Raw genomic sequence first — 144,179 nt, 5'->3', positions numbered from 1 at the left:
CCAGTACATCTCCAGGCGGAGGGGCCGGTGGCATGCTGGGGATGTCTCCCCGCCACCCCCTGCAGCTGCCTTCACTGGGGTGAGGATCCCCACCCCATTTCTTTCCTCCTCAACCAAAGCCAGTATCTCTCTTTCTCCGCTTCCTCTCCCAGCACCCCCGTGGCTTTCCTCAGACTTGAGCCTGTTACGCCCACTCCATGTAGCAGCTGGACTGCTGCTTTGCCCACGAAGCCTCGACAGCCGATCTCCACAGGGTGAACAGTTGCTTTCCAGCCAGCATCTTTGCACTCCGCTGCTAACTCGGCGTACTTCTGGTGCTTCCATTCGTGGGCTGCTGCCATATTCTCCTCCCAAGGGATGGTGGATGAGGAGGGCCCGCTTCGCCACTGTGGACCACATGACTATGTCTGGTCGGAGAGTGGTAGTCATGATCTCTCTTGGAAAGACCAGCTGTTTCCTAAGGTCTGCCAGCATCTGCCACTCTTTACCTGGTGCGAGCATGCTGCTCTTCTTCTGAGCAGAAAATAGGTGTGTACCACCAGGCTTTACAAATCCTGTCAGGGCATGCTCTTCTGTTGCCGGTGACGGTATATATTTGAACGTAAATTAAGATGATTAAAGGCAAGACGGAGGCTCACTGACATACTTTAAAATATATTTCAGCATTTTGTTAATTGACCCCAATCCCAATCCGATTGCGGCTCTCCCAGTGTCAGTTCTAAGGAGGGAACATCAGGGGGCTTGCCGGAGATCTCGAAAGAAAAGGTTGGTATGCAAACTTAATCAGTTCATTAACAGTAGTCACTTATGTGCTGTCATACCTGTTTACTACCGTGTAGACTTTATTTGGGCAGCGAGATGTATTACAGAACACAACATGCTCTCATGCTTTATACAAAGTGCATTTTATTTGTTTCTTGTACAACAATACAGGGTCAAAACCCCAACAAAACAACAGTGTAATAACATTTTATTCCACAGGTATACCAATAGTTAAGTTATTAGAAGGGTTTGCTAAACTTGAATGATTTCATGAAGACAACTAAACTATTTTTAAACTGATTGTTTACTGAATCATGTGTGACAGGAAGCCAGCACCTCAAACTCAGCAGGAAGCCAGCACCTCAAACTCCACTGAGGACACATTTCAAAGCACCTCACAACAGAGTGACTCTACCTATGGTAAGTTTAAACCGCTATTTGTATCTGTTTTTAGTTACTGATTGCAACTGGGAAGGAAGTAATCAAAGAAAAATAAATCTATTTTTTATTTTAATCTCACCCCACTTTTCAACATCTAAATGTATCCGCTGCAAGTGGTAGTCTTCTGCGCACATTACAAAGAAGTCACACCAAGGCATGCCTGTGAGTCCCAGCTGCCCTATTATTGTCTTTTACAGAAGAACATGATACAGGCGACCATGGAGAGGAACTGAGAACTCTGCAGGACGCATTATCCAATCACAAGCAGGACATCATAAATCTGAAGCTTCAACTCAAGGCAAAGGATGGCCAACTCCATCATCTTCAAAAGGAACTTCAGTATGCACAAACCTCAGCTTTAAACCCAGAGATTTTAAACCAAAGCCATGTGCCTGATTATTTCCACTACTGCACAGGGTTTTCTTAATTTCTGAGCAATTTAACAGCTTGTGTGAATTTTTTTAACATTCCACCTGACCCAAGTGCACCACAAACACACATTCATATCTCATACAAACGTGTCAATAATGAGATCAAACAACTTTCACTGCATACTCAATTGTTACTGAACTTAATGAAATTAAGACAAAGTGTGCACCACAAAGACCTAGCCTTCAGATTTAACATCCGTTTACAGAGTGTCAGCACACTGATCATCTCCTGGGTGGACTATATGTATGATAGTCTTGGAAATTGTCTATTTGGCCACACAGGGATGTTATTTCTGAGAACATGCCAGCTAAATTTAAGGAAGAATTTCCAAATACTTTTGTCATCTTAGACTGCACTGAACTAAAAACGGAGTGGATGGATTTTATTTATGAAGGAAAGGCGCCCCTTAAACTTCCTAAATACGCTTATGTTTGCGCAAATAATTTTCTGACGGACTGCTTTGTGAACGAGGGTCAATTCAAAGCAGGTCTTGCTTCAAAGTTAATCCTCAAGTGTGGATCGTTGCCTACTGTTCACGATCCAGCGTCACCTCCAGAAGAAGTAAGTGTTTTATGATTTTTGAGGAAATAGTCATTTCAGTCGATGTAACGTTATCTGTCAGCCAGTTCAACAACAAATGCGGCTAAAGCTATTGTTGTTGTCGTCGTAGGATGTCTGTGTATATAATTTAAACCTTGTTTGTATAGTGTGTAACCACACGTTTATAAAAAATTTTTTTCAAGATATTGTCTTAAAAACGGTGTATGTTCTCTGTAAAGACAAGACATTAAAATGTAATGTAAACATGACGCAACAGAACCCCTCACATAAATGTAATTCGTTTGTACGTAGCTAACGTTATCACAGTATTTGAGTGTGTGTTGCACATCCATAATTGCATAATCCATAATCCGAGACGTCCTGATTGTGTGCTGAAACTTCACAAATATATTCTGGGGATACCCAAGACCAATATTACATCTTGTAAAAAGGGGCATAATAGGTGCCCTTTAACATTCCACCTTTTACAAGAGCAAACAGACAGATGCCACATGCAGATGTTGAAATGACCAAAAGAATAGCCAAGCACAGGGTTATGTTTAAAGAGCCATTGCAAAGATAAAGAAGTTTAAAATTGTGTCAGGCCAAATCCCGATTTCCCGGCTTGTGAACATAAATCAAATATGGTATGTAGTCAGCATGCTGTCTAACTTCCAGCCACATATCATCAAAGATTAAGGTTGTCTGTGTGTAGAAGAGATAAGTGGTCAAGGAAGATCACGCTGACGTGGTGCACTGTCCTGCACTGCCCTGTACATTAAATTTTTTGTGAATTTCATATAAAGTACACAATAAAGAATATCTACTTTAATACTGCCTCATCTCATTCATTTACCTGATGGCTCAAACCACTTCCTAGTGGGTATCTCTCTCCTCCTACCGTTATGTCAACAGGGGGTCTGTTTACCAAGTAGCTGATGGGTGCTCCTGTCTGCCTTTTTAATAAAGCAATTTTCTCCTCAGTAACTGAGAAGGTCCTGAAAGAGAATACCCCATCAATACAAAGCTAGGGGTTTTGTATGACAAAACTTTGCTGTACTTGGAAACCTGCCTCTCTAATGTTATGGTTTGTATATTATAGTATTGTTTTATTTTCATTAGGCAGCGCTATTGATTTAATTGACATTATTGTGTATTCGCAGACTGGTGCATAGATATGTATACACTAGATTTCGCATTAAAGACATTCGTTCCAATGAACTGCCGTAGCCAAGGCGACATCTAGTGTATACATCTATGCACCAGTCTGCGCACACGTCACACACCAGGATGCGCTCGCGCCTTCAGATCACTTGGACGTGGCTGTGTTACAAGAGGTAAAAACGATATAAATACCGTTCGTTTTCTCACACAAACCGCTCGTTTCGTGTAGTAGGCCGTCGTGTAGTTTAATTTGGACGATGGGGAATTGTTTTAATTTGGACTCTGTGCATGAGACAGTGACCATAGACCTGCATGATATATGACTGTCAGACAAGAACGGTTTGACCTAAAAATATCAAAATTGAAACTTCTGCGGAAACCAAGATACCTACATCTTGGATGCCCTTGAGGTAAGCTAAAACATACCAAAATTTAATTTTAAAGTGAACTATCCCTTTAAGGTAACAGAGATTGTTTTGGTTTTATAGCGGTTCTTGAATACAAATATTTTCCAGCTAAAGTTAGTTTTGATTGATTCACTTCCGTCGCAAGGATCATTAGTTATTAAATTAGAGGCCGCTAAGAGACCTCCTCAGGGAGACTACAATGCTCTCCCTGATGCGATACTGTAGTAGACGGTTGCATAGTTATAATTTTGCCCCTGATATTATCGATCTTATAAGTGAAGAAGTTCATAAAGTCATTGCTGCTTTGTTGCTTGAAAACTTCTGGGTTTGAAGCTTTCTTTTTCTTTTCTTTTTTAGTTTAGCCACTGTTTTAAATAAATACCTAGGATTATGTTTATTTTCTTCTAAAAGGGTTGAAAAATAAGCAGATCTAGCAGCTTTTAAAGCCTCTTTGTATGCAATCAAGCTTTCCTTCCATGAAATGCGAAATACCTCTAGTTTTGCTTTCTTACAGTTGCGCTCCATTTTTCTGGCTGCTCTCTTAAGGGCCTGAGTGTGCTCGTTGTACCACGCCGTTGGACTATGTTCTTTAATCTTCTTTAAGAGCAACAGAGCAACTGTGTCTAAAGTGATGGAAAATAGAGAGTTAAAAGTTTCTGTTGCAATATCAAGTTCTTGACTTGACTTGACTTCTTCTAAGCTATCCGGGATGCTGAGATGATGAAACTGATTAGGAAGATTATTGATAAAGCAATCTTTAGTGGCAGAATTGATAGGTCTAAGATATTTATAACACTGAGTCGGTTTTGCAGCCTTGGCTAAATGTAATTTACATGAGACTAGATAATGATCTGAGATGTCATCGCTCTGCTGCAGTATTTCAACGGCATCAACATCTAATTCCATGTGATAGTATTAGATCTAGAGTATGATTACGACATTGAGTAGGTCCTGACACGTTTTGTCTAACTCCAATTGAGTTTACACTGTCTTTAAATGCCAATCCCAATGCATCTTTTTTGTTATCTACATGTATATTAAAATCACCAAAAATTTGTACTTTATCTGTAGCCAATACTAATTCTGATAGAAAGTCCACAAATTCTTTGATAAAGTCTGTATGGTGCCCTGGTGGCCTGTATACAGTAGCCAGCAGAATTCTCAAACGTGATTTATCGTTTACACTATATATATTTACATTAAGCACCAACACTTCTAAATAATTCTATTTAAAACTAAATTTCTTAGTGGTTTTGAAAATATTACTATAAAATACAGCAACACCTCCTCCTTTGCGTTTCAGACGAGGTTCATGTTTATAACCGTAATCTTGTGGGGTTGACTCATTTAAAGTAATGCAATCGTTTGGTTTTAGCCAGGTTTCTGTCAAACACAGAAGGTTATAATCTGAAATCATATCATTAACAATGAGTGCTTTTGGTGTTATTTGGTGTTTTGGTTTTTATCTATTTTTTATTTGTTGAACATCAATACAATTTTTAACCTTAGATGGGTTTAGACGCTTTTTGGATTTCCAAATTCGGGAACAGACACATTCTCTATATGATGACATCTAGGTGAAAGTGGCTCTATGTGATGGGATTTAGCTGACCTTGGTGACGTGAGGCCGCTAGCAGACGGTCGGTTAAGCCAGTCTGTCTGCTTCCTGACCTGAGGCCCAGATTGTCATGTTTTATCTCTAAGACTATGAGCCAAATTACTAGAGAGAAGAGCAGCACCATCCCAGGAGGGATGAATACCATCTCTTTTCAACAGGTCAGGTTTGCCCCAAAATTGTTTCCAATTGTCTATGAATTCTATATTATTTCGTGGACACCACCCAGACAGCCAGCCATTGAGTGAACACAATCTACTAACTATCTCATCACTCCTGCGAACAAGAAGTGGGCCAGAGCAAATTACAGTGCCTGACATCTTACTTGCAAGTTCACACACCTCTTTAATGTTAATTTTGGTGATCTCCGACTGGCGGAGTCAAACATCATTAGTGCCGACGTGAATAATAATCTTAGAGAATTTACGATTAGCATTAGCCAGCACTTTTAAATTTGCTTTGATGTCAGGCGCTCTGGCTCCCGGCAAACATGTGACTATGGTGGCTGGTGGCTCTATTTTCATGTTCCGTGTGATCGAATCACCAATTACTAGGGCATATTTAACAGAATTCTCAGTGGGTGTTTTACTGAGGGGGGGAAATCGATTTGTTATGGTCAGAAGAACGGAAGATAGTTTTTTTGATCCGCGACTACAGCGTCTCTCCGTCACCCATTTGCCCTGCTGCACGGGCTCTAATTCAGCCAGAACCGAATCGTGTAAAGGGTTCAATTGGCTAGGCGCATCCAAAATAGTATCTAAAGCTCTTGCACTCTTACTCTCCTCAATTAAAGTTTAGATGCGTGTCTCTAGATCTGAAACCTTCTCCGTCAGCCTGACTGTCTCCCTGCATTTATCACAAATAAATCCTATATTGCCGACAGAGAAGGCTATGCTGAACATGTGACATGAAGTGCAAGTGATAATAACAGGAGAAGACATTACTCACCGTGTTTGTTGACTGATTCTTACTCACCTGGGCTTTTGATGAACTCAAAGGTGCGGGCGCGCGAGATAAAAAAATGTAAAAATAACAGAGCACACGGGTGGCGCGTTAACATGCTAGCGAATTACTAGCGTGTTGTGCTAGTAGTAACGGAAGCTAGCGATGTCAGATTAATGTGTGATGTTGGGTAAGCTGTATTTAGTAGTATAAACAACTAGAAATGATAGTAAATAATGGCTCAAAGAAATACGAAGCTAATACGAGGCTTAGACGAAGCTTACAGCCACAAACCAACTCACAGTAGCAGCAGTCACAGCGAGCAACACTACACTAGAGAAAATTATATGTATATTTTACTTAAAATTTTTCCATTCGTTACAAACACGGTATTTAAATGTAAACACGGTTTTAAACATTATAATATTCACCATATTAGAGTAAACACTGATACTAGCCTACTTTTATATCATGCTGATATTATTATTGAACTTAAAAACATCATTGTGTCGTACATGTGTATAAATTTCGCATTGAAAGGTAGCCTGCCTGTCTATAGTTCATATTTCAACATGTTTCCGACGATTTCATATATTTTAGTCTAGCAACAGTTCAACTACAATGTGAAGTTTATGCAACAATAACACTAACTAATATAATTCAGAATACATTTCTTACCTTAAAATATTTCTTGTCTTCAAATCGCATTCTTCTTCTGAGGTAAATCCCATGTAAGCTCACAGCGTGTCTTCCAAACTCGACAGAAAGCAGAGGACTGATGAAGTTTTGTGCTTTGTTTTTGAGGTAATGAGCGCGTTTGCGTTCCTTCATGTGGATGATTTGCATGTCAATCTCTTTTGCGCACGTGGGTGTGGTCACATTAAAACTAATGAGCAAGCGTTTGAGAAACTGGACATCTTGTTGGTTTTGTACAAACTATTTAAACAGAGAATATTTGTTTTCGTATTGAATCAGATTATTTAAAAGTACACACTTAAATGTTTATAAAGATATATTGCTCATAAATGTGTGACAAGTATTTGCAAGTATTTGAGTTTTGTTTCATTTTATAGACGTGCTCAAGAAAAAAAATTCACAGAGATGGAGAGGCAGAAAGCACACCCTGTTTATTTTCTTTATTTTACAAAAGCACAATGTTTTGTTTTGATTGTTTGATTGTTTTTATGCGCCGGCGCGTTTGCCGACCCCAGAGGGTTAACTAGGGGTGTGCATTGGCACTGCCCTCACAATTCGATTCGATTACGATTCACCAGGTAACGATTCGATTCAATTCGATTCTACGATGCATTGCGATGCATCAAAATTCTACTGCACACAACAAGGCAAATTTTTCATCAGTCATGAGGCAATACAAGCAGTCATATATTGAACAACAGATTTTATTGGCTGCTATGTGTGTATTATCACTCTCCTGTATCTTTGACATAAATGTCATTAAACAAAATAAAATTAAATGGTACAGGGTATTGGATATGGCATTTTCAAACCTGAAAAAGAAAACATAAATCACTGCTTTCTAGGGCTGTAATCTCCCAGTCGATTAGTCGATTGTTGGTCGATACGTTTTGGCTTGACCAAAATTCTGATTGGTCGATTTTTTGCCGCATTCATTTCATCAGTTTTGCCGCGTTCATTTCATTCGTTTTGCGCGTTCATTTCATCTGGTGGAAAGCACTAATTGCTAATGGGGGTGTTTTCAGAGCACCTCTGTGTCACAGGTAACAGTCTGTCTTCAGAACACCCCCCTTGTTTTCACTTCTTTTGGATTAGCCCAACCCACCGGAGAAGAGAGACGGCTACTAGAAGGTTTGCTGAATATTATTTATTTAATTGAGAGGCCGTTTAATTCACAGTCAGTCCTCTTCTATCATGTCAACAAAGACATCGGCAGTGTGGCAGCATTTTTTTTTTTAGAAGACGGAAAAAAATTATTGGAGCCCAATGCGTAGTGCCACTGTTTGTATTAGTTTTGAGCTATTTTTCAGTTATGCACTTTATTTCGTTTTTGCTCTTGATCTGGTTTGTTTAATAAATATAATTTTTCTATTCAAATGGACGTGCCTTTTGTGTTTAGGAGTAGGCCTAAACGCTTTATGTTAGTCTATTCGTGTCTCAGCTGTGAAGCTGCGCTCCTGTGTTCAGCCTCGTCTTGTTTAGTTTCCCATTAACTTCGTAGAATCCGAAATGTGCCCAGATGTTCGCTTTTCCAAGCTTTGGGTGCGTTTTTAATTACCCGTCTATCGCGGTCATCTCCCTCCGCCTCAGCCATCTTGATTATTGTTGTTGTTATGCCCACGAAAGTAACTTTATTGTCCAACTCAAGGCCAGAAAATAAACAGTGACATAATCGATTATGGCACTTTGCCGCATCGATGCTGAATCGTGCATATCCCGCATTGCGATGCATCGCTGAATCGATTATTGTTGACACCACTAGGGTTAACCTTTGTTTTTTTAATTCGCGATCACGTTTCCTTTTAAATACTTTTTTTTTTTTTTTTGCCGACGAGGATTCCTTCTCGGCATTACGATGGTCCTGCATTATAAAGTACAGTGCAGTGCAGCCTTTCACATTTTCCGGGGCAGTGACAAGTGCCTCTCACTGATCTCCTTGTCCGCTTCTGCTGGTTTCAGTCACGTGCCGCTGGCTCTGAACGAAAACGCGTTATGAAAAGTAGGCTAATGCTTTTTGTCCCTCTCTGCTATTATAGTTTTTCAATATGGCGGAATGACATGGAAGCCTCCTTGGACTTACCCGTCTCATGTAAATAAAGATAAGAAATTTTTCGCTTACGAGGATAAGTCAGATCATTGGCAGAGGTAATTATACACCATTGAGGACATATATATGAATAAAGGCATTGATTTTAGCTAATAAAATACTTAAAAAAAAACTACACAGTGTACCTTTAATCATGTTAATTCCATACCCTCAGTCTCATACATGCTCACTGGTGGTGGTTGAGGAGAGACCCAGAAATCATTGTAAAGCACTTTGGGTGTACAGTAGTACATATGAAAGCGCTTTATAAATACCTCATTCATTCATTCATTCATACTTAATTTCACATTTTTCTGGAGTTTTTCTCCCAGAAAGCATCATAGTGTCGGCCCAGATCCAGCCCACATCTGGTACGCATGGAATCCACAGGTACCAGATGTGGCCCGGATCTGGGCCGACACTATGTTGCTGTCTGGGCTGGGTGCTGTCCGATGTTCATTTAACTTTTTTGGGGAGTACTCAGAGCCTTCCTCTCTGGCAGCACGCGTAATATGCACACTTTATCATATCTGATCTGATTACATGTACTGTACGTGCAAACTTCTTTAACAGAGTTCGAGAGGGGCATGTTCAGGTAACCTTAACCCATCCAACCAATCACTCCACCATTCCAACGCCTCACTTTTGGCTGGTTCCCATCCAGTCAAAGAAGGGGGACTTCTCTGGGTTCGGGCCAAATTCCGAGCTCGGAGCCTTCCCCTCGGACAGCATGCCAAATATGCATACGTTATCATGCAAACTCTCAATTTTTTGGGTGAACTTTAACTAACGTATACGGAACACAGAACATCCCTTTAAATGTCACAGGAATTTTCCATGGCAATTTTACACCTGAAATTCCAATTTTCTTGTTATGATCAGATCTCGATATCTTTTTACCATGTGTCACATGAGAATAAAATCATTACAATCCATCTGCCTTGCATGTAAAGACCCATGAGCAGAGTGATCTTTTTGGTCTCATCCTTATGTTCTCATCATTAGAGCGATACTATGTGATCACTAAAAAGAGAAGCAATTGACATCTGCCTAATTAACAATATGCCCAAGAACACTGTAATTGCACAGTGAGCATAGCCAATGATTAACCCCTTAGGTGCTGCAGGCCTGTCATCATACTACTTGTACCCTTGTACATTAGTGTGCATATAGATCATTCAGTACCACACACACACACACACACACACACACACACACACACACACACACACACACACTATCCAATTAGCTTCAGCTGATAGGCCTTAAAATAGACATGGAGGAGGTATTTCACGGACCACTTGCTCCTAGGCTCTGGATTCGTGAATGGACTCATCCTCAGCGAAGTGGTGACATTTCTTGGCTGATTGCAATCAATATGGTTGACCTCTCAGAAAAAAGAGAGCTCAACGCTCAACTGACTCTTTTAGTACCCCATGACAATTGGATGCTTATCAGGCTGCATCCAAAACGGTTTCTTAAACACGCAGCGGATGTGGAATTGGAGTTCCATTGGAGCAAATACCTTGTCAAGTGGCACACAATGATGCATGATTGATATGAACACCCCTAGCTTTACACTGGTGAGTCAACAACTGTTAGACCCCCACTGGATGATGGATCTATCAACATTATGTGACAGTGAGTTTAATCTTGGCTATGAGAAAGAGCAACGAGCACTGCAATAGAGTGTCCTTGTTAAAATTTTGTGAACATGAGTCTCACGTAAATTTCTATGATTTAAAAGACAAATCTATATTTTACATTTTGTTCATGTTTGTAGCAGATTCTTACTAACCAAGGTACGAAGAGCATTTCCAAACATTTCAAATAAAGGGTTGATCCACCATCAGGCCAAACCGTTCTTGTTGCTTAACCGTTCCATTCTGTGGCGATCTGGCCCAGCCTGTAGGGAAATGGTTTAATTTTTCACTGTGGGGCTGATAACAGACCTTGTTGGAATGTAATACAAATGCATCAGTTATTGCCTTGGTAATACAAGAGTTTACAGATGGTATGAGTTGTAAATAGCGGCCGCATTATGGAGGATGATCAGATATTTCTATTCATTTTATTATTAACTTGTTTTTACTTCACATTAATGCAAGTCTCCCTGGACTAAAGCATTTAAATCAACCTCATAATACAGTATTTATGACCTGAAATGTGTTAATTTGTTCAGGAAATCATTTACGTTAAAATTAATAGAAAATCACGTGTGTGAGGCATTTGTTATTGCTTGTTCTGCCGGAGAAAGGACACTAGAGAGTTCATAAGAGTTAAAGTACTATCATAAATGATTCATTATGAAATACCAGCTTGAAACAATGTTATTAAAGTGTAAACCAAACACAATACCTCAAAACCAAAGTATTTGTTGAACACATCAATACATCAAACAGCGCTGTTGCAAAAAAAAAGTAGTGACTTGTGCTGATTCTAGAATTGGATCTTGAACACTTAGTGATCTGTTGTGATATAGAACCTCTCTAGATAAAGCCGTTCTTTCACATAGAGCGTCTGACAGATAGAGAGGGCTGTACCAACAGTGTTTACAATAAAGGCCTTTCCATGGTCTTTAATGCATTCTCCCAGTTGCCTTGGGCAGTGAAAAGGGATTCTAAATGTATCCAGAGCGCCGCTCCAGTGATTGAGTCAAATGCAGCACTGCTCAGCCAGCACTCAGAGGAGAAGGAGAGGAATAAGATGGAGGGGGAAACAGAAGAGGAGGGTAGGGGGATTCTCTGTGTGCCCCCTTTTCTACGTCATCACAGCTTTCTTCTCTCACTTGCTCCTCTCTTTCTCTCTCTCGATTCGCTCAGCTGCACTGCCTAAGGTATTGCACTCTGGCAGTTAATTCCTTTATTTATGGTTTCGTCTTGCATTTCCTGAATTGCATCAACAGGAAGTGTAGTGTCAAACTGACTGCCTCCAATGCCGCACAAACCATCTTGCACATTATGTTTTCCTTTGAATCATACTGCATAGAAACGCTGAGTATAGGAAGGGGGGATTGGGCGGTACTGAGTTTCCTTTTCTGTTTTCCTTTTTAATCGACTCCACCTTTCTTAATTCTTAAATACAAGCTAAGTGTGCTTTGAACGTCAGAGCTTTCAGAATTGTACAATACTTCTGCCGCTATTGTTCTGCCTCTGCCTCATTCTCAGCGACCCCCCCCCATTTTTTATAAAAAAATGTATGTATGTGGTTTCATGGTCTCATTAGTCATTAATTCACCACATAAAAACATATTATGGTTGACACAAACCTTTTTGTTGTGTGCAAACATGCTTGTATTGTTGTCTGGGTCACAATTAATGTGGTTTTGTATATGATTTTTGAGGATGAAGGCATGGTATCTGTCTTATTTTAATCGAGTGATGAATGGATATGCACACAACATCGATTATTGGACGCACATTATCCCTTCAACCGTAACCCTCTCAGAACAGATTTTCCACACTTTTTTGGGGATTGTGACCTATACTACCAGTTAAGACAAATATACAGTAGTTTCAAAGGCAATAGATATACAAAGTGATCACAATTAAAAGATAATTTTCTGGTCAGATAATAACAGAACCTTGTTGAAACAAAACAGACCAGTAAGTTTGTTTTTTAATGTGAGAACTATACAACATAAATTAGATTTATAATATAAATTGAGCTATTGATTGTGAAGGAAGCAGAAATATAAACACAAATGTGTCGACATTGAACAGATACTGTAAAAACAGGCACACATTTTCATAATGTGCATGTTTCATACACGCGTCACGATTGTGAAATGGAGGACCCAGACGCAGAATGAGCCAAGTCCAAACAATAGCGGCAGGACACAATGGGAGAACTGGCTGGTCGGGGTTGAGACAGCAAAGATGTGACGGCCAATGATGGAGACAAGGCAGCCACTCAGGGAACCAGAGGCTTGACAGTTGGTGATGAGACTAGACGTAGCACCAGACTAGCTGCAAGGCCGGGAGAGTCAATGACCAGGGGTTGAACAGGATGCAGGGCAGGAACCAACACGAGGCAAGACTCGAGACAAGACAACAAGAGATAACACACAGAAAAAAGAGAAAAATAAAAACTGGCAACACTGTGACAACTGTGATTAGGGAAAATACAAACTAACTATAATACTAGAGTTTAAAAAGGAAAAAAAAAGATATAAAAAAATAAAATAAACACCTTATCTTGCAAACATGAGAAAAACAAAGCAATTATAGAAAGAAACACTAGACCTAAAAACAAAGGAAATTATAAACAAAACTGCAACTTTGCAGTAGAAACCAAAAAAAAAAAAAAAGAGAAAAATTAAAATTAGGGGGAACTGGAACAAAAGAGACCTTGACTAGAGTAAAAACAGGAACAAGGGAAACATGAATTATCTAAAGAAAATGATCAAACAAGGAAAATTAAATAGAGCACTGACTGACAAGATCTGCAAGCAACACATGCACACAACAAACCAGCAAAGACACGAGGGACAAGGAGCACAATATAAGGGGAGCAGAGCACATGAGGATCAGGTGAACACAATCAAACAAACGAGGACTAGACAAGAGGCTTGTTCGACTTCATACAGCGCTGCGCAGACTGATCGGTGGCTGACCTGAAGCAGTGCATGCTGGTTAGAAATTGTGTCTGACTTGAGACGGCGCCAACGCCACGTGACTGACATATGCACTCAAAATACCGCGATAGCGATTCGAGAGCAGCCGGCTGATTCATTCTCCGCAGCCTCTCCAGAGCGATGTCGAACACACCTAAGGGCTGAAATCGCCCCCTATACCCTCAAATAGGGCATTATTTGAGAGGACAGCCATTTGTAGTGGTGTCCGAAACCACAGTGGATGTTATCGAGTGAACCCATTCTATACCACATTGCACCGCAATAACGAGTGTACAGCCGATGGACACTCAACGGTAGTCCGAATTCACTCACTCGTTTTTATTCACTCCTTCAAGTGAATCGTATTAGTGAACAAACATAGGGAATAGGGATTGAGGGTTTAGGGGGCGATTTTGGATTCAACCACTGAACAAGGAGGCATGGTAACAGGAAACAAGGAGGCGTGGTAACAGGAAACAAGGAGGCGTGGTAACAGGAAACAAGGAGGCGTGGTAACAGGAAACAAGGAGGCGTGGTAACAGGAAACAAGGAGCGGTGGTAACGGGACACAAGGGGGCGTGATAACAGGAAACAAGGAGGCGGGACGAGAGGAGCACATGGCCAAAGCAAACAAAGACTGATGCTGCGTCTCAATTCGCCTATAATACGCCCTAAAAGTATGTACTCTTTTTGTGAAGAAAAAGTACATACTTTTGAGTGTGTAGAAAAAGAGTAGGCAAGCTTTGGGACATACTACTTCGTCATCTTTAACGGACAGATCTGTCGCTTGCAGCCTGTCACCGTAAACTGCCTTGTCAATCATCTTGTCACAGCTAAAATCCTCCATCCAATCTAATTTAATTTCCTACCGTTTCGGAGAGAAATGTAGTAGCACGTTCATCTGCCAGTTGTGGGTCTTTCATGTGGAGACTCTCCTTGTGTGTTTGCAATTTGAATGTAATGATGCATTTAAAAGTTAATGGCTAAATGCATCTTTACCAAATTTCACAATGCTGCTGCAGATGCAATATAATGTAGACAACATTGAACAAATACATTTTTGTCAGGTTAGATACTGATAAATAATCACTCAAACCTTTATCTAAACCTCTCTACATAACCGCCAGACTCGTGCGTCCTCCATGTCTGTAGTTTTTTAACACTTTTCACTCGTGTTTGTATTTCTAACCGAATCCTCGTCCAACACGCGATTGGTTGTGGGTAATGTTAGCCGTTAGAGTGCCCATCGATCTGCACTTCGGATTCTGACCGGAAATAGACCATCCGGGTAGCTTTGGAACACTCATTTCAACATACTACGATTTGGGATGAACTAATTCTATTTTCGAATACTATTTAGGATATTATCCGAATTGGGATGCACCATGAGCCAAGTGCTTGCTCAGGCACAAGACAAGCAAAGTTTCATGAGTTCACACTTACAAATAATTAAGTAGAGTAAGAGTTATGCGTATTTGTTGTGCTCTCCGGGTGGAGGGCTCCGAGCAAGGCATTTTGGCCCTAACCCAGTGTACTCGCCCCCCCGGTTGTGATAAGAATAGTTAGGAGTGGGGCGGTGGAGGGATGCTAATAAACTGTGAACGAACTGATGTAAGTCTGCTGTATCCTGTTATCGTTAATTGAGTTGATTGACTGAATGTGCTCCTCTCATGTTAATCAGTTTAATTATCTAAACATGCTCCTCCCAAACTTTAATAAAACATCATAACATTTACCAAAGACAAAACAGACAAGACTGCCAGGGCAGGACCCAGACAACATGTGCATGTTTTTTCTTTCATATGGACTCACAGGTTCTGAAAAAAAAATGCGGTGTTGATGATTAGAGATTCATACAGTTTGTTTTACATTATCCAATGAATGATTGTTGTGTGATGTTTTTCCTCAAATGAGTGACTAATTATCTTACTATATGAGCTAATACAGAAATTATTCAATTTGACTTCTCTATATTATAATTCTTCTAAATCCATATAATATCTTGTTAACACTTTATTTTGATGGTCCCTTTGGAACATTCTGTTAACTATAACTTTGCAACTACATGTCAACTAACTCTCATTAGAGTATTAGTAGACTGTCTGCTTAATATCTGCAAACTCTTTATTGTGATGTTCCTCCAACACACATTCTACTGACTATAAGTAACTTTACAACTACATGTCAACTTATTCTAACCCTAACCCTACCAGTCTACAAATACTCTACTAACACTCTAATGAGAGTAAGTAGTCATGCAGGTGCAAAGCTACTTATAGTCAATAGAATGTGTTAAAGGGATCATCAAAATAAAGTGAACCCAATATCTTTAGGTCAGGAAATGTATCAAAAACGTCAAACAATATTGGAATTTGCATGTCTCATGAGTGATGATCATTGACAAAAAAGGTAAAATGACCCTTGATGATATTCACAAGGCCACTGAATTTGAACATGACGACTGCAGTAGCAATACTTCATCTTATGACCACCAGTATCCCATCATGTACGAAAGGAAGGGGGTTGTGGTATTGGCCCTAGAAAACAGATGAATGAAAGCCTTGCAGAAAATCGTCAGCGAGATGATACGAGAGTAACGTCTCGAACATTCATCAGTTTTACAACCATTGATTTTCACATGCCGCAAGCTCTCCTGCTGTGACGCTTCCCATCAAGGTGAGACTCTTATAACGGGATGTATTTTTCAACCTTGTGACTTTGCTGTGGTCCTGGAACGCTCTGTTCCTTCTTGAGGCAAGGGGGGAAACAATTTCAAATTTTATATTACGAGCAGTTTGCCCTGCTGTAAAAAAAAAAACGTAAATGTTAATGAGGATGAGTTTACAGATTTGATTTAATTGGCTAAAACTACAAGATGTGGTTAGAAGTTAGAATGTCATGTTAGAAAGTTAGTCACCATGAAGTCAAAATTGACAATTCTGTTTGGAATACTGCAATGTTTACTGTAGATTATTTACATATTGTGAAATGTAATACAAAAAAAATGACTCTTTTTAATCTGACCTTTGATATTGGAAGTATTCTTCCACAATATTTTTATTTTTTCGCACATTGTTTTTTTAGCTTCCTTTGGCAGTCTGTGTGTCCTGAGGCTCTAGGGGCTCATGGCAGTCCAAGGCCCCAGGGCACTGGTCTCACTGGCCCAGTTTATAATCCAACCCCAGTAAAAAGTCTTATTTGATTGATTTACTGATAAACTAGTTAAGGAAAGACTGATTTACATGGCTAACAAGCACCTGACTTACAGGCAACCTGGTCGTCTAATCAATAGCTTAATTGATCTTTAACAGTTGTAAAATATTTAAGGAAATATGAATCTGTACAGAAACCACCTGTGTAGTCTGCCAACACTTGGTATTGCCTTGGTTGTGTGGTAGCACATGAAACCCTATTATTAGCAATAAAACACATTTTATATGAACTTTTGCACTTCTGTATTCTTATTTTAGACACAAATCTTTGTGAGCAATGAACAGTGTATATAAAAAGAGCAGGCAAGTGGCTTGAAGGCAGCAATGCATTAAGCATGTGATATTATTTATATCTAAGAAGTGAGAGTGACCTAGTAACTCGCATGTCTTATGCAACATGTGTGTGTATAAATATGTGCATGTGTTGGGAAATACATATTATTCGCAACTTCTAAATGCTTTTACCTTAAGACTACATTGCACCTCAGGAATCCAATGTTTCTGGGTGAACATGTCTACTGGAATCAGTACTGATGGCTTAGCATCATTACTCCAGTCTTGTGTCACATGATCCTTCAGAAATCATTCTAATATGCTTCTCATGAGTTTTGGAAACCATGATACTCTTTCAGTATTTTTAGTATCTTTGATGAATAGAAAGTTCAAAAGAACAGCATATACAGTAGGTAGAGGCATTTAGAATTTGAGAATAATATGTAGTGTACTAATGTTGAGTCCCAACATGTGCACATGCAGGCACTTACTTAAACACACACACATGCTGCATAAGACATGTGAGTATAGTATAATGTAAAGGTCTTTACTGTCCTTTTTTCACCTATTTTATTCCATTTTTACCAAAAAAAAATCCTACTGATCACCATATTTTAAAAAGTAGTGTATTTTGAATAGTAACAAAATAAAATTATTGCTGGCAATATGAAATTTTGCAATTTTGGAATATCACAATAATTTGTACATATGCAGAATAAAAATGATTTTTTTTACAGTATTAATATAATAAATATGATCAAATAATAAAGTCAGTTCAGTTAAATTAAATCAGAAACAACTCTATTTGTTACTTTTTGTTACTTATGTTACTTTCTTTATTGGATAATGTTAAGTCACATATTTAGGCCTTGTCAGAGAAAACATACATTTAGGTCTGGCTTTATGCTGGTATGTAATACACACTTTTCATGATCTAATCAATTCCAGATGGATAAAATCAAGTCCTGTCCTAATAAACTATGAAATGCATCAAATTGGGATAGTACAATTTGTTGCATTTAGCAGTTCGCAGTGACTTTGATGTAAGAAAGTTTTAGACACATTATACAGAGTTTCATGACCTGCATTTCTGGTCTGTTTTTCAATCAAATCTTTTTTTTTATTTGCACATTTTGCACCTCTACGTATGAAGGAATGATGCAGTGTCCTTTTGTATTCTGCAGACTTTAAACATTCACACTGAACTGTGTCACACTCAAGCTAAGTTTGAAATAATTGGTGTAAGCACAAATAAAGTGCTCAATAGCGCATTTTTAGAATTCAGCAACGGAAACAGAAAGAATGTCTATCTAAGCCATTTCAGGACTGCATTCCTACAGATAAAGCAATACATCATGATGTAAACCTCACAGAGAGAGGTGGGGGGCTTAATTAGCCTTCCACAACACAACTGAGTGACATTTTTAATAAGAGAATTTGCAACAAACAAATTCAAGTGTTGTAGCACTTCCAAAGTGCATGCGTTCAAGTATGCTTTCCAAAGCGCATTTTTGAATGAGTCAGCACTGGTGAAATTGCTGTAGCTATTTGAATTTACCTCATGATTGCCTTTAAGTTTCGAGATATTTAAATTGAGACAGATACACATTTTATTTTATAAGTTCCGTATTAATTATAAGGTATTGTTACTGACTTTTAAAGCCCTAAACGGCTCAGCTCCAGTCTATTTAACGGATCTTCTATCGCCCTATAATCCATCACGCTCTTTAAGATCGCTAAATTCGAGGCTTTTGGTTATACCTAGGATATCTAAGTCCACCAAAGGAGGGAGAGCATTCTCACATTTAGCTCCAAAACTCTGGAATAGCCTTCCTGATACTGTTCGTTGCTCAGACTCGCTCTCCCAGTTCAAAACTAGATTAAAAACGCATCTCTTTAACCAGGCATTCATATAAATGTTTTAATCTTACAGTTAAATCCGACCTCTAGTTCATAACCGCCAGAGGAGAACTGGCCCCCGACTGAGCCTGGGTTCTCCCAAGGTTTTTTTTTTTTCTCCATTAGGTCACCTGATGGAGTTTTAGGTCACCATTGGGTCACCTGATGGAGTTTTTTCGTTTCCTTGCCACTGTTGCCTTTGGCTTGCTCAGTTGGGGATATTCAATTTAATGAATCAATCAATATTACTATTGATTAGCATTACCAAACATGGACGTTTTATTAGTATTTTAATTTAATACTGTGAAGCTGCTTTGATACAATCTGTATTGTGAAAAGCGCTATACAAATATTCTTGACTTGACTTGACTTGACTATTTTCTCAGCCTCCCCTGAGACAAAATCCAACAAAAAGTAAAGTGCATGAAAAATCTATGACTAATGATAGGTAATTATGGCTACCCAACATTTAATAGCCTCACTATACGGTGTGAAGAAGGGTTATAGTGGATTTTGAGAAGAACAGCTGGGTGTTTATTTTAGAAAATAAACTAGTACAGTTTGTCTACTAACAATGGCCAACAATTGGTATACATACACCACTGGAGAATTTTGTCCTTTTTTATTTATGAAATGCATGGACAACATCTGAAATGATGTAATATGCTTGATAATATTCTGTCGTGAAAATGTCATTTAATTTTTATTTTTTTATAAACTATTTAAAAAGACCCCTTGAAAGTAATTTTATAGCTAGCAGTTCTATGTATTCTAATTGGACACAATTAAAAACAATTTAAATAACATTTTCACAGTGTTTAACATAATTTGTCTACCAATTGTGTAAGACTGACGTGTGATCTCTGAGCGTATTTCCCCGTTTTCCCCGTGTATGATTTCCCCGTGTATGATTTCCCTGTGTATGATTTCCCCATGTATGACCTTGGACTGGTTACTTTGTTCCTATTCTCCGCTGCCTGCCTACTTACCTGTGCCTTGTCTTCTTGGATTAAGTCTGATCTGTTTGCTACCTGTTTGTTATATCTCTTTTAATAAAGCTGCAAATGGATTCCAACTCTGCTGACTCATCATTACAGAAAACTTCGCCACAACACGATCCAGCATCTATCCATCATTTATCAGCCGTTGTTTCGGCACAGGCTAATCTCCTGGCAACCCATCGTCAACAATTGAATCGTCTAACTTCTCTCACAGAGGAATTAGTCAAGACGTTGCAAAACCTTCAGATCCCCGCTCCCGAAGCAAGCCAGACGCCCCCGCTGGTAACTCCAACTACTAACGCCTCCACAAGTTCGATGACAACAACGAGCCCTCATCTTGCCTTTCCTGAGAAATTTGATGGATCCCCAGCTAAATGTAAGGGCTTTTTACTTCAATGCTCTGTTTACAACACAAAAACCAACCTAATATCCCTCTAACGAAAGCCGTACATAATTCGTCTGCTCATTACTGACAGGGAGAGTGGGCTTCAGCAGTTTGGAGTGATAGTCGTCCTAACTTTTCAACGTTCAATAGTTTCCTACAAAGATTGAGACGTTTTTGAACATCCTGAGGGAGGCAAGGAGGCTGGAGAACAACTACTAGCCCTCTGTCAGGGAAGAGGCACAGCTATGACTATGCATTAACTTTACACACACTTGCGGCACAGACTGTATGGTTTGATGACATTCTAAAACTGTTGTTTCACAAAGGATTGAATATGGAACTTCAATCAGAGCTGGCTTGCTGTGACGACGGCAGAAATTTGGATCAGTTTATTGACCTAGCCATCAACATTGATAACTTAATTTGTTCTAGACGCCCAACCAGGGGCTGTTTTGTCCTCTCACCTGTTCTCTCAACCTCGTCCGAGCCCATGCAGATTGGCTTCACCCATCTCTCACCGAGGAAAGAGAGTGCCGCTACCACCAGAGACTTTGCCTCTACTGTGGACAGTCTGGTCACATGAGAGCCGCATGTCCCACTCATCCAGCCCAGAGTAACCCATCTGTGGTGAGTTCTTCCTTTCATACTTCCTGTAGAGTGGAATAAACAGGAGTGTTAACTGTAAAAGGAAAATCAATCACTACTAAGGTCATGATAGACTCCGGGGCGGCTGCCAATTTAATTGATTCTGATTTTGCCAAATCCCACGACATTCCCCTCATTCAGTGTGATTCTGTGTTTGCAGTGGCAGCGTTAGATGGACGCCCCCTGGGGACGGGTCATGTCCATCAAAATACAAGAGATATTTCCCTTCAAGTTGGAGCTTTACATAAAGAAACCATCCATCTATTCCTCATAAAATCACCACAGAATCCCATCATTCTCGGCTTTCCTTGGCTGCAACTGCATGATCCACAAATCTCCTGATCTGAGAGGCAAATTACCCACTGGTCCGAGTCCTGTCACCAAAACTGTATGCTACCCGTCTCTACTAATCATAACACCATCCCTGTTAAAGAACTTCCAGCTGTCATCTCAGATCTCCCTTCAGAGTATCATGACTTGATCGAGGCATTTAGTAAAACTAAAGCTTCTCAGTTACCCCCAAATCGTACCAGCACTGTACTGTGAGCTGCTACAAGAAACAACGATCCCTAAAGGTTGAATCTTTCCTCTATCCCAGCCAGAATTGGGTGCGATGAAGGCTTTTATTGAAGAGGAGTTGGCCAATGGATTCATCCGACCATCCACTTCACCTGCATCAGCAGGATTCTTCTTTGTGAAAAAAGATGGCGGCTTGCATCCCTGCATTGACTATCGTGGTCTCAACGAGGTTACTATCAAGTTTCGTCATCCATTACCTCTGGTCCCTGCAGCTCTGGAACATCTTCGTACTGCCAAGTATTTCACCAAACTTGATCTGTGCAGCACCTACAACCTGATCCGCATTTGTGAAGGGGATAAATGGAAGACTGCTTTCTCCACTACGACGGGGCACTACGAATACTTGCTGATGCCGTTCGGGCTGGTTAATAGTCCTTCCGTGTTCCAGGCCTTCTTCGAGGTTTTCCGAGACATGATGAACCACTGGGTCATTGTGTACATTGAAGACATCCTTATATACTCCAACTCTCTTGAAGACCATGTCAGACACGTGCGCTCTGTGTTACAACGATTAATCAAGCATCAGCTCTACGCCAAAGCAGAGAAGTGTGAATTCCATCAGACCTCTGTCTCGTTCCTGGGATACATTATTAGCCCAGAAGGGGTTGCCATGGATGATTCCAAAGTACAAGCAGTTCTGAAATGGTCCCAACCAACCACGGTAAAGGAATTTCAACGATTTCTCGGCTTCACCAACTTTTACAGACGTTTTATCAGAGACTTCAGTACAATTGCAGCACCGCTGACATCTATGCTTAAGAGGGGCAGTCGCCTATCCTGGTCTACGGCAGCCATCAACGCATTTCAACAGCTTAAGGAACGTTTCACCACTGCTCCCATATTGCACCATCCAGATCCAGAACAAGAATTTGTTGTTAAGGTTGATGCATCTAGTTGTTAAGCCTGTCGCCTCATTCCACTACCCAAGTTACCCTCTGCCTTAGAGACTGCTGAGCAATTATGCAATTGTGTGTTCCGTTTTTACGGACTTCCAGAGGACATCGTGTCAGATCGGGGTCACCGATATGGTCAACCTTCTTCCAATGACAACGTCAGTCTAACTTCAGGATATCATCCACAATCCAATGGCCAAGCGGAGCGCCTCAACCAATAACTTTTACTCGATTCCTCAGAACTTACTGTCACCGTAACCAGGCGGATTGGAGTCGATATTTGCTCTGGGCTGAGTACGCACAGAACTCCATTTGTAAGCCTTCTACTGGACTCACGCCGTTCCAATGTCTTCTTGGCTATCAACCCCCGCTATTCCCCTGGTTTGGATAACCCACAGAACTACCTGCAGTTATTGACTGGCTACAACGTAGTGAAAATGTGTGGATCGAGGCACATGTGCATCTCCAGAGAGTAGTAGGACGCCAAAAGGAACTAACAGATCACCCTTGTCGTCCACATCCGGATTACCACCCTGGCAAATAGGTCTGGCTCTCCACTCGAGATCTTCGACTCAAATTACCTTGCAAGAAACTCAGCCCCAGGTACGTGGTTCCATTCAAACTCATAAAGCAGATAACTCCAGTTTCCTATCGTTTGGCTCTTCCATCCAATTATCGTATATCTCACCCACTTTCCATGTTTCTCTGCTCAAGCCCTCTGGTGGACCGAGAGGAGAACCTAGAGGGGGCTGGTAACCAGGGACCTCCACCCATCATCGTGGAGGGCGAGGAGGCTTATCAAGTGAATGAAGTGCTCGATTCCATACGCCGGGCCAAAACCCAACAATATCTTGTGGACTAAGAGGGGTACGGTCCGGAGGAGCGGTCTTGGGTCAACTCAGAAGACATTCTGGACCCTTCACTCATTGCTGATTTCCATAGGGCCCACCTGGAGAAACTGGCCCCTCTGCGTCGATTGCCTCCTCACGTCAGGAGCCGCTCGCAGGGTGGGGCTCTGTCACAAATCCTGCCTCTATGTCTCCCTCTGATCACCACCAGAGGGCACCATCACCTGAGTACTAACTTCATCATATTACTTAATTTCCCATAACCCCATACCTGGTGCTGATTACCTTCACACCTGATCCCCATCCCATGGACTATTTAACCAGCACTCTCCCAACCATCAATGCAAAGTTTGTTTTGCTGTGGATACATCTCTGAGCGTATTTTCCTTTTTATGATTTTCCCGTGTATGACCTTGGACTGTTTACCTTGTTACGATTCTCCGCTGCCTGCCTACTTACAGTACCTGTGCCTTGTCTTCTTGGATTAAGTCTGTTCTGTTTGCTGCCTGTTTGTTATACGACTATCTCTTTTAATAAAGCTGCAAATGGATTCCAACTCTGCTGACTCATTATTACAAGTATTTAATTACAGAAATTACATTTTTTGGGTGAACTATCCCTTTAATATCAGCTGACACTTTATTTTGATAGTCTTTGACTACAAATCATTTTGCAACTATATGTCAACTTATTCTACTTACCCAAACCCTAACAGTCTACTTATCCTCTAATGAGGGTTAGTTGACATGTAGTTGACAATTAACTTATAACAAGTAAAATGTCAAAAGAGGACCATTGAAATAGTGTAACCAAAAAATTTGAAATGTATGTATATAATTCATCCAAATTCCAAATTCTTCAGCAGCATAAAGTATATTGTGTACTGTAGTTTCCTTCCCCTTTAAACGCTTTTGTCACAGAGATTGATAAAAAATATATATACAGTATATACATACATTTTTTTGTATCAATCTCTGTGACATAAAAGCGTTTAAAGGGGAAGAAAACTACACTATATACTTTATGCTGCTGAAGAATTTGGAGAAGATGATGACCGTGATGATTATCAGTCTGCTGAAACTGATTTCAGTTGCATTTACAAATAAAAAAGAAGCCATCAGAAAATCTGGTCTCTTGTGCCTGCAGCCATGTTTCTTCTATTGCTTGACTGTAGAGCAATTTAGATTCAAATAACTACGCATACAGTGGTGTCAAAGGAGCACTGTCATTTCCATTGTCATTATCCCAGTGGTCTTTAATATCATAGCTGTCATTCTAATTCATTAAAGCATCTAATGGCGTTCGGACAGCCTGGAGCTCTCTCTAAAGTACCTTACTTTAATGAGATGACTGCAAAGATGTCTTGCATCCAACTCGAGGTTGGATAGAGGGTGAAGCTTAGAAGTAACTAGGAAATTTGTCTCAATGACCTTCTTACTCTCTACATTCACTTGAAAGAGGTCTGTCAAGTTTTGCACCATTTTACCAGAGAAAGCACTTATACTAGAGTAGGCTCATTCGACCCTTGTGTCAATGGGAATAGCAGGACTTTACTTGTACAAACATGCCTCCATTAGCTAATCATATGATAAATTTGCTCCTTAACTTTCAAATGCAGAGGCTGACTGCAGCAAGGTTCGTATGTTATGGGAAGAAGGAGGCGGGAACCGGCAAACATTTCAAAGACTTTAATAAATAAATAAACAAAATACAAAAACTCAGGCCTGTTCCTCTCGATCTCCACTGTCGTCGCTCCACCTTTTATGCTTCCGCTCCTCCGAGAGATACGAGACTGGTGCGTCGCGCAGGTGTCTCTCATCAGTAATCACGCCACCGGTCTCGCGCCGTTCTCTCACGTCCCTCGACCTCGTCCTGCTCGCCACACTGACTAATGTATGTAAAGTATATTCAATATGAAACACATGTGCATTTGGGTGATAACCTAAAGTAACCATTTTTAAGGGCATTATCACATTGTAATTGCCATAATTTAGAATTTCAAATCTGCTCATTTAATGTGTGCTCATTTAAAGCATTTTATTTTAGAATACTTGTTTCTATATCTCAGTTTAAAATCAAGAGACAACTACAAGTTAGTTGTCAGTGAAATGATTTTCCTGATGCAATTAGTTCACATGAAATAAAAAAAAAAATACTTTTAAAGTTACTTTTAAAAGTAATGTGTTACAATATTGTGTTAGTCCATAAAAAGTAACGGTAACACTTTACTTAAAGCCCTTATATATGATTATTTTAGGTGCTCATAATGTACATTATAATGCATTATATTTTGTCATGAATATTTGTAACCGAAGTTAAAATACATTATAAATGCATTAAAATATTTGCAGATTCTTAAATTGGTTGTTTATCATGTGTTTTAATGTATTATACTTTCTAAAGGTGTGTTAAATGATTAGATAAGTAATATAATGTATTATACCTGTAGTTACAGGTATCCATGATACTATAGAATGCATTATAAGGTGCCTAATTAATGTATTACAAATACTTGTATAATGCATTGTACATAATGGCTTTAACTACTTACGTTACTTTTGCGTTACTTTTTCTCACCTGAGCTGGGTTTCCTTGTTTGGTTCATAATAAAAACAAAATAAAAAGTTCTAATTTTGGCAAATATAAAGGTCCTTTCATACCAAAAGTGAAATGAAAAAGGCTCAGGCAGAAGGAAATACACATTCAGTCCTGTACAGTAGAGGGCGCAGCTCAAACAAACCTATCAGCTCTGCTGCCATACTGGATTCATAGGATGCAGGAGAGGAAATTTCTACGGTGCGCCCCAAATCGTGTGCTGTCTGAGTAGGTACTACACTTGAATTTGATTCTGAGTAATTTGAGACAGAACTTCTTTCGTTCTCCACGCAGATCATAAACCGTTGAAGTCGGTTGAGAAATGTAAGCGTTATTGGGGTTTTTTTTGTGTGAAAATAATGCAGCTCCCGGTTTTGTCTTGGACGGACCAATATGATGAACACGTTGATATATTGCAGCAACAGTCCAAAGATGCCAATGGGGTATCTGTGTATTTTATGTCTATGACTACAACAACCATCATACTTATACAGTACCCAACTCACTCCCAATTTCTCTCCACAAGAGGACATGAGAGCTGTCAATCAATAAATGGGAAAACAAAATAACTTGCGTTGCTTTTTTGAAAAAGTAACTCACATATTTTGATGTTAATTTAAAAGTAATGCGTTACTTGACTCGTTACTTGAAAAAGTAATCTGTTTAAGCAACTCACGTTATTGTAATGTGTTACCCCCAACACTGGAAGTAAGTGAATGAACTACACAATATAACATACAACTCATCCGTCCTTCGGATGAGACGTTAAACCGAGGTCCTGACTCTCTGTGGCCATTAAAAATCTAAGAGTCATTAAAAAAGATTAGGGGTGTAACCCCGGCATCCTGGCCAAATTTGCCCATTGGCCCTCATCCATCATGGCCTCCTAATCATCCCCATATATACTGATTGGCTTCATCACCCTGTCTCCTCCACACCAATAAACTGGTGTGTGGTGGGCGTTCTGGCACGATATGTCTGCCGTCGCATCATCCAGGTGGAGCTGCACATTGGTGGTGGTTGAGGAGATTCCCCCCTTCTATGCGCTTTGAGTGTCGAGAAAATCGCTATATAAATGTAATGAATTATTATTATTATTTGTATTGTTTTTATTAAGTCAGTTGAAATAAGAGATGAAATACCATTAGAGCAAGCTAATAAATAAATAATAAAATAAAAATAGGAAATTACTAAATGAAAAAGTTTGTCAGGTTTATGTTTGTGTTTTAGTTTGGTTTACCAATGTCTGCCCATCTGTATTCACTAGTTAGTTTTCCTGGTTTCATGTTACGCACCTGTTTCACTTTATCCTGATTAGCTTCCCCTGTGTATTTAAGTTCAGAGTTTGTTCTGTTCTTGGTCCGGTAATGTCTTGTCTTATGCTGCCCTTGGTTATTCGTGTGAGTTCGGGATTATTGTGTTTCATTTGATTAAACGACTACTGCAAATCCATTCTACTGCTCATCCTTACCAGAACGTGACAATTAAGGCGAGCACTCTATTTTTTAATAATGCCAAGTTGTCCAAGTGAATTTGCTAAAACCTAAAACAGAAGGATGTTTGTCATGGTGGGTGAAATGAAAGGAAGCGGACGGTTGTTTAACTCGGTTTCCCACACTTCCCCACTGGAATTTCCTCTCCAGAACATTAAGCACAACAACAATGGACAGCCCAAGTGAATGACATGGAACATAAGCAGAAAACTAGTTTTAAGAAGACAAAAGCAGCTTGTAAAAGGTGTCCAGAACAGGTCGCACATATATTTTGGTCTTTTACATTTTCTACACGATCACAGGGGACTGTTCCAAAATGAAAACAAACCAGGTTTAACTGGTTTTTAGGTACAGTATTATGATGTTCTGCTGTAATGATGAAAAAAGTATCATAAAAAGGTTACTTAAACAACAATTGCTCACCCATTTAGTCTTTTAGTGCTGCATGTACTGTACAGTTGCTACGTGACCTTGTCCATGGTCCTGAAGCCACGCTTCCTCAGCTGAGCAAACATGGTACTGTCCATGGTCCTAAACGTGCTCTTCAGTCATAGCCCTCAGCAAATGTGCATCTGATGGAGCTTTCTTTCAGAGAAGACAATAATGAGCTGTCAAGCAGGATAAACTTAGTTGGATTTATATTTATTATTATACACGAAGAGCACTTGTAAAGTTTTAATATTCTCAGAAAAGACAGTTCATTAGGATACCATACCCAAGTCACTGCCTTGACCACTGCCAAGCACACATCTGAATCCACTCCACATTACACCCAGTAAACATATGATGTAAAGTCAGAGGGTGTTGCTGATATGGCTTGTAATGCCTCATTAAGCTAATCTTGTAAAGCACAGCTGAACTGCTGCAGATAGTGCTGACGGCCATCCGTCTCTGTCCTTCACATCAATGTTCCTCACGTTTCAGCGGGGACCGTCAAAGCGCTAAATGGGGGTTGAGGATGTCCACATCACCAATGGGGCCCTCGTGTCCAGGAGATGCAACAGAGAAGCTCCTTTAAATGTGCCACCGAAACACCACTGCTCTGCATCACAGCTAGCATGGTTGCCTAGCAACTAGACAGCAGCAGATGCCTGCATCCCTCATCTACTGAGTAAAAATACATGGGAAAAATCACACCACTTATGTATTTGTGCAATATGCAAAATTATTTGTATAATTTCAATTGTTCCTTAATCTTGATATAACATCGCAACCTGCATGTTGGCGTGTGCAAAAAAAAGTGGCACTGATTTCAAAATCTTATTTGTCCGTTATTATTTACTTTTTTGCCGTTTCTGAGTTTGTGTTTGTGTTTTTTAGGGTGTGTTGAGCTGAAGAATGTGGAAGAAATGCATGAAAATGCGCCGGGATACTCTCGCAGCATTTTAATAGGTTGCAGCGCGCGAGCCGACAAGTACAGACATCATTCCTCCGCGAGACAAGCGCGTGGACAGACTGCCTTTCCTCTTTAGTTCGCTTTCGCTTTTATTTTTTCAACAAACACCGGCATTTTATTCAGCACATTCAAAGAGGGACCATGTCTTTTACTCTTCTTTTGAAATCCAAGCGTGTACGACGGAGATTTCTGTTCCAGTCTTGATTCTTTTTTACGATTCCTGGAGGTGTTATTGCAATTGAAGTGTGTCATCATTTGCTCTGAACAAGAGCAGGAACATGCTCGGGGATTCAATCGAGAGATAAGGGGGGTTTTCCAATAGGCTAGACAAAGCTTGGACATTTGCAAGTGTTTTCTTGAGATACATACGTTTTTTCACCCTGCTTCTGCTTCATATACGGTTGTACTATGGACTACACGCTCTGACGTCTGCATCAGATATTCTCTGCTGCATTTCTTTAAATGTGCATCTTTTCTCCCCAGTGACTTTGAGAGGAATATCTCGACCATCAGCAGTGGGGGATGCAGATTTAATTTTTTTTCTTCGCCTCCAACCTTTATAGCTGAGGGGGAAATAAATAAAAATATCACTTACTGTGGAGCACCCCCCTCTTTGAAGGAGCATCTCTGGAGCCATGGCTTGCCCACAGCTTTGGACCTGGAAATTGCGACGACAGGTGTAGAAGAAGATTGATTCTCTTCCATTTTTTTTTTCATTTTCATCATCTTATCTTTATTTTTTCTCCATGTTTTGGTTGAAGAAGACTTTCCAGCACTTTCCCAGAAGTCCAGTCGAAGCAGAGAGAGATGTCTGATCTTCTGGTTTTGATCGAGGGGGTCTCTGACCTGCACGGATTTCCATAGCTGAAGAAAAAAAAGAAAAAAAACTGGGACCCATTAAATTTTTTTTTATTTTTTTTATTTTTTATTTATTTATTTTATTTTATTTTGCGGGGCCATCACACATGTGTGCATTGGTGCTTTGATCTCTGTCATTCATTTGGCCTTTTTTCCCTCCCATTCCCTTCTGTTGGATTCTTTTGGATTATAATTTTTTTGGGGGGTTGTTTGTTTGTTTGTTTTTGTTTTGCTTTGCTTTTTTGTTTGTTTGTTTGTTTGTTTGTTTTACATCAGTTTGGAGCACAGGCGGTTGGATTACTGAAACTGAATAAACGGATTTGTGGAAATGTTGGGTCCTCAAGAAGACAAATTATGTGGAATTGTTTCTGCTCTGGCGGCTTTGTCCTTTGTCTGCTTTGTACAAAGGTAAGAAAATGATAATGAAAATGATGACTATTGGATTGGATTACTGAGCCCACTTATTGTTCAAATCCCAACAGACACATGATTCAATGATAGAGATATAGCGTACATAGTGTTTAATTTCCTATGCCATTTTTTTTTTAGCTGAATAAACTGTCGAATTGTGTGTGTGCAGTGTCTAATAGAGAGAGAGAGAGAGAGAGAGAGAGAGAGAGAGAGAGAGAGAGAGAGAGAGAGAGTCATAGGCTATGTGTGAGAAACATGGTTATTTCAATTCTGCAGCGCATATTGAAAACTAAAAAAAAATATTTAGAATATGTCATATCTTTTGTTTGTCGATTATTTTTCTCCTTTGAAAAAAAACAACGAATTAATTTCCCTGTCCAGGTAAATAGTAAATTATTTAATTATTAACTAATTAAATATATTTAACATATATGTTCCTAAATACTCATACTGCATTCTCCATCCACTTGGGCCAGTGATTTAACAGTGACATCTCGGTATTCTGGCATCAATTAAAATCAGGGCATGACAGAGCTGTGTTTTGAATCGCATTTAAGCAAAATGTTGTAGCAACCTTCGGTTTCATCTGTAACAATACATATTTTTATGCAATGATCCACTGAGTGAAATACACATTTACAAATGATCAGTGCTTTTGTTCTGATCCACCTCCACCCATACCACCATGTCACTGGCGTTAGAAGAGATCCATCATCACTCAGCCAATAAGAATAAAAACGACGACGCCTATTAGTCAATAATGGTTAATGACATGTGTTCGCTGGTGATCATTGAGATGCGACGTGGCTTTGAAGCCTCTGAGGCCGAAGACGCATATATCTTTTCTCCATCTCATACTGTGTACATGCGGAACACCTGTAAGACAAACGTCAAGCCTTATTATATGTTAAACACTGCTGTCTTTACTCATCGCATGTCGTGATTATTATGACTAAATCTAATTGAAATCAACAGTGGTGGCCTAAAACCCAATGCCTTTCATTTTTACGTTTTACTATTTTCATTTCAAGTGCAGTGTGCATGGCTGAGATATGGCATTTTCAAATGCATTAGTTTGAAACCACACAGGATTTTTCATGTGCAAATTAGTAGTTGTCAAACACTAACATATGCCTCTAAACAGGGTTTTTTTTAACCTTTATAGACCCAGGCACCCCCACCTACAAGTTCAACCAGGGACTCCCAACACTTTCAATGTATATTAATTTTCATGAATAATATTAACATTATCAAACAGCATTACACACATCGAGACAACAATTCACAATAGCCTATGTAGATATTTTTTTTCTTCTTCTATTTTTAAAGGTAACACTACACATTTTTTGTAAGCAGACATGTCCATAATGTTATACTACATCGAAAACTATTTTATTTATAAATTATTATGCATACAGCCGTAATGACCTCATATTAGTTGAGACTGTGTTGAATATTTGCTCTTTTCAAAATGTGCCTGTCATACGACACGATTCTCTACAATGAACTAGTGAAGGCTAAATTGTAAAAATATGAACCTAAATTTTAAAATGTCTTTTAAACATTCATATACATTTTATCCTAAAATCTTAAAAAAAGGAATATGTTATGCGTCAACTATCCATCTGTTGACAGAGCCTCAGGGGCCCCAGGACCCCGAGTTAAAAAAACCTGGCTCTGGACTGCATGTTTGAACCAGATAAACCCAGTCATGCCAGTTGTCAAAGTTACATGTTGAACTGACCACCCCCATATGACAGAAGGAAAGTGAAGTCGTGCACAGTCATTATTAGATGTTTCTGTTAAAGATCCAATTGTGCTTTCAGTAACACTTTATGCTCTGTAAAACAATAAATTATTCAATCACATAGATTTATGTTAATGATTATGTGGTGGTTATATTGATCTAAAGATAAGCCTCTTCGGATTGGCAATTACGCCAAACATTCTCAGTCTGTCTGAATGAAAACAAAACGCATTGCTATAAAACAATCAAGGATATATGATTCAATTGCATCATATGAATGAACAAATTTGCTTTAAGCTGTCTATTTGGTTTAGCTGAATTTTGACAGAAAGCGCTCTCAATTCTCTCTCTTGCAGCACCTCCACCGGACATACCGGAATATCTGTGGCCAAGACGACAGTGGACAAATTGCTGAAGGGGTATGACATCCGTCTCCGGCCAGACTTTGGAGGTACACATGATCCTTTCTTAAAAACGTATTCCTAAACTCTCACCAGTCAGTCGCTATATCGGAGAAGTCTGGAGTCTAGTGAGAAACGTTATCATTGGCAAATGCAGTACTGTATGTATATAGAAAATGTAGAGCTATGTTTTCCGCATTGCACATCTGATCACAAATCTCCTGTGTAGGAAGGTTTTCAAAACTTGCTGGTTTGTTGCTCATGATCTCATGTAAAGACGGAATATAAAGTGACTGTATGATGAAGGCAGACATTTTAAAGAAATTGCTGAAACATCTCATGGTTTAATAGCATCAATTTCAAGGTTAGGCAGAGAAAACAAGGAGTTGTTTGGGATGGAAAGGCACTTTGTACTCTTGTATCACATATTTATTTATTTATTTTCCCCCGGACCCCTCCTTTCCTATAAAAAGTTGTGTGGGTACAGTTTTCACAAAGGCTGAGCACACAGTTTTAGGTTGCAGCTCATGGTCCATATTTCTGCACACGTTCACATTGTTGAAGGACAACGGGATGCTTCTCGAACCACAAAGTCGGGGGGGAAACTTTGAAGTTGGCTTGTCTGGCTATTCATCACAATCATTCTGTTTGCCCCCTGATATCGCAAAGAGACTATACATTTGCTACAGAATGTACTTTTCAATTCAGCTTTGCAGCTACCCATCTATCTATCTATCTATCTATCTATCTATCTATCGATCTATCGATCTATCTATCTATCTATCTATCTATCTATCTATCTATCTATCTATCTATCTATCTATCTATCATCTATCTATCTATCTATCTATCTATCTATCTATCTATCTATCTATCTATCTATCTATCTATCTATCTATCTATCTATCAATCTATCTATCTCTATCTGTCAATGTTTGCCACTATTTAAAATGTCATATGTATATTATTTATGTTTTTTGTCAATATTTGATAGATTCCCTCAAACTGTATTAGATTTGCCTTTTGGCCTTTTTGACTTTGCTGGTAGAGATGACAAGTCCGATATATAATTCCTCTGATTTGCTGTATTTCCGGACACATTGACCAATTGGAGATCATTAACATGTTCTCTATTCTCTTCAACACCGTTTGTACACCACACAAAGGATTTTTGAATGGTTTCACCAAGAGTGATGGCCCCTCCACAGAGCACTGATGCAGCGCTGCACGTTTGTATTGGGAGCAGTATCCGCTCTGATGCGGGCCAGGGAACTGTAGTCTATCACATTCTGATAATTCTATCATCAGTCAGAGCCCAAGTCTCCTGACACAACTGCTGACCAACTTCAGCTTTGGAGCACCGTGCATTTTAATTGGACCCAGACCGCAACTACGCTAGCCAGAGAGAGAGAGAGAGAGAGAGAGGGGATGGGGGGTGAAGAGGGCAGAGAGGAGAGAGATGGAGAGAAAGAAAGAGGCCAGTTAGGTTGTCGGGAAACCAGGCTGCCCTAAAAGAGCTTCATCTCTCTGGCCGGCTAGAGGGATAGCCGCGGGGTTTGGCCGTGGTTTAGTTGTGTGTGTGCGCATCCCAAGTCACATCACAACACACATGAAGGCAAAGCCTGCTTACACATACATGAATTCACACAAAAACAGTTGCGCAACAGTATTGCTGCGCAACAAAAAAAATGCCATTAACAAAATATCCACAAGCAAGTTTAATGAACCTCTAAACGTACTGAAAATGCGTTGCACATTGCGTTTTTTAAAGGCATTGTCATTATTTTCTGTGCAAATATCTTATTATAGATTGCACCTTCCAATTTGCTGACAAACTTAACACTGCAAATGCCAAATTTCAATTCCATTTAGCATGCTTGATATATAGATTTGACGCTCAAAATTTTAATTTGTTTAAATATCATAAAGGTACTGATTACTAAAGGGGTCATGACATGTTTTTTTTTTTATTATTATGTTCCCTTAGGTGCAATTATAGTATTACTATAGTTTTTTTTACAAAAAAACTTTTAAAATGTAATGATTTATGACATTTCCCCACCCTGTTTCTCATCCTCTGATTCAAACAGTCTGTTTTGGGGGTGTTTCCCCTTTAAGAGTCCAGTGTTAACGCCCACTGTTATGATTGGATAACGTCAGTGCCAATGCATCAATTATTAACGCCCCCAGCCAGAACATTTGCGGATTCAGCATATTTAAAAAGTAGTTTAAAGTTTTAAATACATTACTTACAGTTTGCGTCGTCGTTGTTGAGCCCAGAATAGTCGGCACGGACTTATCTTTGAGCAACAGTTTTCTGGCAAAGCCAGCATCATTTTGGGATTTGTTCTCAAAACAGTCATCCTTAAAATGGACTGGGACGTCCGCAAAAAAATAAAGTGCATCCATTTTTCCCTGACGACTGGATCTTTCGCAGCGTATTCAAAGATGTTGTTTGTCCACAGCCAGGAACAGCACATCTGCGTGGCATCGTAATTTCCCTGTACACAGACCCACTCGCTGTCCGTCGACTGAACACTTGTGAGAAACGCAGCGCGCGGGCGCGACAATGATACGAAATGAGCGTAGTTGCCTTGCGCTTTAAGCGTAGTTGTCTTGTGCTGGAGCCGGTCTATATGCAAACGCTGGTACGTCACTTCGTACCGTGACGTCACTTCTTACCATGGATACAGAACGAGCTGTATTTAGAGCTTGATTAAATAAATGATTCGTTTATAATGGGAGGACGTCTTAAGCTATGAAACTTGCAGGACGTTTTAATGGTACAAAGACCTCTTATATACCAAAAGATCAAGGCAAATTTGGTTTCTCATGTCATGACCCCTTTAAATGGTTATTCAGTTTGGATATCTAGTTGACTTCGATGTGCCTCAAACAAAACTCTGACTATTATTAAAGTGCATATATTTTGCTAATTTAAATTCATTATTATTATTATTTAAAAAAAAAGGGGGGGGGGGGTCTGCTTAAATATATTTACATGATTTAAAGTTCAAAAAAAGTTCCAAAACACATTGCCGTTTTTCTCAGTCTCTTTGGTTGCATTGCTCAGATCACAGTTGAAATTCTCAAAACTACTTGTTTTATCATAGTCACTTGTGCACATCATAAAAGCAATTTAACATTCTTCTGAACACACTTCCAGTACGTTCATGCAAATGATTATGTACAATTGTCTGCTGTTTCCTACATTATCAATTCCTTATGTCATGTTGATCATAATACATTATACTAGTTCTCTGTTGAATAGTAGTATACCTCAAAACATCTAGGCATTAGTTCATTGCGTAAGTCATTAAATGCAAAATGGTGGAACTAGTTGTCATAATCAAGCATATTTTCTATTAATTTCTATTAGATTTTTTTTTTTTTTTGTATGTGCCCTGAATTGATGAACTGCACAGATGAGTCTTGAATTAAACTAATAAAGGGGATTGTAAAGCATTAGATCAAGCAGTTCAGAGGTGCATCTAATGACCTTTCGGTAGACAGAGAACAACACTGTTACAAATTCTGATAATAGAAGAGCAACAGAGAAACGAACAGGGTCAACAGGCGGGAAGAAGAAGAGGAGTATAAGGATGCTTGGAGGAAGGGCAGAGAGGCAAAACAGTTGAAGAGTTAGAAGAGGCCAATGTCATACTGTACTGTAGGCACATTTCCGATAAAATAAATACCACTATTGTGTACCATGTTCTCAATCATGGCGTTTCAATGGCAGAGGCTGGTCAAGCGGGGCAGCCAAATGTTGAGAGAACAACCGTGTCATCAATCATTAAACGTTCCGTAGACAGAACAGAACAATATCTAATCCAACAATGTGCACTCTTCTGTAATACTGTGCACTTACTGTAATGCTGTAATGCTTTGTTACAGTAGTCCACTCACATTTTACAGTATACAGTAAATATACGTATACAGATACACGCATTATAGACATACATGTCTTGTCTCTTTTTTTGACATTTTACTGTCATTTGCTGTGCATCCGCCTTGTGCATTTTCAGTCAGTCATCAAAACCATCGCCATAGTTTACATCAGGAAATACTGTCAGATTATACACTATACACATTGTTAACGCAATGCTCTTACCACTGAGCTACAGGATTGTATATATATATTTTTTTCTCAACATACGTAGATGATGACAATATTTAAATGTTTGGGTTAACTATCCCTTCATGTCACCATGTATTCATAAATCATGTGAATGTATTCTAGCAGACCCCCGTCTCCCCACCCCGCATCCATCCATGTATTTGTTAGTTCCAGTCTTCCTATTGTAGCCATTCTCACCCTGTTTGGGTTCATTGTTTCAGCAGCAGTAGATGATGAGTCATTTTATTCAGCCTTGCTTTACACTCGACTTTCTTGCCCTTCATGTTAGCGTTATAGTTATTGACTTTGGCTTTGGCTCCAGCTCTCAACAAGTAGCCCATGGGTGTGCTGTACGGTCTGAGAAAGCAACCTGTCTGAGCAGAACTCACATCGGACTCAGCTTGAGTGGAATACAAAGCCCTGATGCTTTGCTGTCTACTGCCTTGTTTCTTAGGAAATAGCCTGAGTCCTGACTGAAATTATACTAATACTTGATTTGAAACTCGTTGTAGGCAGCAACGCAGTGAAGCGTAAAAGACTTCTGACTCACAATTGAAGTCAGTATAAAATGAGCATATTGCCAAAGCAATGTTTGCTAAACAAAGACATGATTATTTTACACTGTAAACATAATACATGGTGCAGACAAATCTTTTGTGACAGTCCACTTTCAATCATTTTTAATGAAAAAACTATTTAACTATTTAATTTGATCCGTTTATAATCTGAATTTATATAGTTTTAGTATTTTCTTTGCAAGTGACAATAGTATAGTTAGGTGCTATTCATACTTATTGCAAATAGTGGCAGATACTATGAGCTTTTCATTTGTTGTAGTACATTATACAACTGTATGTAATAACATTCATTGTATATTATTATATTTATTAAAATCATAAATTGATGCTGACTTATCCATACATATACGCCTAACCCTAACCATATAGACAATTTTGATCGGTAAAGGTGTCCTCGCAGGTCCAGGTTATGAGTGTAGTAACATATGAGTTGCACACATTGCGTTCAATGTGTCAGCCCGTCAAATCAACATCCAGTTTCAATTATAGCCCTATTCAAATCTGTAATGAACTTTATATCCAGTTTTCAAACGTTTCCTTAATTTTTGCTTAACTCTTTCCCGCCATTGACGAAATTTTCCATCATTTGTGAGATAACGTTTCCCCGCCATTGACAGAACTTTCCAGTTTTCCGTGTTTTCACTGTTATACGCTAGGGGGCGCTATCACGAATCTTCTGCGATCAAAACACATGCGAAGAAGATGCAGAAACAAGCGAGATCTCTGCATGCATTAGGGGTGTTGATGGATTCGATCTACTCCATTTTGATCATCATTCTGAATATGATCCAGACATCTTTGCAAAAAAATAGATTGTCTCAGTTTTTTGCTTAAAATTTTGCTTTTTTATGAAACTTACCAACATTCAAGTGGTGATTAAAAAATAATACACAAAGCTTATTTTGTTTGTTTAAAGCAGAGGGTGTGTTCTTTCTTTTAATATGTTGCATGTTCCGGAATTCATACAACAAAATATTCTGGGGGCCATGATTTTTTTTTTGAAAATGATTTTTCTTTTTACGCTGGTGGCTGGCACTCCGAACTCATATGCAATTGGAACAGGGAGAAGAATGGGAATTGGAAAATGGCAGATTCAAACTTGAGTCGTTGCATACAAAGTTTGTCTTTTGTCATTTTGTCTGGCTTAGTAGTGGGCAGAGTTAGTGTAACAAGATGCCTTTGCCAACAAGATGGCCTATTTATGTATTTATTTAATAAACTGGTGAGAGATACAATGTCTTGGATAAATGAAAACGTAAAACAGTGGAAGACAGAAACATTACAAATATGTTGAATAACTGGTCCATAGAAAGTTGGACATATAATAGTATATAAATTAATAGTGTAACATTGTTGCACATCCGTCTTGTTTCCATGCCACTTGCTTTCTGCATAATAATGGCCTATTTTTCTTAGTAAAAGCTTTAGGCTAGTAACATACAATATTTTCAATTCAGAACAATATTTAATGTATTTCCATGTATTTATTTATTAGGTAAGCAGCCGTGTTATAAGTGAGGTAATGTACAACCAGTTGGTCATTGAATGTAGTTTAAATGAAACTCCTTCAGGGTTATAACGACCCTGTTGCAAATCCTGATCACCCTGTCTGGGTTTATTTTGTGATCGTGACCAGCCGGCTGTACACGATCTCTTATGTATAAAACCTAAGAGTGTAAATATCCCAGTGGAAAAATGACAATGGAAAATGATCATTTTGCTCCATTGAAATGAAACCGAATTCCCCATTGTCTAGAAGAGGAAGACAGGATTAATTACAGCCTGTGCTGGCCTTATTTACAACCTCAATAATCAGGGCAGCCTCTGAAGGTCTCTGAAGACCTTGAATTTACGAGATTGCTGTTTCTCATTTCAAGTCATCCTCTCTAACAAAAGATACCTATATGTTCCCAGGTCTGGTTGAGTCTGGATATGTTGCCGGGGCCTGTTTATGTGCTGCCCATAAAAAACATGCTGAAAGTTTAATCAACAGAATGGAACATGAATACAGTTGCCTAGATACGCAACATGTCACACCCGAGGCCATAAATCAACTACATGTTTTTTTTTTCTCTCGCAAAAGAAAGTCTTTTTTTTATATACAGTATGTATAATTAGTATTATTCATATTCAAATAAAATAACTCTTCTATTATTCTATAATAAAACTGATCTTAATAGGGATCCTCGTTATAATGTTAAGATAAGTATTAACATTTAAAAAAAGAAAACTGTAACTTGCCAAGATGCAAGCTACTCATTATTTACATAATTTAAAAGCTACAATGGGGGCACTATCTCTACTATAAAACTTCATAGTGTATTAACTGTGTCCAAAACAGCAGCATTTAACTAACTATTTCACTGTAAAAGAAGACCAAAAACGCACCAAAGGAACTTGTATCAGTAAGAACTATCCAAACAAACCAATTCACTAAAAAGTGATTTACTACATACTGTAAGAGAGTTTAAAGTGATAGATCACCCCAATAAATAAATAAATAAATACAAATAAACCCATACATGTTTAGAACAACTTGAGGGCGAGTAAGTGAGGAAAACATTTTCATTTTTGGGTGAATTATCCCTTTAAGGGGAACCCACTTGGCTGTGGTGTAGCTCTGTAACACATTTATGTGTGAAAATGAAACACAATTACATTCACATACCAGGGTCACACTTCTCGCTCATCCTTACATATGTGTGAGCACAAACAAAATATTTACCTGTGTGTTTACATTACATAAGCAGATCATGTTTTCCGGCACCCCTCCTGACACACACACACACACACACACACACACACACACACACACACACACACACACACACACACACACACACACACACACACACACACACACACACACACACACACAGGGCATTCTGACAGAACAGGCTCCCTTCTATCGGTCTGTATCAGAGGATCACAATCTGCCTGTATGGAAAGCTTCTAATTGAAAGTGTGTGAAAGTATCAATTAACCGCATTTCTCTCTCTGTACTGATTTGTTGATGTGGACACTACTAATGCCAACAGCAATGCTGTGCTGCAAACAAACACTGGAGGAATAATATACTTAAAAAAAGAATATACTTAGTGTGCAAACTAAATGTAATGTTCTCAGGACACTTAATTGCATGTTAATTGCAATTAAATGCAATTATTTTAACTTACGTGTTTGCTTTTTCACTCATTTATGTATTACTTAAGGAGCCCTCGTCTCAGTGTGTAATTTCATATTCACATCTATTGTCTATGAAAAATGGTCAAAGTGTGCTGTTGAATGTACTGATAAGCATTTATGGTAAATTAAAATATATAATTTCATGAAACTTGCATGTCATGTATTCAAATATATTGGTACATTTGTAATAATGAGGTTGCCATGTCAAATAACAATGTAATATCAAATAACACACTACAGATACAATTAATATCAAGTACTTCACATCTCCTTTCGTATGTTGAACAACACATCAACATAAGTGTACTTCATTAAAGCATGACAAAAGACTATTAGATTATAATGATTTAAAATGTTCTTTAACGTAAAACTTTTCATTTTATATTATTACAAATTGCACTTTAAAAGTCTACTTGAGTGTGTTAAGAAACAGTCATGAATGTACTCTCCTTTAAGTACACTGAAATGGCCTTTTATTTAATTAATATTATAATATATGTAAGTATAGTTTTTTATATACGTATATTCTTGTAAGATTTGAAGTACACTAAAAGTGCACATTTAATATTATTTGTCGATACAGTTTTTTTCTTTCATCGCAATGAATAGTTCGCCCAAAAATGTAAATTATGTGATCATTTACTCACTCCTTGCCACTGTCACCTCTGACTTTTGGCTTGCTTAGTTGGCGACACTTAATATTCAACAATATTATTGATCTGCCTGCAGTGACACCATTATATGAGAACTGAACTGAGCTGGACGATGACATCACTGTTTTCTCCAGAGCGCTATATATATGTATATAAATGAACTAAATTAATAACTTAACTTACATATAATAAATAATATTATACTTATTAATACATAACTTACAACAGAAATAAACCATCACTGAACTTACTTAAGCTGGACTATGACATTATTTTCTTCTAGATCTGCTGTACAGCCGAAACAAACTTTGCTGCATTATTTTCCTGTTATCTCTGTAAAGCTGCTTTGAAACAATCTGTATTGCAAAGAGCGCTATATAAATAAAGGTGACTTGACTCTCATTTTTATTTCTAACCATATGACTTTTTTCTTTTTTTCGTGAAACACTATAAGAGAATTTTAAAGAATTGTAAACTGGTTGCTTTGAGACTTTCAAGCTTCAAAAGGATGCTCAAGCACCATAAATGTATCGTAAAAGCAGTCCACATGATTTGTGCTACACTATGTCCCAAGTCTTCAAAAGCCATACAATATATTGGTCTGACGAAGAGACAAAAACTTTTGACTTCTACCGCAGCTCTCAAATTTAATTTGCATTTACGTATATTCCAATATTTTTCTCGTGACTTATCACAATGCGCCAGTGTTAAAGGGCACCTATTATGGAATTTTGAAATTTACCTTTCATGTAGTGTGTAACATAGATCTAGGTGAACAAAAACATCCTGCAAAGTTTGAAATATGAAAGTGCACCGTATATAAAGTTATTGTCTTTCAAAAGTGAGAGTCGACTCGGAGTCATTTTTATGAATCGTTAGAAGACCGAAGCTTTTTCTCTGACTAGATGACGTCAACTTGTCAAGTTATTTGAATACGATACGCCCACTTATTGCGCTCCAAGGCCAGCAGGGAAACATCATGGCGACGAGACGCTGTGTTCTGAAGTGCGAGTCAAAAGCAAACTTTTTTCATCTGCCCAAGGAGGAGCATTTGAAGACTAAGTGGCTACAATTCATATAACTATACCACAGAAGTATAGTCCGAGCCTTGTGCTTTGTTCGCGCCGTTTTGAAGACGATTGCTTTTTAAATGTAATCAAACTTGGATTCGCGAGCCGGCTGATATTGAAGGAAGGTTCAGTTCCAAGTGTATTTGCATCAGCTTCCTCCTCCGTATCACAACCTGTAAGTGTTATTAATAATTTTTGCTTTTATATTTTATGTAGCATGCTTAATAATAATTTTGTTTGTTGTGTAAGCACCGTTTAGCTTCTAGGTCTTCAATGACAATTGTATTGAGATATGTGAAGTGTTTGTCGTTGTTTTCGGAGTTGTCTTAAAGAATAGAATAATACCTCGTAGTAACGTAACTGCATTTTTTTTTTTGTAAAAACGTTATGTTTATGCATCGGGCTAACGTTAATTCAAACAAAGACTGATTGTGCTTTTACAATATGAACTCTGGGCTATGCTCGCTAACATAACATTACATTCTTTATCTTATTTTTCGTTTTTTACTACAAACTATAAAGCAGTGGACTATAATCATTATTATAATACAATTTAATTGATAAAAGCATCATTGTACTCCGTGTTAAAAATAAGTATTATCTATGTAAACACTGCTGGGTCATCTGACCAATCACCGCAGATTAGCGTCGCGCAAAGGAGGGGTTTGAAAAACGAGTCGTTGAACGATTCATTTGGGAGTCGATGAGCAAATCACGTAAAAATAAATGCATATTATACGAAAACAAAAGTGTTTTTTGACATTGCATTCATGTAAAACTGTTGTTGGGGACTCCCACAACAACATTAGGAACATTTTAAATGTCATAATAGGTGCCCTTTAATATGTGTATATGTACACGATATAAAACCCACATCAGATTACTGTTTTTCACACTATGCTGGATTACCTTTCTCTGTCGTCCTGGTACTAAAGCTTCGTATGAAAAAGAGGGGTGTCCTGCTCCCTGAAGAATAAGGCCTATAGTCTAAGAGAGAGACCATTGAAACGAAACTATGAACAAAAGGCCACTAATTACATTATCTTTGAGGAGCTCACCATTTTTCCCAAGATGTAAGTGGCCCCCGTGGACTGCAGGAAATCTAATAAAAAGCAGTGGCCTGTAAATTGTAGCAGTAAGTGTTTTTCCTGTTCTGGGTTATCGGCATCTCCTTCAACTTTAGTACTTTGGGCAATGTTTTAAAAGCTTTCAGATCAACACTTTGTAAATTACATTGGAATTTAAAGAAATGTCATGAAAATATATCAGATGTGCTGTAACTATGTAATAAACATGTAATAGAAAACATTTCTAAAGCATTTATTGCTGCTCCGTATCATTATGCTGAGTAAATAGCCATTTTATGCAACTCCAGCTTTCTCCTTAACCAAAACTGAATCACAACCATTTCAAACTAAATATTTAGATTGGATTAGGAGGGCATATTCTGTTAAAGTGCTCAATAATGTGTCAAGCTCTAGAAGCAAACATATAGGGTTCCTAACTCAAGTGCTATATGCCACCACATCTCATAAGTACATTTACATCGCAGGGCCGATATATAATCCAAATGGTTGCCAAGTCTTAGACAAATAGCAGTGCAGAGTAGCCAGAGGGCAGACCATCTCGTTAGCAGTGTGATTTACTGTCCCTGGCCTTAGACCACTGTGTATGTGTGTGTGTGTGTGTGTGTGTGTGTGTGTGTGTGTGTGTGTGTGTCTGTGTGTGTGTGTGTGTGTGTGTGTTTGATGATATGTATTCACTCTGATGGAACGTACAAGCTGACACTTCTCCTTCAAGCTTAATGCATTGCTGTGCATTACATGCAACTGTCATGAGCAAGGTGCTTTAGATAAATCTTAACTTGGGAGGATGTATATGTCTGTACGCTGTCTTAGCGCTGGACAGTATGTTACTGTGATGTACCATTTTCTGAGGCTCTCAGGGACTTATCTCAGAAAACCATGTAAAGCTGGTCTGCGATATGATGTCAGATGCAATTTTACCAAGTTGTGGTTACTGAGCAATATAAGGATGTCTCTACTTTTTTCCATGTACTATCACTCACAAGAGTACAAGCTTAACAAAATGCAGTATGTAGTGCTAGTCAAACAGAGGTTATTCTGGGGGTGGGGCATCAGGAATTTGTCACAGCATATTCAATGGGGCTCCATTAAAATGCCAGGAAATGCCTGCTGTGTTTGGTTTGGGCATGGAAGGCAGGTTCAACGAGTCACTGGCCAGTAGCAGAGCCCCCCCCCCCCCCCCCCCCCCAACCAACCTTATAAAGGAGAGCCGCTCTGAAGGGATTTTGCACAAGATGTGCAAATGAGAAAACCTGCCCACCAACTCTCTCCCATCCAGTTTGAGCCCCTCACCCTGGAGACAGCACTTTACAGTAAATCTGGCTGTCATCGCCTCTGAAATGGGTTTTATGGTCTCAGATCCCACCGTTAACAAAGCTTGAAATGGTGGCGACACATCCATAAAGCTGCGAACATGTACTCTTTTCCCTTAAGAATGAGTCTACTCTAGGCCTTTGGTTCCCTTTCGAACTGGGATTCACACTGCATCTGAAAAATACGCTATGGGGAACACAGCAGAGCTTCTTGTCAGACATAGTGTCTCGTTCCCCTTCTCAGGGAACCAGGGGTACATTCATAACCGAGACGTTTTTCCTCGTGTCTTGATATTAAACCAGGCTAGAGTTGCCACATAGACGCAATTCTGTTCTCTGCAGGTAAACTACATTTTTTGTTGTGTTTTCTAAGACAAGCATCACTACTGTTATTGCTCATTCTTAGAGTTAAGAATCTGAATAAACCTTAAACCTTAAAGATGCATTGATTATTGCTTTGCATAAGCAGCTCCAGATTATTGCTTTGCATAACCAGCTCCATAAGTATGGCTTTCATGATGTAGTATTGCTCAGTAGTGTAGTAGAGCATGGCACTTCCAGAGGGCTTTAGTACGAGTTGTGTAAAACCAGTCTCACAATAAAAGAGCTCAAAGACTTTTAGAAGCAAGCTATAATGGCAACACAATGTAATGTCAATTCATAACTATGTTTGGTGAATTGGTGAAACGTATGCATTTGTAGGATCTCTTTTTTGTTTTTGTACAATCTTCTTATGGCCTAGTGAATGTTTGTTTCTGGGCTTACTTTTCCCCCTAATAATCGTACAGGTACATTTTTGTATGAATTCACATCGTAAGAGTCCATACAAAAAATGCCACCTCGTAAAATAGTAACACCTGTAAGATCGGGTTGAAAATGACATGGCTGCTTCAGCAAATCCATTTTTATCTCATTCATGCATTTTTGAAACACTCAGTTAAGCTTTGGGTAGGATTTACTGTATTTGGTACATTATTTTCAAACACGATATAGAATTAACTTGGCACCACTCACCGGACATTTCATCTGAAATATCTCTTCCTTAAATGCTATTCTTGATTTTGTTGATGATTTTGTGTGTAATGCTGTATTGCCGGATGGATCATTCACTTGTTCTCTTCTACTTTATTGCTGTATGTGTTCCATTGTTATATTGTGAAATGTCCTTGAGTTGGCAGAAAGGTGCTATATAAAATGAACATATTATACAACAACAACAAACATTGCCAGATTCATGATCATCTGTTTCTGACTGAACTGAACACACTTTTAGTGCCATTCACTTTAACTGTGAAGGTGTCATGAAGCATGGACATGTTTTTCCAATTGAGACTGGGTTGCAGTTCTTTCTCACATGGAACACAAAAGAAGATATTTTGAGACACATTTTGAAAACATCTCCTTTTGTGTTCCACGGATGAAAAGAAGTCATGCAGGTTTGAAATGACATGAAGATTCCATGAATATCCCTTTAATAAACAACCAGCTCCATGTAAAATAAAAACGTCTGTATTAGGCTACTGATTTGACTGGAGTCTCTTCTGAGTGTAAATATATTCTTCAAAAATATTATTTTTAGCAATGATTTAACAAGGGAAAAATTACTGAGTGCACATGAATGATACCTCAAACCATGCGGCTTGTTGGATATCTGATTTATTTCTGTCTGGTGGATAGGGTTGGGTATCTATTTTAAAATGGCACCGGTGCCAAAACGGTGTCTGAACCGATACTTTTTTTTTTAAAAGCCTCAAAACGATGGTGAATGACATGAAAAAACGTTTTTTTTTTTTATTGAAAAAAATAATAATAAAAAAATCTTAAAATTGAAAAATATATTATGTTTTTAAAGTATGGTTAAATATATAAATATAAGTAAATACAAAACATAAAAAAACAAACATAAAAATGTACATAAATTACAATAAAACCTAAGCCACCTAACCCAACAACAGTAATTTAAAGGGCACCTATTATGACATTTAAAATGTTCCTAATGTTGTTTAGGGAGTCCCCAACAACAGTTTTACATGCATGCAATGTCAAAAAACACTTTTGTTTTCGTATAATATGCATTTATTTTTACCTGATATGCTCACCGACTCCCAAATGAATCGTTCAACGACTCACTTTTCCAAACCCCTCCTTTGCGCGACGCTAATCTGCGTTGATTGGTCAGATGACCCAGCAGTGTTTACAGAGATAATACTTATTGTTTAACACGGAGTACAATGATGCTTTTATCAATTAAATCGTGTTATAATAATGATTATAGTCCACTGCTTTGTAGTTTGTAGTAAAAAACAAAAAATAAGATAAAGAATTTAATGTTAAGCGAGCATAGCAGTTCATATTGTAAAAGCACAATCAGTCTTTGTTTGCATTAGCCCGATGCGTAAACATAACGTTTAAAAAAAAAAAAAAAATGCAGTTACGTTACTACGAGGTATTACTCTATTCTTTAAGACAACTCCGAAAACAACGACAAACACTTCACATATCTCAATACAATTGTCATTGAAGACCTAGAAGCTAAACGGTGCTTACACAACAAACAAAATAATAATTAAGCATGCTACATAAAACATAAAAGCAACAATTATTAATAACACTTACAGGTTGTGATACGGAGGAGGAAGCTGATGCAAATACACTTGGAACTGAACCTTCCTTCAATATCAGCCGGCGCGCGAATCCAAGTTTGATTGCATTTAAAAAGCAATCGTCTTCAAAATGGCGCGAACAAAGCACAAGGCTCGGACTACACTTCTGTGGTATAGTTATATGAATTGTAGCCACTTAGTCTTCAAATGCTCCTCCTTGGGCAGATGAAAAAGGTTTGCTTTTGAGTCGCACTTCAGAACACAGCGTCTCGTCGCCATGATATTTCCCTGGCCTTGGAGCGCAATAAGTGGGCGTATCGTATTCAAATAACTTGACAAGTTGACGTCATCTAGTCAGAGAAAAAGCTTCGGTCTTCTAACGATTCATAAAAATGACTCCGAGTCGACTCTTACTTTTGAAAGACAATAACTTTATATACGGTGCACTTTCATACTTCAAACTTTGCAGGATGTTTTTGGTCACTTAGATCTATGTTACACACTACATGAAAGGTAAATTTCAAAATTCCATAATAGGTGCCCTTTAACACTAAATAACAGTTACAGTACTAATAAAAGCAAAGTAGTCTGTATTCTTGGTATGCTACGAACCAGCTTTACATTTTGAATGTGCAAAATACGACACCTCTCCGGACGTTTATTTTAGAACGCATCACCTTAAATGCCGTTACGTGAGTAACGCAGTTCAGAGTATTGTATCTGTCAGATTTAGCCTACGACACATCAATTCATCCACTTCTCCCGAAATACATGAAAGTAAGTGGCCGGTGAAATGTGAGAAGAATAGAGTAAATTTTACAGTTACCTAGTACCTACAATGTGTATCTAAACACGTCATCAAGTTATAATTGAAAGGATTGTTATTGCCGCTTCCACAGACATCAGTGTGTATTTTACAAACTATAAATGTATTGTTTTGCTAGTACTTATGTGTATTTAAATGTCTGAAACCTAAAATAAACATTGTGTGGTTGAAAACACTGGCTCAGCGCCAGCCAACACACGAACCAGATTTGAATTTATCAGTTGATGCTCATGCAATGCACTGAACGTTGTAATCACACTGGTGTGATCGATCATACGTGTTAAAGGGTAAACTAGTGATCACATGCGGTAATGATGCTTCTTACATCCGTTTCGGAGAACCAGAGGGCAAATATTTCAACTGACGGCTGAGGCGTTTAAGTGGCACCGAAATGAGGCATCGAAATCTGCATTTTGATTCGGTCCGGTTACATACTTGTTACATGGGTACCGGTTATATATCGGTACCGGTTTCGGTACCCAACCCTACTGGTGGACAATAAGGGGCCGTTTACGCAACATCCTTTTCAACTAAAAACTAATTTAAAAAATAAATAAAGTTGAAAACGTGTTTCAAAGTGGAATGTTTTGAAAACAGTACTGTTTTTTTCTCTGTTTAAACTACGAAAACGTGAATTTGTGAAAACGGTGACATAATGTGCATGGGTATTACGTGTACAGTCTATAGTTGCAAAGTGTTTCTTTACAAAGTGACATCGCCAACTACTGGCCTGGCATGTATAATACAGCGTTTTAATCGTTTCCACACATCCCTGTGAATGGGGATCGTTTTTACAATGTTGTCATCTTTACGCGAAACATGCAAAGGAAAAACATTTCCGTTTTTAGTACATCATTGTCGGGTAAATGTACCCTAAATCTAGCAAAACAATTCCATGGACCTAATCTGAAGGAGAGACACAAGAGACCAGAATGTCATAGATATTTGGCGATGGGCTTTTTTTTTATTTAAGCCACAAAGCAATCCCCCACTGTAGGAGTAGCATACAAACAACACAGTGCAGAGAGAAAAGTTGAAACACTCTGATATGTTGAACATTACATCATGTTGCTGCAGTGGGTTCGCTCCCACCTGGTTTAGGTTGTCATGGACACCAATGCATTCTCTAAATAGTTTGCACTAACTGCTAACACACCGCCATCTTGCAGACACTTGCCTTCTTGAGGTCAGACTAGAGTCAGATGGCAAGAGAGGCTGCAGTTTTAGATGGAAAGTATTTGAAAGAAGAAGTCTTAACCCTTTTGTGCCTACAAGCACACTGGTGTGATCAGAACGTTCAGTGCATCATATAATGAACTGCTAAATTCAGATCTGCTTTCATGCTTCAGCTGGAGCTGAGCCAACTGTTTTCAACCACATAATCTTTATTTTAGGTTTCAGACATTTAAATACGTATAAATACTAGATTTATAGTTTGTAAAGTGCAAACTGATGTCGATGGAAGTTGTTTAAGTGGCTTAATACATTTACTTAGACATATTTGAGATTTGGAATATTAGATACATCAGTCATGCAGTGCTATTGTGCCTGTGGTTTGTCACATGACAAGCTTTTTTTGTGTTGCCATGGAAATAATGAGGTGATACATTTTAAAATTAGGTTCACCTTAAAAAAGCACACTCTGGGGGCTCAGTTAGAACATTTTCGTGTGAATATTGGTGGTTTGTAACTGACCATTAATGTCTGCGATTAATTATTTTAAAATTATGTGCTAAATGTCATTCCGTATTGTTCTGAACAACTGCCTCTGGTAGGATCAGTAAAACTGCAGTGGTCAATCACCTGATAAATACAGTCACCAGCTATTAAATAAATAATTTGACTATTTTTGAAAGATTGGTTGGCATGTGCTCTCATTCACAGTGTTCATACAGGAGACACAGATTGGAATCTGTTGTCTTGTAGAAAGTAAATTATAAACAATTTATAGAGTGAATGACATACATTTTTATTTGTCAATCAATCAACCAACCAACCAACCAACCAACCAATCAAGTGTCTCATTAATTTTAATTTATATATTTATTTTATGTATGCATTTTTAATTTGGGGGAGACATATGGCTGGGAAAGGTTTTTTGTAAGAATAACCCTACTTTTTATTAACCCTATTATTATAATAATTATTATTCGAGTCCACATTATGCCCATGTGGTCCGAGTATATTACATAAGAAAGTCAGCTCATCCTGGGAAAAGAGGTGCAATTAATAAAATGCAACGACCCCCCAACAGCAAAGCTATGAGTTTGATAAACCCGCATGCCTCAAAGTGTTCTGCGACCACACTGTGCCTCACAGGGGACACACTCCCATATCCAAGGACAACTGCACACCGCAAAATCTCCCCTAATTGCTGACATCTTTCCCAGCTGGCATAAAGTCTCTTAATTAATAATGAACACACCTACAATGCTTCAGCTAGTTTCCCTATTAATTAACTTGACTCCTGCAAGCAGCCACACGGCTTCTCTCCCATGTGCCGACGCTTTAAAGAAAAGGAGCTTTTTAGGTGTGTGTGGGCTGAAAGAGCATCAACACTGGATGGGAAAGTAGCGCGCATTCAGCACAAAAGTGCGGCATTGTCAGAGCGGGCGATAAATGGACGAGCGGAGCACGAATGATCTCTATCCCGATGAGCAGAGAATGTCTTCTGATTTATGGGGGAAAGAGCCAGTCGGAGAGAAAATGCTTGAGGAGGCTGTTCCTTTTGCTTTCTCTCCTGCTGCAGTCCTCTTTTTACTAGAAGAACATGCTATGTGTGAGTGTGTTAGGCAGTTATGCTTGAAAGGAGAATAAGGAGGCCTATTAGCAGGCCACAGAAAGCACACTTCATTGTTCACCAACAAACTGCATGTTTGACGAGACTCGCTGCAGGTGAAGGTGCATCACAATAACGCTCATCCCCACGGGACCCTGTTCGCACCCCCGGTGATGGATGGGGAAGACTAGTCCTTGGGAATCAGAAGGGATCAGTCAAGGACAGGATACGGCCCTGTGATCGTTTCAGATAAATACACAGTGAAAGACATGTCATTTACCGCAGGGCCTGAGATGGATGCGCCAGGCTCAGTGGCCAGGAAGCATGTTTAAAAACCCATTTCATTATTATACCTCTACAGAGCCTTTGGGAACCATTGACCTTCCGGGTGCATTTAGAACAACCGACACACCGATGACACTAAATGTACACTAGGGTGGCAATCCATCCGGTTTTAGGTCGGACAGTCCAGTTTTGAAATAACGTGTGCCTATCAGATCAGCCTTGAGCTGGATGCTCATTTGTCCTCCTTTTAAGGTCATCGCCATTTTATACATTACCCAATGGTATATGATTATTAAATAAATAATAGGTTACACTCAATTTCGATGGTCCCCTTTGTACACTTTAACTGTAAGTAACTTTGCCACTACTTGTCAAATACCAGTAATTTAAGTAGTAGATTGTTAGTAGACTATAGGTTAGGTTAAGTAGAATAAGTTGACATAAGTTACTTATTGTCAGTAGAATGTGTGTTGGGGGAACATCAAAATAAATTCCGATGAATCAATAGCCACTTAGAACGATAAGGAACGGTTCCATTTATATTTCCATTTGAGCTTAGTTCAGCACGGCACGATTACAAACCATTCTCGGGCCGGAATTCTATTGCCTGGTACAATGCATGTAGTGAAGTCGCCAGTCAGGATTGGGCAATTGTCTATTGCCTAGCAATTGCCAGAGAATCAGTTTCTCTGTAGCTATTTGTGCGAAGTAAACACAAGTTAATAATACATTTAAAATAAATATCTGAACATTCTCCATAACGCGGTGGAAATGTATGCCTGTAAACTGCTTTACAGATTTGTAAATGGCATTTGTTAATGCCGGATATTTGTTAATGCCGAATAGTTTAAAAAAAATTCCGGAATGCAAAAATCCCAAATCTGAAATTTTCCGGAGCAGAATCCGGAAGGATTCGACTCAAATTTAGCACTGGACACGTCACATGACTATGGCTGTAGTGTGTCTGGATTTTATTTATTTATTCTACACACATTAATACTATGTACATACTTACTATGGATGTACTTTTAGACTGTCGTGAAGTGAATGGCAGCCATCATGGTGTTTCGTTCCTCAATGATTCAGTTGTTTTGAACAAATCTGATCTTATCAATAATTCTGAGCTATTCATAAAGACAGCCACTTTCTTCATTCCTTAATCAATCAGCCATTTTAAACAGTTGGTGGAATTAATCAACCACTAACTCACTCATTAAGATAGTGACTTGCCGCCACCTACTGGTGGTTTTAGTTTCATACATAAAGGATTTCCCCCTCAGCATTTTATATGTTTGAATATAATATATTTTGTATTTAAAACTTTAATCTCATAACATTTTATGCAATTGTAACTGGACTGTAAGTGGATCTCTGAGCTGCATAAAACAGTCTGTGTAAATACATCTAAATGCCACTGCACTCGCAGCTTCTGTGTCACCTCTGCAGTGCAAAGATCGATTTTGTTGAGACTGATTTGATTGGTAACAGCCATATAGTGTCTTATTATTCTAAATGAAAATGAGTAAGGATTTAAAAATTTTTAAGAAAGGGGATACAAGGTTTGAAAGCTGGCCTTAAAAATGCCCTTGGAAATCAATTTGAGGGGGTAAATATTGCTCCTTAATGCTTATGGGTTTGGAATTATTTTTCAGTTTTTATCCTGGCTTCACTGAATCCTACATATTGTTCTCCTAATTGGTGCTGGAAATGGCCATGTTACTGAATACTGACACTATCTCTGATCCCAGCTTGATATGCAGATATTCATATTTTCACAAAAAGTGTAACACTGTGGCACTGTGACTCAGTATGGTAAATGGATGGACACTGCAACATTGGCTCAAAGTTATAGAATAATAAATGTAAACAGTTCTCATAAACTGCATTGTGCTTTAGTTGGTGAAGGTTTTTGTTCTGGGTTTTATTTATATATCAAAATAAGTATAGTCCTGATGCTGACGCAGTTCGGCTAGGTGTTTCTTCTTCTTGCTGATGTGTATTTCTGCAAATGTGCCATATGGCTGCTTGCTGAGTTTCCAAAACTTGCAGAACTGTACACATTCATCTCTTTGTTGAAGAGCGCTTTAATTCATCAAAGACTGCCAGTGTCACAAGGCTCTTTTGTTAGCCACGGATACACAAATTACCCCACCAAATGTGTGTTAATCTTGAAGTACTATTAATTAAAGAAAATAATTTAAACTATTTTGATTATTCCCATATACAGCTTGACAAACAGTGTCACAGCAATGATTAAATAACAGTCAGAATATATGCATGATGCATACATTAATAACTGCCATTTTAAACCCTTCTATCGATGCAGGCGACACTTTCTATGAATAAGGTACAAAATAGGGCCTGAATTGATATGAGCTGTTTTATTGTCCATCCATTTTTAACAAGGTTACTAAAATATTGGTCCGTAGTTGAAAACCCTAACACAGTCTCACCCCAAAACGTCACATACTGACGGGTCTTGACCATACGGCAACATACGACGAAAAGGGTACCCTTTAACGTCCATGTGTGACGATTCGGGTATGTTTGGGTTTAGGTATGCGTTAGGTACCGCTAGGAGGCGCTGCTGGTGCGCTGCGTGACTTGGTTCTACCAATATTCATTAAATTAATTTCAAATAAGAAAAATAATTAAGCTGCCAGGGTTCAGCAGAAAATGTGGAACACAAATGACTTATTTTTTCCCCCATAATTTAAACAAGTTACGGTATTGCTTGGTGTTCGATGTGTTTAAAACTAGCAGCTTTTAATGTTAGGTTAATTTGATGTTATTTCTAACATAATTCTCATAATTCTAACAAAAAAATGCACACAGTTCTTTAAAATGTTGAAAAGATTATGGAAAGTTCCATAGGTATTGTGAAGTGTCAGGTATTGGATAACTACAGTAGATAAATGTATCTATTTATTTTTCTAAACTGATCAAAAATGGTAGGTCTATTATTTACAAATTGATCTTATCGTCTATTGATCATATTATTCAATTGTGATTATCTTTTGATTATTAAGCTTGTAACATTATCATACCGGGTGTCCTCTATCAGCCTACTTTAGTGTTAGTGTTCTTTTTTTAGTGTAGGTGTTTCCAATGACTATTGCAGCTTCTTAATAAATAAGTTGTTATAGTTCTGACTCACCACATCCACAGACTTTTTTTAAATGTCAACGCTGTGTTAATAGCTACAAATGTCAGGTAGAGCAACATATAAATATTCTCCTTTCGTTCTGGCACATGCGAACACTTCATGTTTTAAACATGTGGCTTAAACATCTATTAATATGTTTATCCACTCCTCAGTGTTCCATCCATCTCAAATGATTTAACAGAGTTGCCGTATATGTTCCTCATCTGAGAAAGGGACACGATGCCAACGTTTGGCCATTCATGAGAGGGAAAAATGAAGCCGATTGAATACAATGTATGAAAAGCGCCGTGTCTCTCGTTGCGATGTTAGAGTGACAATGCTGCCTTGTTGCTATGGAACCCCTCTGTTGCTAAGCAATGAGTTGATGATTAGAATTTTGAATCAGGAGGAAGAGTGGTATTTTCTTCGCCACTCTGTTTCTCCATGTATGGTGCTGTGCGTGACTGTGTTGATGAAAGGCATGTGGGCCTGTCCTTACTCTAATTCATATGCAATTGCCTTTTTCCACCATGGATTAAGCAAACATTTACTTACACAAATGCTTTTAGCTTCATCTATATAGCATTTATTGATATTCGCCCAGAACGCCCAAAAATGATACAGGAAATGATCAATAGATAACATATATCCCACTACACTCCTAATGCACTGATGTCTTGTCTTTAGAATAAAACAGAATGCTTCGCAGCAAATGCAGATGATGAAATAGCCCTGCAGGACCCTGTAGTGTCAGTAGAGGGAGCTCTAGGGCACCTCACATAATCACACCTTCGGCACGGGACTCCTGACCTGCATGTATGTATTTGTTTAGCTCAAACTGAGATGTAGTTATATTATGCTCTGTTATGCCGTGAAAGCTCATCAACTTCTAAGCTAATTGGGGCAATAAATCCTCGGCAATCCACTGTTATGCCGAAGACTTGCAGCTATACATCATCCGGATCGACTGCTATGAGTTTCCTTCACCCCCCACTAGTAAGCACTTTCAGCTCTCTCCTAAGGAAAGAGGTTCAAACACAAACACCAGGCATTACCGTCATCATTACCTGCAGGAGAGATACACTGCTGTGTCAGTGAAAACCTGCTTAGGGAAAAAGCGGTGGCCCACGAGAATTCATCCCGGGACGCAGTATCCTTGGCACTTGTGCTCCGTCAGAACTGCTATTTCTGCTGTTTCTACGTGTGTTTTTTTTTTTGTGTTTTTTTTGCCGTGTCGGGCCCAGGCTCCTTGTGATCTGCCCACAGTTTTGCAAAACAAAGGCATTGGGGGAGCAAAGTGGTCCTCTGAATGGAGTAAGCGTCTCGAGAGATGCCACCTGCCTTACATTTGTCATTTAAATATGTACACAGATGATTGTGCCATCTGCTAGTGCAGTCAGAGAGGACAAATTGGGTGGAAACACACTAAATTCTTGAAGTGGTGGGTTTTACAAAGGGGGATGAATTCAATGAAAAGCACAAATTAATTCTAAATGACAGGGTATTCTAAAGGAGCAATGGCACAAAGTGTCATATTGAACAATTGACAGCTACTAATTGAAATGATCTGCCATTTTGTGCTTTGTGTGTTTCTTTAGAAAAGCAGCATCCTTTGCCTTGTGCAAGATGCAAGTGTCAGAATATACAGTAGGGAAAAAATCCTTATGAGTGGCCTTGTTTCTTTTTATTGTTAAATCGGATGAGTACGAGTTCGTACAAAACCAAAAGTATGTGTGAGCATACATTTTTTGAACAAAATGTTCATGGCCCTCATAATATTTTGCTGTATGAATATCTGAACATGCAATATATCAAAAGAAAAGTCAGAGCCTCTGCGTTTAAATAAAAGCAATATATATATATATATTCTAGCTTAATGCATTCTTTTTTTTATCAACACTTGAATGTGGGTAAGTTTCATTAATAAAAAAGCAATATTTTGATCAACAAGCTGACAGAAAAGCTGAGAAAAACGTGTTTTTGTCAAAGACTCTATCTTATTCAGAACGATGATCAAAACATAGATAGGGAACATCGAGTCCATCAACACCCTCAAAGATTCACAGTCCTATACCGACATTTAATTCAGTAACATTAGGCAGTTTTGATTAATATGCTGTTTAATGTTGATTTACATATGCATCTACTTACATATGCTATCGCTTGTTTCTTATTTTGTATTGATATTTTACATTGTATAACAATAATAACAACACCAATTTCAAAAACAGATTAAGATTAAATAAATTCTCGTTTTTTCAAAAATGCCTGTCATTGGCGGGGAGAGAGTAAAAAAAAAAGCTAAATCTGGGTTAAAGTGCAGAGGCACTTACAACATAAGTGAAAGGGGCTGTTAAAATACTCACTGTTTTAGTATTATAACAACCTGACTCAAACAGTATGCATATAAACATGATTTTAGTGTGGGAAAAGGCTTAATAATATTTCCTGTCAAAACTACCATCCAAATTTGTAACTTTGTTGTCACAACTAAAAACGGAATTTTACACAACTTAAACACAACTAAATGATGGTATATGGTTTAAACCACTTTACAGCTCAAATAATACACACGTTTTGAGGGAAGAATTATTGTGTTTCTTATAAAATTTTAAAATAAGATTCACATTTCTGCTACACATTCTCACTTCCAAAGTAAATGTTTTATCAAACAGTATGCTATCAATGCCGAGTCTATCTTTAAAGCTGAAGTGTAATTTCTGCATCACTTTCAAAATCAAGGATTGGATTAAAATACATTTAATTAACTTTTATTGTCTGCTGTTGTTAGGACAAACAGATTCAAACAGGACAAAACGTATTTTAACATGAAAAAAATGCATGAACTGTTTGTAATATCTCTGACTTTGCTTAGTCAACCTTTTTTGTTGTGCCGTGGGACTTACCAACAATGTAAACATGAAAACAAAATTATTTATTATACGTTTTTCTTTAACCCCCGAGAAGATCCAAGAACTGGACATCTTTAAATGGTCTAAAGGCCTCACACACACACACACACACATTTTTTTTTTTTTTTTTTACATTCCATAGACATAACAATTTTTACACTGTACAAACTGTATATTCTAACCCATAAACCTACTCATCACAGAAAATGTCACACACACGTATACACACACTCACACACTTTTAATATATACGCAAGACTTGTAATGTCTAAAACCACATCAGGTCACTGGGTGTTTGCTTGCTGGCTTTCTAAAAAAGTCTCACAATGTGCTTGTGTCTTTCAATGAGATAATTTTAAAGTGCAACCCAGGTGTCACTCAAATCTTACAGGATTATGCAAGGTTCAATACAATTTAAGCTCTATGTACACATGTGACATGCTGTGGATTACAGCGGACAATCATTTTAATTTAGTCAGTTTGTAAAAACAAGCACAAATTGTGGTTACACTAATACATTTGTCAGGGACAAGACACTGTACCGGGATAAACCATAATACACAATTTAAAAAGTGTAACCACAAAACTTAAACATTTGGGCCTGGTTTCTACTGGCAGGGCTTAGATTAAGGCAAGATTAAGCCTCAGTTCAATTAGGGCATTAAAGTAGCTTTTATAAATGTGCCTTAGGAAAAAAACATTACTGGTGTGCATCTTAAGAAAAATCAATGGCACTGACATATTTTAAGAAATGTCAGTGCAAGTTGCTTTCAGTTAATACAGCTCAAACATGCATTAGTCTAGGTTTAAGCCTTCTGTGTGAAACCAGGGGTGTATGTGTTAAGACTAATGTAATAAAATCAATGCCTGCTTCCACCTTATAGTAAAAAGTTAACTGACAGATATTTAAGAGATTAAAATAAATATAGTCACATCGTGAGATATTAAATTGCAATTGTGAGATATAAAGACGCAGATATGAAAAATATGTTGAAAAATTCCAGTTGTTAGATATTTGATTTACAATTACTTTTTTTTTTTTTTACTCTGAAGCAGGAACAGGCTTCCATATAAATATTGCCTATACTAACCTTCTCAATGTCATGTCAAGTCACATTTATTTATATAGCACTTAATACAATAAAGCAGCTTCACAGTAATAAACAGGAGAACAAATGTTGATGGTGCAAAATTAATCATGAAACAAATTCACTTTTAGCAGTAAGACAGCGCTACAGAAGGCAATACTGTCATTTTTCAGCACAAGTCAGTTCAGTGTTGATTCAGTTTAGTTCAATAACTGTGTCAATGTTGCAGTTTATCAATTATGAAACGACTTCAAGTTATATCCTACATTTACTTTATTTAACTTTCTACACCTTATAAATGACCAGTGACTCCTCTCGTGAGCATGCAAAACCAGTATTACCAGTATCCACCTCGATTGAAATGGCGTTCCAGGAGCAGGGCAGTCAGAGTACTGGCGAGATGTGAGAAGTAAGGAAAAGTGAGGGGTTGCAGCACGCTACAGATTCAAGTTTAGAAGTGCTGGTACTGCGTATGAGTGCATACGGCCTCCGTCAAGCACTTCCTACCCAAATTTTCCTCCCCTGCTTCTGATTGGTTCATTCGGTAAGGAGGCTGCCCCCTGAGTGGTCCCTATCGCTAAAGCCCACCGCCCACACCTAATCCTACTCTCATAGGAAAATGCAGGGGAGTCGGAATCTCACGGGAGTCGGTATTTGATACCACACCGGAACTTTCTTTTAAGCTGTGGAAGCACAAGTGTTCATAAGGAAGACGGCTAACATTCACAGCGCTTCCTAATGATCAGAGTAGTCGGAGAGCAGGCCGAAACACACTTTCACTCCAAGAGTCTCGGACACGGGTAAGTGGGTTTATTTTGAGCTGTGGCATTGAAGCTGAGGGAGAGCGTATCCGGGGCACCTTTCTCCAATGTTCCTTAGTTTCATGGAATCCCGGGCTAAAAATATGTAACGGCGGGAGCGTGCGGGTGATTTCAGGCTTCGCTGTTTTACAACTAGCCAATGAATGTACTTTGACATCTCCTGGGAAAATTCTTGCTGGTTGCCTTCACAAAGCGCACAGGAAAATGGCTCCATTTTTCCCTTTTCTCCACGAGCGGCGTTTCTCTCGCTCTTCGGTTTTTATGAGGTGGGGTGAGAGAGTAACGGAACTGCAGGCATTTAGGAGTGAGGCGGAATGCCATGCAAACATGTCAGCAGTGAAAAGATGGGGGTGAAAAGTACCACTGCACAATGAAGATGGAGATGATACACAGACTGCACTCTCAGTCAAGTGCTCAGTTAGTAAATATTTCAAAACTGCAGTCAAAAGAATGATGTTTTTTTTCTGGGTCTGGATGGCCTCTTAGAGATATTTTAAGACAGCACAGAAGATGGATGACAAACAAAGGAAATGTCAGAAGATACCGTGTAAAATAATCTTAAAGGGACAGTTTAAGGGACAGAAAAATGTACGATAGCAGAACAAAATTTAACTCATAATGAATTGAATTAACTGATTCCCTTATGAATCAGACATTCCGTTTCTCTCAAGAACTGTGTTTCCAGGAGAACTAAAGTGGATGTCACATTTTTTTGTAATGTGTTGAGATCTTCTTGGTTTTATTGTGCATGATTCATTGGTCCAAATATATACTTTTTTGACTTTGTATGACTTGCTCTTTCTCTGAAATAATTATTATGATGTTAATGTTAACCAGCTCTCATTCAGGAGTTTTCTTGGCCCTCATGGCTAAGAATACTAAATGTCACACCTGGTATATGTTCTATGTTTTATGGAACTAAAGAAATATTGACATGCACTGCAACAACAGCCAATTTAGAGTGTCATGGTGTACATGTTTGTCTCTAAAAAGTATAGCTATCACTGCACAGTGGCTGAAACAAACTCGCTCTGCTATTGAAATTATATATTAAAATACGATGTATATTAATTTGGTATGCCCTTCCATATTGCAAATGGTTAAACATTAACATTTTGAGTCAAATGCCATACTTGGTAAAATTAGTCAGCAAGAACTTGTACTTTTAGTAGAAGTTTAAAATGTAAAACCTCAGATTACTGAGCATAATTCATAATTAAAAATACACAACTTATATATGCACTTATTAAAGGAAGCCACTTACATAGTGATTTTATTTGGGGGGAAATGCTTTGGCTAAATAATGAATTTCATGATCTATTTTCATGTATTTCCTCTTTGTTGCTATTTGGTATGGGCTTTATCTAATTTTTGGTGCTAATGTAACACAAGGCGTTCTCACTTGCAAATTCGCCAATGTTTACAAGGTTGTTTTCCTGATAAATGTCTCAGTCTCAGACAGCACACCCACAGTCTGTTCACTGACCGCCTGATGCATATTGCAAAGGTTTTTTTGGGGGGGCTTTTTTTGGATCTACCAAGCTTTTCTCTGATTGGTGAGCTTTACAGAACTTCCCGTTGTAAAAGCGCAGGATTAGGTCTGTCTGGAAACAAAGATTATTTGTGTTTACAAGTCTACGGTTTTATACAATGAATAGATAATTAAATAATCAGTGGATTTGATAAAGTTCACCAGGTTCAAATGTACCCAGAGATGTGTTAGAAGATTTGTCAGATATAGAAGTGCATGTCTGTGAAAAAGTCTCGTTTTCACATTTTGATTTTTGTTTTGTTCCTCAAATATGCATCATAGATAAACCTCTGATGATGTTGTGGTACAATGATGTTGTAATTAACTGAACAATTTTCTCTCTCTTTGTCTGTTCTGTAGGTCCTCCGGTCATCGTGGGAATGAGTATAAATATTGCCAGTATTGACTCCATTTCAGAAGTTAACATGGTTAGTAACACTCATTTGGCATTACTTTTATTATTAATGTTAATGTTGCTGATTGTTGTTAGACACTCAAAAAGCTGAACATCATGAATTGATCAGTAATATTTGAATAATTATGGCTAATCAATCCAGATGGAGAAATGTATGTTAGGAAAAACATCCAAATTAAGATAATGTAAAGAATTATTGGGGCTGACAAGTAAAGCACTAAATAGACAGAGTATTTAGTACATTAATTAAGTCAGTATATTGTTTGGAAAAAACAAAAACATGTTAGTTTGTTTATTGCATTTTCCTGTTTTTATAAAGTATATATATTTCTAGTATACATAGCATTTTTTTTTATAATTAATTAACATGTTTAAAATCCTAAATTTGCCTATTATGAATAGTTTAGCTTTGGTCCCTGAGAAACATACTCTGTTTAAAAGCCGTTCCATTGAGTCTTCATGGTGTTCAGTAAGGAAATGATCAGCATGATTATGTATAACTGCGGTCATGACCAATTATGTAGCACCAGTAGACCTTTTGGCTTTGGACCATCACCTCAAGTTAAACACCACCCTGGAGCCCTTAAAAAGCAGTTTACTTAAAGAGCAGTCATCTAAATTTCTGCTGACAACTCCCTATACATACTTACTGTGGAGTCCCCATGCAGACTTACTGCATTCATCATTTCTTCATGCAGAGTCAGGGACTTTGGTTTTATTAGTGCCTCGGCTTCAATGACTGCGGCCTGAATCCATAAAGTACCCCTGAGAAGAAGTGCTGGACCTGGAACCGTTTTCCTCGGGTTACTGTCAGATAATAATGGTTTGACAGCAGGAAATATGATCCTAGATTAGATTTCGTATTGAGAAACTTGAGAATATACCTAGAAAAAAAACCCTGCTTGGTCTTAAGGACTGCTATTTGGTCCTAAGCAGAGTTTGAGTCCTTCCCTTTTTTTTACATTGTAATTTTGATATTACACTGAAAAACGACCATGCCACTCATAAAGCATTTATCATCAAAAAAAGATCAATATATGTATAATAAACAATATTGTTTGAATAGGAGTTTTCCTCGACTACCACAGTGTTGATGTGTAGAACACATACGGTAATGGTTACTGGCTAGTGGCTACAGAAATTATTGTGGGCTTTTTTGTTTGCATTGTTTATTAACGTGCCTTTTTTTTTTTTTTTTTACAGAAAATATGAAAAGATGATGCATATTTTAAAAAGACATCACAATAAACATTAAGTTGTAAAAAGCCTGTATATACATATAAATATTGATCTACATTAACCTTAAAAAGGCAAGAGTGGAAAATGATCAGCAAAAAATAACTTTTTATATCATCTAGACCATTTGTTCTCAACCTTTTTTTACTCCAAGGCCTTCCTTTCCGAATCAATACTGCAACCTTTTTTATTCACAAGAACATTTGTAGTTTAGTGTTATTACTTTTCAAATCCATGTTATTTTTCAAACAAAATTTATTTAAGGCAGAACCTTCTTTTTTGCAAACATACTTCGCAAAAATGTCACTGCAGACATTCTTTACAACTCAAACTCACTCTGCTCTGCACTTACTACAGCTAAACAAATAAGCACCAGTCAACCTACCGTACCAAACAAGACCACAGAGAGATATACTATACACTCCATTTATATCCATTCAGAATTACTAAACACACCAAAACACAAATGAAAAATAAAAACATCCTGATTGTGTGGAAACTCAGTGGTCTGAAGGCGGGTCGATGTCATCAGTGAACAGTTCTGTCAGAACAAGCAATCGTGTCTATGTTTGGATTGTCTGATGCCCATGTGTACATAAACACCTCAGATTTGAATTGTTTACAGTGTAGCAGCAGCTGTTTACCACTGTAGCTATGAAACAACTCAGCAGAGTGCTGTTGAAGTATTTGTCCCTTTGGATTTACCTCCAGAACTTTATACAGTCTGCCACGAATGCAAAAAACGCTAGCTGCTTTCCGAATGTAATTATTTTTAAAGGGGACCGATTATGTCACTTTTTACAAGATGTAAAATAAGTTTCTGATGTCCCCAGAGTGTGTATGTTAAGTTGTAGCTCAAAATACCCCACAGATAATTTGTATAGCATGTTGAAATTGCCTCTTTTTGGGGATAAAAAAATAAACTTTTTGTGTGTGTATCCCTTTAAATGCAAATGAGCTGCTGCTCCCAGCCCCTTTCAAGAAGAGGGTGGAGCTTCAAAATCTCATGCAACCACAAAACAGGACAATCTCACACACTGAAAATGTCAGAAACTGTCAGCAGTAGTGTTCAGCCTTATATGTTCGAACCGGAGTCAGACAATGATGCCAACAGAGCCAAAGAATATAAGCTCCATGGAGATAAAACAGGTATAGCTTAGTTTAATTATGGTTATAACTGGTGTTGTCATCTTGCTTTTATCCACTATTAGTACAAGCCTGTTGTAGCGGACCCCTTCCGAATGATGGCCAAAACTTCACTCATGAGTTTTATGAACTTTAATGTACATCACAAAAAAGATGAAGCAAATGTTTTCACTCCAGAAATCACCAGCTGAATAAAACACAGTAGAAGAAGTGCGCATTAAAGTCTCATCCATAAACTCTCTCTCTATCCCTTTCATTATCATCAACATAAACAGTGAATTACTCAAAAACACTTGTTACAACTAACAGTAAAACATATATATACAGACATTATGCCTTTTCAGGGGGTGCTTAATAAACTGATCAACTTTATATCGTATTATCTTCAAATATAAAACTAATACACTGCGTCTTCAACGGCTCTGATGTAGGGAGTACACGAAGACTGTTAAAGTCTCCTGCTTACTCTTACATCCAACAACAAAACATCTGAGTTGCTTACAATAAATTATTGTCGCTACCGCTGCTCCGGCCTGGAGAAAATGGCGGACAATGTACAGCTAGCTCAGGGTGGGGTTTATGCGGCAGAGTCCATCGGAGTTGCTCTGGCTATCTACGTAAAAACCGGATGCAAATTGTAACAGCTTGCTGGATGACACAGTTTCAGAATCAGACAGCCCATAACAAACTGGCAGCATGTTTTATTTTCTGAGCTGGCTGACACACCAGAAACCTAACTAACTGCAAAAAAAAGATTTAAAAAAAGGGAAAATTTAATCCGGTGTCCCCTTTATAGGGGTCATCGGATGCCCAATTTCCACAAGTGGGTATGATTCTTTAGGGTGTTTTTTTTAAAGTCTGTAATACACTTTGGTTAAAATTCCTCAATGGTTGTGTAAGACAACACCCTATTTACCTCCTTAAAAACAGCTTTGTTCGCAGTGGCCCGTTTCGGTACATGTCTCTTTAAATGATAATGAGCAATTGCTCACCCCACCCATCTCTTCCATGTGGGGTGTCGAATGGCTGATGGCAGAAATATGTTAATACGGGACAGTCCGTCAGTGCTCGTGGGCGGAGCATGAGCATTATGACATCATAGTGCCAGAGAATGTCTAATAAGGGGAGAAGGTTCACTCTCGCTACACTTCCGGCTTCTGAACTGGTTGCAGTTCCACTGTGATTCCATATGAGGGCGCTCACATGACGAGTGCAGAATAAATGGTGGTCTATGGAGCTATACCCCTCAAAATCCACTTTTCTCAAGATATAATTTTTTGTCTAGTAATTTGAACGTTGTATTCGAAAGGAGATGCAAATAAATTGCACATGGCTGGGTGATAGATTTTTTAGAGTCACTTTTTTTTATTTGCTTTAAAAAGTCTTTCAAAATGTCAATGACGTCATACACATCGTACGACCAGAGATACTGCTTTACGGCAATCATTCAGTCACTTTGGTGCTTTCGCGCTCTGCACTTTCTTTTCTCTCGAGGCATCGACAACACAGCCGACACAGGTAAACACACGCGCTAGAAGAATTTCTGCTAGAATACATTCTGTTCCCGCTTCGGATGCCATGATGCCATCAAGCGGTATCTCTGGTCGTAACCAGTCCTTCACTGACCAATCAGCGTTCATTAGCAGAATGCTAGCGTGTTATGGGCAACAACAACTCAACCTGTAAGAAATCGAAAGGACATAAGTACTCGTTCATTCAACTTTTGACCTATAACCCATGTTGAACTTGCCAAACCTACAATCAAATCTGAGATTTCTCAACGGCAATCGGCTGAAAGGGACACATTTAGCCATCTAGCCCCATAGACTCCCATTCATTTTGCACTCGGGTGATCGCCCCCAGTGGAACTCTGGTGGAACTACAACCAAAAATTCGGTACAATAGGACTTAATAGGGAGTGAGCAGGCTCTCCGTAGACGGGCTCTGATAGTGCTCACAAAATCCAAACAGGCTGATTATTGAGAGTGTTAAGACTTTTTGAGGATAAAAAAAAGGTGAATGGATTGTTTTCATTGTATGGTGGTTGTGTCCACACACTGCAAAGACACATTTATATGCAAACACCATATACAAGGGAATTTTGCTTCCGATGACCCCTTTAAGAGACCAGCAGGAATGAGAAACTCACTATATAGTAAGTGTGACTAATGGGAAAGTAAATTATACATCATACATAGCATTTTTCTGTCATAATGTAGCAATTATTAGAAGGGAAACCTAAGGCCACATCAACTCTATGGGTGGACTTGTGTGTGGTTCGCAACCTTAAGACCCTCTGTGTAAACTATAAGGCTGAACTTATGGCACTTCTGGGGACTTAAGTTCCCAAAGGCCCCTGAGGCATACAGTCATCACGGGCAGCAGTCTTCACCTGACTAAAATAAACCCATTCTAGCAGATGTGTGAACAGAAGACACTGTGCTCAGAATACATTAGCTCCTTGTTTTTCAGAAACAATTTCATATTTCCCCCCCAGAAAAAGTCGTTACTAAATGGTTCTTTCAAATGGGTACTTTGAAGAGTATTAAGCGAGATCATTTTGCCGCTCTGACATTTCTCACTGTCCAGTTTTGCCTCTGAGAAAAAACGGTTGATGAGATATTCAAAAGGGATTTGAAAATTAACTACTGGTTAAATATATACTTTATTCAAGTGTTCCTAGGAATTCTCTAGAACTCGTCATTATGCTGTGATGTGTGTTTGAGTGAATTTGGGCACACACACACACATATATATATATATATATATATATATATATATATATATATATATATATACAAAAAAAAATCACTTTTTTGCGCAAGTACATCAAAATGCAGAGAAAAAGATGCCCTCTCTGATGATGTCATGAAAATGCTGATTAGCGGATGACATTACAAGAACATATACTCAGTGTCATAGGAAAAATCCACTTGATAGTTGTGAGGTAGTTGTTGTAGTGGTTATGTTTAGGTATGGGGTATGGTTAAGGGATCAAGAATATGGTCATGCAAAACAAGGCATTAATATGTGCTTTATAAGTACTAATAAACAGCCAATATGCTAGTAATATGCATGCTAATAAGCAACTAGTTAAAAGTGTTGCCAAATATTTTTGCTATAAATTAGTTAGTCTGCATTTACATTGCTTAATGTGTATCTAATTTCAAAAGTGTTCATATGTGGATTTCACTTCCAAAATGTTACACAGCATGTAACTGGCTGCTGGTCCTCTAAGCAGCATCATTTTTTTTTTATAATTTATTTTATTCAATAGATTATATAGCCTTGTAAGCATGCAAAGATGAGAGTGCTCCCATTATAATTACTAAAAACCTGTCGCTCATCTCAGTTTATTGCGATTTCACAAAGTACAAAATAATCAATGAAGCTGTCTACATTGCAGAATGAATATCTTACCTACATTGTGTCTACATTTGTACAAAAAACTCAGTTAAATGCTTAACTCAGCAAAAAAAAAGAAACGTCCCTTTTTCAGGATACTGTATTTTAAAGATAACTTTTTAAAAATCCAAATAAGTTTTACAGATCTTTATTGGAAAGGTTTTAAACAATGATATTTTTTTTTTGTGGATTTTAATTTAATTAACCATAAACAATTGTTGCACATGCACTTGTGGAAAAGTCCTTAAGACACTAACAGTTTACAGGCGGTTGACAATTAAGCTCACTGTTACAATAACTTAGGACATCAAAGATACCTTTCCACTGACTCTAAAATACACCAGACGAATGATGGCCAGGGTCCCTAATCACCTGTGTGATCATGCAATAGTCCTGTTGCAAGGAAGCATGAGGCCTGCAGATATAGCCAGAGAAATGCAATGTTCGTAATGTAAGACGGCAGTGCTGAAGGGAGACAGGATGGTCAGCTGACTGTCCTTGCAGTGCCAAACCATGTGTAACTATATGTCCCCCCAAATGTGTTCGAGAACTTTCAAGTGGCTTGGTAGAAGAGTGGGGTAACCTCTCACAACAGAAACTGGCGAATCTGGTGCAGACGAGGACAATGAGATGCACTATAATCACAGAATCATTATTCCATTTCTGTTTGTCAAATGTCAGTGAAACTTCTTCAGTTTATGTCTCAGTTGATATATATTTTTATGTTAATTCAAATATAACAAAAAGAAACTTGAGGATTTTTCTTTTTTGCTGAATATATTTTCAGGCTCTAATTGGTACCTCGTTTGTGGAAAGTGTATTTTATTTAACAGAGCTATTAGAAAAAGAGAGCCATAAAATTATGTATATCAGAGACAAAAAGCAAGAGAGATTGTGGAAAGAGACACAGAGATCTGATGCTATGTTTTCTTCCAACTGCAATCCCTCCATATGGGGCCACTGGAGAATTTCCATCCTTTTCCAGGCAGGAGATTTGTATTTTTATTTGTTCAAACTATTCACTCAAGTATGAGGTTGTTTTCCTTTACTCTTTCCACATTCTCCTTTACTTTTTTCCACATTCATGCGATGTACATCCGAGAACGTATTACTGACAAAGAAAATATGTAGGGTGGGGTTCCATTGCATTGATTTTTGATTGGATTTTGAGATGTGGCCATTGCTCTAGAAAAATGGAGGCCGATGAAAGAGAGCTTATAGGGGCAAGCAGACCAAATGATTGGTGAAGGCCTGCATACTGTATGTAAACAGAGAGAAGTTTTCAGAATAATGTCCAGTTTGAATAAACATTAAATGGTCAAAAATGTGACATATGCACAGATTAATTTTTCAAAATAATATGTATGAAGAATATGAATACAAAGGGTGAATTTCCATTCCATAATCAAGTATGTCTCAGGTTACTGTAAACCTGGTTCCCTTAGAAGGGGAACAAGGCACTGCATCTTGGTAGTGATGCTATGGGGAACGCCATCAACGTGACCAGTGTCTAAGGCACGTGTAAACAAACAGCAATAATCATTGGGAGACAGCAGTCCTTGATGTCACATGCGTCATGCCCGTGCGTATAATAGGGTGTTACACATTGATGATGATGACGTTGACGTTGATGATGTTACACAGAGTTACACATCATCAACACTTTTGTCTGAGGGAGATGTGTAGGCAGGCCCGAGGTATGGCATTGAGACATAGCATATCATCCCCCTTCTCAGGCAACAAGGGTTACAGTCTTTCTCTCGAAGTGGAACTTTGCTGCTGTGTCTTGGTATTGATGCTATGTGGAACCAAGTTTCACTACGGCATGCTGTGAGAATGCCTGCCTCCTTAGGCTGTGAATATTCACAAACATAGTGGGCATAACATAAATTGACTATGGATTACCCAGCCGGAGTCAGAAGCATGTCAACCCCATGGGCGCATCCCATGTGACTCATATAGTGGCGCTATAAACTAATACTCCACGAAACTATGCTTCTGTGCTCTACAGCAAGGGAAGTCTTGGCGGTTACACCTGCCCCCCTTCCTTGAATAATTTAGCCACAGTCATATATTGCCCCAAGAGCAGAGCTCTAAGGGTAAAATCCCCAACATAAGCCTCACCAGAATTTGACAAGGCTCTTAGGGAGCAGCCTATTGTGGGGGAGCTTCTACTCCATTTTAACACCTCTACTCATCAGTTTTAACCACTGATCACCCCTATGGAAGCACCCCACCAAAGGGGAGCATATATACCTTCCTCAAGACTCAACAACAGTTGGGAAGGGATATAAACAAAGCAGAGGTACTCTTGTTCACCCTGCTCTACCATAAGGAGTACTTGAGCAGCCTGCCAAATGGAGCATGCAAGGTGCTAAAAACCTCAGTAATTAGCACCTCTCTTCGGTAATGCCACTCATCCGAGGGGGATAATACATTCGTAGCCTTTACTCAGAAAAGGGAGGCAACAACAAAAAGGTGGTCTGCGCTCCCGTCGCATGTGGCATCCCGCCCGCCATGTCCTCAGAAGCATCTGAGGTCGCTTCATGCCATTCACATCCCTGGCAAGCTCAATCGTAGATCTGGTTGCCTCCCCGGACACGTCACATTGCCAGTTATTATTCTCCCTGACCGACGGAACCCTCGGCACATATGCACTGGCACACAGCTGGCACCAGGGCCTACGCAAGTATGCGTTTCCCCCAGTGGGCCTTTTTGCACAGACCTTGTGCAAAGTCAGAAAGGATGAGGAGCAGGTCCTGTTAGTGGCCCCATATTGGCCCAACCGGACCTTGTTCCCAGAATTAGTACTCCTCGCGACAGTCCCTCCCTGGCCCATTCCTCTGAGGAAGGACCTGCTTTCTCAGAGACGGGGCAACTTATGGCACCCACGCCCAGACCTCTGAAAACACCATATCTGGTCCCTGGACGAGAAACGGAGGTTCTAGGTGACCTACCCCAGGTGGTGGTAGACACCATTACTTCCGCTAGAGCACCCTCTATGCATTGAAGTGGAACCTTTTCGTTGAGTGGTGTTCTTCCCGCCGGGTTCAGAGTTGTGCTTTCCTTCCTGCAAGATGGGTTGGAGCGAAGACTGTCTCCCTCCACCCTCAAAGTGTATGTCGCCGCTATTGCCTCGCATCACGATGCAGTTGAAGGTAAGTCATTGGGAAAGCATGACCTGATCGTCAGGTTCCTGAGGGGGGCAATGAGACTAAATCACCTCGTCCCCCTGTTTACCCTCTTAGGACCTGTCTCTGGTGCTCAGCGCACTGCAGAGTTCTCCCTTCAAACTGCTGCAGTCAGCAGAGCTAAAGATCCTGGGCCCTATCTTGCACCCAGCGTAAATTACTTTAATACACCGACGCATGTATCATTCCTATTTTGCACCCAACACACAGCAGACCTTTCCCTCCACAGACGCCCGTCGGTAAATTAGGGAATGAACTTGCGCTCCCGGGCATGGTTAAGCAAAAAGAAGAAGCGTGTTCCGGCGCAAACGTTCCCTGGTGCTATTTTGCGGTTTCAGAAAAAAATTCCGCCACAGACCAGGAAAATCCTAGTCTAAAGTCACTTATTAAGATGCTATTTTAAGGGTGCATGCTTGGCCATAATGTAGCGTGTTCAAAATGCGCATACACTTTGCTTCTCTCATCTACACAGATGCAGCAGTTTTTGCAAACCATAGATAATTACAAGGAAAAATATTACCACACGAAGGAAATCATTGTGGTGTCCATGAAGATGTGAAAAAAATTGGCATAAATCTAGCTTGCACATTTATCCAAATTATTCAGGCTAATTGTAGTAATGACGGATCAAACCTTTTTGACCAATAGTGGCAAGACACATAGGTATATAAGGACATCTGACAAAGTGGGTTGTCCATCAAGAACCATGAAACAAAATTCTGAAGACTGCAAAATCACCTTTACCATCATGTAAGTTGCGTGCGCCTGGCAAATCCGCCATTATAATAGCAATCTGCCATGGAACAAGCGCGCCTGCTCTTAAAGGGAATGTGAGATGCCGCTCTGATTGGTTTATTGCATGTTACGCCCAAATTACACCTACTATACACCAGTAATGTAGCTACTTCAGACCAACCCATTTTAGATTTGCATTGGGCACAAGAGTAATTTATCCCGCCGGTATAATAGCAGCAGCGCCCGAGATCCGCCCACAAAGTTAACTGCATTTCGCGTTTTCTACTTGCGTTTCCGATAGTTAAAATAGGGCCCTCTGTCACTTAAGACTCCTGACGGCGCTGGCATCTATCAAGAGTGTAGGGGACCTGCAAGCATTTTCGGTCAACGAATCGTGCCTAGAATTCGGACTGACTGACTCTCACTTTGTCCTCAGACCCCGGCCTAGATATGTGACCAAAGTTCCTAGCATGCCCAATAGAGACCAGTAGGTGAACCTGCAATCGCTGCCCTCTGTCCCGTCCGCTCCTTGCGGTTATACGTGGACAGAACGCAGAAGTTTAGGGACCTCAGAAAAGCTCTTCGTCTGTTACGGAGGCCAGCAGAAGGGAAAGGCTGTCTCTATGCAAAGGTTAGCCCACTGGATAGTGAATGCGATTGTCTTGACGTATCAATCCCAAAACGTGCCTTGCCCATTCGGGTTGCAAGCACACTCAACTAGAAGTGTTGCTTCCTCCTGGGCATTGGCTCAAGGCGCCTTGCTGACAGATATATGTAGAGCTGCGGGCTGGGCGACACCCAACACGTGCTAGATTCTATAGCCTTTGTGTAGAGCCGGTATCATCTCGTATACTCGCCCCAAGTGGCCAGTAGCATGGGGGACCTGCTCAAGTGTCGGCTTGCTTCACCATTCTCGCCTGGTCAGCCTGATACGTGTGTCTTATTGCTCCAGTATGTTCCCCAGAGATGCCTAACCCTGTTGAGTTCCTCCGTCACCACTATGGCAGTCAGGCGTTGCGGAGCGTCTGACGCCAGGCCTAACACTCGTATGCATTGAGGAACCTGTGCTAGGCTGGGTGTCCATATGTAGTGGTCCCTGCGGCGACCCCATTTGTGTATTTTCCACGGTACGGCTACCCTATCGGCTAGCTAGTGTTTTTCCCTTGGCAGAGCCCGCTCTGCCATCTCTGCCAGTGTGCTTCCCCCCTAGGATTAGGCTGGAACCTAATCATTGGAAGGCCTAACAACGTGGCTTGTTGGTAGTGACGAATGTAGGAGTGACCGAGATGAAAGGGAACTTCTCAGTTATATACTGTATGGTAACTCAGACGCTTGTCCCGTTGCCATGTTGTTGTACAGTACCATCGCTGCAGACAGTAGATTTTTCTCGAAGTAGATTGGTCTCTCTGTGAAGATCCCATTCAAGTCGGTTCCCTCAGACGAACCTCTCCGTTCCCTATTTCAGGGAACATGGGTTACCATATGTAACCAAGATGTTTTTACCTGTGTTTAGGCTACTCTTTTTTTTTTTTTTTTTTTTTTTTTACATATAGATTCACAATATCATATCATTTGACAGTGGTAGTACGTAGCCAGCATGGTTTTACCTGTAGTTTCCAAGTAGTTGTACACAGCTATACAAGTTGGTATATAAGTTGGGTATCACTTTTCCAAGTAAATACAATACTTTTACTTTTTATGGTTGCTTTATCTTATTTATTGAATCTGTTATGTGTTTCATAATTTGTTTATGATTATTTGTTTATAAGTCATCAACTGTACAAAATATATGAAATTGCCCTATGAAATATTTTATTATTTGCTTCTATTACAGTTTTTAAACAGGGGCCTTGCCATGTGGATTAATATGAACTCAAACTCTTTGCTAACCATTTCCTTAAATCATCCAGCACAACTAAATGTAGGCTTATTACAGTATACCAGTTTCTGTGCAGAATGCTGTATTATTAGAGATGCCATTCCAGTTTTCAGTTAGCGTTGCAGCAGCGATGAATGAGTCATATCAGTGGATCTTTAGAGTGGCCTCTTTAGCCAATCGTATTTGCCCTACATCCAATAGTCACTGCTCAAATGGACCTAATCCTATCAAAGCAGTATATTTTTGCTGCTTAATTAATATCAAAATTGGTACTCATCTTAATCCATTTAATAATGTTTGCATTACCTTCTCATTCAATAAAAAATGTTTTATAATGAGTTTGCCATCCTAGATGTTTCAATGCTGTCAAACCAGATCAAACAAATATTGAGGAATAAAGTTTCTTATTTATTGTCCTAAAATTAATTTGAAACAATGTTAGGGGTGGTGTTATGAAATAAAAATGTATAATTATCGTGTAAGAGTAAATACAGTCAGAGTAAATTGGATTAAAATCAATAACATGACAAAATGTTGACTAAATTTAAAGTAAATTTTCTTTGAAAGGAAAAATCTATGACTGAAAATAATAATAATAATAATAAATACTTTGAATACACCTTAATTCTCAATCTCAGACTCTTTATGTGCTCTTTGCAGGACTACACCATCACCATGTATTTCCAACAAAGCTGGAGGGACAAACGGTTGGCCTACGCTGAGATGGCTTTGAATCTCACTTTGGACAACCGTGTGGCTGATCAGTTATGGCTCCCAGATACCTACTTCCTGAATGACAAGAAGTCTTTCCTGCACGGTGTGACGGTGAAGAACCGAATGATTCGGCTCCACCCAGATGGCACTGTTCTTTATGGACTGAGGTAAATGCCACTGATCTGTAACATCACTGCTACCTATGTGTATTGTGCTGTATAATGTCATATTTTCCAATAACACTGCAAATCACAGTCTTAAAGTCCACATGAAATCAGGAATGACCCTTATCACACATTACTAGTCATGTGGTGAACAATTAATCCGTGACAATTAAATTTGTCACAATATTGATGTTAAGTCGGTCACAACTCTCAGTTCACAAAGACTTTAAGATGATTGTAATCATCTGAAAGTAATGAATAGGTTTCGTTCACTCAGTCAATAATTTCCTGATTCACAGTCACTTAGCCTGAACTTTGCAGCCATTTTGTGTGACATCATTCTTGTATTTATTGTTGATATTAGTATCAAAGTTCTTAGTTTAACTTTATAAGTTAAACTTCATGTCACACTTGCTATCACAGTGAGGACAAGGTTAGCTATGGGAAAGCTTCTATTTGGGGTGTGTGAAAGATATGTGTTAATGGTTCACAGCACTGACAGACTGTGTTGAAAATGAAGGCGCTAATGATATTGGGTGGAAAGTGTGAAGAAGCTTTGCCTTTTTTGATTTACAGCCCCGCTTCAAACTTCATTATTGTTTTGGCCAAAGTAAGGTGGTCCCTTACTGTCTCAGAAAACATAAAACTGCATATAGCAAATTAGTCACGTCTGTTTGCTGAAACTGCAACATGTTGGAACCTTGCAATATACGAATGTCCATCATTTGTGAGAAAACGCTTTCTCACACTTTCTCATTCATTGACGGAATTTTCCCGCTTTCTGTTTTTCCACTGTTATACAGTAGGGGGCGCTATCACAAATCTTCTGAAAGAGTACTGAATCTAATGAGCAAAACACATACGAAGAAGATGCAGAAACAAGCTATGTAATCATATGTAAAATAACGTGATCATCAACATTAAACAGCAAATAAATCAAAACTGCCCAAAGTTACTGAATGAAATGTCGACCCAGGGCGAGCTATATGATTGTGCAACCTTAGTGTCTCGATCTACTCCATCTCCATCTCCATGTTTTTATCATCGTTCTGAATCCGATCCTGGTGAAAAAGACATACTGTTAAATGTATTAAAAATGCATTATAGTATATTTGTATTGTACTAAAAACATACTCAAGTACATATTTAATACATTTAATAATACGTATTTTTCATCTTCTGAAAAAGAGTACTGAATCTTCTGATCAAAACACGTTCGAGAAAGATGCAGAAAAAAGCGATATCATATGTAATCATAAGCATATGTAAAATAATGCGATCAACATTAAACAGCATATCCATCAAAACTGCCTAATGTTACTGAATGGAATTTTGACCCAGGACGAGCTATTGGACTGTGCAAGCTTAGACTCAATCTACTTCATCTATGTTTTGAACATTGTTCTGAATCCGATCTGGAGGTAGTCTTTGACAAAAACGTGATTGTTGCTTTTTTAATGAAACTTACCCAAATTCTGATTTTTGATTAAAAAAGAATGCATGAATGATTTATTTGTTTGTTTTTGTTTAAAAGCAGAGGGACTGTTCTTTTTACATTTGGCATTTTCAGATATTCATACAACTATTCTTGGGTCCATAAAATTTTTTGTGCAAATGATCAAAAATGCTGGCCGTGACTGGCAACTTCTTTTTTTAAATGCTGGCGGGTAAAGGCTAATTAATTGATTCAAGATCACCATTAATGTCAGATTTTTATAGTTAATTTACACAAAACAACAAAGCTGTTCACATGCAATACGTTAAAGCTGCAGTCGGCAAGATTTTTTTTATAATATTCACTGAAACTGACACTATGCTCCGACAGAACAACATAAATCAGCCGGTATTAGAAAAAAACCTGCGCTTCTACCTCCACCTAGAGCCTGTTATTTGTTTTGCAAAAATCCACCGCTCCCATGTTCTTCTGGTCCAATCAGTGCAGGGCTGTGTGAGATCTGACTGTCAATCACAGTTCGTGTACACACCACAGATCCCCACTCCCCCCTCGCGCACTTTAAACTATCACATGTACACGCCTGAAGTTCGCAGGTGTGTTGGATTGTACGAAGCGTGATGATGGAGAGAAAATCTACTAACAAGCTTCCAATTCCTCGGTTAACAATCAGAGGTAACCGTAATAAAACCAGGATCAACATCGGACCAGCATTTGAAAGGTGGAGGGTGAAATCTGGTGCACAAGCACTGACGAGCACGAACTCGATGGGAGGGTGCTCGGTAGTAGTGGGGGAGGGGCATGATAATTTTTTGGCTAAGTCCCCTCAAAATGTTGGCTACGTCCCCTCTTGTCGACTGCAGCTTTAAATAGTTGAATTTAAAATAGAATTTAAAATTTTTAAAATAGTTAAATTTTACATACTGTAAAACTTCAAATAATAGCCGAGTCCCAAATAGACGCCTGTCTCTTTTACACGCCTGGTGTGGCTACAGGTTTGGATAAATAAAGGCCGGTCTCAAATAGAGGCCGGGTCTGTTTTTTAGTTTCGGGTTGTATTTAATCTTCTAAAACCCGTCAGATCGTCTGTTTAAGCCAGTTCTATGGTGCAGATTGCGCACGCAAGAGAGTCCTGTGCATCTGGGCGGGAGCTGTTAGAGCAAGCAAGGCAGGCAGAGAGAGTTAGCGGCGCGTCGCGTCTTTGACAACTGGAGTTATCGCACACCGGACAAGAAGCGCCGCGTCTATGACAACCCGAGGTATCGCACACCGGACAAGAAGCGTCGTGTCGCGTCGCGTCTATGACAACTCGAGGTATCGCACACCGGACGAGAAGCGCCGCGTCGCGTCTATGACAACTTGAGTTATCGCACACCTGACGCGCACTTTGTCAGTTTATGGCCAGCAATATTGTTATGTTTATGACATTATGGAATTAAGATCATGTCTATGTTATGATTGTACTGTACAATTAAATACAATCGTTGCTTAGTCTGCACTGCAGTCTGAATTCACTTTATCTCTGAGCGTCCGTTAACTGAATTGAGAATATCATCTGAAAATCCGATAACATCAGCTATTTTCATTCAACCAGCTGATTTCTGTAAAACTAAATGTATATTGCAGCACAGGGTGAAGTCTCAACACTAAATTAAAGGCCTGTCTCATATAGACGCCTGTCTTAAATACAAGCCGGTGCAGTTCGGTGATTTGGGAAAATAAAAGCCCGGGCTATTATTTGAAGTTTTACAGTAGTTATTTGTAAAAATGCTGGACACATCAAAGCAAACCTTCCAAATCCATCCTGTTGGATGTGTAGCACAAGCACTAAAACCGTCACCTACTCTTTGCACCATCCAGTGTAGACAGCATTTTAATGGTTCTGTTTGCTTTTGATGCACCATATTGTGCCGCTCACGTCCAGTGTAGACTCAGTTTAATCATCTAAAATTCAGTAAACTTATTAAATCTCAGCTAGATGGAACACAATGGAAAAAACTGAGACACGTTTTGAAGGTTTGACTATTGTCAGCTCAACACACAGGGCCCTATTTTAATGATCTAAGCGCATGGTCCAAATCCACTTTTGCTAGTTTTTTGGTTTGTTCCTATTCTCTTGTAATGGGTGTGTTTTAGGCGTAATGTGCTGTAAACCAATCAGAGTCTCATCTCCCATTCCCTTTAAAAGCCAGTTGTGCTTGCACCATGGCGGATTTGCTATTTACATGACAGAATTTGCAAGCGGAAAGATTGAACGCTTCTATAGCGAGGAAACGGATCTGCTCGTGCTCAAGGTTAAATCGCTCAAGCAGATTAGCTACAGGACAAGCCGGATTCCATCATATCTTTATGTACACAATAATACTATTTTACATTGTTATCATTTTTTTTTATTTTATTTTTTTTATTAATATTTGTATAATGTTTGTGAACTGCTGCACATTGTGTGTGTGTGTGTAATAAGCAGAGTGTACGCGTGTTGTGCACCCGCCTATCAATTGACCGATTGACTTTAGACCAGGTTTCAATTGGTCAATGGCGCAGTTTATTTCAGTTGCAATAGCAACACACCAACAATGCGCCTGAACACACCTCGTTTTCAGACCAGCAGCCCATGGGTGCACAATTGGGCACAAATGCATTTGCTATTTAAACAATGTGGCGCAGGATGTGAAAATGATAACTGCGTCAGGCTGAAAATAGCAAAAAAAAAAACACTTGCGTCGCACCTGGCACCGTATTGCGCCGGGTGTATGATCAGCTTGTTCTCATGTAAATGCGTCTCTATAGCACGCATTGTGTTTATCGTGCAATTTATACGCGAAAATTTGTTTTTACGTGCAGATGATATGCAGTTTTCGCGTGCATTTGATACGCACTTCATTGCGTGTAATACACACGCAACCCACACCACTACTAAACCTACCCTAACTAACCCATGTGTATCCTATGCACGTAAAAATTAATTTTCGCATATACATTGCACGATAAACACACTGCGTGCTATAGAGACGCATTTAGTGTGATCGGGTGCATGATAGGGTCTTAAAAATGCAACACTTACATTGTATGCCCTATAAATCATGCAAAACGTGACGCAATGGCCAAAAGGCGGTGATGGATAAAATATCAACACTACAGAGACTAAAAAAAATCTAGCTTGGTTGCTGGACGTCTAGTCAAATAGTCAACTATCACTCACCCCCAAATCACCTCTTAACGGTTACACATAAGATGGAACGTCTACAAACTGTTGTCTTAGATGGCGTCTTCTTTTGGACAAACAAAGGCACGGGTATAAAAATAAACACTCTCCCTCCTGACTCTGCTATGCATTAACCCAGAGCTGATCCGGCAAGACAGAGAGTACACTCTTTGTGCTCCTCTCAATCAAACTATCAATAATGAAAGATGACAAACTGTTTCCTCTTCCAAGAGGCTCTGGCACAGGTGGAATCGAGAAATAAGCAGTGAGGCCACAGGTTGGTTGCTTTTTCCCCCAGAGGGTCTTTTAAACCTGCACCGCGGTGGAGAATTTAAATAAGGTGAACTCCAGCTTGGATGTTTGTAGTATCGATACGTCCACTTTTTTATAATGTCTTAAGATGGACCTTTGCTGGCTGTAAATTATTCATGAGTCGGAGCTGTTGTTAATGTTTAATTATCATATCATGCCCTGTCGTGTCTAAAAAGGGATTTTGAATTAATGTGCCTTAGTCAGCTTTAGTAGAGCTACAGTATGTATGCAAAACATCCTCCATATGACCCACAAACGCATAGATTTGCAAATATGCAGAGGTTTGTGCTTTATGGGGATTTGAAGGAGAATGATAATGCTCATATTGAAGAGTTTTAAGCAGTGTGTTGAAGGGAAAGAATTTTATATAATGTTAACACTGAGAGTCTAAGGTATTGTTATGAGGCAGTTTAGAAAGGACAGAGAGGAGGATCTAAATGCAGCGACTATTTTATTAAAACAAAACAACAAAAGAGCACACATAACATTCATGTAGGACAACAACACCAGACAAAAAACATGAGAAACACTGGGGTGTATACAAAGGGTGAACAGGGGGAACAATCAAGAACTAATCAACAAGAAAAAAAAGGACTAAAAAACATGGCACTAGGACAGGAAAAAAAACTAAAGTTCAGACAAGACATGGAGAATATATGACAAGATATAGCTGTCTGACTGTTTACTTTTTCAGAGAAAGCATGGTGAAATAATGAGGAAAAAAGAGTGACATCTAATGAAGAACACAAACAAGCAGCTGGTGTTGCAAAATATATGATTGATTGATATATATATATATATATATATATATATATATATATATATATATACATATATACATATATATATATATATATATACAGTTTTGCTCGATTGCTAATACACAATTCATGAAACAATTCACCATTGTCTCACAATTATAAACACAATCTCATAACTACACATAAACTTGTACAAACATCAAAATGTCACATCAAAATCAAATATTTGAGTCAAAACTACATTCTCTTTTGTCCGAAACAAACTTTGGCTTCAGATGACACAAAAACAAATAAACAGACTTCTTTCCTGCTCAGCGAACACTAGTGACATCAATTCATTACAAAAACCTCTTATTCAGGAATAATTTTGCAGCTTACTGTCTATTACATTATACAACATTAATGAATGAGTGCAGATACCGCAAAATACAACAATGTGCTTTAGGGAAAATTTTCATTACATAACTGTAAAGTGACCTTACAGTAGATGAAAAGTGACAAGAAAAGTTCAAATACCAACTAATTGAATATGAACTTGGTATGCAACACAATACTGTATACTCTCAATTACAGAAATAAATTAAAAAATAAATAAAGCAGACTCTGCACATTCGGCCAAATGTTATTACCATATACAGCAGTGGTGAAGTCCCAACAACAACAGTCGCACCATTTTTTTTCAAATAGCCTGCTGCATGGCAGAAATAGTTCCAGGTCTGTTGACCAAATAACAGTTCTATATTACTATAATTTAAACATGTTGCTTTGGAATTATATTCATTGTGAAAAGTGATTTACAGATGAATTTACAGTAACCGTTTTCAGGACTTCCTGCTGAGGTCTCTCCAGCATTGGAAAGCGTTTCTAATTTTAACACGGATCCTTGTCTGATCATATCCCCTTCTTTTTCCAGTGATATTCCTCTTAGCTTTTCTCTTTTTTTAATGTCTCTTATTTTCTCCAAATCTCCCTCTTGCTCACTCTCTCACCCCCATCATTGGTGGACACACACCCTACTGCTGATTGGCTACAAGTTTGTTGTGGTGCTCGGTCCGATGTAGCTGGGAAATCCATAGCCAAATCTGAAAGATTTTGGGTCTGGCATTGAGTAATGAAAATCGCCCAAATCTAGGGCATGCATTTTAAAATCTCACTGCACGCAATTGGATAACACTATGACCAATCACAACAATAAAAAACATCCTTCTTGTAAAGGAACGATTTTAGCGCCGTTCCTCTTTTAAATAAAAAGCCAAGTCTAACTCATTCATTGTAGTGGCCAAAGCCGTTTCAAACAACTGGTGTTCATCCATAGCCATCTTGCAATATTTACTAATGACTTTGACGTCACAGCGCTGTCGTCATCTGTTTAGCTTGCGTCTGGCCCGCCTATATCAGATAACCCGATGTGATTGGGGCAGCTCGGATACAAGGGCATAGTTAATGAGCATCATTACTCAATGCCAGTGTAACTCACTGTGCAAATTCAATTTGTGCTCTCGCGAGAACTCTGGATTTCCAGGGTAGGTCCGATGCACTTTCAACAGCGTTTTTCAAAAATCGCTTACTGCATCTTTAAAGGGGAAGCTAACATGACAGTAGATTATGGACTTTTGAAGCAACAAAACAAGTGGGTATACAAAATTATTGATCCTTAGAAGTCGTAATACATAAACAGCCCTGGGCAGAAAGTAAGTATGCGGCCTATATGTGTGTATGGCCCCGACTACACCACTGGTATACAGCACTTTAGCAGTTTATTGGTCTTCTGACAAAATACTTTCTCTACCTCTAGTTACATTCAAACAATGATTTTATGATACTGGTCACTTTATTTAAGCAATTAATTTGGATTTAACACTATTGTATCAGGTTTCTGGTTCACCCACATCAGGTTAAATTGACTAAAATTACTGTTCATTTGGAAATAACATGTAACCCAATCAAACCATCCATCCATCTTCTTCCGCTTATCCGGGGCCGGGTCAGAGAAGCCCAGACTTCCCTCTCCCTAGACACTTCCTCCAGCTCTTCCAGGGGGAAACCGAGGCGTTCCCAAGCCAGCCGGAAGACATAGTCCCTCCAGCGTGTCGTAGGTCTTCCCCGGGGTCTCCTCCCGGTGGGACGTGCCCGGAACACCTTCCCAGGAAGGCGCTCAGGAGGCATCCGAAACAGATACCCGAGCCACCTCAGCTGACCCCTTTTGATATGGAGGAGCAGCTACTCTACTCTGAGCTCCTCCCGAGTGACCGAGCTCCTCACCCTAAGGGATCGCCCAGCCACCCTGCGGAGAAAGCTCATTTCGGCCGCCTGTATCCGGGATCTTGTCCTTTCGGTCATGACCCAAAGCTCATGACCATAGGTGAGAGTAGGAACTTAGATTGACCGGTAAATCGAGAGCTTCGCCTTGCGGCTTAGCTCTTTCTTCACCACGACAGACCGGTACATCGACCGCATTACTGTAGAAGCTGCACCGATCCGTCTGTCAATCTCCCGTTCCATCCTTCTCTCACTCGTGAACAAGACCCCAAGATACTTGAACTCCTCCACTTGAGGCAGGAACTCTCCACCAACCTGAAGTGAGCAAGCCACCCTTTTCCGACCCAATCAAACTAGCCTGGGAAAACCCTTTTTCGAACGAAAGGGAACTTCCGGCAAATTTGAGATTTGCTCTGCAAGTCTAGCCAAGAGCCCTTTCAAGCCCATTTCCAATTTTTCCAAATTGAGGCAACAATCACAAACGTTGAGGCGGGCTTTACACGATGACGATCGTTCTGATTGTTTTAGGTCTTTCCAATTGTGCCAAGAGGCATTTGAGCGACGTCCGATGGTAACGCCCCTTTGGAAATGGGCTGTGAATTAACCTTCCCAAGACACACTCTCAGTTACAATACAATCAAACCTCCACTTTCTTCGCATGATGACGTCTTGAAGCACATGTAAAATCAGTCCAATGGTGTGACGGAACGTCAGAGGCAGGTGATGTTATGAACCAGGAAACTATAAAGCCTGCCCAAAACAGAGCCACACTAGCTCCTGTGTCGTCAGTAGCACTCATTTAGAAACTGTCCTTGTCTATTTGGTGTTGTTTGGTCTTTCTATTAGTATATATAAAGTCATGGCGAACAAGCAGCAGTTTAGGATGTGTGTGCACCCCTGACCACGTTATTTAACGGGTGGGTAGCTTGTTTGGATGAGGAGCATGCACAGTCAGCACTCGAGGGTGCTGGCTGTGAGGTCTGTGATGTGCTTTTACTGCATACACTCCAATCCCGCCTGGCGTTCTTATCTCTGCCTTCACCTGATAGATCCAGTGCCTTCTCTGAGGGTTTGGAAGCATCCGTTGCAGTTCCTTTCCGCCCTGATTGAGGCACCGACACTGCAACTATCTAGTTCTACCAGAAAGACTCGGGAGAATAAATACTGTGACAATTAAACATTTATTAACAGCCCAGCAAGCAATCAAGTTCTTTGGCGTAGGCCCCATCCGTATCTTGGTGTGAACGCAGCATTAGGAGATATGGATGAGGGCGGGGGAATTGGCCCTGACGTAGTTTGCAAACGTCGAGCCCCATATTTATCTCGCAGGGCCACCAAGGAGACGGCTCCATCGGTCACTCTATGGCAGCCCTGGTGGCCACTAAGAGACATCTGTAACTCAATCTGAGTAATATTAAAGAAAAAGACAAGAACTTTCTTATGGATGCGCTCCTGTCACCATCTGGCCTCTTTGGCGACGCTGTAAAATCAGTCATCGAGAGGTTCCAGGAGGCAGCCAAGTAGGCAGCCACTTTCCAGGAGCTCCTCCCCCGTTTCCTGCATGTGTCCGGTGCTGCTGAGAGGGAGCAGCCCCAAACTTCAAAAGTCAGCTCTTCGCACTGATTCTCACTGCAAACATTCGTGAGGTTCTACTCTTTGAACTTGGACTCTACACCAGGGTCCCAGGTGCTCTCATCCTAGTCCTGCTCCTCGCGTTTTCACACTGGATAGACACTTGTCGCTATGGTGGCATTGGTAAAGATGTTCCCTTAGCGTCAATCAACGCAGCGCGAGTTCCCTTGAAAGGGAACGCCTCGGTTACGACTGGTAACCGCCTGAAGAGGGAACGAGACACTGCGTCACCTTGCCATATCTCCTACGTGCCTCTCAGCGACTACTCCAGACTTTTCAGAAGCTAGCGCTGCTTTGTTTTTGGCAGGCTTTATAGTTTCCTGGTTCATGACGTCACATTCCATCACACCATTGGACTGATTTTACATGTGCTTCAAGACATCATCACACAAAGTGCCTCGTTCCGTCTTCAGGGAACTGAGGTTACAGTCGTAACCCGAGGTGATTTCTGTCAAGCTGTTATGTATTGATTTTATTCTTATTCTTATTTTAATTTTTTTATTATTATTATTTTATATGCATTAGCATCTGATACAGGTTAGAAAGGATATAAACTTTTTACATTGAACTTGTTTTGAACTCAGAAGATCTTTTAATCATTCAAAGTTTAGAAATGTGTGGTGTCATAAGTGGTTCTGTGTTTACATCAAGCATAATATAATGGTTGTGGCAGGTTTATATTTGCCATATGCCGACTGAATGTTTTGCATTCAAAAAACAGAGGAAGAAATGTGATGATGAGTGGAAAAGAGTGAAATTCAGTACTTTTTTTGAAGCAAATGTGACACGATTCCCATAAGTAGAGTTGAGCAGAGACGTGTCCTCACGTTTTCTCTCTTTTCCTCAACTCATTTAAAAATAAATATTCACATTTCAACCGAAAGCATAGTGAACCATTGAAAACATTGTGTAGCCTATGATTGTAAGAACTGACGAATCGTGTAATATTTATAAGAGCTTTAACCAATATTATTTTATTTATAGTACCAATGCAGAATTGTTTAACAATACTGATAAAGTAATTCCTTTGAATATGCAGTTAAAGACAGATATAGATATTTGTCCATTTGAGACCTTTTTTTCAATGAAACAGTTGAAAATCACTTGCATATACATTTCAGTGTACATTTTGTGAAATGCTTAGTTATCACAAATATTCATCATCTGATTTCATAAGTCTAGCTGTAGTCTTGCTAGCCATGCAATGGACTGGCCATCCATCCAGCTTGTTTCCCTTCCCACAGCCCGAGCATCCTAGCAATCGCACTTAGGGCAAGATGGACAATTTTGAGAATTAATGAAAGGATGTTTTTTTTATGCTTGTCAATAAGTGGTTAAGGCATCTGCCAATCAGTCATCATCTTATAAATATATTTCATACAGTGAAAACTATTGACTAATGCTCTTTGTTGTCTCATTATGGGAGTTGACTTCTCTATCATTCATTATACTTACAACATGTGAACACTCTCACTGTTGTACATGCACAAATAATGACGCATCTGTGTTCATTGAAATTCAATAATTTTCTCCCTTGTTTCTTTTTGGCCTACCCTTACACACATCGCAGCACCTATTTCATCTACACAAGGTCACTTAGATTTAACATCGTAAATGTAATTACCAAAATGTGCAGCAACACACACAACTCATTTGTAACGCAAGACATTTTACTGCGCCGCGTTGGGGATGATGGAAATTGAATGTCGTGCATACCCTGACAGAAGGTCCTTGATAAACACACACAAATTGCATATAGGTAGGACACAGAATGTGAGTGAAGCGAATCATTTTTTGATGTAGCAATTTACTATGTACTACTGAAGACACAAAGCGCTTTACAATCATATCAGAGGGTCTCTTCTCAACCACAAACGGTGTACAGCATCCACCTGGATGATGCAACGGCAGCCTCATAACATCGGCTCCAGTGCGATCTCCACCCACCAGCTATAGGTTTGAGAGAAGAGAGAGTGATAGAGCAATTCAAAAGAATGGGTATTATTAGGAAGCCATGACTGATATGGGCCAATGGAGGTAATTTTGGCCAGGACACTGGGGTTACACCCCTACTCTTTATGAGAAGTGCCATGGGATTTTCAATGACCAAAGAGAGTCAGGACATCAGTTTAACATCTCATCCGAAGGGCAGTACTTTTTTTCAGTATAGTGTCCCCATTAATATACTGGGGCGTTAGAACCCACACAGACCACAGAGTGAGCATCCCCTACTGGCTTCACTTACACCTCTTCCAGCAGTAACCAAGTTTTCCCAGGAGGTCTCCCATCCAGGTGTGTGTTTCATGTACAACTACGTTTCTCGCTCCTTAACTACCACAGTACGATGCGTCGTTGAAGAAATCAATTTGCTAGTCACGACTGTTTCCCGAAACCATATTGTTGTAAAGTGGTCGTTCAACCACGTTGGTTTATGACTTTACACACTTGGGGCCCTATTTTAACTATCTGAAACGCAAGTATCAAACGCAAAACGCAAGTAACTTTTTGGGCGGATCCCGGGCACTGTTGCTATTATACCGGCGGGATAAATGACTCTTGCGCCCGACACAAGTGTAAAATGGGTTGGTCTGAAGTAGCTTCATTATTCATAGGTGTGGTTTGGGTGTAACGTGAAATAAACCAATCAGAGCGTCCTCTCACATTCCCTTTAAGGCGTCAGCGGCGCACAATCTGACGTCAAACACAGCGGATAACGGCGCACACTTTGACCTCCAAGGCAAAAACTCCGGTTTTACTGTCTACACGACAACACTGCAACCGGCGTTTCTGAAAATCCTCACCCTGGCAGGGGTTTTCAAAAATGTCCGGTTTCTGTGACCTAAAACTGCGTTCCCGTGTGGACGAACGGGCGACCGTGTACAAAAAGTCACGGTTATAAAAATACCCGTGTTCGTGTGGACAAGGCCTAACATGCGACGCACCACTGTCTTTAGACTAGGTTTTTCCTGGTCAGTGGCGGAATTGTTTTCTAAAACTCCAAAATAGCACCAGGGAACTTTTGTGCCGGAACACGCCTCCTCTTTTCGCTGAACCGCCCCCGACGTGTGTCTGTGGAGGGAAAGGTCCGCTGTGCACGGGTGCAAATTAGGAATGATACATGCGTCAGTGTACAAAGTCAATTGCGCTGGGTGCAAGATATGGCCCTTGGAGTAATAACTTATTTTAATTAATCTGTTTGAGATCTGATTAATGCTAGATGTTTTGCTATAAATTACAGATATGGCATCTGAGGACTATTTCTCACTTTTCTCAGATATTTTGCTTTATTTCCAGATTCAATCATAGGTTCGTTCTTATGCACTAGAGCACGTTCAAAAAGGGTGTTTTAAATCTCTTGATAAACTAAAAGACAAAAAATGCTTATTTTGCTCAAGGTAAGGATTTATTGAGACATGCATGTCATGCAAACAAGAAACTATGCTTCTAACCACAGGTTGAGAGCTGTCGTTCCAACCACACAACTTTGCGATGCTGTTTGCGAACGTTCGTTAGAACTAACTTTTTGGAAAACACAGACTCGTTGAACTATGCTGATAACGCCGGAACTTACAAACATAGGCTTACTATGCTTTTGGGAAATGCACCTCAGGTAATGACCAGGCTCAACCCTGCTTAGCTGCAGTGGGCAACCAGTCTCGGGCTACAGGGTGACATGGCTGTGGTGCACTTATTGCTGCTGCTGATCTGTCCATTCAGTCATGTCCAACTTTTGGCGACCTTATGGCCAAATATTCCCCATGCTGTTGTGTCGAGCAGTGCTTCTTTCAACTGTTTAATTTTCATATAGGTGTCTGTTTTGATTGTGTTCTATGCCATCCCCTCCTTCTGGTTGCCCTGACCATCCCCAACATTACAGATTTATCTAGCGAGTTTGCATGCATACCATGGTCAAAATAAATCAGTTATTGTCTACTTATTTCAGCTTCTAGTGACATCCCTGTTTTTATGCGTTCCAGTACTGTTTGTTTTCCTGGCTGTCCCTGGTATTCGCAACAGTTTCCGCCAACACCACATTTCAAATGCATCAATTTTAGTAGACATGTAGACACTACCATAAACAAATGTGAGTCATAACTGTTAGCTTTTTAAACTTCTACATTCTCAAAAGTTACGACCGATCTTGGATCTGCGAGTTTTGAATCGGAGCATCCACAAGCTACCATTCAAAATACTCATGCAGAGACGCATTTTCGAATGCATCCGTCCCCGAGATAGGTTTGCAGCAATCGACCTGAAGGACGCATACTTTCATGTCTCGATTCTTCCTCGACACAGGCCGTTTGCTTCTGTGCTTTGTTTTCGAGGGTCAATATATCTGTACAAGGTCCTGCCCTTCGGGCTGTCCTTGTCTCCCTGTGTCTTCACGAAAGTCACGTAGGGGTCCTTGTTCCCATGAGAGAACAGGGTGTTCGCCTCCTCTCGATGACTGGCTCATACTAGCACACTCTCGAGATCAGATATGCGAACACAAGGACCTCGTGCTCCGGCACCTCAGCCAGCTCGGCCTTCAGGTCAACTGGGAAAAGAGCAAACTCGCCCCCGTGCAGAGGAGTTGGATTCGGTCGCACAGAGGCTCCTGGGGCATATGGCAGCAGAAGCAGTGGTAACCCCGCTTGGACTGCTCCATATGAGATCGGAGACTGGCTTCACGGCCAAGTCCCGAGATCGGTTTGGCACAACGGCACTGATGCCGTCACTGGTGGCAATCACACCAGGGTGCCGCCAGACCTTCAGCCCGTGGTCAGATCCCTCGTTCCTGCGGGCAGGTGTGCCCTTGGAACAGGTGTCCAGGCATGCTCCAGGCTCCCCAACTGCATTGGCACATCAACTGCCTCGAGTTGCTAGCAGTACATCTCGCTCTGAGCCGCTTGGAAAGGCTGGTACAGGGCAGGGACGTGCTGGTCCATACGGTGTTGTATGGTCCATACAACACTGCGACCGCTGCGTACATCAACCGACAAGGTGGTCTATGCTCCCGTCGCATGTCGCAACTCACCCGCCATCTCTTCTTCTGCAGTCAGAAGCATCTGAGGTCGCTCCGAGCCATGTATGTCCCCGGTGTGCTCAACCATGTGGCCTACGAGCTATCACAAGCTCAGACCCTGTGAAAGTTACATGTGCAAAGTTAGGGAGGACGAGGAGCAGGTCCTTCTGGTGGCTCCCTATTGGCCCACCCGGACTTGGTTCCAAGAACTCATGCTCCTTGTGACGTTCCCTTCCTGGTCCATTCCTCTGAGAAAAGATCTTTTGACTCAGAGATGGGGCACCCTATGGCACCCATACTATGGCACCCATATGGGGCACCCTCTGGAAACGCAGAGGTTCTAGGTGACTTACCCCCAGAGGTATTTAACACCATCACTTCTGCACGTCTCTTGCAAGGTCCAAGAGACGTGTGTACGCCTTGAAGTGGAACCTGTTCGAGTGGTGCTCTTCTCGCCGAGAAGACCCCCGAAGATGTTCAATAGGGTCTGTGCTTTCCTCCTTGCAGCAAGGGTTGGAGCGAAGGCTGTGTCCCTCCACCCTCAAAGTACATGCTGCCGCTATTTCAGCTTATCACGACCACATAGATGGTAAAACAGTTGGAAAGCACGACCTGGTCGTCAGGTTCCTTAGGGGGGCGAGATGATTAAATCCTCCTCGAGCCCCCTCCATACCCTCTTGGGACCTTTCCCTGGTGCTTTGAGCACTTCAGGATGCTCCCTTTGAGCCGTTCCAATCAGCAGACTTAAAGCTTCTCTCCACGAAGACTTTGCTGCTGGTTGCACTGGCCTCTGTCAAGAGGGTAGGGGACCTGCAGGCATTTTTGGTCTCCAAGCAGAGGATGGCCCACTGGATAGTGGATGCCTTCGCCTTGGCTTACCAAGCTCAAGGCGTGCCCTGCCCGCTTGGGTTGCAAGATACTATAGGTTCGCTAGATACTATAGCATACGCGTAGAGCCGGTCTCCTCCCGTGTTCTCACCCTAGATGGGTAGAAGCACCGAGAGGCCTGGCTCTGTCGGCTTGCTGCACCCTACTGTGCACCCTTATTCTCCAGTTTGAAAATCCTGTCAGTCCTCCAAACACCCTTGGCCCGGACTTTGCGGAGCGTCCGGTTCCAGGCCTTTATCCGCTGAATCCTCGAGAACCGGATATAGGCTGGGTCCCATATGTGTGACCCTACAGGGATCCAATATGTGTATATTCTCCATGGCTGCTCCTAAACGGAAGCCCATGTCTTTCCCTTGGGCTAAGTCACCCACTACTCATGTGCAGTACAAACGGTGGCGTCGGCTCCCGACCGAAGAGGAACGTCTCGGTTACATATGGTAACCGTCGTTCACTGAGGGAGGGAACGGACACGCCACGTCCCATCGCCACATCTGCTGCCAGCAAAAGATCAATCCCTACCAGCTGCTCATTTATACCCGCGCTGCGAGGCTGCACAACTGATGCAAATGATTGCACGCCAATGTGTATTGGCTTGTTTTAAGTTTCACTCGAAGTAAATTGGCCTCCCTAGCGAGATTCCTATTCGTCGGGTTTGACGTGGCATCTCCGTTCCCTCCCTCAGGGAACGAGGGTTACTATATGTAACCGAGACGTTTTCCTTGCTGTATCAGTGCTTATATGCTTTAAATTTGTTTGTTTCTATGAGCAACAAAATACGTGGAAGACTGAATGATAGGGAACTTATAAGTGTAATATTCTGGAATAGCGACAGTAAATGCATTAATGTACAGTATGTTCTTGCTTCGATAAATCAAAATTAGGCTACCAAGTGGTGCCCCCAATATACTACAGTAAGTGCATGATGCCACTGAACTCTGTAATAGCCAATTATGATCCAGGACTAGAACCATCTGTTTTAAAATGTGTATTATTCAATCATAATCATTAATAATTTCTTAAGAACCAAGAGGTTCTTTAGCTGTGAAATAGTTAAAGTCCCCCTGTGGTGAAAATCAATCTTTTAATGTTGTTTATATGTCTACGTGTTGTTTTAAGTTAAAATGTTTTAAGACAAACCATGTGCAAATTCATGTCAACACCATTGCTGAGTATTTTCTCCTTAAAACTGCAGTGAACCAAAGAGTGACCAGTGAACCTTGTAACCAATCAGGGGTGAGTTTCCTGTACAACAAGTGAGGTAACTCGATGCTGCACTACAATAGTTCGATGCATTGTTGAAGAAATCAACTAGCTAGTCACGATTGTTTCAGAAATGGTGCTTAGAATCTCTTGACGAACTAAAAGACGTAAATTACATTTGTATGTATTCTAAATAAAAGACACATATTGTACTGAATGTTAGCTTGCTTATTTTTCTCAAGATACGGCTTTATTAAGTCCACATGACATGCAATCTAGAAACTATGCTTACAGCTCGATAGCTGTCATTCCAACCACACAACTTTGCTATGCTGTTTGCAAATGTTCTTTATAACTGTGGTTTCAGGAAATACTGACTTGTTATGATAAGATGATAAAGACGGAACTTGCGACCATAGTTGCCTAACGATGCTTTTGGGAAATGCACCCCTGGTCAATGTGTGATCATCAACGAGTGGATCTCTGAGCTGGTGTGAGTTAGTGGAGGCAGGGCTAATTTGCATATGCATAGAACCGTGTATACTAAATGAGGCTAGGGTTACATTCAAGCAATTTTAAGGCATGAAGATAATTTTTTTCAAAGAAACAAAATCACATTTTGGTGATTGGTCAAAGGTGAGTTTTAAGAGATAAAATTGTTGACTGCAGGGGGATTTTAACATTTCATAATAAGATATATAGTTTGCGTCTTTCTTTTTTATATACGGTAATTTTCTTTATCATATTTTTACAGGACATTACAAGAATATTAAAAGTAAGCAATATATCTGAATATATGGGGGAAATAACAAAGAAAAGAAAAACAAGAGACTTCAAACACCATTTGCCTATAATGATTGCATTTCCCCCCTTTTTTCTTTTCTCTTAGAATAAGAGAATAGATGGCAAACATTACTCATGACTCAGATATTCACATGGCACAGTCAAGGCTAAGCTATGATTTCCTAAAGGTTACCACGGTAACGGTGTCTCTCATTCTCTCTCCACTCTTTTTTTCTACTCTCCTTTCCCTGTTTTCTTGCTGTCCTTTTTCCAGAATAACCACTACAGCAGCCTGCATGATGGACCTGAGACGGTACCCCCTCGATGAACAGAACTGCACCCTGGAGATTGAGAGCTGTAAGTGAAAGGAAATGTGAAACACACACACACACACACACACACACACACACACACACACACACACACACACACAGGCTTTGTTTGAAATGCAATACTAGCATACTGTACCTGTAGAGAAGATAATTTGTTGTGTTCTACACACTTGTCTTTGCAAATGTTAAAACCACTGGCATGTTTTAGAGGATATAATATGCCAAACAAGGAAATCAGGTACCAGAATAGTATGACAAATACATATTATGATTTGTATTCAATTTTTTGAACCGGGTCATTCAAACAAACTGTCAGAAAATAGAAAGACAAAATAATCATAATTGTAGACACATCCGGCCGGAGAGGTGTGAATTTGTGCAGGGGGAGACAAAACATTATTGGGGCAGTTTGCAGTAGACAACAGACTATAGCAATATAGACATAATTAATGCTGAACTAATGTTTTAGAGTCTCCTCTAAATAAAATCACAAAAATATTAAATAAAACTCTAACATTTAGAGACATCCTAAGATATAAATACATGGTAAGACGTGTTTTTTTTTATTTTTTATCATTGTTTATTGTTAAACTGCTTTCAAATGTTTAAAAACAACCTTGCAGTATAATATGTTGTACCATCTGATAAATAATCATAACAACAGTTACAATACATTATAATACTACCTGTTTGTGGTTATAACTTTTAAGCGGACAATGCATAATGCCTTATAATCGACCTTACAATGTGTTGTGTCCTCGTGAATAATCGTAACAACAGTAATAATACTTACCAACTTAACCTCAATTCAAATATGATCATGCATGTAATGACATTTACCTTTATACTATGGGGCAGTTTAATGCTTGAATCTGATTGGTTGACAATTGTTCTAAGGTGTCCAATTATTTTCAGGGAAACGCACAGGTAAAGTAGTTCCATGCAGGTCTTGACCGCATTACAGTTCCATATCACTTCGCCAAATAATTTCAGTTATTTCAAAGGTCTTAACCCACAACGACACTGACCAAGCAAACAAATATAGTAAACAATAGGATAGAAAATGATTTCTATTTTTTTTTTGCCACACATTTTTTTATTATTATTATGTATTTATTATTTATTATAGAAAGGCACCTACTCTCTTTCCCCCGCTCTCTCTCACACTCAAACGCACATACGGACACACACTCGCACAGAAATGTGTTATCAGCGCTGCTCTGACGATTTTAGCAGTAAAATACAACTTAAAAGCTAAATGACATTTCTCACTAGCAATGTAATAATGGCACTGTTCTTTGAGCAGATACACGTACAGTTTATAGTTTATACTATTATTAAAAGAAACGCTGGAACCGAACACTGTTGAGAGATACACAGACTCAGATAATTAATTCACGCTTGATATCTCTATCTCTCTCTCTCTCTCTCTCTCTCTCTCTCTCTCTCTCTCTCTCTCTCTCTCTCTCTCTCTCTCTCTCTCTCTCTCTCTCTCTCTCTCTCTAATAACTGCATTAATAACTGCGTCAGTCTGCTATCAGTGGCTCAAGCCTCTGTTACTAGCTATAAAACAACGGTTTGGAATTAGCAAACAGAGACTTGGGATTAGATATGTAAGAAATTTGTCCTACACAAAAGAGCATTTTTAGGACAAAAACCTGACAAACTTCTTGAAATGCATCATCTGAACAATGTTTTGAGGTGTGGTAACCTTAGTATAAGAGGAATAATGGACTCATTGCCGTTTAATTATTATAAATATAATGCTTCAAATAATGCTTTGCTTCATGTTGTGGCCGCATAACCACATAAGGTGCGCATTATTTTTCTAATTCAACAGACCACCATCAATTATTACTTACTTTGTAATAATTAAAATCCACATTAATAAACAAGCTGTTAATTAGTGTATAACATTTGTTAAAATCATTTGTAGATATAAAGTCAATAAGTTCATTAGCAAACATTTGCACGCACATTATCTCATATTTGTAGCTATTTGTACCCATTGTAACTATTGATTAACCGGTTAAAATAACAAATTTGCAGCAATGAATAATACTAGTATAATAATCCAATCTTCAAAAGTAACAAGTTCCCCTACACTGCACAAATGCTCACAACTCTTACTCACATTCTGACCACATCACCTTGAAGAAAAATCGTGAACTCGTCCAGCTCATCAATTTCACTTTTGCTTCTTATCTCTGTCACACTCCACAGATACCTAATGTAAGCAAACATAATCATTAAGGCCATTTAGAGCAATCATCCATATCTGCCGTCCTGCCCACTCTGTCTTTAGGTGTCAGTAGTGATAAATGCTCTTGGAGGGGTTTGACACTGAGGGCTCATGGCACAATTGACAGAAGTAGGTAAGATTGAAAGTGTTTGCTGGTTTATCAATGAGGTGCCCTGCACTATCGATCAGTCAGTCGTACCAGGATGTTGTGCCCTGTCCATCACGGGTACATCAGTGGGGCTACAGTGATTACGCCATGTACATTGTTTCATGCTTACTGTTTCTCACTTGAGCAGATCAATGGGTCAGTTGCTACATGCTGAGGCATTAGCATTTTTTTTTAGAATTGCTTGTATAAACACTTCTTTACTTTTGGAACATTAATGTTTGCTCTTACAATAACTGAATTCCTTTGGTGTCACTAACCACACAGTGGGCCTCATTCGTGAAACATTTTTTGTGAACATTTATAATACCATTCCTATATAAATTGACACTATCAATATAGAAAGTGTTTGTAAATGCATAACTTGTTTGTAAAACCATTCTCATGTAAATTCTTGCTTTAATGGTGTAAACATAAAACATTTTTTATGTAAATTGTCTTGTTTAATACAAAAATACTGTTCAAAAAAACGTTTTGCCCCATCCTAAATGTTGTACTTAGCAGAAGAAATGCCAATGTAAATTTTCTTAAATAATTTAGGAATGTTTGCACAAAAAAATCTACAATGAATCTTTATTTGTTTTTTACTTTTCACTATATATGACACTGAGCTGCCGCATTATAGTACATATTAGCGGTTGGAAAAGCAGAGACAGAGAATTATTATTCAACTTTATTTTATTTTATTCTTGCAGTAATCTCTCCTCATTAGCTATGTTTTCTATCCAAAGTTGTGATTTATGCGCAAAGTTTAAGTTATGTGCAAACCGTCTCAGGAAAGAATGAGTGTCACGGGCGGGTGACGTCATGACCAGGAAAGGATAAAAGCACATCCAGTGCAACCGGCGCTAGCTTCGAGAGCCGAAGCAAAGTCGATCACAGGGATGCAGAAAGTATGGCAGGGTGACACAGCATCTCGTTCCCTTCTCAGGGAACTAGGGTTACAGTCGTAACCTGAGACACTCCCTTTTGAGGGAACTCGCGCTGCGTCGACGACGTCTTGGGAACGAGAATACCCATACGCCAGACTTACAATTGCCTGTTATGTGAAACTGTCGGCAATCTAAGTATAAAGCACCTGAGAACCTGGGGAAGCATCCAGGCCCAGGCTATAAAACCTCATGAATGTGAGCGGCGAGGACCACCCAGTCGCATCACAAAACTCCTGAAGGGAAAACCCAGATAATAAGGCTTTAGAGGCAGCCATACCCCTAGTAGAATGAGCTCTGACCAGCAAAGGACACGGCTGGCCAGAGGACTCATAAGCAAGAGAGATAGCCTCGATATCCACTTACTGATTCTTTGCTTAGAGGCTGGAAGACCTTTCTTAGGTGATCTAAAGCAGACAAATAACTGATCAGATTTTCTCCACGGGGCAGCCCTGTGGACATAAGTGTGCACGCACTGGACACAAGAGATTCAGTTTTTCCTGGTCCAAAGAGGCAAACGGTGGAGGACAGAAAGCCTGCAGCACAATATGACTCAGAATATTGGTTGGCACCTTAGGGACGTATCCCTGTTTAGTGTATAAAAATGCCTTGACCATCCCGGGTGCAAATTCAAGCCAGGTGGGAGAAACCGAAAGGGCCTGAAGGTCACCGACTCTTTTGAGAAACAAAACCAGTCCTTCTGACAAACCAGTCTTCGGATCTGATTTGGGTCATGATCTGTTTGAGTGTAAGCATCTTGAACTTGAGTTTCATGACTACACGATTCAACAGACGAAGATCTAAAATGGGACGCAACCCCCCATCCTTTTTTGGAACAATAAAGTAGCGGCTGTAAAACCCTGATTCTCTGTCGGGCGAGTACACCTGCTCTATAGCTCCCTTCGCTAAAAGAGACTACTTCTTGCTCCATTACCAGAGCCTGCTCAGGATGTACTAAAGTGAGAGCACCCCTTTGTAACGAGGTGGAGGAGAACCAAACTGGATTCTGTAACCTTTCTCTATTATCTGCAGGAGATATATTCGGCAGATTCTTCCACTCTGTCAGAAAATCTACTAAGGGTACCAGTCTCTCGAGACTGGCCTCTGGTGTTATAGTAACAGCCACTTTGGTGACCTGAAGCATCCTGGCAGGAAACAACCGAATTGACTGTGTTTGAGTCTGACGCAATGTCGAGTCTGGCGCCCCGAGGCACCAAGGGTGGCGGAATTGGAACGGGCACCGTATACAGAGGTGAACACCGCTCCACCCTGGCTGGGGCTGTCCTCAATGGTCTGACGCACGTGGCGTCAGGACCTATTTTGAGCCGAAGCCTTCTTCACCATAATAATGGTCCCCAGATCCGGCTTTGACTTAGAAGATTTCGGCTGAGAGTGTTGGCTCAGCCCCCAAGATTTATTAGGAGGAGCATGAGACACAAAACTCACTTTCTGTTGTGCACGATGTAAGGAGCTTGGCTGGGGATGCTCACGCCCAGCATCCCCAGGGGGCTGGACTCGGGGAGGGAGAAATTTCTTGAAAGCCTCTGATTGTTTCTTTGCTTCTTGAAACCTTTCAACGACTGTTTTCACTGAATCGCCAAAAAGACCAGAAGGAGAAATAGGGGCATCTAACAGAAACGCCCGATCTTTTCTTTTATTTCTGCTATGTTTAGCCATAGATGTCTCTCAGTAGCTACAAGGGTTGCCAAAGACTGGCCAAAGACACGAGCGGTCTCCTTTGTAGCCCTGAGAGAAAGATCTGTGGCCCGACGAAGTTCTCGAATTTCACTCCGCATCAACATCATGAGTTATCACCTCCACAAGCACCTCATATGCAGGGGAAAGATATGGTGAATCCTCTTCCCTAGTGTTTGTCTCACTTTCATCAACGCTCAGTACATCTACCTCCTCAGAGCTAGAGCACCGAAGCATTGGGCTCTCTCCCCGGGCGGAAGAAGACACTGGCAAAGAGAGCACTGGATCCCTCAGGTAAGGGAGGAGATAAGGCAGAGCCCGTCGAGAGATCCATTTGCGAACCCCAGGTATGCATTATCCGTGCTGCCTCGGCAGCATCTCTAATGTAGAGATGTGACAGACAAACAATAAATATACAGACAGTTTTGACACAGAGTGCTTTGCTGAGGCACAAAAGTTAGCGCCGGTTACACCGGATGTGCTTGTATCCTTTCCTGGTCATGACGTCACCCGCCCTTGACGCTCATTCTTTCCATTGGACTAGATGACATACGTGCTTACGCGGAGGCGTTCCCAAGGCATCGTCGACGCAGCGCGAGTTCCCTCGAAAGGGAACAGAAAATTGCATAGAACATTCATGAATAAAGCACTGTTTCCATACACAAGACGAAAAGAACAACATCGTCACTTCCTTGAACTAGTGCTGAATATTACTAAATGTCATTTGCTACAGTATAAAATATTTGCACCTTATAGCATGCAAACGAAACACAATAATGATATCCCAAAAATGTGCATACAAATTTGTGGATGGCAACATAGATAATGTGACTGCTTGTCAAAGCGAAAAAAGGAAGCACACTAAACACTCATCAAACACAAATGTGTGATGAAACTGAGCGGAGCGACCCCCTAGATAACAAACAGCAGAACCATTTACTTTTGCAATTAAAAGTGCTGATAACGACACGTAACGCAGATCAATATACACATCACTAAAACACAAATCACATTTTTGTCTCCATTGATCAAGCATATTAACTAATTTGTTCAGCACCTTCTGGTAGGTTGTGCAGTATCACTTCACAAATCGACATGTTTGCTACAGTAGATGTAATATTGCTGTTGTCCAGTGCAATGGTTGTATCTATAAATTATATACTATGTAAACATTCATTACACTGTCTACCATCTCTACAGATGGGTACACCACAGATGACATCGTGTTCTTCTGGCAAGGAGGGGACAATGCTGTAACAGGTGTGGACAAACTGGAATTGCCTCAGTTCTCCATAGTGGAGCTACGTCTTGTGTCCAGGGAAGTGAGGTTTACCACAGGTATGGACGATTCACTTATGTGCAAAACGGCCCAAATACTTCATGACACTTTCAAAGCAACTTACATTGCAATCAAGGTATACATTTCAGCAGTCTGTATTTTACCTGGAAATTTAACCCGTTGCTAGTGTTATGCTATGGTAAATGTACAACATCTTCGTTGATCCTGGAACAACATTCCAATCAATCAATCAATCAGTGTTATTCACCTATAATTTACCTTTGATTTTAGAGATAACTTATGGGTAGGGTTAGGTTTAGGGATAGAGATAGGGCTGAGACAAAATTTTCTAACAGGAATGTTGTTCCAGGATCAACTAAATATTTTGATCCAGGAACATGTCTGTCTTGGCAAAAGGCATAGTGACCGTCATGCTATATTTCAAATCATAAACAATAAGGTTAATGATCAATGTTAGCAGTTGGGGTTTCTCTAGCTCAGCTGATGTTCACACTGAGATTTCTTTTTTCTCCCGAGAGCCTCCTGTGTGAACACAGCTTGGAGCTTGAATGCTGGAAAAATTTGGCTGAGTTCGAAATTGCCCCCTATACAGAACCCTCATGCACTATTCCCTATATTAGTCCACGAATATAGTCAACTTATATATAATCCATTCCCAGGAGTGAATGAAAAAAACTGTTTGAGTGAATTTGAACACTCGGTGCCCCAGAAGGGCTGCAGCTTATTGCTGTTTAATGATCATTTGAAACTTAGAAAAACTGGCAGCTCCAGTAGTAATGGAAAGATTTATCTTGAACTCTGTCATGGAAACTAACATATAAACCTTAATTAAACAATTTAATCAATTAAAAATACATTTATACCTGTATGATATTATGCTTTAGCCATAGTGGACCAGCGGTTAAGAAAATTAATGGATAAATGATTCACTGCGGGCGCCATCTTCTGGTCAGACCCGGGAATTCATTCGGCACAATCTTCACAGTACATTATGGGTATTATTTAGCCGTTTAGCATACATCAGTTGTACACTCGTTATTACTGTGCATTGTAGGATTGAATAAATGAACTCGATAACGTCCACTATGGTTTCGTACACCACTACAAATGGCTGTCCCCTCAAATAGTGCCCTATTTAAGGGTATACAGGGCTATTTCGGACACAGTCTTTGATCCTGGGATCAGGACCTAGTAACAATCCCGGGATCAATCTCCGAAAGTGTTATCTGTGAATAAAAATTGTGATGTCACATAATGGGGGAAGGAGGAGGATAAAGACTGTATGACAAATATGAAAAAATAACAATTTCTGCAAACAGGAGTGATATAGTGACCCCAGAGAAATCATCTCCCATGTGGACAGAAAAATTAGCTGTACAGTAGGTGATGGAATTATTTACAAAAGGACAGAAAAAAAATAATAAGCAGGGCTTCTCTGCAATTACATTAGATGTTATTTGTCTTTATGTGACTGTTTGGAATATGTGTGAATGAAAGCAGAGAACAAGGGAAGATCTGACTGTTTGAATGTACAAAATCATGCAATTCCAGAACAATTACTAGAACTTTTGTTCTGTATGAAAAGACCATATTAGATGATACAATGCATTTTCAACAATTCAATAAGGTGGATCTCAATTGCAGGGAGATCATTACATTTACAATAAATGAAACTAATACAATCTGATCAAACTATTTGTAACATGTATGTTGTGTCCTGTGTTCCTTGTGACCTAGTTTCGCTGTCTGGTTAATTAGTCAATATTTTCACCTGTCGCTTCATCAATTATCTCATTAGTTCCCTTTGTTTGATCTATGTATTTAAACCCTGTGTTCTCCCTCATTCTATTTTCGTTCTTGTCAATGTTAAATTGTGTTTGTGTTAATTTCCTGTTTAATCTCCAGAGTTTTGTCATTAAATGCATTCATCTCCTTCATCTTCATGCGTGTATGCAACCAACTCGTGGCCGAAGAACGAACCTAAATGAAAATGGACTTACCGGCTGTCCAGCTGTTATGCCTTGAGCAGGAGCAGCAATCCCTCGAGACCCACACCAATGGATTTCTAGACCTGGCATCCCTCACCAACTTCCCAGACCGATTGCTGTGCGTCTTCTTGCATGCAAGCCTGAATGCGTAAACGAAGGCATGGCTGCCTGGTCTGGCCCGAGTACGTGAAGTGGTTGCTGGTGAACTGCGATTCACCACTGACCATCGGCCTCACTGAGGAGGAAGTCACCAGTCCCACTCCTAATCCAGACCCTCACTCCTGACTCCCAGCCCTCAATCTGCAGTCTCCCTGCTGTTTCCGCCTAGTCCTATCTCTGCTGGTTCCGTAAAGCAATGGTTCTCCAGAGCTACCAGTATGGCCTCCCTATCCCACCTCCTATTCAGACCTCTGCCACTTCCTCTACCCAGTCGTTGTTGTTTTCCATCAGCCCCTCTATCCCTCCTCCACCATCCCTCTGTGGTGTGGATCCATCTCGGGCCAGCTGTGTAACAGCACCGTCTGGATGTATGGATCCCCTGGCTGCGCCTCCAGCCACTGATCCAGTCACTCCACCTCGGCCCGTCGTCCAGACTCCTCCACTTGGCTCCTCCCTCCCTCGGCTCCACCTGGGTCCATCGGCCTTACAGCTCCACCGGGCTCCCTCGATTGCCAACGCCATGGACTTACAAGCCACCTGCTGCATGCCATCTCTCCATCCCTACGGCTTCGTCTGGCTCCACCTTTTTTTTTGGCTCCACCTCGGCCCTCAATCGCTCCGGCTCCTCAGGGGGTCGTCGCCATGGTCATGGGGCATCCTTCTGGTTGGACTCCAAACTCCTCCTGCTACTGGCTTCCCCCTCTGACTCCTCCCACCATCTACTCCCTCATGGACTAAATGCATTGCCCTGGACTGTGTTTGTCTTTCCTGGTACTGTAACATGTATGTTGCGTTGTGTGTTCCCTGTGACCTAGTTTTGCTGTCTGGTTAATTAGTCATCAATTATCTCATTAGTTCTCTTTGTTGTATTTATACCACAATGTTGTGTTCTCCCTCATTCTCTGTTCATTCTCGTCAATGTTAAGGTGTCTTTGTGTTAGTTTCCTGTTTGATCTCCAGTTTGATCTCCAGAGGTTTGTCATAATAATAATAATAATAATAATTCATTACATTTATATAGCGCTTTTCTGGACACCCAAAGCGCTTTACATAGAAGGGGGGAATCTCCTCAACCACCACCAATGTGCAGCATCCACCTGGATGATGCGACGGCAGCCATATTGCGCCAGAACGCCCACCACACACCAGCTTACTGGTGGAGAGGAGACAGTGATGAAGCCAATTAGTATATATAGGAGGATGATTAGGAGGCCATGATGGACAGAGGCCACTGGGCAAATTTGGCCAGGATGCCGGGGTTACACCCCTACTCTTTCGAAAGACATCCTGGGATTTTTAGTGACCACAGAGAGTCAGGGCCTCGTTTTAACGTCTCATCCGAAGGACGGCGCTCTTTTGGCAGTATAATGTCCCCATCACTACACTGGGGCGTTAGGACCCACACAGACCACAGGGTGAGCGCCCCCTGCTGGCCACACTAACACCTCTTCCAGCAGCAACCTGGTTTTCTCAGGAGGTCTCCCATCCAAGTACTAACCAGGCTCAGCCCCGCTTAGCTTCAGTGGGAAACCAGTCTTGGGCTACAGGGAGACATAGGCTGCTAAACGTTTTAAACGTCATTAAAGACATAATACTTAATCTCCTTCGTCTTTGCGTGTGTACGCAACCAACTTATGACACTATAGTTCTATAGCTCTATGTAAGTCAAAAACAGTGATGTACAAATGTTTAATTAAATGTTTTGCCTGTTAATGTGTTCATTTTAATACATTGCACAGCTTAAATTAATTTGAAATAATGTGTCTATTATTTTAAGTGCATTTGCCCTTGTGTGCTCTTGTTTATTTCATGGAGAGATCCATGGTGAGGTGTCTGAACAAGTGTGAAAAAAAAGTGCTATTGTTGATTCATTAGTGTTTTGCAAGCTGTGATTGGCGTTGGGTGCCACTCATATTCGAATGCCATTTAAGTTACAGCCTGAAGTTATTTCCCTTTCTCTTTGACACAATTGCACCAAAAAGGCTTCCAAAGGAATTCATTCCATTGCATCTTTATCTGAAAATGTTTCATTTAAGCCCTAATGCAGGGAGATTGGAACCGCAAGGAAATAACACTTATATTTCTTTCACATCGATAAATAGACTTTGCAACAATTTGAATAATTAGTACATTGAATAAGTCAATAAATCATACCACACCTTACATTTAGCTGCATAGTTTTTAAACGGGCACATACAAGCTAATCTTGAAACATGCGGCAAACAGTTTTCCTAAACCGCTCACCAGATTTGACACATAAGCTCTTCAGTTTTGTATTGTTTTTCCCCCTTTTTTTCTCAAATTCCCTGAATTACAGGGCTAAATGGGAAAAAAAAGACACTGCAGGTTTTGTGACAATTCTCAAAGGGACATAGACGTTGCCTGCTGAGAAGGGGGTTTCAGAAAAATCTGCCATGTTTGCGACTTTCTGCCATGTTTAATTGGAATGGAACTAGTCCCTGGGAAGGAATCCATTGCTTTGGGGAAATTAAATGCTCCATCTGAACAAATGGGAAAATGACTATCTGTTGTCAAAGTGCAGACTTTGACAATTGCAAATTGTAGATCTATTTTTCCTGTGCTTGCTCTTTTGTGTTCCCGCTTACATGTTGACATCTCTTTTTTCGACTTCTGCTATGTACTTGTGTCTCCCCAGGTTCATACCCTCGGCTGTCGTTGAGTTTCCGCATCAAAAGAAACATTGGCTATTTTATCCTGCAGACTTACATGCCCTCCATCCTGATCACAATCTTGTCCTGGGTCTCCTTCTGGATTAACTATGATGCCTCTGCTGCTCGTGTGGCCCTGGGTAACCTTCAGATTTTGTTTAAAAAGCATCCTGTTTTTACAGGATGGGAATCCCATATATTTATTTATTTTCTTTATAAAACCATATCAATCATTTTGGATTTTGTTTACTCCAAATATACTTATATACAACTTCCTGTCAACCACGATTAAAGGAGATAGCCTTTCATATGGGTTCCCCCATGCAATAAACTTGAGCAAGCTTGCGTGATGCTCAAAGTTCACTTTGTTCAAAGTTCAACTTTGACTGCATTTCCCCAAAAATTGCATTAGGCATCATTATATGGGTGATGCAGGTACAGAAATTAAAACAAGATGGATAGACTGATCTTATATGTATGCCGATCAAGTATAGATATATGCGAGTATATATGAGAGAGAACTGTCAGTTTGCATTCCTATTCATCTCACTGACAATTTTTTAGTATAGAGTACTGTACTATTCTATTTAGGACATAAAGCTTTGTGAAACTATGTCCAATTATTTTTTTCTAAGGCTAAAAAGTTTAAGTCTTTAGTTGGCTTATTAAAAAAAAAACTTTTGTTATGTCATGATTAAAACATAGTCACTTTGCGTTCTAAAAGAAACCATAACAGTATACTGCCATGTCTCATAATTATGTAAATAAAACTGATAATAATTTGGGCATTACTTTTTTTTTCAAAAATAAAAAAGGGTAACACTTTACTTTAGGGTCCAATTCTCACTATTAACTAGTTGCTGATTAGCATGCCTATTACTAGGATGGCTATTTATTAGCACTTATAAAGCATATATTAATGCCTTATTCATGACCATATACTACATCCCTTAATCCTACCCAAGTCCTACCTAATACCTTAACTTAACAATTACCTTATTAACTATTAGTAAGCAGTAATTAGGAATAGTCGTAGTTAATAGTTAGTTAATAGTGAGAATTGACCCTGATCTAAAGTGTGACCAAAAGAAGTAGGGACATGATGTCCATGGTCCATTGAAGCCCTGACGCAAGTCATGTGAACGTGACACTGTTTATTCAAATGACTAACATGCTTCTTTGCAGGTGTAACTACGGTGCTCACTATGACAACCATCAACACCCACCTGAGGGAGACCCTCCCAAAGATCCCCTATGTGAAAGCCATCGATGTCTACCTCATGGGCTGCTTCGTCTTTGTTTTCCTGGCCCTGCTCGAATATGCCTTTGTAAACTATGTGTTCTTTGGACGGGGACCCCAGCAGCAGAAAAAGGTCAACGAAAAGCTGAACAAAGCCAACAACGAGCGCCCCCGCTATGAGGAGAAGCGTCTAAGGGAACAGGTATGCAGGATCTCTTGTAAACCATTTCTAACGGTTGCACAGTTCATTTTTGTTCTAATTAAAACCTAATTTAATTTATTTTAATAAGCGTTGACAATGTTCATGCATGTCTAAATCAATACGGATTCACTTAGTTTGTAAGCAGAACAACTTTACTCATCAATGTAACTATTGCCTGAATGAATCGCTTCACATCACCGCTAAAAACGAACATTCAATAGCCCATTAACCATCACTTTACTTAATCAGTGACGTATTTCATTTGATTGAAGTTGCATTTCATTATTAAGAGAGTTTCCTCTTGCTTGGAAAGTTACAAATTACATTGTCATTATGTTATCAGATTTTAGTCTGCTTTAATGCCACAGGCTTCTCTTTCAGTCGAAGTACCATGATGTATCAAGAGATAGACTGATTTTTGTGTCAAAATGTGCTCAAAATGTGTCAGCCATTTTCATACTTAACAGCTGTGTTCTAAGCTCAGTTACTAAAATAGTTTTACTGAATTAAGGAATTTGTGTCTGTGTTTTATGCAGGCTCTTTCTTTTTCACCCTTATGTTTATGCACTTTTGTATTCTTCGAAAAATTGTTGCTGTCAGAGTTTATATGGGCGTTTTAACATTCTCTTCATTTTTTTTCTTTCACATTGCAAGGACTCCATTTCAGCGCCGTTTCAAAGCAACACCCTCAGGTCATATACACAGCGAAGAAATCTGTATCTCGAGGAACAAAGAAAAGTCGGGGTACATGCATTTAGAAATCATATCAGCTGAAACAGTGGAAATTTAGAATGAGAAGTTGCTAAAATATTGTCTTTAACTACTATGTGTGTGTGTGTGTGTGTGTGTGTGTGTTTGTGTGTGTGTGTGTGTGTGTGTGTGTGTGTGTGTGTGTGTGTGTGTGTGTGTGTGTGTGTCAGCCATCGCATTTTGAATGACGTCTTGTGATCTTCTCAAGTGAAGTTTGTTATAACTGTCACATCACATCATTGCATCTGCATGAAAGGTTGAATGGAAGTAAATGCTATTTGAGACAGTTTAGGGCTATCCGCTTCCTATGGCTGCTCATGACCACCCCTCTCTGTCTTTCATTGCCTCAAGGTGGATGCTTACGGAAACATTCTTCTCACCACTTTGGAGATGAACAATGAAGTGATGCCATCCGACATAGGCAGCAGCGTCAGTGACTCACGGAACTCCGTCATGTCCTTTGACAGCTCCGGAGTGCAGTTCCGCAAGCCCATGGCTTCGCGGGACGGGTTCAGCCACCACTCGTTGGACCGCAGCGCCATGCGCAGTCGTGCCAACTGTCGGCTAAGGAGGCGCTCGTCCAAGCTGAAGCTCAAAATCCCCAACTTGACGGATGTTAGCACCATTGACAAGTGGTCCCGGGTCATTTTTCCTATCACTTTTGGATTCTTCAACCTTATCTATTGGTTGTATTATGTGAATTGATATGCGTTCCCCTAGGAAACATGGGCCATATTTTGAGAGCACATTGAATTGGCTTTGATACAATTGGAAAATATGTGTACACATATAAAGTTGATACATATGTATATGCATATTTCTATATATTATATTTCTATATACACATGCGTGTGTAAAATCTAAAGGACTTTTCTGGTGTAAAAAAAAAAACGTATTATATAGAATGACTTGAATGTTTAAGAATAATACAAGAGAAACATTTCAAGTATTTGAATTTCTTTTCCTTCTGAAACAAACAAATAACAAGCATCAGTCCCTTGTTCGAGGGTACGGAACTAAAGACTGCATGATATTTTCGCTAAAAGAAAAGATCGCAAGAGAAAAAGGACACATCTGAACGTCTCATCGGCTTTTTATTGATACTGTAATCAGCCTCTCGTAACCGCAGCTCATGAAATCAGAAGTGGCTTGAGCATTTCGGGGAGAGTCAACTGAGCAGGACCCCAGACCCGATCCACTGCTTTCCCCAATCCTCACGGAATTGTCCGTTTCTACACTGTACAGCAACCTCTTTTGCAATTGTGTCATTCCTTGATTTTGCAAGTGACAAGCATTCTCTTTATCGGACCTCAGCTCTGGTCAATGGTTTACACTGGACGGCCATCTTGAGTTTTAACCAGTGCATCGTGCCCAGTGTCAGTACATTTCATTTTCTCTCTTCTCTTTTTTGTAGATTATCTTTTCTTTCATTTTTGGGCTATAATCCTATTTTTGGAGGGCGACACCTAAACATGTTCTAGAGGTAGTTCATTAATAGATAATAAGCCACTAGTATGCTTCATTCATCAAGAATTTAAGAAAATGAAAAAAAAAGAGAGAGTACATTCATTCATTCAGTAGCCTTATTGCCATGGTCAGGTAGTATTGGTGTTCTTTCTTTACTCTTGTTCCTAGTGCATTTCATCTGTTCTATTGATACAGTATTCATGAACATCTTGTAGAGCTTTGTGTTGTTTGGAATGGAGGGAAACCCTTAGTGAGCTGTGACGTTTCTTTAGAACTTGGAGTTGAAGTTAGTCCATCAACTATGTGAAAAATGTAAAAAATAAGGAAAGAAAAGAAAAGATTATCGTGTATTCAACAGGGGATGTGACCATGTTTTTATCTGTTTCATGTTTAAGTCAACCACTCTGACCATAGTGTGACCTGATATTGTATATATTCAGTCATTGTAGTGATCCATCCCAAGAATGATATACTCTGATGTTTTTAGTTTCTCTAAAATGTGCCTGTCTGAAACCTGAAGGATGTGTCCTCAGTTCATCAATCAGTGAAAGAGGGCCAGATGACCCTTGATCTTTGACCTTTCACTTTAAGCACTGCAGACCCACCCACAGCTCTGACGTTTTGCATCTTGGGATTGAATCTCAAAGATGAATGACATCAGCATAATCAGGAAAAAAAAATGCTTCTGAGTCTTTTCGGGGCAAAATGACATGTACGATAAAAGCCATGAACTGAAGTGACAACCAAAAAGGCCTATAATCCATTTCTCTTTTTACCATTTACCTCTGATTCACCCACCACCAGTTCTTTTGGACTTTGCCTCATTATGATTCACCTCAGCTTCATTGATCTTTCTCTATCTCCAGGTGACCACAAACTCAAATTCATATGTCAATTCATCTACCATCCATATTCATTCAAATCTTATTTCTGGTAGTCTCTAGTCTCAGAGTAGATCGATGAGTAGAAGCATCCCGAAAAATGCTTCTCAAAGCAATGTTGGATCAGTTCTTGAAGATGTGGATGAGAACTGAACTGCTGAAGAACTGGGCAAGGGGACATTTAAAAGCGAGGAGGGTCCGGTGGTGCCTTGGGAACACGAGAGCCCTAGACTTGCTTGAGTTTCTTGATGAGGATATTCTGAGCAGGCCTCAGACCCCAGGGCTTAACAAAGTCCCTCGGCTCTCGATCCCCACACCAGACCTCTCATCAGTCTTATAGGTGTGAACAAACCACCAAACCACCAAAAGATCACTCATTCCATGGAGAAACAATGGAATAAAGGGAAAGTGAAGGAATAGGAGGCTGTACCTCAATGTACTTGCAAAGTCCTATGTTACATATAAGCATGCTTGAGGGATTTCTACTTATTGTGTTATTATTTGTTATTGTGAGCACGACCATAACACCTGTGCAAGGGAGCCAGTACTCTCAAGTGCAAAGCGAGACATGCACAGATGCATGCACAGTGTAGCAATTAAGTTAAGCGCAAATCTGCACTAAAAGAGGAAGGAGGTCAGAGTGCTTTTCATGAGTAACTCTAGTTACTATGAGTGTTATGGGGGTGCCTTGGCCAATTACAACTCTCAGTTGGCATTCAAGATGCTGCAATGCTTTGCCAAATGAAGGTTCAAAGGCAGAGTATTTAGTTACTGATTTGGTATCGTTAGTATACTAATTTAATCTATACTGTTTAGATATGACTTTACATTGTAGACCAGACCATTTAAGCTACAATATAAATCCACCGTTACTAGTGCAGTGTTGTAGACAAGTTTAGCGATAAGTTGAAAATGCCAGCTCCACCATTAGCCAACATTTCTCGTATTATATTCAAGGGAACCAGATCAGTTAGAAGGAAGATTTGTGCGCTGCCTTTGACACGTTGGAAAAGGTGGGATATACAGTACATCGTTTCATTTGAGCGCCAACCACTATTAACTGGTAGAACTGTACAATTAAAATGATGATGAAATATTTTTGTATTAGATATTACTGCTCTAAGTTATCAATTAGTGTTAATAGGCGCTCTAATTTTTCCCTTTGAGCGACTAATAATAGAGCAAAAAAATAAAAAATGCATTCAGTATATCATAATCATAAACAGTGGTTAGGTATTTTATTCATGAGAATAATTAGAAATTCGTAGTTAGTACAATGCACATAAGTTAGCGCCCATTTACTACATAGTTTCATACATTTCTAGTAGACTTGCTGGCACTATGCAGTCTTTCTCACTAATTATCAGTTTATTGTTCCACATGGATGACCTGAATCACTATTGGTCCATGCGTCCTGACCAATCACGATAGGCAAAGGTTGAATATTTCAATAGAGAGGGGATTAGCAACATGCTAATGCAGCCATACTGTGCCACTGAGACATGCTGGATGTTGAATTTGTTCAAGTGGAAATTGTGTTGATCATCAACATGTTCTTGTAGCACCAGCACTCTGTTTATTCACAGTGAGCTTACGGCTAGAACAGCTTTTTGGAACGATTCTGGTTTGTGGGCATTTGTCCCTGCAAGATTTGCCTTAACAAGATCACTAAGCATTTTCATGAAATATTTATGAGCAATACAATGCAACTACAACAAAGTTCATGAGAGAGAGTGATTCTCTTTCAACTCAATTCAAGCCTTAAACATGGTTACAGATCATTATAATTTGATCATTGGACATTTGGGGTACAATTCAGTTTTCAGTTCTAGAACCTTAAAGGATAATATAGTGACAAATTAGTTCCCTCAAATGTCTCACCCAGGTACTTTGGCTATGTTTCCACTTCTTAACCTCAGAACCACAAAATGTAGAATCCAGTTATTTCCTGGTTTAGGATTACATTGTCTTTTAATTTGTCAAACCTATAAAATAAAATAAAACAAGGTAAACATGGCTTAATTCCTCGTAATTGCATCTTTATTTATCACTTTTAAATGTACGCCTAGATATAAATCTTTGTATTATTTTAATTGCACATTTATATCCAACAGCCTTTATAATTTAGCGTTATTGCAACTTTTATCTCACCATTTCAACTTTATGTTACTGTATGTAATTGTGTCTTTAGTTCTCAAATCTCCCAGTTGCGGCTTTATATTTCATAATATAGACTATTTTCCATAATTGCAACTTTATTTCTTGTAATTGCATCTCGATGTCTCGAAAGTTATGTTAGCGTTTTTTTCCAAGAAATGTGGTTCTGTGTTTTGTGAGTGGAAACATGGCTAGTGTAGTAGTTCACATCAGAATGGCAAGTAGCAGAACACAACTTTCCTAGAAACTGGACACAGCCTAACTGCTAATTTATTTATAGTTAGCCTGCTTGACCAGTTTGCTAAGTTTGCAACCTATTGCTGTATAAACACACTGACAGCTGTATCAGAATTTTTTTAAATATTTAATATGGCACAAGTTGCTGTTCTGAAAATACATTCTTAGCTATTAGGGTAACTACACTCTCACATATGTTTCACTATCTGAGGTAGTTGGTGCATGCAACAAATCATTCTAGCATTTTAGATTTTATTTGAAAGTTTACTGTTTCATCATAGTGCTAGGATAGATTAATTGTTGTTAAAAACCAATTTGCCAGTTTACAAGGGTCATTTGACGAAAATACTCAGATAAATGTAGCAGCACTAGGTTAGAGAGGGTGATGGTATTCATGGCAGTCCATGTTGAATTAAATTTTTATTTTTTTTCTTATTAAAATAATTTAGTTTTTTTAGTAACTTAATTTCAAGATCACATGCAGAATCTGCATGGGTAGTTATTTTTTATTCCACTTTTGCTGTGTTTTTTTTGTTGTGTATGATATTAATTGGTCTATCGAAGAATGTGTCGAATGGGTTTAAATTCGTGACAGAAATTGCTGCTAATTACCTCTTTTAGTGAGTGAAGAGCAAAACAGGGTTCAGTTGGGACCATTTTTAAATGCATGCATAATTTATAGCATTTGGCCATTATTTGCCACCTTAAAACTGTGTTTGAAAAGAAATGGGCCCTTCATGTCTATATTTGTAACACACTCTCTGAAGAATAGTGGCTCAGACATAGATACACTGTTATGACACACAAAAACGACAAGACTCCATCTATTAAGATGGACGTTATATAATGGAAATTTAGGACAACCAAGAGATTTTAGATCAGAATTGTGTGAAGGTAGCATACTCTTGAGCACTGATGGGATTGTTGGCCTTTTTTGGAGAATGTGACTCATCGTAATACTAATGATTTCTTCTGTGTAATTTGATATCTGGTTAGGGGACAGGGGACGTATTTTCATTTTGCCTTGCACTTTGCTTCAGTTTTAGACAAATATATTGTCTGTTATTGTTTATTGTTCTTTGTTAAAAGAGCTTTGCACAACTTATGGGGGGGGGGGGGGGGGGGGGGTGCTAATGTGTTCTGATGACAATGGAGGGCATAATTATCTACGCACTTCACACAAATCACCCCATATGCTCACTTCCACATTTTCATACCATTAACATAACTCAACAAATCATCGAATAGCTTTTACTCGAGTACATTGTTTTTGTCTTTTGCTACATCCACCCATGAAGCAGGAGAAAAGGAAGTACAAAAACTGTTGAACTGATTTTAATGTGAATTTTTCTTGCCTCTTGTGTATATGTGTAATTACATGTGAATTGTATTGTAAATATGATATCTTTCACTTATATTTCTTAATGCATGAACAAAACAGGGCAGTTGGTAATAACAGCTAGCCTCAATGCTACTGGCATGGACAGCTTTTGCAGCACCGGCATAACTTCTGCAAACAAAACCTATCTCTGAAAAAAAAAGAAAAAGAAGAGGAGAAAAACTCACAAAAAGATACCGGTTTTGTTTTGCATGTCTTACGTTTTCAGAAAGGTTTATTTTCATAATTTCTTTTCTATTCTACAATTGGCGATTCATATCACCCTCACACACAAGGGAAGGAAGCTTTTTTGCTTCTTCTTGTACACAGAGATCGAACCAAACACTGTAAATCTTAAATTAAATATAGAAAATAAAAAAGATAAATACTATCTATATTAGAAAAGGAGAATTACGGAGAAAATTATTCATGGAATTCACCATAAAAAAATATGCGAAGAATATGCACATTTTCATCCTCTCTTGCTTTTTTTTTTATATATATATATCACATAGAGTTGAGAGTAGATAGACACACCTATTAAGCCATTAGTTCAAAGTAGACTAGACCTGCTTACATCTTGTTGAACAAAACAGCAAGATAAAGTCTCATGCCATGAGAATGCACGACTGGCAAAGCAAATTCTCAGAGTTTGTTAAAATGTATGGGCCAGTAACTTTGCTGTGCTGATTTTCTTTGCACCAGGATAGCGTTACCGATAAAGTGAATTATAACACATAAACACAGCACACACAAGTTAATACTAACCTAAAGTGAAAATCCTCAAAAAATGAAAAATAAATGCAAATTGGCAAATATGTAGGGCAACCACTTCATACCTAATTTGAGAGTTCAGTCGCTATTTATACTGTTTTGTTTCATTTCTAGTTGCCTGTATTTGTTGTATTCTTTAAATGAATGGTTAACTCTTATTGTTGATGTTTTCTCATAGAAAGGAAATATATTTCTACTTTACATCCTGCCCTGAAAGTAAAATGCATTCTGTTTTTGTGTTGTACTGGTTTTGTTCTCATTAAGCTCTTGGTTTGATTCTGTTGAACTATTGAGGTGTGATGATTTATGACGATCCATTTGGGGGTATGATTTGTCTTCATGAAATCAACATTTGTAAAGTAAAAGGTTGTATTTTCTTCTTTACTTTTTTTCCCTTTTCTTTCTTTTCTTTTTGTCAGTGCCAATTAATGTAATGGTGTCGGTCAGCTTTTCTAGGTGTTTGAGCAAAATGTGTTTTTTACTAATACAAGATGTTACAGTATGTGGTCGAAAAAAGGGTTATAAGTAACCAACTGACTTTTTACAAATAAAGGCTTATACAGTAAAGAACGACAACGCAGAAGTCTTTTTCATTTGCCATTTGTGGACTAACGGTTGCATTTCTTTTCTTTTGGCTGTTGGTTTAAACTAATTAGTCCCCAAATGGTAAATCATGTATGTTTTTCGAACATGATGTAAGTAGAGACATTCAGAGTATTATAACAAAAGTACTGCAGGTCTTCACATTGTCATTTTCTTTCCTTTCTGTTTTTTTTTTTTTAAAGGGCTGCAGAGGAGAATATATATATACATACATACATACATACATAGCTACATACATACATACATAGCTACATACATACATACATACATACAGATATATAATGAAGACCATAGTAATGTCTTATATAATCATTTTAAAATTGATTAGAATAGTGGTTACATTACTAAAGATACACATCACGCCAAAACCCTTGGTCTTGAATAAAGTACCATCAGAACCCCAGCTGGAAGAGTGTAATCTTTGCCCCATACCAACATTAGTCTGGATTCTCATATTTTCCAAAATTCTGAAAGAGAATCAAAAGAAAATAAATACATTAGGGCTCCCATCTGCCATAAAGAGAAGTCTAACTTGCATTGATGAGAAACTAAAACAGTTGCATCACTTTGTAGAAACTGGGAGACAAAACACAGTGAAAGACAGTATAAATTCATGCAGGAAGTAGACATCTGCAATGCAGTGAACAAAAACTGTCCTTTTATTTCACAAATCTGCAGTTTAACATTGATTTTTGGAGTTCCTCTTTACTATTTTAGAACTCTACATTGTTAATATATTAATAGACTGTATAGTGAGTTATTAATTCATTATCACTGTTATTAACTAAATTGTTATTGTTTAATTAGCTCATATGTAAAAAAATAAAAATAAATGATGCTTTGTTAACTTATATTTCTCACTTTAGATTAGGTCATGGAGAATCGTAAAATGTACATTAATTACAGTTTTTTTTCAATTGCTTAAATCCTATTTGCACGGGATTAACTTTACAAGGCTAGATGGAGTAATGTAATTTTACCACTGGACGTCTGTAATATTAATGGCCAATTCGCATGGGATAATACCTCAGTAAAACTAGCATAAGTGGGAGGGGTAACTCGATTTGCGCATCGCCGTCAATCCTGTCATCGTGTGCGTATTACGTTGCTTCCTGATATCACGTGCGCAAACACGTATAACCTATATTTATATTTATAAAACAGTTATGTCTGGTTGAACGCTGTATTAACTACAGATTGGATTGTGTTGGTAAAAGGCACACACTAAAAGATGGTTTGTGCCTCTAACAAGTGCTTTCGGTCTTCTTTCTGATCTGAGTGGTATGCAGAAAACGCTTGAGTTTTGCCACAGACTTGTCCCAGCATCTAGAACGCAACTGAATGCTTTTTCAAGCGTCTCCATACCACGGAAAACTATGTTTAAACAGGAAGTGACTCAATATTTAAGTACATATTTACAGCAGGTCTATTCGTACGGGATTAGTATTACCTGAGGTAATTTTTTCCAGACCTTTTTACTGAAGGTAAAAGTCGCCATAATCCCTACTGGCATTGTCCGTAATGATTGGGAATGTGGAGGAAGAGGCCAATGAAGAGGAAGAGGGAGAGGAAGACCTGGAGGAGGGGTTAGACATGCACAAAGAAGAAGACAACCAAATCTGTGTAACGAAATTCGTGCTTCAATTGTGGACCATGTAATAAACCATGGACTAACACTGAGGGAGGCTGAACTGAGAGTACAGCCTAACCTAAGCAGGTACACTGTGGCATTAATAGTTTGGACATTTCGTCAAGAGCACAGTTGAGAAACGTATCTTCTGTCAACAGAAAATCCATAGCTTACTGCATGTACTATATCAGCAGTTTTGGTATCTATTCCTGTATCATTTTACAGTAAGCTACTGTACATGTATTTTGTTTGGCCAACAAAGGATTGAACGGCGAGAACACCAAGGAGGGAAGGGACACCTATTCACACAGGAGCAAGAGAGGGAGATCATAAACCTCGTTTTGGCCAATAATGCAATAAGACTTAGAGGAATTCAAGCCCCTATTGTCAATGATTACCAAATTTTCAATAATTTCCAACAGGTCTCTCTGTCAACAATAGCCTGTATCCTTAAAAAAAACATAAAGTTCTGATGAAACAACTGTATGAAGTGCCATTTAAAAGAAATTCAGACAGAATGAAAGACCTGCAGCGTGAATATGTGGTGGCACGTTTTGTTCACTGACTGTAGTACTGTGTACTGCACACATAACAATTTTACTGTATAGCAGACTTAAAGTATATTGATCTACACAAGGTGTATTTCATTTTGCAAATGGATGCGGAGGAAGTCCCACATAACAGTGAGAAGAAGGGAAGAAACATCATTGGCCACAGGGCTATTGTAAATACCAGGGCAACGTGGAGGTAACATTACCCTTTGTGCTGCCATTAAACAGAATGGGGTCCTCCACCGACCATGCCAACTTGGGTCCTTACAACAACACTGACCTCATTCGTACATTTTTAGACAGATTACACAATATTATCACAGCAGCAAACCAAAGGGATCAGATGCAATACATTGTCGCCTGGGACAATGTAGCTTTCCATTGTTCTGCTCTGGCCCAAAACTGGTTGACAACACCCACAATTTACAGTTCAATACCTTCCACCATACTCCCCCTTCCTGAACCCCATCGAGGAGTTCTTCTCAGCATGGCGGTGGAAGATTTATGATCTCCGGCCCTATGTCCAGATGCCCCTCATTCAAGCTATGGAGGAATCATGTGATGAAATTGAAGCAGCATCCATACAGGAGTGGATGCGTCACTCCAAAAGATTCTTCCCACGTTGCCTTGCAAATGAAAATATAGCCTGTGACGTTGACGGGGCCCTGTGGCCAGATCCAGCCAGGCAGGGAGTACTGAACTGGATATGTAATATGTTACAGTATTACTGTAAGCTTACAGTACAACGGTACATTCAGTAAAACTGTATGAAAACTGGACATTTGTTGTTATGAATGTTTTGTTGAAATGTTCAGTATTAACTGACTTTTTTATTTTTTTATTTTAATTAGTCTGCGCAATTGGTGTCATGTGTTGGTGAATTTATTTTTACACTTTCTCGTAAATGCTAAAAGTGTTTTAGGTTGAGCACAGGAGTGTGTAACTGATTAAAACGGAATCAGACCATATGATCGTTGTGTTTATGTTATGACAAAGAAATAAGGTTTTTATAAGACATTGTATAGTTTTGACAAAAGTGTTCCATTTTGCAAATGATCTGAGGTGTTGTGCTACTTTGGTGTAGTGTTGCACTTAAAGAGATACTTCAGCATTTAGCATTAAGCTTTGTATCAGTAGAAAACCTGTTGTATTTTCAAATTACCGTGCTTCCCTCCCTCATATCCTTCTGAGACGAGAGATTTATGTATTTTTTGTCTGTAAAAAATCCTCAGATGACGTAAAAATCTTCATTAAAAGGCTAAAAACTACAGCCAGTAGAAGGCGCTAGATCCACATGTTTTCAACCCGCCCATAGAGGGTGGGATCTCACTCACAGAATGTACAAATAGTGTCAGCCATCTTTCTTTGGAAGCTAACCTAACAGGTTCTTATTCTGTGGAGAAAGCTGAGTAGTAGGGGTTACCACACATCCTTTTTCCCGGACATGTCCGGCCGTCGAGATCGTCCAAAATGTCTGGGATTCGGCTTTTGAATTCATTCCGATTGGTGAATCTGAATGTAGTGTTTATATGAATGCTAAACAAGTTATGGGCTAAATGTGCGTTTTAACATTGGTAAGAAAATTCCCGCTCCTCCGTGAGAGATACTAGACCAGTGCGTCTCACAGGTGTCGCTCATCAGTAATCACGCCACCGGCCTCGCGTCATTCTCCCGCAGCCGTCAGTCTCGTCCTGCTCGCCACAGTAAAGATGATGAATGGCGACTGTTGAACGCAAAAGCCGAATCCTGGACATTTTGGGCGATCGCAAAATCCCGGGCAGACTCGTCAAGGAGACTCACTAGTAGCCTAGTCTTGTTGTTTAACTGCGCTCTCTTACCGGTAGGCGTGGCCTCGTAGGGCAGTGAAGCAAGTGCATTCTGGGAGTTGTTGTCTTGCATCCACTTGAGCCACAAATACATTTTCTGGCTTTTCTCAGTCTAGAAGGCTCCAAATTCAAAAATAAATTTCACATTTCTACTACATAAATGACCCATTTTAAATACACATTCATCTTTACAGAGGTGAAGTATCCCTTTAAGCAATTGAAGAAACCTTTATTATACATAATTGCATTAGTATTAATTGTGTCTGTATGTTTTTGGGTCTATGCAAATTTAAGTAAATGCACGTGTGGTATAATAATTACATGCAAATACTCATGAGATCAAAATAGGTTACATCAGATAGAATATACAGTTTATACAGAGTCTTTTTTTTCTTTCTATGGGAAGTCACCATTAAACATAGAAACCTGTGTGTGTGTGTGTGTGTGTGTGTGTGTGTGTGTGTGTGTGTGTGTGTGTGTGTGTGTGTGTGTGTGTGTGTGTGTGTGTGTGTGTTTGTGTGTGTGTGCGTGTGTGCGTGTGTGCGTGCGTGCGTGCATGTCTAATGTATTTGTAAACATTTTAAGTAACACTGAATATGAATACAATTAATTTCCAAAAAGGGTTGGTTTATTTTCCCATTTTCTGTGACCTAATCTAAACCTAGAACTATTTACTCCTATTAACAATTAATTTACTACTGGTTTAAAATACTTGTGGCGAGCAGGACGAGGCCGAGGGCCGTGAGAGAACGGTGCGTGGCCGGCAGCCCGGTCTCACCCCAAAACGTCATATACTGACGGCTCTTGACCATACGTCAACATACGACGAAAAGGGTACCCCTATAACGTCAATATGAGACGCAGACATAAGCGCACCAGCAGCACCTCCTAGCGGTACCCTAACGCATACCTAAACCCAACCATACCCGAATCGTCACACATGGACGTTAAAGGGTACCCTTTTCGTCGTATGTTGTCGTATGGTCAAGACCCGTCAGTATGTGACGTTTTGGGGTGAGACTGTGTTATGGCCGGTTGCGTGATTGATAATGAGCGACACCTGCGAGACGCACTGGCCTCTCTCGTTCTCCACTGTCGTCGCTCATCGTTTTATGCTTCTGCTCCTCCGTGAGAGATACGAGACCGGTGCGTCGTGCAGGGGTCGTTTATCAGTAATCATGACACCGGCCTTGCGCCGTTCTCTCACGAACCCTCTGTCTCGTCCTGCTCGACACAATACTGTACATTATTTAGATGGTAAATGAGTTAACAAGCATAAAAAAACAGCTAATTAATTATAAACTAATTAAACAATAATAATTTAGTTAATTACAGTGACAATGAATGAAGAACTCGCTATTTGTATATCAATGTCATCAATATATCAATAACAATGTAGAGATTACAATATATTATCTATGAATAAACTATAAAATAATCATTTGTTAATTATTTGTAAATACTTTATTGCTGTAGACTTATTATAAAGTGTTACCAAAAAAATTAAATTCCTTAAAACTGATGTTCCATTCTGTCATTCTTTTACACAAATTATATATATATATATATATATATATATATATATATATATATATATATATATATATATATATATATATATATATGAGAGAGAGAGAGAGAGAGAGAGAGAGAGAGAGAGAGAGAGAGAGAGAGAGAGAGAGAGAGAGAGAGAGAACAAAACAAAATAGTTGTTTAAAAGTGTTTTTGAATCCAATTTTTGGTAACAGGGTCCTCAATAAAAATTAATTAAATCAATACAAAAGCTCATCAAGGTGAAGCACCGGCTGTTTAAGGCACTATTTTATAGCCTATTCATGGACAGTGCCAGTTGACATTAGTGAATCCCTTAAACGTTATGCGTGTCAGTACGATTTCACCTCACAGACACAGAATACTGTACATGCAGAGATTTGGAATCCCACACTTGGCCAGAGTTGTTTTGTTTTTTTAGCTCAATGGGACTTCTTTGAAAATTTAAATTAAATTAATAAAACATTTGCAATTCTGCCCCTGAGCAGAACATGGCTTCTCCCTATCTTGTGTATTATTTTGTGTGTATTCTTGTTTATTGGTATACATGACCGATGTGCAAAGCACAAGGCTATCCCTGAAGAACACCGTATTCAAGAAACTAAGATGTATATAACTACTCTTTCTCGAGACTTGTTCCTTAAATGTAGCTATCTTCCTTTCATGTCCATGTAGTTAACCAGTGACGCATTAAATGAAGGGAGGGGGTACAAGACAGAGAAAAAGAAAGATACTGTATAGAACCTTGAGGGAAATACAGAGTTGTTGTTTTTTGTGCTCCATCTTGCCTTAGTAAACTTTGAAAATGTTCCCAGCGGAGGAGAGGCACTTATGGGGCTGGAAGTACAGAGATCTGTTGGGAAGATGGAAGCGGAGCACTGAACTAGATCAGCAAAATGTGCTGGCCATTTCCTTGTTCTATTGTCAGCACTCCATAAAAAACATCAAATATTGAGAAGGTGCATTAACATGGGCCAGAAACTGATGGCTGCTCCGGTGAGGGGTAAAAAATCAGATGCAAACAGTAAAAAGAGGTGGAAGATGCCTTCTTCGCTCTACTGCTGGTTTCTGTGAATTGTGGACAGTTTTCTCCATCTTGAAAAGCAGAGGTCTGTCAGGTTTGGTATGTCAAAACAAGTAGTAATACTGTTTATTTTTAATTTATTTGTTTTTATTTGTAGCATTAATATAGATGGATGCTTGATAAATAAACAATAATCAAATTGTGTTTTCTTAAAAATGAATGAAAGATTGCAATAGTTTTCAAACACATTTTCCCCAAACTGTTCCTATATCTTCCATTGCTCTGGCAAACTTATAAATCTTATGAATATGAACGCAGTTTTTTCTTTAGAAGTTATTGCTGGCATGTAAAACCACATTAAACAATTTGAAAGTGACGCAAAACGTGCAGGAAACAACATTTTGCAAAAATATTGCCACATGCATGTTTTTCCTAATTAGAATGGGTTGATTCAGAGATATTCTCTGATAGGCTACATATCTTGAAATCGGCATGAAACAGAAGTTGTGATGATCTTTTCGATCCTATTGTGGCATATTTCCGAGTGAAATGGCTTCTGGAATGAATGTAGGGCGGGATTGGATTTCGTCCTCAGGAATTGACTGGATCGTAGGATGTTGGGCATTGCTACTAAATGGAGGCAGATCTGAATGCCAGTTTGCAGTCAGTTATTGAGGATATTTAGTCCCACCCTCCACCGAGACATACGTCATGAAGAGAACAGATGTCAGAGAACAGATTTTGAGGAGGTTAACATTTAATTGTTAACTCTGATTTTGATTTCGAGTGCACATGTATTAGAAAAAAAAAAAAAAAAGAAGATGTGTAAGGATAAATCATTTATATAAACAAAATTTCCATCCATCCATCCATCTTCTTCCGCTTATCCGGGGCCGGGTCGCGAGGGCAGCAGTCTAAGCAGAGATGCCCAGATTTCCCTCTCCCTAGCCACTTCCTCTAGCTCTTCCGGGGGGACACCAAGGTCTTCCCAGGCCAGCCGGGAGACATAGTCTCTCCAGCGTGTCCTAGGTCTTCCCCGGGGTCTCCTCCCAGTGGGACGCGCCCGGAACACCTTCCCGGGAAGGCGTCCAGGAGGCATCCGGAACAGATGCCCGAGCCACCTCAGCTGACCCCTCTCGATGTGGAGGAGCAGCGGCTCTACTCTGAGCTCCTCCCGAGTGACCGAGCTCCTCACCCTATCTCTAAGGGATCGCCCAGCCACCCTGGGGAGAAAGCTAATTTCGGCCGCCTGTATCCGGGATCTTGTTCTTTCGGTCATGAGCCAAAGCCCATGACCATGTGAGAGTAGGAACGTAGATTGACCGGTAAATCGAGAGCTTCGCCTTGCGGCTCAGCTCTTTCTTCACCACGACAGACCGGTACATCGACCGCATTACTGCGGAAGCTGCACCGATCCGTCTGTCAATCTCCCGTTCCATCCTTCCCTCACTCGTGAACAAGACCTCAAGATACTTGAACTCCTCCACTTGAGGCAGGAACTCTCCACCAACCTGAAGTAGGCAAGCCACCTTTTTCCGAATGAGGACCATGGCCTCGGATTTGGAGGTGCTGATTTTCATCCCAGCCGCTTCACACTCAGCTGCAAACCGTCCCAGTGCATGCTGAAGGTCCTGGTCTGAAGGGGCCAACACGACAACATCATCCGCAAAGAGCAGAAACAATAAACAATAAACAAAATTTAAATGTTGATTTCATGGTGACTTTGAAAATGTTTCTTAAAGGTAGGCTTTAAGTGAAGTCAAAACATAGGATGTAATTTTCCTAAAGCAAATGTTAAGAAATCATGAAGAAGATCTGATTATCTTCAAGTTGTTTACTTGTAAATGTAACTAATGAACAATAATTAATGTAATTAAAGAATGGAAAAAAAACAGTTCATACGATGTTCTACCGGCCTGTTAACAGATGTATTTGCATACCTCCGCTCACCCTGCTTGCACAGACATCACACGTCATCAGCGCGTTCTGTAAGGCTATGCAGTTTTAGACAGTCACTGAGCGCCGCAAACAAACGACAGCCCCTTTTACAGTTCCTCCTGAAACAAAACAACGAGCTCATGCTGCGTCTTTGCTAGGGATGGGAACTGATAAGATTTGATCAATATCAATGCCACTGACGATTCTGCTTATCGATCCGATTCTTTAACGATTCTCTTATCGATTCCTGATAGCACTGTGTGGAAAAAAGTCATATGCTTTTTCGTATTTGTTTTAAAGCTTACATTTGAGTAAGCAAACTGTACTTTTTATGTAATTTTTTTAATGTTACCTTATTGTAAAGTGTAGTTATACACCGATTCAGACGTCTCGTGAGTTCAGTGTTGGAAAGATCAGTTGTTTTAACCATTCATTAAAACGAATCGCTTCAAATGAGTCATTAGTTCGCGAATTGGACGTGTCATTATCGGACGTGTACGCGTTGTGTGATTATCCCGGCAGTTAGGACATCCCACAAGAGATCACTGGATAGGTTTTTTCGTTTATTTAAAGTGTGGTTTATGTCAGCTCAACGTGCGGAACGCTTTTCAGAGAAGATAAGGCAACGTATTTTAGCACAATTCACACCCAGCGGTAATTCAGGAAAATAAAACCTCCGAATGCTCCACATGAAACTTTGGTCTTCCGACCTTTTACCATCGTGTCGATTTATTTTTAATAATATGTGCGAGGGAGAGAGAGCAAGACAGCTCTTAGTTTGGAGACGGTGAAGCCTTGTTTATACTTTCGCCTTGCACCGAAGAGAAAGAGTGTGCACGCGCGACCGGGTCTCTCTCTCTCTCTCTCTCTGCTCGTTCTTTCAGTTAAACATGCGCCTTGTCACAAGCGCAGCAGTTCATCTACATTACTCACTGATCAAATAAGACTTTGGCTGGACAAAAATTCACTTTGGTGGCAAAACATTTTCAATGCAGGTAAAACCCTGTTATTGGAAACAACATAATTTGTCTCAATTAGTAAATAGTATCGTCTCTTCCTCTCCATGATTCCCTCATGACGCACAGATGCGTAGGACGCCGTGCTATGGTGCCCGATAAAGGACAAAAGGGACAGTTGTGAGTTTACGGTCTGTATATACTATGACTGACTCGGAGCAGGAGCATCGATAAGAGGACTCCTTAACGTCGAGGGCATACAATATCGATGGTTCATAAAACTTAGAACCGGTTCTCAATTCCCATCTCTAGTCTTCGCCATGTTGTAACCACAATTACGAGATGGCAACCAGTGGCGTTCTACTCTGAGCTGTTCATATCCTCAGACTCAGATTTATGTGTTTCAATGGCTACACTGTCAACACCAAAATGAATCTGCTGCAGTCAGGTGGTACAGGTCAGTGCTCTCCAAGTAGTTTATGTTTGTAATGTTTATTATTGTTGTAGTGTTAAGTGCTTTGAGACATGAGGTAATTTAACACCATCTCGGGACGCTTTTCAGACTCTGCTGTGTGCGGTCATGTGTTTTGGAGGAGGCGTGGCTTTGGAGACGCTCTGGAGGGAGGGTGGGATCTTATGCTTTCAAAGCTAGCTTGCTATTGCTAGCCACTCATAAATTGCTTACCCTACCTTTATTAAAAAAAATTAAGAATGTTTGGATTTTTTGATGGAAAATAGAAACATTTTCGGATGATCAGTGGGTTTTGTAAATGACTAATAAACATGTTCTGTTTCATGCAATTTTGAGATTTTATGCATCTCATTTTGTTTTTTGTATTGTTACTTCATTCTGCATACACATGCTTTATCAGCCACTGGCCATCTGTTCTCCAAATACAGTATCTGTATTGGTGGCATTGGAAAACCCATATCCATCAAGAACTAGTGTTTTGATGACAGACAATTCATAGAAAAGCATATGGTGTTGTTAGCACAAGTACTGATATTTCACCCGATGTTCACAGCTTTTGCTAACATATAATAGGCTATATGTTAACATAATGTTGTGCCTTTACCATTTTGTAATAATAATGATAATTATTATAATTATGATTATTATGATTATTATTTTGAATTCAAGTAATGGTGTCTGCTCAAAATGTAAAAGAGAACATGAAGATTTACTTTGGGCAGTATGACTAAAATTACGTGCCTTTGAGGTTGTCCCACATACCTCCAATGCACACATTACACGCATGCATACATGCATGCGCGCGCACGCACACACACACACACACACACACACACACACGCACACACACACACACACACACACACACACTCGTGCACTGTCCGTGCACTCTCACACACACTGTAGTCAGGGATGAATAGATGAGGAATGCGTCTGATAAAATATTAAGACTTGGTGCTCTTTTATCTATATCAAATGACCACTGATGCACAAGTGAATCTATTTTTCTCTTTCTATCTACCTCCACTTCCGCCCACACATACTTATTTGTTCATTTTTATTTCCAATTCACAAGTGATCCTCCAAAAATGTCTGCCAATCGCTTCATGTGAAACATAATTGCACTAAAGGAGACTAATGATTTATAGTAATGCCATGATCATTTCATTGTATGATTCAAACAAACATGCATTTCCTTGTGGATTGCATGCAAGCAGACAGATGCCTTTGCTTTTGTTTGACAAAGGAGCAGAAAAGGGATTCATTAGATGTGTAGCACAGTTTCAACAGGAACACTGGCACAAATCATCAATAAAACACTGTGATTTTAATATTCTTACTTTACACATTGCTCTGGTATGTCACTCGTGTTTGTGACACGATATGGCACTGCATAAGGAGAGCAAATATGGCTGGAATATAATCACAGCTAACGTCTAGGCTGGTTTCTCTGGAGAACAGGAAATGTGAGCCATTTTGTTGACTGAGGCACACACGTCTTTGTCATCACTTGGCTCCTACTCCCTGCAGCTCTGGCTACAGATGGTTGAATGTGTTTTTTTAATCAACACCACCCTCTATTGGCAAGAACAGACATACTGCAACTAATTTTTTATTGTTCTTAACACATTGTTTTTAAGAGCGCCTACTGTACAAACTAGAGGATTCTCAAATGGATGTGCAAGGGGCAAATATGATTTCCTCAAGAAAGAAAAAACACTGGAATGGCTCTATTTAATTCGTATTGGTTAATGAATGACTACATCAAAGTGTGTTGCAGCAAAGGTTCGTTATTTTGGTCACAGTAAGACAAAGCATAACTTTGGCAAATAATGTTCTTCTCTGTGTTGATTAATGTCTTATTTTAACAGGAAGTTTGGCTTGGGCAGTTTGAATGGCTTTGCTTTTGAACAATGATTTGAGACTTGTTGGAGGAAGCCGGAATTATGGGATGAGAAAATTCAGGTGATTTTTATTTTTTATTTTTTGTAAAAATGTGTATGTGTCCCTGAATGCTGATCAGTCAATAAACTCGCTTCAATTTTCAGGAGAATAAAAACCATTAATGATCAGCATAGAGACTGCTTCAAAGCTAATAGGCATGGATTAAAGTCAAAACTTGATTATGGAATGATGCCATCATCCGAGGCATTTATTGTGTGTGATGTGAGAAGGACATTTTTAGAAAAATATCTTAGGGGTGTTTTAGAGGGATTTATAAAATAAAGCATGCTGCAGTGCTCTGAGTGCTTTTGGAGGGTAGACAAAGGGCATGTCATGACACGTTAACCCAGTTCATTCTTGTGCTTGTTTCGTAACTTGTGAGCATGTTGCTCTATCTCCTATAATATTCACAGCAAAGATGGCAATGGCTGGCATCACCCGAAAACAACACATTATTATAATGCTCAGACTCCCATCATATATATCTCTGCTATCCCTTTCTCCAAAAACCAAATATATGGCTTTATTTACTCAAATAACTTATAAATTATGTAATAAATACAAAACACATTTTTAGGTTAAATGCATAGAAATAAAATCAGTCACTTGTGTTATATTTTAATCTTTCCAAACATATTTTAAATTGATCTCAATAAGCCGACCAAGCAATAATGCTTGCTTTATCAAGAACCAATTATTTAGTTAATATTGACAGCAGCATGAAAACCACTGATGACCACCAAGCCATGTGTGTGTGTGTGTGTGTGTGTGTGTGTGTGTGTGTGTGTGTGTGTGTGTGTGTGTGTGTGTGTGTGTGTGTGTGTGTGTGTGTGTGTGTGTGTGTGTGTGTGTGTGTGTGTGTGTGTGTGTGTGTGTGTTTCACTGTCAATTATGTAAAAAAAAAGAAAAGAAAGGACAAAATGTAATCTGCTCAATCTTCCAAATCAAGAGTTTCAACAAGGGAGACCAAAGTTTACCTGGCACCGCTTTAGTTTAATGTATGAGATGTGATACAAAATATCAGCTAATATTAACTGGGAGTCTCCTCTACTGTTCTCAGGCTTCCAAGATATATATATATTTTTCATTTGCATTTGTAACCCGCTGTTGCATTATAAACATGATTCATCATTACATTTATCACACACTGGTGCTTAGAGGCTGGAGTGCAAATAAGTAAAGGTTCAATCACAGTAGTTTTTGTGTTCCATTCATATCATGGTTCACACTAACAAATCTTTCTTGAGAAGAACAGATTTGTCAGTAATCAGGCTTTCTGTGCACCTGTGCAACCCACTCTTTCAATCTCATCTTCTTGACACCAATTAGATTTGGAGATGTCGTAACACAGAGGTTCACTTAATTTCTCCACCCCACACTGTGAAGGTTTACTCAGTATAAAAAATGTGAAAAGTACAATAGTTTGTTTGTTATCATTTTAGTCATATTATGTTTGTCTTAAATTAAGATCAGATCATATTTGTCAGCAAGCAATGCATAAATCCCGACATTTTCAAAGGGTTCACAAACTTATTCTTGAGACTTTAAAAAAAATACATAGACAGTCCCAATGGATAAATACTCCTCTGTTGCAGGAAAGTGTAGTATATTGTATGATTTTGAATCTATTGTTATTTGTAATTAATCATTAGCTATGTTTCCATCACCCTGTTTTTATGCACATTTTAAAGTATCATATCAGAAGCGAGTGATAGAAACTTTATCACTTAATTGCCAAAACGTTTTTTACACTCGCTTGAGTTGGCTTTTGACTTGTGCGAAAAAGAGTTAATGAGAATAATGGGAGATGGAAACGCATTTTCCAAACAAATTCTGAAATAGCGAATGTTAAACCCATGTGACTAATCGTGATGGTCTTTTATTTACTGTTGGTTGCTATGTTACCAATACTACCATCATCTGCTCAAACAACCTGATGGAAACGCACCTAACTCGGATTTGTTTGTTTGTTTTTCTTTTTTGAGAAGTTTGAAAAGATTTGCTTCACGTGTGAATGGAAACCCAGCTATTACATAAAAAAGCCAGATAGCCTAGAGTGGCATCATGTCCTGTTGCACATATTCGTTGTGGGGTCAGAAGTATCATCTTCTATAAGGCCTATAAACCCTTAAACTTCAAAGCTTTTAAAGCTGTTTGTTTTACAATTTTAAACAAATTGTTTCAAATCATCTTTACAGTGATCAGCTGGAAATTAATGATTCAATTATGCAAACATAGTTCAATTTGGCTGTAAAGCAACTCTAAAAAAGTATCATTGTTCACCTAAAATCAGTTTAGTGTTGATTCAGTTCCGTTATAAAGATCATTAATTATTAAATTTAGTTAAATTCGGTTATAAAGCAGCACTATAGAAAACAGTGATGTCATCGTAGTTCAACTCAGTTCAGTTACAACAGCAGCGTCAGTACAGTCAGATGAATAATATTGTTGAATAAGTACAATTAAGCAAGCCAGAACTCCATCACTTAACAGAATGGAGAGGGAAAAAAAAACTTCTGAGAAACTAGGCTCAGTCAGGGGACCAGTTCTCCTCTGGCAAAATGAAGCAACATGGTGTAGTTTGATTCTAGGCTGCATCAAGTTTTTCTAAATATATTTTATCCAGTTCTTTCTGCTTGAAGATCGGATTCATCATGCCGGTATGGAGATGAAGCTAGCCAATGGGGTCTGAACAGAGGACTTGTCTGGTTCTCGTGGTCTTTGCTGAGGATCTGTGCTGATAGCTGTCGTGTTGATCCTGATAGGATTGTCTAGTTGACATGGTCTCTGCTGACATTCATGGCTGCGTTTTGGTTATGTCTATGTGCAGGTCCACCATCTGATCTGGATATGGACCGGATCCGGCTGAGTTTGTTAGCATCAGGATAAGGATGTTATTACGATGTTACAAATACATCGGATGTTGTGGAAAGTATTCCCGGTTCCGTTTGACCGACGTAATGCAGCGTAACAATACTTTAACGGATTTGAATTTATAGAAATATAATAGATTTCTATGTGTATGCTAGGTTAAAGAGAGTGTGTCTCCCTTCCAAACAATGCTAGGAAGACTGTTCCAGAGTTTGGCAGCTAAATATGAAAATGATCTACCACCTATAGTTGATATTCGAGGTATTATCAACTGGGTAGAATTTTGAGATAGCAATAGACGTGAATATGTAATAGACGTGACTATGCAAGATCTAAAAATGTATGCGATATTTAATAGGGAGCCAATGCAGTGTTGAAAGAACCGGGCTAATACGGTCATATTTCCTGGTTCTAGTAAGAACTCTAGCGTTTTGGATCAGATGGAGTTTGTTTATTTAGCCTGCAGGGCAACCACCCAGTAGAGCATTACAATAATCTTGCCTTAAGGTTACTAAAATAACTTTTTTGCATCTGACATTGAGAGCACATGTTATAAGATAGATATATTTTTAAGATGGAAAACTATGCATACTGATTGTGATGTGTTAAGTAATAAATGGATTAACATCTCTTTCTATCTATCTCATAGACATACATTAAGAGAGAGAAAAGCTGCATATACTACTGAAAGATAAATGTAGAGCTAGGTTTTGTCACAGTTGTGTTTCTGTCTGAGGCCCCGTTTACACGATGGGAAAACGCAGATATTTCTCTGTGTTTTGGCCTGTCATTTACACGAAAACGCAGTTTTTATCCCAGAAAACGATTATTTCTAAAAACTCCGGCCAAAGTGGAGATTTCTGAAAACGCCGGTTATGGGTTATGTGTCAACTGGGAGAATGGGGGTTTTAGGTTCTCTCTTGTCGATTCTGAGGATTCTGATTGGCTTGCATGGCTTTATCCTTCTCCCTACACTGCAGCCCATAGGTTTGGCATAGTTATGATGGCGCTCGACGGCGTATTTATGCGGGTTGTGTGCACGATGTTATTATTGAAAACGGAGGGGGGGGGGGGGTATTCGTTTCTCTAAATACCCGGCTATGTGTAAATGTGGCCTGAGTCTTGTTGTCACTAGTCTTCCTTTGTTCTGTTTTCCCGCCACTCCTTTGTTTCCACAGAAAACCTCATTAGTTCATCTGTCACACCCGTTTCCTCGGTAGTCTTGCCAGCTGTGTCTCGTTTCCCTGATCTGTTTTCCCATGTATTTAAGCCCAGTGTGTTGCCTTGTTCTTGGTCTGATCTACGTTGTAGTACAGTAAGTGTGTGTGTACCTTCTAAACATCTTCTATATACCCTTGTGATTTATATTGTTAGTAAAAGTTGGAACCTTTTGATTCGTCTTCTTCTTCTGCCTGCACCTCACCGTAACAGAAGATCAGACCGCCCAATATGGACGATAGGGCAAGAATTATCGCCCTGGCTCAGGAGAGCCCTAACCTTTTTTATTTTGTAAAGAACTTTGTGTCTTGCCGCCACCAGCTCCCTAGACGACGAGACCCTAAGGGTCCTTTTCTGGATCGGGGCAACGTTCCACCACCGTATCGACCTCCCAGACACCACAGGATTGGACTGGAAAGAGACCGTCATCAGGTGTCTGGAGAGCGTCGCGCCCCGATCCGGAACCCAGCCTCGTCCCAACATGCCCGCGGAGTCCGCCGTTCCAGAGCCTCGTCCCGCCGAGACCAGCCGAACCAGAGACTGTTCACGTCATGCCTGGCGAGCCAGAGACTGTTCACGTCATGCCTGCCGAGCCAGAGACTGTTCACGTCATGCCTGGCGAGCCAGAGACTGTTCACGTCATGCCTGGCGAGCCAGAGACTGTTCACGTCATGCCTGCCGAGCCAGAGACTGTTCACGTCATGCCTGGCGAGCCAGAGACTGTTCACGTCATGCCTGGCGAGCCAGAGACTGTTCACGTCATGCCTGCCGAGCCAGAGACTGTTCATGTCATGCCTGCCGAGCCAGTGACTGTTCACATCGTGCCTGCCGAGCCAGAAACTGGGGTGCTGACTGTTCAACATCTAAGGGAGTATAAAGGCAGGAGTTTGCCTGTGACAAGATGGCTACCGGGTGATGACATTAGAGAGACTCCGCCGTAAGACATCTAGCCTTTATTATGTATATCTTTGCTTAATATGAACAAATGCTAACGCACCGTGTCCTGATTGGCTAATGATCCGCTTTATCGGATCATAATGATCGCATGTTAATGCCATGTGTAAACGGAGCCAATGTCAACGAATTGGCATAACACAAGGGCAAGAGAACATATATAAAGGGAGCTGAGAACAAAAGGAACAGGTGAGCACATTCAGACAAGGAACAGGTGAACACACTCAGGCAAACGAGGACTCAACAAGGGAGCAGAGAACATGAGGAACAGGTGAGAACACTCAGACAAACGAGGACTCAACTAGACAAGAGGGCATGGTGCTGGGAAACAAGGAGGCAGGAACAGAGGATCACATGGCCAACACAAACAAAGACAGAGCCTTTTTAAAGCACAACACAAACATAGAGACATGAAACAAAGACAAGACAGACAAAGATCCCAGGGCAGAATCCTGACACATACATGTTGCTCACATATTATGGTAGCCCTCTTTGTGCTAAATAGAGTGTAATTACACCATTGCCATTAATATGTTTATAAGCAACTGAAAAAAGCACAAATGTCAGGGCATGTTAAAACATCTCAAGGACCCAAAAAACACCTTAGACCCCAGAGGGTTAAAAAAGTCTGGTATCGGCCATCCCTTACCAAAGTTATATACTTAACCAGGTAAGTTATTTATGTTATACTGTGTAGCCCAATCTTCAATAAAGATTTTAAATCAAACATACACTGTAAAAAGATTGCTGTAAATTTTAAAGTAACTTACTGGCAGCTGGATGCCAGTAATTTACTGTAAAATGTTTACAGTAGTATTACTGTATTTTCACTTACAGTATATACTCTACCGTTTACTGTATTTGCATTTACAGTATTATTACTGTATTTTCGGTTACAGTATAAAGTACCATTTACTGTATTTGCATTTACAGTATTATTACCGTATTGTCAGTATTACACTATTAGTATAATTATTATTATTTTGTTATGTTTACCTCACCCACCAAAAATCACAATAACTCATGAACATTTGTCCTTATAATATTCTTTTAAATCATTGAACATGTTGTTTTTAGAAGTACAAATTACAAATCTTAACCTTTAGGAGCCACTAGCTGAAGAAAAAAGGCAACATCACCAAAGTCCATAGAATTAATCTCCTGGGGACCATTTGCATCTGTAGCATGGCAAAAACGTACACACACTGAAAAGCAAAACAGGCCTGCAAATAACAAAATACAGTAAAAGTATGTTTGTGTTAGTCAAAAAAACAAAACAATAAAGAAAAGAAAGACATTTGAAAAGAAATCTCTCTTGCCATTGGTCAGTTTTTCGCGGGCAAGTTCAGTACTGTAAATGGATTTACAGTAGAGAAGAATTACAGTAGTGACCATATATTTTCCCATAATCCGTTGCTGTTTACAGTAACATACTGTGTACATATTTTACAGTATCTTACATATTACAGTAAAATACTGTTCAAATTACAGAAACCGTTTACAGTGTATGTGTATTGTGGTTATTTATAACAACGAATGAACAATGTTAGCGGCTAATGATACCCAAAAACTTTGTACATATCCACTACACATAACGAGCAAATACACATCGTACCCTCGCATATCTTAAACACATTATACACAATACCTTCAAACATTTACAAATATTGCACAAGTCAGAGGACGCATGATATCGGTGTCAGTAAACAGACTGTTAATGCTGCGACTTTGTGTGTGTGTGTGTGTGTTTGTGTGTGTGTGTGTTTGATATGGTCTACGTTGCTCCATGACAATTATTTTTTTTAAAGGTATTTAATAAGCTACTCAATCAAAATAGTAAACAAGTACAAGCCAAGAATACTTAGAATACTTCATTATACTTTTAAGTACATCTCGATCAACAAGTATAGGCCAAATATACTTAGACTTTTCTTTCATTATAAGTCAAGTATACTTAAGTGCATTTTGAAGTATATTTCTGAGAAGTACATAAAAAGTAGACTGAACATATACTTTCATAGTATATGAAACTTAAGGGTTAAGTGTGTCAAAATTCGAAGAATGGTGTAATTGACTCCTTTTCCTAGACTGAAGAATAAGTAATATTCATAAAGGTTCCTAAGTGTTAAGAGGTCTCAGCTCCTAAATTATTTAAGAGTGCTGGAAAGATATCCTATCCTAGTTAGGAGTAACAAGATGACAGCAGAGAGGAGGAGAACACACACGTTCCAACAACGATGTGTAACATATTGGAGTTATGTATATTATGTCATATATATTATGATATGATGAGAGGGAATTGATAAAACGATACAGGCTTGATCGTGAAGGTTTTTTTTATTTAGTTTTTTATTAATGACATTGTAAGAAATATAATAAAGTCTCCCACTCTACAGATCAATGCTCTGACTGCAGTAATGCATTAAAAAGAATTTGCAATAATTGCAGCGGTGATGAATTGGGCCCATCAGTCCACAGTAAGCAGGGTCTGAAATAGCCCTATTGAGGCCTCACCAAACATACAGTAGTGGCCAAAACTTTTTTTTGTTTAAAGTTTGTATATATGAAGGAAGATCAAAACACTAAACTTAGTGAAGGTATTTATTTATCTAACTAAATTATTTGGCAAAAAAATTTAACTACATGTGGCGAGTGGGACTTTGTTTTACCGGCAACGCCACCCGGGGAGTTTCACCCCGAGAATAAGATTTGACTAATTAAATGTTAAACCACCCAAAATAGAGAAAGCACACAGGTTTGATTTATGCAGGAAGCCAGAGACGTAGTTCCATTCAAAAACAATTTTATTTATACAAATACTAAAACCATCAATTATAAATATGCATGCTGATAAAAAGGGGGGAAGAATACTGAGGCCTTACCAGTAGAGGGACAGAGTCAAGGGGTGTGGGATCTCAAAAAAAGGATCCCCGATCACACGTGAGCACTCACACACACACACAGTGATGACTCCAAACTACACAAAGGGAAAACACAGCACACAAAGAAGACGCCACCACCAGAGACACCGCCACCTTCAGCACTCAGCACTATGGAAGAAAAGGACATTCAATTATTGGAAAAAAATTTATCCACAAACCAAAATAAATAAAAATAACTTCAATCTTAAGCAGATCTAGGCAGCAAGTGTGACTTAATAGCTGCCTAGAATTTAACAAAAATAACCAAAAGAAATTTGACAACTCGGAGTTCAGAGATATAAAAAAATCTCTCAGCTCAAAGGAACATAAACCAAAACAGAATCACTTTAATCATGAGTTAACAAATAACCATAGAAAATAATCAAAATGGACAATTATAAAATTTCAGAGAAGCTTGAAAGTCTCCCAACTTAAAGAGAATGAAACCAAAACAAAAATCACTTAATCAGAAATTAACAAATAAACAGAAAAAAACTAAATTGACAATTATAAGTTTCAGAGAAACCTGAAAATCTTCAAAACAAAAGAATTATGAAAAGAAATATGAAACAAAATCACTTAATCATAAGTTAACTAATAAAGTGGACCCCCCTATCCACACACACACACACACACACTAATAAGCACGGGCAAGCCACATAAGGACGATGCTATCCTCGTGTCACACTGAGTCAAATACACCCCTGCCAGACACCCAGTTGGAAAAAAAGATCTGACGCTGAACGGCGCGTAAAGACGTTTAACTCCGGGGTTGCGCTCATAAAATTACTTGTGGACGGTTGATGATAGAAACAGAAATTGGTTGAGACAAAACAGCAGCACGGCCGAGAAGGAAGTGGCTAATGCAGATATCAGCGTGAACGAAGCGGTTTACAACCCCGTCAGGAAGCGTCGCACCAATGCACCAATAGTGGCGATAGTACGGCTACACGAGCCAGTGACAAAGCTCAACCCGGTTCCGTTACAGGAAGGATCGAGTTTGACAGGGAGACACTGTCGATTTGCTGTGACTGCACCGCCGGACATGAAATAATTCAGAGCGGAAATGTGCGTCTGACAACAACGTCAGTCTCGAGGGGGCCAACCCCCCTGCCTATAAAGCATGCCGTTAAATCCTGATTGGTCCAAAGAGAGAGCGTGTGTAATTAGACCCATTGCGACTAATCAACCTGCTACATACAGCTATAGGTTTTAGAACAAAAATGCTCCAAGGAATTGAAAACATTATCAATTATCAATATTTAAATGTCAATCATATTTTTCTTTGTGTGATTTGGTAGGGTTTCATTGTGTTATAACAAATAAAACAATTGGCTCCAAGCACAACTATGCAATGCATGCTTACAAAATCTTTAACACATTTTTTATAATATTTGGATAAAGGGTCAAGATGTCAATTTTCCGACGTAGACTGGTCAACACTTTTGGCCACTACAGTATAATTCTAATTTCAAAGCAATTTTTCTGGTGAAAAACAAACAAACAACACAACACAATAAAATAAAAAATCATCCAAGAAAGATTAACATTATTGATATTTATTTGTATCTGCAAGAAATTCCATTAATCAATGTCTTTGCTAAATTGACTAATCAGTTTCAAGAGAAAAAACAACAACAATTTGTGCTTCATGTTGAGCTACAATTTTGAAACTTCTTCAAACAAGATACAACAAAAATACAGTATTTCCAGGATCAATTTAAACAAACTACAGACATAGTTTTAAAGCCTCATCCAGGTTGACATACTTTTTAGTGAATCAAAGAATTAATCCAAAAAATAAGGATTAACAATCCTGATTTTGCATGTAATTGCATGAAATGTCTGTCTACCACAGTCAATGGAAAAATGACAATTCAGTTTCAGTACTGTGAGAAATAGCAAAACACCAACATATGCTTAGTGTTTAGGCTACATTTTTCAAAACTAGTATATCTTAGAACAAGATAGAACAAAAATCCATTATTTACAGGATCAATTAAATCCAACTACAGCAGTAGATTAGAAGTTCCCTGCACATTAATTTTTTAACAAAAACGTGTCAAACACTGAACAGGCTGCACCACAGTAATGGGCAGGCCACAGCTACTACCTTCTTGCAAGATTTTGTCTTTTGAGTCCACACACTTCAGATAACTTACTAAAGCATCTTTAGGGCTTGCACCTTTGGTGAAAATTTGTGTCCATCCAGGTTGAAGAACACTTTCTGGATGACCTCAAATGTAGCTTTGAGTTCTCATGGGTAGCTGAGGTTCAAGGCATAAGTCAGAATAATAATTTGTTACATTTATATAGCGCTTTTTCTGAGACCTCAAAGCGCTTTACATAGAAGAGGGGAATCTCCTCAACCACCACCAATGTGCATCATCCACTTGGATGATGCGATGGCAGCCATATTGCGCCAGAACGCCCACCACACACCAGCTTACTGGTGGAGAGGAGACAGTGATGAAGCCAATCAGTATATATGGGGATGATTAGGAGGCCATGATGGACAGAGGCCACTGAGCATATTTTGGCCAGGATGCCGGGGTTACACCCCTACTGTTTTTCGAAGGACATCCTGGGATTTTTAATGACCACAGAGAGTCAGGACCTCGGTTTAACATCTCATCCGAAGGACGGCGCTCTTTGGCAGGTTAGGGTTATGGTTTGTCAGTGTCCCCGTCATTATACTGGGGTGTTAGAACCCACACAGACCACAGGGTGAGCGCCCCCTTCTGGCCTCACGAACACCTCTACCAGCAGCAACCTGGATTTCCCAGGAGTCTCCCATCCAGGTACTAACCAGGCTCAGCCCCGCTTAGCTTCAGTGGGCAACCGGTCTTGGGCTACAGGGTGATATGGCTGCTAGAATAACATGGCCACTGCTACAGCTACATTCCTCAAAGAGCAGAGAACCTCAGTCCCTTCAATACCGATACCAATGTCCACAAGCTTATCCACTGGTTCGTATAATTCGGGTTGGACAATGAAGAACCGCATTACTGCGTCTTTTTTTTTTTTTGCCAGTGACTCCACCCTTACTATGAAACAACTTCATCAAGCTGTCTGAATACTGGTTAAGCATAACAAGAAACTTAGGCCACCATCCACACTACTGCGTTTTTGTTTAGAAACGGAGACCTTTTGCTACGTTTGCACCTCCCGTCCAGACTACAACGGCAAAAACGATGACCTAAAACGGAGAAGTTTAAAAACGCTGCCGACCCCGTTTTGCATTTTGAATCTCCGGAGGGTGTTTTAGTGAAGACGGTCAAAACGGAGGACTTTACAAATGATGACGCAGAGGCTCACGCTCGGCTCTATGATTGGATGTCATCAGTCATGGCGTATCCTTCCCTGATTCGTCAGCCAACGATCACATGACCTGACCCGTCCCCGGAAGAAAACATACAAAAACAGCCTGGACTACGCAACGTTAGTGACTGCAACATGGATAACGAATTTCAAGCATTACTGACTTTGATGTCTTTGTTAGCAGCTTTTGCACTAGTAAATTTGGCATTTTACAATGCTTTAACTGCCTACATGCGGCGGAGGCAAGCTATTATTCGAGCTATCTGTGACAATTCCCGTGTGCAGCGGCGGTATTGACCGTACATGGAGCGTCGGTTTTGGGTTAAGCCAGGAAGAACCAGCACATGGTGGGATAATTTTATCAATGAAGTTGTAGTTCCTGAGGAATGGTGCGCAAACTTTCGAATATCCAGATTGGCACTTATCAACCTCAGCGAAAGACTACGTCCGCACATGGAAGGAGCAACAACAAAAATGAGGGCCCCCGTGGATGTACTAACAAAGGTAGCTTGCACGTTGTATTACCTGAGTGACGAGGGGAGACTTCGGAAAACCGCAAATGCATTTGGACTATCCCGACAAGTTGTTTCAGTAATCAGCCGACAGGTCTGTAAGGCCTTCGTCATTTGCATGGGTCCAGACTACATTAAAACACCGAGCACAGAGGCCGAGGTGAAGGATCGGACACACGGGATGCCACAATGCCTGGGGGCAATTGACTGTACACAGATCGAAATCAAACAACCCTTAGAAAACTCAACAGACTACATCAACAGAAAGGGAAAACATTCTTTGAATGTACAAGCTTTGTGTGACCACCAGTATCGTTTCATGGATGTTGTTGTAAAGTGGCCGGGGAGTGTGCATGACGCGCGCATATTTGCTAACTCGAAACTGTGTGCTGATCCCAGAGAGTTAGTGGAAGGTGAAGATGCTGTCCCCGTGTTTCTTCTGGGGGATCCAGCTTATCCCCTTATGCCGTACCTCATGAAGGAGTCCCCAAACAGCGGAGTTACTCCACAGGAGCAGTATTACGGCCTATCTCTTTGCAAGGCGCGCATGGTGGTCGAATGTTCATTCGGACGTTTGAAGGCACGGTTTAAGAAGGCCGATGGACATAAACATGAAGGACCTTCCTTTTGTGATATATGCTTGCTTTGTTCTGCACAATTATTGTGTAATGCACAATTAACCTGTAAACGAGCAATGCATAAATGCTGCTCACCAGTACAATGGGGATTTCCAGCCACATATGAGAGATTGTAATGTGAGAGCAGATAACAATGAAAATGAAGGGAAACGAGTGAGACGTGTGTTGAAGACATTTCTTAACCCTTAACTAAAACGGTTATTTTTAACGTTTATAAAAAACAGGTTTCCCAGTACAGTGAAAGTATTTATTTGCCTTTTGCTCTGACTGGCATGTGTTTTTTAAATGTGTATAATGGTTGTTATTAAATGTAACCTAAAAAAAGATGTGATTGAATAAAAAGTACACTTTTTTTACTCTAAAATTTAGTATGTGAGTTTGTACACTGATGGAATAGATGTTGTCATCCTCTCTCTCTGGTGTATGTATACATGTAGCTACATATCTCTGTAGATATATCTATATACCTAGAGATGTAGATATTGATAGATGAAAAAGACAGCAAATACAAAATGAAAAAGTTGTTTTATTGTCTTTATTTAAATAATTTCTACAGTGCAAATAACAAATTATTAACTACAACACCCAAATAAACACACCATGCAAATATAAAACTATATACAAGAACACTGCTTTTTAAGTTGGCTGTACTTAAAAAACATTTACAAATGTGTGTAGTCTCTGTGCTTTGCAGGTGGACTGCTGTGGTGGCTATGTCCAGGGGAATTGTATTCCTGGAGTGGCCTTCTTATTGGCATATGTCCATAGTTATATGGGTTATCATGAATGGTGTGTGGTGACCTTGGAGGCATATACTGAGGGGTAGGCCTACCTGAACCCACAATATGCTGTATTAGCAGTTCAATATTTGAGTTCAGACGGTCCATTGTAGATGACCACCGGCCCATTGTCTGCACAAAGTCGTCATCTGTTGCCTGTAGTCTGTTAAGGAGCTGTCTCTTTATGTCCAGGTCTTCCTGTGCAACGGAATCTGCGGAGAGTTTTCTCTTCAGTCGTTCTCTCCTGTGGCCACACAGGGTAGCGGTGAGTCTCTGGCGTTGATTCTCTGTCGCCTCGGGAGACACAGGACTCTCTTGAAACTGGTCCGCAGATGACCCAGCGCCAGTTGGGCTGGAGAACTCCTCCGGGGCCTCCACCGCCACGTCGCCGGTTTCGATACCCCCATGAATTGCATGTTTGCAGGAGAGCCTCCACAAATCGACTTGCAGAGCTCAAAATAGAGCAAAACTACTCGCCCATGGCCATTTCGACGACCAGCATCGACAGCTCGCCTGTAGCTGATTCGTACTGGCTTGAGTTTTGTAGTCAATTGCCCTGTGAACACAAAACACGAAACAGTTTAACGTTAATGTTTTTGTATAACTAGCGTTACGTTACTAGTTGAGCGTTATACGTTATAGTTAAAGTTTTGCCTACCATACATACCTTTAGTGATTTCGTCCTTGTTGTTGGGTTACACCTTTCCCATTGTTGTGGCTTCCTCTGGCGATGGATAATGATCCCGGTACCTTTCCAATATGTCGCCGTATTTGGTTTGCGACGACTCCCAGTCTGTGTTTTCTGCCGCCATTGGCTGTTTTGTATTCCCTTGTAACTAAGTAAAATTTCCACTTCGTCGTCGGTCCATGAAAAGAAATCTCTGGTCTTCGACATTTCTAATCTTTGCAGAGGTACCTACTTTCTACTTCATCAAATCTGAGGAATAGTCAATCCGTTTCCTGTTTACACCGTTTGCTGTTTATACCAGCACGCGCATGCCCAGTGTTGGTGAATGGTCACGTGATCCGCGTTTTCAGTCGTTTTAATGTGGACGGATATCAATTCTAATACGCAGCTAAAACGCTGGTGTGGACGGAGATCGTATTCGTTTTAATTCTCCGTTTCTAAACTAAAACGCAGTAGTGTGGATGAGGCCTTAAACTCAAGTGGGACTGTTGTGATTCACATGAACTCGGCATTGATCTGTTAAATAGAAAAAAAGGCAAACAAAAAGCCCTCACTCCAACCATTAGCAGGAAAGAAGCACTGAAGTGACCGAACACCTTCGGGATCTCCTCATGGAGAGAAGACTCAGTTCAACGAATAGATCCCACTTCTAAGGGGGAGCGTGCCTCATTGTGAGAGGGTGGTCTCACAGAAGTGATGGTCTCTATGGCATAAAAATATTGCGGTAGTAAACAGAACCTCCGCGTCCCGTTCTATTAGAACCAGACCTGGAACTCTCCAGGGTCTAAACGTGGGTGCCATCATGCCCCATCCCTGAGAATGTACTCCGAGGAAGGAGTCAGGAAGGGCTATCGAGAAGATCTGGTCTGGGCCAATAAGGGGCAACTAGCAAGACCTGCCCCATCTCCTCCCTGACTTTAGCACAGTTGTGTGTAAGAAGGCTCACTGGGGAACGCATTTCTGTGGGGGCCAGCTGTGGCCAGAGTTTTTTCTGTGTCAAGGGATGTGCACTCAGACAGGAGAAAAAACAACTGGTGAAGGGACGAATCCGGAGGGGCAACAGATGTAACTGTGCGGCCCCGAAGTGGTCCCAAACAGCTGGACTGCCTGGGGACGGAGACTCCACTCTCCCTGGGCCATAGGCTGTCGTGAGGCTCGTCATTGAGCAGGCCAGAAGTAAAAAATATAAGCTTCAATATTCTCGAGGAAAGGAGTTTCTCCACTGCGTATTAGCTAGTCAATACGTGCAGCGCCTTCTAAACTTCTAAACTGGTTCTTCAGTGCATTTGTTTATAAATATTGTTTTGCTTAAATTTGTTCTTCAGTTTGTATTTGGTTTGTTTCGCTAAAGTTGTTTTCAGTTTTTTTACTTTATCTCTTTTGTTTTGCTTTGTTTAATGTGATTGTTAAAGTGGGGTGAATATCCACCCAGTTTTAGTGCCCAAATTCTGAACCTCAGCGTAGTTTGTTTCATGATCCTCTGGTTGATTAATTAAATGTTTGTTGTTTGTTTTCTTTTGTAAATTTTTAAGTTTCAAGTGTTGTTGTTGTTATTTGTTTTGTTTATTTGGAGACCATTTTGTTAATTTTGTTTTTTCGTTATAGGAGCCGAGGCTTCAGGGCAGGCCGCTCATAGGCCCTCATGTGCGGTGGTGGGATTCTGTCATGCAGTGCTCTGCGTTCATGCTTGACCTTATTAGTGTGCGTGTGTTGTGGTGAGACCTGTGCACAGGATGGTATAGGAGCCTTGCGCTCATTAAACTAGTTTTCCCTGCCATTGGTAAGCCTCGGCCTCCTTTTCATGTGTGGTGTCTTCAATGTTGGTTTGTGTTAACCTGGTCCTTTAGAAAACCACGGTCCTGTGTGCTTTGTAGGTGGTTAAATTCATAAGTATTTATATATCCCTGGTTAACAGGGTGGCGTAGTCAGCTATATATCGTAGAGGTTTGCACTACCTCGCAACATCCCGCTACAATAGCAATGAATGCAACTTTGATCGTGTAGAAAGGGGCAATTAAACACAGAATGTGTGTTTTTTTTCATTCCATTGCGCTACTTTTCCATCATTTTTAATGTAAACATAACTCTAGATGTGTTTGGCTGTTGCGCTCGCATCTCGCTTCCATGCTTGCAGAGTATTGTGCATGACCCAGGTTTTTAAAAACGCAGCACTCAAATTAAAATAACTTTTAAAAAAATGCGTCTCCAGACCTTTTAACAGCAAAATGTGTCCTATGTGAATAGCCCCAAACTGATTAAAAGATAAACAGTGCATTATTTTAGTGCTGTTATTTAAGCAGACAGTTTAGTTTGCCTTGTTCATTCAGTTTAACAGCATTAAAAGCAAGCCAAAGAGGGCAAGGTTTCAACTGATTATGCTTTTTAAACACTTACATTGTGTTCTTGCTCTGTCCATGCAATAAACGCTCTTAAATTAGCGAGGTTTTCTATCAGAGCTGTATAATAATATTTAGGCTACAAGTAAATAGGAAGATACATATTCACGCAGATACAACTCCTCATAATTCACAGCTTGATTGCATGCAAATATTTCTGCCTGTTTTTAATAATAATAATAATTCATTTTATTTGTGGGCGCCTTTCAAGACACTCAAGGACACCAATAATAAAATATATAATTAAACAGAGGAAAAAACAACAACACAATAAACAATGATACAAAAAATCAATTACCCAATAACATAACTAAAATCATTCAGGATAGGCTAATCTAAAAAAAAATAGTTTTAAGACGTGATTTAAAAATTTAAAGACTAAACTATTACTTATATCTTGAGGTAAAGTATTGTAAATCGCCGGAGCAATACAACTAAAGGCTCTACTTCCCATGGTAGTAAACGCACAAATGGTACAACAAGAGTCACGGAAGCAGAAGACCTGAGGGATCGAGTAGGTACATACACATGAAGAAGTTCACTCAGATATGAAGGTGCCAGATTATGAAGAGCCTTATAAGTAAAAAGTAAAATCTTGAATTGAATACCATATCTAATTGAAAGCCAATGAAGGTGCCCTAAAACTGGAGTAATATGCTCATTCAACGGTATGATCCGTTAATGATCCGGGTAATGATCAGAGCTGTTGAATTCTGAACCATCAACCATCTGAAGTTTATGAATAAGTTTCTGTGAAACCACTGAGCAGAGGTACAGTAGTCAATTCGAGAGGTAACTAATGCATGCACGAGGACAGCATACCATTAGCAGAAAGAGATGGTCGAAGACGATTAATATTTTGCAGATAGTAGTATACGGACCGTGTAATATTATTTACATGTGCCTCGAAATACAGAGTACTGTCAAGGATGAATCATGTTTTTGCGTGATTGTCCGTTACTTTCAGCTAATAAAAGAAAAATAGACTACTGCAAATGTCTGGTGTTATTCTTTGTGATTGTTTGGGGAATTCTACAGCCTTTCATCAAACCTTTCAATACAGAAACCACCTAAGATAGCATTTAATCGTAAAAACAGAGTATCACTATCTGTTCCTAAATTCTGATTGGGTGGGCAAGTCAGACTTTTAGGTGGGCTCAGCCCACTCCTGCCCATGCTTAGATCCGGCCACAGATGTTAGTGTCTTGATCTGCTACTGAGGGCTCGAAGTGACGGGATAATCAATTCCCTTTTATGCCTCAGGTGGGGTCGCGAAACACCTTTTTTTTTTTTTCAAACCAGCTGTCTAGACCTTTCCATACTGCATGAAGTTTGAAGCTTTAAACGTCATCAATCACATGGTATTGTAATTTGTAAACAAGCATTGGTACAGTTGGTGATACAACAATAGTGCTTTGAAAATGGTGTCGGAGCATCTGAGCCTCTGTATCAACTGTCCCATCACTAATACGAAAACTTCTATACTTCTACGAATCATTTATTTTCTTGGTAAGGATACATTTTCTTTTCTTTAATCTACTGATCAAAGGGTGCAGCCAGGGTAAATCAGAAAGCTCTAATGAGCCTGTGGGTATATCTTTGGCTCTCGAAACATTTACATTGGATTCTATGAATCACAATGAATCAAAATGACATCTGAAAGTGGCTAACTTAATCTCCATTAGTCATTAATTACAGTTTTATATTCATAATGGGGTGCAATATCACAATTTAATAATGGCTCAGAAATCTATCTATTTTACTTCTAAGCCCCACAGGACTTTCTGGGTATGAACCTTGTGTCTGAGGAATCCTTAAAAATCACAAGGTCTATTTATTTCTGTTTTCCATTTGAGAGGCTAGCATAAAAAATATTGGTATAAAAGTGCCAGAATCTGTCAGAAAAGACCCAGTTGTTGAGTTAGAATACCTCTAATTGGGGTGATTCCTTCAAGAAACAAGACTATAAAAGAAAGTACCATTTTGTACCAAGTACCAAAGTACCAGTAATGAGGATGAAGATGAGGACTATAGAAAAAAGTATAGAGAAGGAGAAGGAGAAGGAGAAGGGTTGAGGAATCACACAGGTCCACTGCATGAGAAGGTCGGTTAATGGGTAGAGTAGGTGAAATCTGAGAACCATCAATGTCTGATCTCAATGATGCTCTTGAGTCTTGTTGAACATTTAATTTAATATCATGACAAAAAGCATAGGGCTCTATGAAATCTATTTAATTTTTCTGCCAAATTATGTGTCCGTTTTAATTGTTCAATCAAATTTTGGGTAACGCTTTAGATTACGGCCCGCAAAGTACTGCGCAAGTAAAATTAATTTACAGTGTAAACTTTTGGTAATCAGTGTACCTATAAAGTAAACGGAACAATATGTAAAGTTAGGGAAATAAAGGAGTAACAACCAGAAAAACTCGCAAATTATTTATACTGTTAGTATTTTAGAACTAAGGGGTACTTATACGCTTGGGAGAAATTTAGCAAGAACATACACTGCATACCTTTTTGTAATAATAGTGTACTAATAAATACAGTTTAGGCTTTTTTTTTAATTATGGGGTACATATCTGTACCCCGTATCTGTAAATTATACAGTAATTAATACAGTCATTTGTTAAAAAAGTGCACTGATTTAGTTTGTTCTTCCGTGTTTTAAGGCAAGTAAAACTATTGAAACTTTTTTTTTAAATACTGGTAAAATATACTCTTGTTCCATGTAATTAGAGGGTAAGTGTTTCCTTAGTTACAGGGAAAGTACAATACAATGGTAATTGGGGTATATAGTGCTTTGTGAGGTAAATAATGGACTGATATCACAGACTCGGAAACCTTTATTTGAAAAATAACTTATTTCAAAACAGATTTACAACACTTAAGGCCCTTTCACACTGGACGCGATTTTGACGCACGAATAATTCGCGCGATGGTTTTATTTTTTGATCAGCTGTTTGTGTAATGAGTGCTTCCACACCGAACGCGAATATGTTCTGCGGCGAAAAAACGACTTTTTTTTTTCGCTTCGATGTCGATTTTTTTTTACTTTTGCGGCGACAGAAAAGGCTTCAGCCAATTACATACAGTGGATTGTTTATTTGATTGCATGTAAACGTATCCCTGATGATTTTAAGAGGACAGCTCACCTCAGCAGACTGCCAGACGCTGCTCCGGACTGATTGGTTCCCTGAAGTTTGTGGTTTGTCTCGTCAGATGCGGTGCCACTGTCTGAACGAGCTCCTCAAATTGTCCCACAGACACCCGAAAGTAAGTCCGTGCGGAACCGGCCATGATAAAGTTTTGTGCAAGATTAGCATAGCTACTCCCCTTCAGACTCTCTGTTCTTTAAGATCGGGTGCACCCAAAACCTTTTCTGTCTTTTAAAGAAAATGAAAAGCTCGTCTTCACTGGATGATGACGTATCCATGTTTTCTCAGCTGTCGGCGCGAAAGTTTTGGAATGTTGAAGCTCTGAACGTCGCAAATTCGCGTTGCGGCTGATGTGAATGGTTTTGACACAAACTATTCGCTTTTTCGTTTCGCTTTTTCTTTACGCGTCCAGTGATGATTGTTAAGAAGAACAATCTGTCCGTAGCGCATAATCCGAGGGTAGCGGATCTGCATTTCCTGCCTGAAGACGAAGGCAGGGGCGCAGCCGACCCCCCAGGAGGTATGGACAGGACCATCCTGGTGGTGGTGGGGAGGGTGAAGGTAATTGTTTGCGTCAGGGTCTGCAAACTCCAAAGATCGGTACATGCACGTTTAGACATAATTGGATAGATGTGAAGGTATACTGTAACAGGCCGGGGGGGGTCAAGCCAGACTGCAGCCACCCCTGAAACCCAGAACCACCTCGAGGAGCGTGCCAAAGACCAAGCAGACAATGGAGTAAAATTTAACAAGGTTTATTGAATAAAATTAATTAAAAGGTCTTGATGCTGTTTTCTGTGTCCCCCAACCAGAGCGGGACAGGATCTCGTGGTCACAGCGAATCCTGCGCTGAACAGACGGGTACGTATCCAGGTAAGCCAACCCTCTTGGACCATCGAACGGTCAGGACGTGGCCAGTGCAGGAGCTGATGGCCAGACGAATCTTCTATC

General features: G+C 39.6%; 1 protein-coding gene across 1 annotated transcript; it reads left to right on the top strand.

Annotated features, from left to right (window-relative positions):
• Positions 1-30,064: 30,064 nt before the first annotated feature.
• Positions 30,065-106,167, top strand: gabrb4 (gamma-aminobutyric acid type A receptor subunit beta4). Its single transcript, XM_079585538.1, has 10 exons — positions 30,065-30,185; positions 32,292-32,386; positions 60,692-60,759; positions 72,999-73,219; positions 90,989-91,071; positions 97,279-97,416; positions 102,182-102,334; positions 103,380-103,636; positions 104,291-104,380; positions 104,738-106,167. The coding sequence occupies exons 1-10, from the start codon at positions 30,106-30,108 to the stop codon at positions 105,089-105,091; spliced, it is 1,539 nt and encodes a 512-aa protein (XP_079441664.1). The 5' UTR covers positions 30,065-30,105; the 3' UTR covers positions 105,092-106,167.
• The last annotated feature ends 38,012 nt before the right edge of the window (positions 106,168-144,179 follow it).

The sequence above is a fragment of the Phoxinus phoxinus genome (assembly GCF_949152265.1).
Source record: "Phoxinus phoxinus genome assembly, chromosome: 17".
In the NCBI taxonomy this organism is placed as follows: Eukaryota; Metazoa; Chordata; class Actinopteri; order Cypriniformes; family Leuciscidae; genus Phoxinus; species Phoxinus phoxinus.
Note: the sequence above shows the minus strand (reverse complement) of the source record. Positions and strands in the feature narration are given on the sequence as shown.

Coding starts and splice junctions, on each gene's coding strand:
- gabrb4 (XM_079585538.1), top strand. CDS start 30,106: ATGTTGGGTCCTCAAGAAGACAAATTATGTGGAATTGTTTCTGCTCTG. Junction 30,186..32,291: donor TTTGTCTGCTTTGTACAAAG/GTAAGAAAATGA, acceptor TCTCTCTTGCAG/CACCTCCACCGGACATACCG. Junction 103,637..104,290: donor AGAAGCGTCTAAGGGAACAG/GTATGCAGGATC, acceptor TCACATTGCAAG/GACTCCATTTCAGCGCCGTT.